The following is a 101,720-nucleotide window of genomic DNA, read 5'->3' as shown; positions in this document are numbered from 1 at the left end:
CGGGTTTTTGTTGTCGTGTGCAGGCTTTCTCCAGTCGCAGCGAGCAAGGGCTGCTCCTCCTCGTGGTGCGTGGGCTTCTCACTGCAGTGGCTGCTTTTGTTGCAGAGCATGGCCTCAGTACTTGGGGTGCACGGGCTCAGTTGCCTCACAGCAAGTGGAATCTTCCCAGATCAGGGATTGAATCCACGTCCCCTTCATGGGAAAGCAGATTCTAAACTATCGGACCATCGGGGATGTCCTCCTTGCATATTATTTGTAGCTTTTAATATTTCCTGTTTTTCATTTTTTTCAGTGTAATTATTATATGTCTCAGCATGTTCCTCCTGGTTAATCCTGTATGGGACTCTCTATTTCTACTTTAAACTTCTATTTGTATTTTTATGTATATAGTGGGTGAGTTATGTTTCACTCTGAACTTGAGTAACTGTTACCTTTCCCATGTTAGGGAAGTTTTCAGCTGTTATCTCTTCAAATATTTTCTGAGGCCCTTTCTCTTCTCCTTCTGGGAGTCCTACAATGCAAATGTTGGTCCATCTGATATGGTCCCCAAAGTCTATTAAACTCTCATTTCTTTTCATTCTTTATTCCGCTCCACAGCAGTGGTTTCTACCTCTCTTCCAGCTCACTGATTCGTTTTTCTGCCTCATTTATTCTGCTATTGATTCTTTCTAGTGTATTTTTCATTTCAGTTATCGTATTCTTCAACTCTGATTGTTTTTTATCTTTTCTAATTCTTTGCTAAAAATTTCTTGTAACTTCTCATTCTGTTTAAAACTGTTTAAAACCTTAAAAACTTTTTCCAAGTTCTTAGATCACCTTTACAATAATCACCCTGAACTCTTTCTCGGGTAGATTGCCTATCTCCACATCACTTTGTTCTTCTGGGATTTTATCTTTTTCCTTCATCTGGAACGTATTTCTTTGCCATCTCATTTTGTTTAAATTTCTACTTGTATATAGTGGGTGAGTTATGTTTCTCGACTTTGGAGAATTGGCCCTTTGTGAGTGACTGAACTGAACTGAAATGTCCTGAGTCCCAGCAATATACTCCCCTCTCGTCACCCAAGGGCCAGGAACCAGCTGGTGCAGGCAGTTCTGATCTGCGTTTGCACACTCACTTCCGCAGGCTACAAGATCAGTTTTCCTGCTTCTGGTGTCTGCCCCCTGGTGGGTGAGGCTGGTGGAGAGGCTTGTGTAGGCTTCCAGCAGGGAGGGGCCAGTGTCTGCCCAATGGTGAATGGAGCCAGGTCTTGGCCCTCCGGTGGGCAGGGCTCTGTCAAGAGGTGGCTGTGGGCTCAGAAAGTCTGGGAAACCTGTGTGCTGATGGGTGGGCCTGTGTTCCCAACCTGTTGACTGGCCTGAGGATTTCTAGTAGCAGGGTGAGATCAGGTCTCTGCCAAGGACCCAGGATACCTGCCTGCAGTGAGTTCACATAGGTGAACACTCCCTGCTAAGTGCACCACCAGATTTCATGACCCCAGAGAGAGCCACAACTGCCCCCATCTCCCCAGGAAATCCTCCAAGACCAGCAGCTAGGTCTGGCCCAGGCTGCTATAGAGTCACTGCTTTTGCCTTGGGTCCTGGTGTGTGACATCTTGCGTGCACCCTCTAAGAGTGAGGTCTTTCCCTCAGTCCTGTGGAGCTCCTACAATCAAGCGCCACTGGCCTTGAAAGCCAAGTGATCTGGGGGCTCCTCCTCCTGATGCCAGACCCCTATGCTGGGAAGACTAGCGTAGGGCTCAGAGCTCTTACTCCTGTAGGACTTCTGCAATATCATTATTCTCCAATTTGTGAAGTGCTCACCCAAGTGAGATGGGATTTGACTATATTGTAAGCACACACCTTCTACTGTCTCATGATTTCTCCTAGCTTAGGTCTTTGGAGATATATATATATATATATATATATTTTTTTTTTTTTTTGGTAGATTCCAGTCTTTTTTGTCAATAGTTGTTCAGCAGTTAGTCATGATTTTTGGTGTGCTCCTGAGGGGAAGTGAGTTCAAGGTTCATTCTACTTTACCAACTTGTCTCCCTTCCAGTAGTTCATTGATTTTAATTATCCACATGCCCATCCTTTCCATTAGTAGTCAAGATTTAACTGATAAACTTCTAAAAACAGACTCTTCCAATACCAGAAATCACCAGTGTTACTGGCAAAGTCCACTGGGGTCCCCAGGAAAAATAAGATGGAATCTAGGTGATTAGGTCTACCCTCTTCTTTTGTGATTAGTGTAGTTTCACTTGGGTACAGAGGGCCCTGTGCAGTGGCCTTGCACATAGCACATTGGATTAACATTCTCAGCACAGAACCACTGGGCCAGACACTTGCCAGCCATGTGCAGAAGCTGACTTTTGTGCTCATAACCATACTCCGGATGCAAGATTTGGAAGTTTCTGGAAAAAATAAACAACTGAGCAGAGTTAGGGATGAAGAGGTCTCTGATGCCAGCAATCAGAGACCAGTGGGAAAGTTGACTCCTCAGTGGAGGAAAATGAAGAGGTGAGCACTTGTGGGGACCTGGGTGGATGGTCCGCTTCAGGGGCCAGCAGTGAGGGATGAGCAGGGGTAACAAGAGAGGCTGGATGATGGGAGGCTTAGCATGCTTTAGGCTCCACAGATACACGTGGATGCCTGGAGAGGGAGCAAGGACCCCTTCCTTCCACAAGGGACTTTGGAATCTGTAGACCCTGGGCTCTCATGCTCGTGCATGGTGGGTGGTCAGGCAGCGGACTGCTCCCTTCCTCTTGATGGGCAGAGGTGGGCACCCTCCAGCACTTCCCAGGCACAAGGTGAACAGCCAATCCACAGGATCTTAAGGGGGAGAACTAATATTTGTGAGTCCTGTAGTGAGTTAAATGGTGGCTCCCCCAAAAGTGTCTATGACCTAATCTCTGCAACTGTGTATTGACCTTAGGTGGAAAAATGTCTCTGAAAATCCTTTAAGTGAAATAGCTTGCGATCAACATTGATTACCTAAATCCAATAACTAGCATCCCTATAAGAGACACAGAGACAACAGAGAGTAGGTGGCGAAGTCCACGAAGAGACAGAGGCAGGATGGAGGGGTGCAGCCACAGCCAAGGAACGCTGCAGGCACCACCAGCTGGGAGAGGCAGGGAAGGCCCCCCAGAACTTCTATGGGAGTGGGCTCCCGCTGACAGGAAGAAGGGCCCCAGACTCCAGTGCTGGCCCCCACCCACCTCTCCCATCACCTCCTGCAGCTCCTTTCCCAGGGCCTGAAAGTGCACCTGCTCGGAGGCTGGACAGGCCAGCTGCTGGAGGCCTGGTAAGCATCCGGTCTAGGAGCCTGCAGCTCTCCTGAGCAACCAGGCTGGCCAGTGACCTGGGTTGGTGGGGGAGAGGAGGCCTGCATGCAGATAGGCTGCTTGAGTCCACACCTTGAATGGAGTGCAAGCCCGATCCCTTCTCTAAGGAGAGCCTTTTTCTCCCTCCCCTCTCACCTGCAACTGCAGGCACACCTGTCTTTCCTGCCCTCACACTCCCAGTGCCTGGTGAGGGGCCTGGCTTACACCCAGCCTTTGTTGAAAGAAGGAAGGAACAAAAGCTGACAGTCCTGTGGAAAGCCTCTGCCCCAGCACCCACAGGCTTAGGCACCAACTCCCTCATTCCTGCTTCTGCAGCCCCTGGGACGAGCCTCCAAAGGGCAGGCTTTGCCTTGTCTGATGACTAAGGAACCTCCAAGAAGCTGGCATCTCTAGCCCCTGAGCCAGCTCAGTGTCCCGCACATAGTAGGTGCTCAGTAACTGAAAGGAATCGAGATTTATAAGACGCTTGTAGCATCCTTAAATCTGGCCAGCCTGCCTTTCTGCCTGACCACCGCCCCCTATTAAAGCCTGGGCCCCAACCGTGCTGCACTCCTGGAAGCTTCCAGAAATCGCACAAAGGAGGTACCTGCTGCAGAAGCAAAGCACAGTCCCTTCCAGGGAGCCCAGATACAGTGCCTTCTAGGCCACCTGCCCCAGTGCACAGACAGCCCCCAGACACGTGTCTCATAGCACAAGGGTCTCTTTATTGTGACGCTCAGTGGAAAACATCTGTAAACCAGCTCACTGTAGCGGTGACAGCGGCAACCATGCTAAGGCACTTTCATTATATAAAAAAGGGCGGGGGGTTCTGTCCACTCCTTTGTGACAGCAACTGGGACCTGAATTCAGAGCTTTTTAGGCATATGTAGCTTTAATATATCTTCATGATTTCTTGAGAGTTTCCTTAAAAAAAAAAAAAAAATGCCTTCTTTGCCATAAGTAAGTCTAAATGCAGCATATACAAAATAGTTAGGAATACAGGGAAATTCAGCCACCAGTGTAGACCAGTGTAGGACAAGCTATTCTCTTCTAGATGTGCTTCTGAAGGAAAGGCAGTGATAAAGACTGGGAATTTTATCACTAATTACAGTGAGAGGGAGAAAAGACAACAATGTTTTCTTTTTCTTTTAAAAATGTCTGTGCAGAGGGCAGCGTCTTGAGTTATACTGAGTCAAGGGTGCTGATCAACTACCCTCGGGCCCCAGTCCTGGCCCTTTCCACTGCTCTGGCTGTCAGACTCGGGACAAGTCCATTAACCATTAAATATATTTGGTCCCCAAGAGTGTTGGGAGAGGCCACTGCTGGCCTTTCCAGCTTGGCCCCTAGGCCCTGCCTGCTCGGCCCAACAGCCCCGCTGCGGCAGGGATGGGCCAAGGAGGGGAAGGGGTCATCATTGCACTTGAGACATTTGAGAAGCAGGAGGGGGACAGTGGCGCTGCCCAGCGGGGTAGGGAGGAAGGCCCTTCCCTCCCCGGCCCTGGCCTCCTGTGCCCTGCACAGAGGTGGACCCCCTGGGTCTGCTCATGTTGGACAACCCAGAGTCCACGGGAGCAGGGGAGCCAGTGGGGCAGAGGGTGTGAGGTCACCGAGTGTGATTGCCAACAGCAAAGGAGGGAGAGGGAAGAGCTGGTGGCGGAGGCGGGGGGAGGAGACAACTCTTCTGGGGCGTCGGGCTAGCCAAGCTCCTTAGTCTGAAGAAAAATAGATTCATAGAAAATTCTCTTGCCCATCCCCGGAGGCCTGCTCCTGCCCTCCTCGCCTCACCATCTTGTGCTCTGTGGCGAGAGGGCAGGAGATCCGGCTGGTCGCTCTGTCCCTGGGCCCGGGCCCAGGACCCTGACTCTTTGGTATCAGATTCGGGGTGGGGGTGGGAGAGGAGCAGCGGGGCTGCAGCAGAGGAAGCCGAACGCCCTCAGGGAGGCCTGGGGGGTGGGTGGGGTGGTGAGGGGGGCCTGAGGTCCCCGGCCTGGGGGGACGAGGTGGGGTCACAGTCACAGCAGTCCCCAGAGGGAGGAGGGGGTGCTGTGGGGGCTGGGGAGGGGAGGCGGAGTCACTGATGTCCGTCTCCGGGCAGCAGGAGAAGAAGAGCCGGTTACTCGGCAGCTCTGGCCTCGGCGGCTTTGGCCTCAGCCCCGTCGGCTTTGCCATCCATCTCATCGTCCGAGCAGTCGCTGGCACCTTTCCGGGCCATTCGGCGGGGCACAACGAATGGCAGGTCCCCACGCCTGGGGGTAGAGGCAGTGGTTAGCAGGGCCGGCCAGGCGGCCACAGCACAGCTCATGTGTTTCAAAGCAACCTCAGAGGAAGACTAGCTCCTGACACCCCACAGGGAGAAGCAATGGGGGGCCTCGGGGTGGGACAGGAGGGCTCACGATAAGGGGGTGACTGAAGCTTCCTGCTTTCACTCCAAACACCAGCAAAAAACTGTCAGGTAATAGCGGCTGATTAAAAGGAGGCCCAGTGGTAAAGAAACCGCCTGCCAGTGCAGGAAATATGGGAGACACGGGTCCGATCCCTAGATTGGGAAGATCCCCTGGAGAAGGAAATGGCAACCCACTCCAGTATTGTTGCCTGGAGAATCCCACAAAGGAGCCTGCTGGACTACAGTCCATGGGGTTGCAAAGAGTCGGGCACGACTGAGCGACTAAACAACAGAAGGAGCCCCAAGAGCAGAAGGAGCCACCTCTGCAAAACACCACACTCTGGTCACACTTGGTACCAAACAGGTGAGATCACGAGACAGAGGCCGACAGTGCAGTGTACACAAACAGGCACCGCTTCCAGTCCCGGAAAAGAAAACCAACAACATAGACACTGACCAGACTGTTGCTTTTATGCTTAAAAAACAAAAAGGATCACTGGGAAAAGGAGGTCAACAATGAGAATCTCGACCAAAAAGGCCCTCTGCCTCAACCATTTCACGCTGCCTGATCGGGACACTCCTTTGAGAAATGCCAAGCAGACCTCTCCGCCTGATCAGGGTTGCAAGATTGACCTGAGCTGTGCCAGGGACTGGCTGGGTGGCCTTGAGCAACTTCTAGTTCACAAAACCTGAAAACGTTCTCAGTGGGTTTAAGGGCCGTGACAGGAACAGACTTTTCAGGCAGGATGGGAATCAATCACCCAGAGAGATCATTCAAAAGGCTGGGCTACAGCCTAGGAGGCCAGAGAACCAGGAAAGGCTCTCTGAAAAGCACTTTTCTGGTGTCAGTAAGTGTGCCCACTGACAGGGCTGAGAAAGGGGACTGAGTTTACAACAGCCTCATGGTCAGAATTCTGCTTTTCAGGACAAAGCAACTTTTTGGAGGCGAAAGGGTCACGCGGCGGGGCGGGTATGGGTGAGGGAGAGGGAGTGGGGCGGGGGGCAGTTGGCGGGGCTCACCTGAGCTTGTTCTTGAGGGAGCTGACCTCGCGGTTCATGGCATCCGCTGTCTCAGTGGCATCCTCCAGCTCGCGCTGCAGTTTCCGGCGGGAGGCATTGGCCCGCTGGGCCTCCTCCTCCGCCTCCTCCAGCTGCCGCTTGAGCTGCTTCAGGCGGGTGGACGCCTTGTCCGCCTGGAGAGACGCAAGGCCAGGGGCCCAGGTCAGGACCCCACATGCCGGGGGCCCACCCCGCTCTCAGCTGCCTCGGGGCAGGGCCCTGCTCCGCCCCGACTCACCTGGTCCTTGTACTGCTCGGCGTTCCTCCGCTCGTCATCCACCTGCAGCAGCACATCCTTCAGCTTCTTCTCGGCCCGACGCACCTGCTTGCAGGCTGCCTGGCGCTCCCTGCGAGGCACCAATACAGTGACTCAGGGGGACCCGCTTTTTGGAGGGTCTGGTGGACAAATCCACAAACTCGCCACCCATGTCTGGGTCTCACTGGCCTGTCCCCTGTAGGGAGGCCTTGATCAATGCTCTTATGAAGGCATTAGGATTGGCCCCATTTCACAGATGAGGAAACTGAGGCTCAAGGAAGTGACACATCACAGAAAGCATATATAAAGCTAGAAAAAAAGAATGACTGATGCCCATTACAACCCGGGTTCAATCCCTGGGTTGGGAAGGTCCCTTGGAGAAGGAAATGGCAACCCACTCCAATATTCTTGCCTGGAGAATCCCATGGACAGAAGAGCCTGGTGGGCTACAATCGATGGGGTCGCAAAGAGTCAGACACGACTGAGTGACTTTCACTTTCAGCCCTAAAGAAGTCTGTCTTGCTGAGCCCACAGATGGGCTGCCCAGGGAGTGGGAACTACCACCTCTCTGATTCAGCCCTGAGAGAGTCACCAGGCTCAACTTTAGAAGTGGGCCGTGGGTTCCTCTTCAAACTCTAAAGCCCTAGCAAAAGGCCCCAGGAGAAAAGATGAGAGCCCCGTTAGGATAGGGGATGGGCACACAGAGAGGCCCGCAGATGGTACTGGGTGGCGGGCGAGGGACACCCACTTGGTCTCGTTGTCCAGCTGCTCCTCCAGCTGTGCGATCTTGGCCTCCAGGGCAGCGATGGAGGCCTTGTACTTGGACTTGACGGTGCCCTCCATCTCCTGCAGCTTGACCTTGAGCTCCTTGTTCTGGCGCTCCAGCTGCTGCCTTGCGTTCTCGTTCTTCTGGGTATGGCTGCGTTCCAGGTTCAGGTCTGTGTTGAGCTGGTCGATCTGTGGGAAGAAGGGCTGGTAAACTCAATGAAGGCAGGGACCCTCATCACCAGACCCTCCTGGAAGAGGGAGCTGCCCAATGGGAAGGGTTCAGAAGCAGCTCGACCCCCAAAAGAGAGGAACCAAGGAGACGGTGCAGGCACCAGGATGTCCTCCTCTAAGCATCAGATGGATGGCTTCTGCTGGGGGGCCCGGTGGGAGGGAGGCCCAACAGCCCACCTGCAGGTTCGCCTTCTTTAGCCTGTCGTTCACCAGCTCCGTGTTGCCCTGCTCCTCTTCCAGCTCCTCCTCCAGCTGTGCAATGCGGGCCTCCAGCCGCCGCTTCTCCTCCAACGCCAGGGCGCTGGAGAGGGTGGAGAAAGGTAAGAGTGGCTAAGCTGGAGCGGGGAGCCCCCACACCCACCACCTCCTCCAGTGGACACGCCACGCTTGCCCCAGCTCACCCCTTGCCGCTGCTGTTGGCTATCTCGTCGGCCAGCTCGTCCCGTTCCTGCTGGGCCTGGCGCTTGGCGCGCTCGGCGGCTGCCAGCTCCTGCCATGGGAACCCGGAACGTGACCCATGGGGGTCCCCACAGCCGACAGCCTCCACTTTCCATTCCCAGTACTCTGAGCCCCTGGCCTCCTCTTCTCAAACCCCTTTCCCAGGCCTGCCTCCTCCATGAAGCCCATTCTCATGAGCCCCCCTGAGGTCACAGCTTAGGCACCATATGTTTACATAGCCCCCACACCTAAGTGCTAAAAATTAAGCCAGGGGTGTTGTAATAAATAAGAAATCACCCTGGCCTGATGGAATGCTGGTCCCTCTGCTTTCCAACGAGACAGGAAGCAGGGGCGACAGGACAGAGATACGAGTTAAGGCCAGGGTGCCGGGGCTCTGAAAGCCAGACGGGCAGAGGGCTTCACCCTGAGGCTGAGGCGGCCTCACCAGAAACCAACAAGTGCAAGAGGGCACAGCCAGTCTTGACAGGAAACCTGGCTACCTGGCCCAGTCAGGAGCAGAACTCGGTTGCCAGCATCCTCTCTGCAGAAGATGGCCTAGAGCCTGGGGAATGCTTTCACAACCAGCCTTGCATGAGGCAAGAGGCCGCCAGGGGACATTCAGTGCAGGAAGCCTCTGGGAGGGCCCCCTGCTCGCCAGGCAGCAAGTCACAGTGGGCACAGAGCCCCGTCCTGTACAAGGGAGTCGGCCCCAAATGGTGACAATTTAATTCACACACAATTTAATCACACCAGGGAGGCTTCCAACTTAATGAAACCTTGCACGGCAACCTTTCAGAAAACAAGAACCAGCCCTGCCCACGCCTGGAGCTTGGCCCATTTTTCAAGGCTTTCCCCGGTGACCCAGGCTGGTGAGTGGAGGCTCTGGGCTGCCACCTGCTGGTCAGAGGGTGCACTGCACCCGGCCCACCTCCTGCAGCTGGATCATCTCGGCCTCCATGCTCTTCAGCTTCTTCTCATTCTCCTTGGCCTGCGCCAGGATCTCCTCGCGGGAGGCGCGCGCGTCATCCAGCTCCCGCATGTAGTCCTTCATCTGGGCCTGGGGGCAGGGAGGAGAGGCTTGGCACCACCACCCCAGCCACTCCCGTGCACCACCCACCAGAAGACACCCCACCAACCCCAGCCCCAGCCCCAGAAGACACCTCACCAACAGGGACCGGTGGCTGGTTCTCAGCCTGCACCCATGTTCAGCTCACACAGTTATCAAAGGGCAGGAGGGAAGACAAAGCGTCTCTATTCTACACCACTGGCAGTCTTCTGACCGTTAGGGTTTACAAAGGACACCTGTTAGGCCCTGGGTGTGTGTTAGTCCAGCTGCATTTCTGTTTACTTTCTACCACTTCTGGTCGACTTGGATCCCACGCTCCAAGTCAAGGGCCACCTGCCAGGTTAGCTCCAGCCACAAGGCATAAGCCTATGTCCTTTGTTCTCCTGTGATTCATTCTAACTCTAAAGATCTTGGGAAATACTTTTCCCCCCTCCATTTCTTTTGTAGGTAAATCCCAAACTGGGATTCCCCAGGCCCAAGGGTACAAGCCTCGTTGTGTGTGGCCAGGTGGTACCAGCTAAACTAGCGCCATCTATGCATCTACGGCGCACGATCTTGCCAGCACCAGATGTTGACATGTGTTATCACTGCTGGTTTGCGGGGTATAATGAGGCATCTCAGAGCTGGTTTTTTTTTTTTTTAACTTGTTATTTTTAATTATTGACAAGGCCAAGCATGTGTTCTGTTTCTGGACTGCTGCACTGATTCATCAGCTTGGAACCTTCTGTCACTGTCCATTAAGGCTGGATTGAGTCATGTCTGGCTTATTCTAGAAAACTGCCACCAAGTGACTAAGTAACTATAACGCCATTGCACTTTTAGCTTTACACTTGTTTCTTTGTTTGATGTGAAGTCAACAACTTTTGACTACTGCAAGTTTGCTTCTGACTATAATATTTTGTCTCCACTCGGCCTCTGGGTCTGCATCTGTGTAGCAGCAATAGTGTTAGTCTCTAAGTCACGTCCGACTCTGCGACCCCATGGACTGTAGCCCACCAGGCTCCTCTGCCCATGGAATTCTCCAGGCAAGAATACTGGAGTGGGTAGCCATTCCCTTCTCCAGGGGATCTTTCCTACCCAGGGATCAAACACAGGTCTCCCACCTTGCTGCTGCTGCTAAGTCGCTTCAGTTGTGTCCGACTCTGTGTGACCCCATAGATGGAAGCCCACCAGGCTCCCCCGTCCCTGGGATTCTCCAGGCAAAAATACTGGAGTGGGTGGCCATTTCCTTCTCCAATGCATGAAAGCGAAACGTGAAAATGAAGTCGCTCAGTCGTGTACGACTCCTAGAGACCCCATGGACTGCAGCCCACCAGGGTCCCCCATCCATGGGATTCTCCAGGCAAGAGTACTGGAGTGGGGTGCCATTGCCTTCTCCACTCCCACCTTGCAGGCAGATTCTTTACCACTGCGCCACACCCAAGACCTTCAGGGTGGCACTTCCCAGCACTCACAGGCCAGCCCAGCAGTGTTCAGTCCCGTGCTGGGCCCAATGCTGCCATGTGCAGCTGGATCAGACCATCCTGAGCTCACCTGCAGCTTCCGAAGCTGCTTGATGGCTTCGTCCCGGTTCTTGTTGGCTGAGTCGATGTGGGCCTCCAGGTCCTTCAAGTCCATCTCCAGCTTCTTCCGAGCGGCCACAGCTATCGAGCGCTGCTTCCTCTCATCCTCCAACTCGGCCTCCATCTCCCGCACCTGGGGAGGTGCCGACAGCTCAGGGGGCCGGACGGACCCAAAGATACTGCCTCAGCTCAAGGCCCAGGTGGGCTTGGTCCAGTCCCAGGGAGTCCACAGGGCCTCCAGGGCACAGTGAGGATTACTGACCATAAAACCCTGGTAGAGGGGGTCAATGACCCCCAGGCAGAGAACTAGGACGCAAGGATGTGGAGGACACTCCCACAGACCAGTGGAAGGAGAAAGGAGCCCCCAAACTCGGGCACCCCTGCGCGCCTCTGCCCAGGGAGCAGGCAGGCCCTCCGCACCTGTTTGACCAGCTGCTTTCTCTTCTCCTCGCTCTGCTCGTCACGGCCCTGCAGGTCCCTCTCGAACTGGGCCTTCATGGCCTGCAGGTTGACCTCCAGCCGCAGCTTGGCGTCCTCGGTGGCCTGCAGCTCGTCCTCCAGCTCCTCAAGTTGCGTCTTCATCTCCTCCACCTGCTGCTCCAGGGCCCGCTTGGACTTCTCCAGCTCATGGACCTGTCACCAGGGGTTCTGGTCAGGACCAGAAGGGTGCTAGGCCCCAAGGGGAGCCAGGCCCCCAGGTCCCTGGCCCCAGTGTCTGTGAGGCCCTAACTCTTGGTGTCTGGAGGCCGCCCCCCACCCCAAGAGCCGGCCACAGGCTCAGGGACTCACGCTCTTGCCCACGTCATCCTTAGAGCTCATGAGGTCTTCCATCTCGGCGCGGAACTGCTTGTTGAGCCGCTCCAGTTCTGCCTTCTGCTCCATGGCCTCCTCCAGCGCCCGGGCCAGAGACAGCGCCTTGGTCTCCTTCTCCCGGGCCTCTGCCTCTGCCCGGTCACGCTCCTCCGCATACTTGGCAGAGATGGTCTTCTCCTCGGCCAGGAGCTGGGAGACAGGCAGGCACCATGAGTGTGAGCAACGGGCTCTCGGAAAGGGTCAAAGCCTGACCGACAACAGCCTCTGCCCGAGGCAGGGTGTCTGCAGACGGACGGGAAGAGGGGCTGATGCACTGGCGGCACCCACCTGGTCGAACTTCTTCTGCTTCTTCTCCAGGTTGGAGACGCTCTGCCGCTGGTGGTCGAGATCCACGAGCAGGTCATCCAGCTCCTGCTGCAGCCGCGTCTTGGTCTTCTCCAGCTTGTCGTAGGCAGCCACCTTCTCCTCATAGCGCTGGCTCAGCCCCTCCAGGTCCTTCTGCAGCTTCCTCTTGGCCTCCTCAGCCGTCTCCAGGCACCCCACGCTATCATCCATCTTCTTCCTCATGTCGGTGACCTGGGCGGGAGCAAGGGGTAAGGAGGATCCAGTTGGCATCTGCTCCAGGAGCTGGGCTGCCACTGCGAGCAGAGTTATGGGGCACCAACTCAGTTATGGAAACAGCTTCCCAGCCGCTCCGCTATTCCTCTGGGACCAGGGAAATGGGACGTTCCACAGAGTGCAGGTGTCTAGCACACGGAGCCCAAGGCAGGTGGACACGCAGGTCAGCTTGGAAAGGCCACTCAACCCTGACCTGACCAGCCACTTGTACCAAGACTGAGCCCCAGAGTAGGGAGCCTCCATCCCTCCCCTCTCCCAGGCAGCAGCCTGGCATCCGCCGCCCACAGGTGTCCACCCTTGCAGCCCCCTCCTCCCACCCGGACACACAGCTGCCACCGCAGGAACGCGCTCCCTGTCCCCACCCAGGTGTGGACCCGACTCCGTGCCCTCCCCTAAGCTGGTGCAGATCTCTGGGCACATTTAAGTCCTAAGATAGGATCCACAAGAGGGCTCTCCATCTATCTTTGGCCCCAGATCCTTTCAGGGTCTAGAGAAGACCACGGCCTCCTTTCCATGATGATGTTATAACAGGCATAAAGCGGAATATGTAGGACTACCAAGAAACCACTGTAAGAGTGCAGTTGTCAGGTATTTTTTTAAGACAATGGTTCAGTAACCAGTGTGCTTCTTTAGCACAGCAGAGAGCAGGCTCTTGAGCGGCGAGGAGCACAGTGACCGTCCCAAAGCCTGGCCTCAGCTCAGACACAATGACCAGTGGTTTCCACTCAACAGGCCACAGGCGCTGCTACCGTCACGGCTTGTTGCCCACATTCATAAGGGAACAGAATGCTGACGGTCAGCTGGAGGCTGGTGAAATGAAGATGAACTCCAGCCAAGTTCAAGGATCCCTGAATTCTCCTTGGGGGCCCCAGGAGTAAGCCCAGGTCTGGGGAGGGCAGGAGCTCCCCGAGGGAAGGCAGCCAGCTTGGGGAGGCCTGGCTGTGCTTCCAGGTCCAGGTGGCTACCCAACCAGAAGCTCCCCAGCCTGCAGGCTCCGACCACCGTTTCCGGGGCAATCTGAGGGGAGCCAGCTCCGAACCTGGGCGTGGAGGGTGGAGATCTGTTTCTCCAGGTTCCGCTTGGCCTCCTCCTCCTCCTCCAGCTGCTCCTTGAGAGAGTTCTTCTCATCCTCCACCTGCTTCAGCTTGGTGCTCAGACTCAGCTTCTGCCGGTTCTCCTCCTGCAGCAGCTCCTGCTCAGCGGACAAGGGGGGCCAGGGCTCAGGACCCACACTGTCGGAGCCTTGTGGTCCCCATGCTTTCGGTGGGACAGAGAAGCAGGCCCCAGATTAGGGGGCAGCCAACAAAGATCTGGCAGGGAGCCAAGAGGTCCCAGAGAGCCTGGGGATGCTGGGGAGGACACTGTGAGGAAGACCCAGAGGCCTGGCAGCTGACGCCGTGTGGGCACAGGGTCCTCCCAGGATAAGAACAGCTGTGGGGGGCCCATCGCTGCCCTTACCTGCGTGTCCTGCAGCTGTGACTCCAGAGCAGAGAAGTCCTTGGTGAGCTTGCTAGACTTGCTGTCCGACTGAGTGAGAAGACCTGTCGCATTGTCCAGCTCGACCTGTGCGTGGACAGGAGACAAAGCCCCGTGAGCTTGACCAGGATTGCTCGGGGCCCACCTTGGCTCTCTCAGCCATGCTGACCGGAGCCACAGGCTGAACCCCGGGGGGCTCACAGATGGGCCGGGTCATGGAGAGAGAGAGAGAGAGAGAGAAAAGACCAGGGGCCCTGGCAGCATGGCCAGGACCCAGGCAGTCCAGCGGGGCCTCACCTGCAGCTTGGAGACCTTGTCAGCGAGCTCTGTGCGCACACGCTCTCCCTCGGTGAACTTCACCTGCAGCTCCTGCAGCTGGGCCTCCACCTTCTTGCGCTTGTGCTCGGTGTCCGCCTTGCCCTGCTGCAGCACCTTCACCTCGTTGGCCAGCTCCCCTCGCTCATTCTCCAGGGTCTGCTTGGCCTTCTCGAGGTTGGCTTTCACCTGCGAGGGGAGAAAGCAAAGACATAAAAGGGGGAGCCTGTGACATGAGGCTGGTTTTCCCAACATCATCAAAGAGCCAGTGGAGCCAGACCCAGAATCTGCTGCCCTGCAGCAAAAGCGACACTGGGCAAGTCCAGGGGGCAGCGAGCTGGCGAGGGCCATGGACTTGGAGGGCTCAGGCCTGATGTGGACTCATCTCCCAGCTGGAACAGGACGCCTGGCGCGTGGCCTCACCTCTGAGGACCACGGCTCCCCTGGCTCTCAAAACCATCTCTGCCTGGCCTCCCGCACAGGGAATGTCCAAGGGCAAGACATTGTCATTGCTGATGTTAAGTTTTTAGAATTATTTTCATAAGCTTAGGGAAATTATAATTGGTCATAGTTAGACTTCCAGGAAAGCCTCTTAGAAATTTGATGTTTACCGTAACACTGAAATGTTCTTCCAAAAAATATAAAAGCCAAGTTTACAGAACAAACACAATCCCAATCTATTCTATATCAAGCCAGTCACAGTATCAAAGGCAAGTTCAAGGGTAAACTGGACCCCAAGTGCATGCAAAAAGCTTTTTGAGTGAAAACAGCTAGAGGAAAAGGCAAGGCTTCAACCTGCCCAGAACCAGGAGGAAGTCAAAGGGAAACAGAGGAACAAGGCATGTTTCTGAAAATATTGTACAGGCTGCCACGCAGAAGAGCCTCTGTCTTCTCAGGCTGCCAACAAGGGTGGCTGTGAGCTGGAAACCACAGGAGGCAGGACTGGGCTTGTTCAGGAACTGCCTGGTCACAGTCCCCTGGCTGAGAAACCAGCCGGGTCAACATCCCCAGGGTTCTCCCTGAAGATTCCAGCTGACCATGTGTTGGAGGTGTTCTAGAGAAGGGCTGGGCTTCAGAAAAGGGACGCAATGGCCCTCTGAAACTTTAGTTTCAGAGTCACTCCAATTCCATGACACTTTCTAGTCTGGCAGGGTGTTGAACAGAATAATGACGGTAATAATAAGACTAGAACAACTTACTGAGCCCTTACCGACTATGCACTGTCACATGTTACCAACTCCAACTCTCACGTAATTGTTTGAAACGGGCTCTCACTAGCCTCTCTCATAGAAGAGGAAACTGAAGCAGAGATGGACCTGTATGCGCCCCCAACTCACACAGTCAGGAAGGGCTGGAGCCTGGACTACACGAGGGTCCTCCAACCCTCCCCACCGGCCCACAGTGGCCGAGCCTCACGGAGCCAGTCCCGGGGGGCCCACGCACCCGCTTCGTCTGCTCCAGCTGCTCAGCCAGCTCCTCCACGGCCTGCGAGTGCTTCTGTCTCATGTCCTGGATCTGGGCCTCATGGGTCCTGGCCTCCTCCTCAAGGGTCTTCTTCAGGATGTTCACTTCTTGTTCACGTTTGGACCTGAACAGAGAAACGCCTTCAGGAGGGAGGCCAGGGCCCAGGAGCAACGCTGCCCTGGTGGCACAGAGTCCACAGTAGGGAGCACTGGCCATTCCAGGCAGCTTTCTGCCTGCTGACTTCCCTCCTCAGCGTCCGTCCTATAGCGCAGGCTCACACACTTTTTTTCTTTTATTTAAAAAAAAAAAAAAAAAAAAGTAATGTAGGCCTTTTATGCAAGGAATTGGATTTTATTCTAAATATAGGGAGCCAGGAGTAATTTATAAGATTTTTTTTTTTGGCTGCACCACAAAGCATGCTGGATCTTAGTTCGCCTACCAGGGATTGAACCCATGCCCCCTGCAGGAGAAGTGCAGAGTCCTAACCACTAGAGAGCCAAGAAGTCCCCACAGACATGCCTTGTAGGGCTTCTGTAGCCTTCCAGCCTTAAAGCCCACCCTTGCCTCAGCCCAACTCCAAGCCAAGTTCTTCAACTCTAGAGAGAAGCTGCCGAGGCCCCATCAGCTTCCATCTATTCTTGTTCCGTCACTAAGTCATGTCTGCCTCTTTGCAACTCCATGGACTACATCACACCAGGCCTCCCAGTCCCTCACTATCTCCTGGAGCTTCCAGGCTCCATGACAACAGGCCACACTGTGTGTGTATAGAGGCCCTGGGGTCCCCTCTCTGAGGCCAGGGCCCCCCTTTCCCTGCACCAGCACCCCCATCTTCAGTGACCAGGCAGTCAGCCTCAAGGCACACCTGAGCTCCTGCTGCGCAGCTGTGGAATCCAGAGTGTCCTCCAGCTCCGTTTTCAGAGCCTCCAGCTCTTCCCCGAGGTCTCGTTTCTGCTTCTCGGCTTTATTCCTAGCAGCACGCTCAGAGTCCAGGTCTTCTTGGAGTTCCGAAATCTGAGATTCCAGCTCCCGGATCTTCTTCAGGGCCATGTTCTTCTGGGTGGTTTCTTCTTCCACTCTGCCAAAGAGAGCACCAACGTCAGGAGGAGGTCGCTGTCACCGTCAGAGAGCAGAGCCTGCAGAAAAGACTTAGAGAGGTGCGGCCGAAGCCACTCCTGCTGGTGACAATCATAGCCCCTTAGGAGCTCTTCTTGGCAAAGACACTGAGGCATCCGGAAGACTTAAGGGCTATTCCACTTGGAGAATTCAAAAGCCTCATGGAGCAGAAATTTCATTTCCCAAATTAAGCTTCAGTGCTTTAAACATTTTTTAAAAATTGAAATGTTAAATGAAAAAAAATAAAAGGAAAGCTGTAAACTAGCTTCCCAGACAACAGTGGAGCGCATGCCTGCAGTTCACTGATGCACCAAGAACCACAGCAGGAAGCCTGCTGAGAACACAGGCACTGGCCATCCAGCCTGATGCTCTGACCCTCACCTGGCCAGGGCGGCCTGGAGCTCCTCCTCCTTCTTGGCCAGCTGCATCTTGAGCTCGGCGATCTGAGCCTGCAGCTCGGCGATCTGGTCATTGAGGTCTGTGGAGTCTCCTTCCAGCTTCCGGCGGGTCTTCTCCAGCTCCTGGCGCTGCTTCTCCTCTCTTCGCAGGCGTTCTGAGAAGGAAGAGCAGAGAGAAGCCAACAGAGTCTTCAGTGATTTCTCTTTGTCTTCAAATCTTACATAAAATACCAGGCTTCACAGGGAGCAGCTGCAGTGTCCCATGTCTGGAGGGCAGTGGCTGGATGCCACAGGCCCCAGGAGACCTGCTTGCCACCCCAGCTCCTGGCAGCAAGGCCCTCGAGTGGTGGATGCCCCGGCAACCCCAAGTCCAACAGTCCCTGCGTCCCACCGCTTACCCTCCAGATCGGTGATCATCGCCTCATGCTTGTTCTTGAGTTTGGCGAGGCTCTTCGATTTCTCCTCCTCTTCCATGAGGTTGGTGGTGAACTCGGCTATTCTGTCTTCCAGCAGCTTCTTCTCCTGGGGTGCGAGGGTGGGTCAGGGCTTAAAGTTAGTTGAGTGCAGAAGGCACTGGGTCTCCTCAAGCACAACCCACCCAGGCACTGAGGTCTGAATGGAGGGGCAGGGCCTTAAACACCTGGCCAAGTGCATTAGGATTTCCCAAATCAAAGGGGTCATTTTTAAAGTCACTAGCTCCTCTGAAACAGCTGGGTAAGCTTCCTTAGGACCCATAAGTGGGGTACCCAAGCCCTTTCCTGCATTACCCCTTTCTGCGCAGATAAAAAGACCTCCCAGGTGATGGTGTCAGTGAGAGAACTTGGGGCAGAGGGCGCTACCTTCTTGATGCCTGTGACCTCGCCCTTCCTCATCCCCTAAAGTGCCCCTGCTCTTCTCACTTTGTCTTCAAATCTTACATAAAATACCAGTCTTCACAGGGAGCAGCTGCCATGTCCCATGTCTGGAGGGCAGTGGCTGGATGCCAGGAGACCTGCTTGTGTGGCCACCACCGGAGTCCTAATTCCACAACAGCGACCACACAGCCCGTTTACTCCCCATGTCGCAGGGTTCTGGACAGCCGTCCTGCCCTGTGAAGCTGGCCACCCCCATCCTCCGGAGATGAAGGTCAGCATCCTGACGGGGTCTCTCCCACTCCTCTAAAGTGATGCCCAGCTATCATCTGTGGCCAGGAAGACACTGACAGGGGCCCAGCCACCGGCTTCACCTTGGCCAGCTTGCAGTTCTGGTCCTCCATGATGATCTGGTCCTCCTCCAGCTTCTTTAGCTTGGCCTCGGTGGTCACCTTCTCCAGTTGAAGCTTCTGCCGGGCGCTCTCCTCCTCCTCCAGCTGCTCCTCCAGTTCCTGCCGCGAAGCCAGGGCAACCGTAAGTAGATAGGATGGGGTCCAGCACCCACGTGTGGGGTCACGTATTTAAAACTGGGGTGCGGGGATGAGAACCCCAGGTCCCGATTCAAACACAGGGTCATGTGTTCTGAGGGGCCACCTCTAGTGAGTGTCCACCCTCAGCTCCTCAGACCAGCTGGAGTGATCACAGAGGAGGGGAATTAAATCAGATTCAATGCTCGGCGGGGAAGTGCTCATGAACACCTGACAGGTGTCAGAAAAATTGAGCCAGGGAATTCCCTGGCAGTCCAGTGGTTAGAACTCTGAGCTCTCGCTGCCAAGCGCCAGGGTTCAATCCCTGGTCGGGGAACTAAGATCCCACAAGCCACAGAGCATAGCAAACAAACAAACAAAAAAAAACCTGCCTCAAAGAGAACACTCCCCAAGGCTGCCCCCAGGACACAGACTGTCCTCCCATAGCACTTGGGATGTCCCTGCTCCCCACCCACCCTGTCCCCCACCCCCTCCTGGGTCCGGCCCAGCCCCTCCTCCAGGCACCTGGATGTTCTGCTGCATCTTCTTCTTCTCGGCCTGCAGGTGTTGGCATCGCTCTTCCTCCTCCTCCACCCTAGCCTCCAGGTCATGGCAGATCTCTTCCAGCTCCTGCTTCTTGGCCGTCAGACGGGCACGGAGCTCTTCAGCCTCGGCACACAGTTCCGTTTCCGCCTGGAGCTGCTCCTGTAGCTGCAGTTTCTCAGCCATGAGCTGTGGGAACACGAGGGAAATGTGAACTCTGACGGCTGCTTGCAGGCTGCCTGTCCCCATGGGAGAGCTGGCCCCCAGCAAAGGCTCCATCTCAGGATGCTTAAGCTGCCAGGCATGTCTAAACATCACATCCTGCATCGAGGAAATTACCCCCAAATTTCCCTTCAATGCCAAGTTTATGCTCTGTCTACTGGGGCTTCCCTGGTGGCTTAGTGATAAAGAATCTGCCTGCAATGCAGGAAACCCGGGTTCAATCCCTGGGTTGGGAAGATCCCCTGGAGCAGGGCATGGCAACCCACTCCAGTATTCTTGCTTAGAGAATCCCATGGACAGAGGAGCCTGGCACGCTGTAGTCCGTAGGGTTGCACAGTCAGACACAACTGAAGCAGCTAAGCAGTAGCCCTGGTGGCCAGCAGGAGGCAGCACTACGTGGGCCGAGTCTGCAGATACCCACCTGGGACTGAAGGGTCTCCATCTCTGAGAGTCTGTTCTCAGCAGCCAGCTGCTTCTCCCGCACCTTCACCAGCTCCTCCTCCTTGGCCATCATCTCCTCCTCCTGCCGGCTCACCTGCAGCAGCGGCTTGACCTAGGAGAGGAGGTGGAGGAGACAAGCTCAGGGAAAGAGCCCCATCCAGGCTGAGAGTTGGGGGCTTTCTCCTCACTTGGGGAAGCGCCAGGGCACGAGAACAAGGGGCAGGCAGGACCCTGGGCAGAGCAGGTATGCCCGGGTACAGCTTTTCAGGAAATCAATCTGGTGCTGTGCATCATAGGCCTCTGACCCACTAATTACAGTTCGGGGAAACTAGCCCTGTATGTGCATGAAGATTTTCAGGACAGCATTGTTTACAACAGTGAAAATTTAGCAAAGAGATAAAGATCCACCACTGGAAAAGTAGCCAGATAAATTATGATACATCTCTAGGCAACAGTACGCTTTTAAAAAATTATGCTTATGAAAAAATTTTAAATGGAAAACGCAAAAAAAAAAAAAAAATGTTTACACAAGTCAAAAAGCTCAGCTATGTAAGAAGGTGTATGGTTTACACAGCAGAGATTTAATGGGAATGTTTTTAAAAAAAGGGAATAAATATTGAAACATCTATTCAATATTGATGTTGGCTCAAGGTTGAATGGATTATAGATGAATTTTTACTTTCTTGTTTATCCTTTTTGTTGGTATGGTATTTTGCAGGTACCACAAATTATGTACCATAAACAAAAGTAGCCTGACCAACTTTAAATACAAGAGAATTTTTTTGTAAAGGCTGGGGAGGACCTAGCCACCGGGTACAGACCACGGTTTCCTGAGTGGGCAGCACTGTCACGACACGGGGCCGTGGTGGGCAGGCAGGGCCTGGACAGCCCGGGAGCTGCCCCTGGAGCCGCCCCAGCCCCGCCCCGCAGCACCTCGGCAATCCACGCCGGACACACACCCCAGCTCACGCCCCTCAAGACCCCACAGGCAGGACCGTCCCCGGCTCAAGTTCTGGGCCCGGGGACACGAGGGCAAAGTGCCAGCCCCGGGGCCTGAGCCCCGCAGGAGGCCAGCGTGAGGCCGGCTCGTCCCTCTGCCACGCGGGGCCCCTCCAGACCCACCTTGGTGAACAGCCGCCACCACTGCCAGTTGCGCAGCTTGAGGTAGGCGGCGCAGTTCCTCTGCAGGACCTTCATGGCCGTCAGCTGCTGCTGCCGCTTGGCGAAGGCCCTGTGGGGTGAGGGTCACCGTCAGCGCCTCCAGGCGGGGGCCGGCCAACCTCCCTGCCCACAGTCCTGACCTCGCTCCTGGGGGCTTTTCTGGAGGGACTGACCCCTGCTGGGAGCACTTCAAAATAGATGTGGGGGGAAGGAGGCAGGCTTGGGGTTGAGTCCTACAGGTGACCTCGCAGAGGTGACCAGGACAAGGTCACAACCACCTTCCTTCACTAAAGGGTAAGTGAGGTCGCTACAGAGTCAAGTGTAACCACTGGTCATTAAGGCCACCTGTCGACTGCAACTCCCCACCCTCGTGTCACCCACAATCTTGGGGCTTTTGTTTGGGGAGAGAATGTCAGCAGATCATGTCCTGCAAACGTGCATCTGCCCAAACACCCACACTCATGCTCTCTTCACAACGCTCAGAGCTCAGGCTGGAACAGATGCCCCAGAGCCCAGACACAGAGGAGTCAAGGGGCAAATGTGAAGCTGCCCCGCCCACTGTCCTGCATAAGTCAGCCCCTGACCCCACAGGAGCTGCTGGAACTCAAGGGCACCTCCTCCCCGGAGCTCAGGGTCCTCTGGGGACAGCCGGCTCTGGGTGTCACCCCTACAGGAGGGACACAGGGAGGAACAGTGGGAGGCAGAGGTTTTCTTGGAGGGAAAATCTGAACACAGTCACCCCTCCCTCCTGCTCACTTTAAACCTCAGGCAGAAATCCAGGAAGCAGGGGGCAAGGAAAGCTATGTGGGTCTCCCTAGGGGACACCTCCTGCCATGAGGGTGCCCAGGCCCTGCTTCCTCAGTACCCTCTGCTACAGGAGAGCTGGGGGTCCCGAGCAAGGTGTGAGTGTCCCGGGACTCACTTCCTGGCCAGGTAGCCCCTGCAGCAGGCCTGGAAACCAATGATGACGTCCGTGATCTTCAGGTCCCGCTCCTCCTCCAGGTGGGCCAGCACGCCGGCCCGGAAGAAGACCTTGCTCTGCCCGATGCGGTACAGATTGCTGTCGAGCTCCAGGGCTTTGATCTAGAGGAGGAGAGCCGGCTGCTGAGCACCGGGCACCCCAGCCACCACAGAGCCCTGGAGCAAGGCCAAGGCCAGGGAAGGGGCCTGGAGCTGGGGCAGGCCCTGTTGCTTGTGGGCAGCCTTCTCTTGGTGCAGGGAAAGTGGAGCTGGGGAAACGCTGGTACGGGGAAGGTGGGGGCCAGCAAGGGACAGGTAAGGAGTCAGACTTGCAGGGAAACACAGGATCTCAGCCCTGAAGGGACCCTGTAGGTCTCTTTCTTCTCTGCACCCCCTCACTACAAGCCTGTTCTACAATCACCCAGTCAGGTCACCCTCTGAGCAGAGTTGGTCAAGCATCATTGCTTGTCCAGGCCCAGCACCAACTCCAGCTCAGACCAGGATCAAATACTAACTAGGTGACCCCAGACCTTAACCTCTGTGGGCCCACATTTCCGCCGCTGTAAAATGGAAATGGTTTCTTTAATTAAAAGATAAGTTAATAAAGCAAATAAATAGCACTTCCTTCCTAGCAGAGCTGTGGGAATGAAACCAGAGAAGGCACACAAGGCACTGAGCATGGGGTCACACATGGGACCATTGCTGAATGAGCTTTAGGCAATGTGTCGTTACCATCACAGGGCTGTTTCGGTACAGTAACAAGGTTCTCTTATTAAGCCCACTGGTAACAGTCTGTCTGTCCATCTGTTTGCCTGGGAGAGAGGGGATTTGGAACAAGCTCCAAAAGGCAAAGCCTTGAACAGGGTAAGAGGAATCTCGGGCCCTTGATGCCCAACGAAAGGCCCTGCAGGTCTGGAAGAGGCCCTGGGAGAAGGGCAGGCCAGGGAGGGCAGAGCCATCGCCGGGTACCCCACCTCCCGTCATGACGAGCCTGGCCAACTGTCTTCCCTACAGAGCTGGACAGAGGAGACCTGCTTATGTCTAAAAGGGGGACAGCCCTCACTGACCAGCAGCTGAGTCTCCGAAGAAACAGTGACCCAAACACGAACTAGGGGCGCACCTCTGTCCTTCACACCTCCCTTCCCCTGGGTGACAAGCATCGCAGAGCAGAGACCCGTGTCTCCTCCCTCCCTCTCTAGGCTCCACCTCCCTGTCCCTTACAGGGCTGCTCCAAACAAAGGTGGTATTGAATTTTTCTTCCCTTTTCTCTTTCCTCCCTGATGCCCACTCCAGCCCACCCTCTGCTGACTCTTTGGCAAAGATGCAAAGTAAAGAAAGCAGGGGGCGCTGGCTGCTGACCCTGGATACATGAGACCCAGCCAGATGCCTGCCTGCAAAGCAGAAAAATGACCAAGTGGGTAGAGCCCCACCTTGGCCACTGAGTCATCTCAGGGCCTTCATTCACTAAGCACAATCCAGTGCCCACTGCCAGTCGAACACTGGCCAGTGGTGGGGAAGAGAGGAAAGGGCCAGAAACTCAGACTCTGCTAGCTTTGGGCTAGTCGTGGGGCCCTGGTGGTGAGCTGCCCCCTGTGAAGATTAGAGGAGATGGGAGCAATAAAGAACCAAATATGCCCAGAAGGAAGGGTCTCTGCCTCACACCACAGCCTTGCTATCTGAGACCTGGCCTTCTCCTCCCCTCCCCACTCCCACACACCATCCTGACCACCTGATGCTCAGTGCGCCTGGCAGAACCAGAACAGGCTCACTGGAGGAACAAGAGAGCACAGGCATCAACAGATCCAAAGGGCCCTGACCAGGCACGTGGGCGCTGGCCACTCGGGTGTGCATACCAGCCACGCGTCACCCACCAGAAGAGCCCGCTCACCATGAGCACACACGCCTGCTTTCCATCCATGAAGCCCTTAGGAATGGAATTTGGAGTCAGGATCTCGTATCTGAGGAGGAAAAGGGCGGCAGGTCAGTACACCCCTTGCTCGGATTCTATGTGGCCTGGAATATCCATGAGACGAGGGCCGTCCCTACAGTGGAGCAGGTGTAGGATTCTTTCCACAGAGTGTCTGAGGGAAAGGGGACACTCAGTGAATTATATCCTGCTCTTTCCTGAGGCTGAACAGCACAAGGAAGGCCTGGCGTTTTCCAGAAAGCAAATGGAAACTTGTGTCAGACTGTTTCATTCACTTATGGGTGAGCTCTGAAGTGGGCTTACTAACTGCTAACCAGCACCTGCGTCTTTAGCCCCAGAAGTTTTTTAAATTAAATGTCTAGTTTCACAAATATCATCTGATACAAATCCGAAAATGCCTCATGACCTCATGTTAGAAAGATATGTGGAGTTCAGGCATTATCAGAAAAAAAACCAAGTCATGATATGTCTAAAGCCACCATTTCCCACTTCTAAACGTCCTCCATATTTGTTACCAAAAAGAAAAAAAAAGAAATAAATGGCATATATTGAGTACAAAGAGAAAACCTTTTGCTGCAGAACATTTTCCTAACAATCTCTGTCTATGTAACAGACCACAGTTGGTGAACACGGCCAGGCCTGTCTCTGCTGAGATGCTGCAGAGAACCGCTAATCAACGGGGTGGTCCAAGAAATTAAGCAGAGGGCTGCGACAGACAGCAACCAGGGCTAAACACGTCATTAGGCAAATAGGCCGGTGTCACGACTGTCCCCGCTCCGCACACACAGCAGACATCCAATTCCATCGATTTTTTTCATACTCAAGGCTCCAACTGATCCTCCTTAAATGTCTTTTCAGAGCTCGTATAATTATAGCAAACACCACCCGGCTCCCACAGTGACTGGGAGCGGAAGCCAACGTGATGACTTTCATTTTAGAGACAAAACAAGAAGTCCTTCCTCACGTGGAGCATGACACGGAGGACCCCAGCTCAGTGTGGACGAGGAGATGGCTCTCCCACTGAAGGCTCTCCGCTCACCTCTGCCGGAACTCCTGGAAGACCACGCGGTTGGGGAAGCCCTGGCGGCAGATCCGGATGCCTTCAAGAACCCCATTGCAACGCAGCTGATCCAGCACCAGATGGGGGTCCAGCTTGCCGGCCTAGGGAAGAAATCCATGCACGTGCTCTTCCTGTATGCCCAGGGACTGATGGAGAGAGGGCGGGCCCCTCTGGACGAAACAGGACAAACGCCCCCCCGGGAAGGAGCCGTCACTGCCCGCCCACCCATAGTAGTGACAGCTCAGTTACATGATCCAGGTCTGAGAGGCAGAAACGCAGGCTCTATGGGCAGGCTGTACCCTAAGAGTGCCCAAACCACCCGGAGGGTGATTGAACCAATGGCGCTGTGTGCCACAGGCGAGGGGTTTCTGCTCAGGGAGACAGACAAGGGCTGGGCGGCCCGCTGCACACTACCAAGCAGCCGCACCTTCTTCTCGTGGTTGGGGATGATGCAGCGGACGAAGTTGGGGTTGGTGTTCCTCAGCGTGGCCATGAGTTTGGCCAGCTGCTCCTTGTACAGCTGCCCCACCGTGCGGAACATGCCTTTGCGCGTCTTGAAGGCCCCAGGCATTGCCGTCTCCGACATGCCAGCCACCTGGTCCAGGCCGATGATGCGGTCCACTGGAGAGAGCAAGCAAGAGCACGTGAATACCCAGCAGTCCAGGCCAGGGCAGAGGGGCAGGACAGACAGACAGGCCAATCTGATTAGAAAAAGAGGAGACTACAGAATGGCAGACCGTTTCTACTTGGAGCTTACAAAGCAGGCTAAGGTCATCTCCAAAGGCTGAGAGCAAAGGTGACCTTGTGAGCAGAGAGGAGGGAGGAGGAAAGGGTTTGGAAAGATTGCAGAGCTGCAAAGTGGGGAAGCACATTTGTGAAGGCTGACTCCACGTTGTCACTTATCTCAGCCACCCTGGGACGCTCCTAACCCAGAGACACAAGAGCTGATGATGCATTCTGGAGGAGTGAGCAGAGCTGGTCCACTAGCCTGGCTCTGAGGAGGTGTTCAGACTTGACTGACAGGAACCCGATAGTCCATTCAGTCATTTGAAAGAAGCGGATCAGTATCCTGAACTCACACTGACCGTTACCTGAGAGCACTGGGCTAGGTCAGAAGGCAGGAGCTCTAAAGCTACTTGGCCACTGCCTGCAGGAGTCTGGCACACCCTCTCTCTGTCAGCAATCCCCCCATGCAGAGCTCTCTACATCAGGGGCCTAGAGCAACATGCACAGTGCCAGGGCAGAGAGTTCCAGAGAACCACCGCTGCCCACGGCTACCCCAAAGGCCGAGGATCCTTCTCCCTCTCAGGTCTCGCTTGGTCTCCAAGATCACGGGTCTTTCTCATCTAGACCAGCCCTCCAAGGAAGCAGCCCTCATCACCGTGGCTCCTGCCCAGAACAATGAAATGAACCGCCTCCTCCCGGGCAAAACCAAATGGTGAACAAGCCCAACCTAAGTGGCCAGCGATCTGAGGTCAGGCTTACACCAGAGCCAGTATTAAATTTGAAGACTTCCATTGCTGGATGCAAAAGTTAAGAATTCTATGACAAAGTCAGGTTCTTGTTCCTTTGTGGCCAGATCTCTGTTATTTATTTGAAAGCAACAGAAAAGACAGCTACTCAAGAGGGAAGCCAGGAGTGAGGATAGACCCAATGAACCTCTCAGTTAAAACGGGAGGCATCTATACCTCTTGCAGCCCCCACAGGGCCCCTCTGGCCACCAAAGGTGTTCTGGAACTGGGTGGCTTGTGAAAGTCACTCAGGTTGCCCAGGGGAAGGTTGAACACGCCCCAAAACAACTGGTCATTTCATGTGAGGGTGTCCTGGCCCCAAAAGACCCTGCCCAGGAGGAGAGGTAACTGCTGCATAGACACACAGGTGCCCTTGTCAGCACTGAAGTGTCTGGGCCCACACGCACACACACGCACACACATGGCAGTGCCCACACATGCACACACACACACAGCACTGCACACAGCACCTTGTGCTGGGGCACAGCAGCCATCACACACACACACACACACACATATACACACGCACGCACACACAGCACCTTGTGCTGAGACACAGCAGCCATCCAAGTGGTGAGATGCCGCCTTCATGAGGGGAGTTCTGAAGGGGACGTTGGACTGTGAAACAATTTTTTTTTCTCCTTTTAAGATCTATAACATGAAGCTGTCAATATCAAATCACAGCCCAGATGGGCCTGGCTTTCTACTGGAGTCCTGTGATGGGGAGGGGACCAGAGCCTGCGCACAAGCCTCGGGCAGACACCAGGGAAGGAGCACAGGCAGGCAGGAGCAGCCAGGCAGAGCAGGCAGGCTCAGCAGAAGCACCAGTCACGCAGCCCAGGGTGCAGCACACATTGGCGCCGCGCCAGGCGGCCAGTCACCTGGTTCTAGGTGGAGGATAGGAAAGCGCTGATAGAAATAGGCTCTCTGGGTGCTCTGCATCTCTGCAACAGAGAGGTTAAAGCAAAACCCAGGCAGAGGGAAGGAGAAACTGGCAGAAACAAGGAAAAGAATGGCTTCCGGAGGTACTGGCTACCAAGGAGATGCAAGAAGGCAGTGAGGAGTTGGACGGAACCCGGGTGGCCGAGTGCTGGGCCACCGCACGACCCCCCACAAGGGAAAGGTCTGTGGCCTCAGGGCCTGGAGAAGCCTCTGCCCCAGGGGAAGTGGCCGTGTGCCATGTTTAAGGATGCCTGGGGCTCAAGGACACCAGGAGTCAGGGACTGAGTGACCCTCAGGGCTGGAGGAGCCCATGCTCCTGGGAGCTAAGTGGGCACAAACCCTCTGGCTTGAGCCCTGCACTCAGCCAGTGGCCAGGAAGGGAAGGGGCCTAGCTGTGGGCATGGGGAGGCAGGGTGAGGGCCAAGGGCGTACCATCCTTCCACAGCTCCGAGACAAACTTGTCAGAGGACTGGTGCAGCAGTGTGGCGATGTTGTCGTTTAGCGGGTCCATGTTCTTCATCAGCCACTCATCGGCTTTGTAATCCACCTGTAAGATCAGACCTCGAGTCACAGGCTGCTCAGGGCACACTGGTGCGCGCAGGCTCTACGGCAGCAGGCTGACCCCATGCGAGGAAACATCAAAAACAGCGAAGACCCTCAACCTGGTATTTTCATCCCCAAGAAGGAAATAATGAGAAGCCTCCACGAGACGTTCTCTGCAGAGTTACGTGAAGGCAAAATATTTAAACAGCACCAACGTCTGGTTGCAGGGAACAGGCTAAGAAAACTATGTTGCAGCTACATAGTAGAATATTCTGTTTTTAAAAATGTTCACAGTAACATAAACATTACGGGGGAAAATCCTAATAATTCCTTTTAGCAACAGGACAAGTAATTTTTGTTTTGTTTTTTTTCAGGATATTCAGGTTTTCTCAGAGCATATATTCTTCTTACCTTTTCTGAAATATGTTCTCAATAACAAGAGTAATAAAACACCATATATTGTAACAATACAAACAGAGCGACTGGCCACCACAGCCTGCTTCCTAACCAACACAGCGTAACTCAGCCTGTGGTCCCCTCCTGGCCCCTTTCTGCAGGTTTTCCCACACGCAAGGCTGTCAATGATGAGGTGCAAGATGGTGGCGTCTTTCTCCCTAGAGGCAGAATGACCTCCTGGGAGAGGACAAACCCTAGAGTTGGGTGTCTTGGCATCTGTCCCCCTGGGCACGGCCAGCATCCTTGTCCTTTGAGCTGCTGCAGTGCAGGCCGGATGACGATGCCAGTTTCACCATTCAGCCCTTCGTGGGCTTTCAGGGGTGCCCAGGTTTGGCATCACCTACAACAGTACAACAAAAGCCTGCCTGCGTTTCTAACAAAGGTAGTGGGAGAATGTGGGCTTTCGGGGGGGCATGGCCTCAGGTAACTAGAAAAAAGAGATCTCCTTAACAAGTAGTTTAAAATCAAGAGTGGCTTCAACAGCCTTAGGAGACAAAGGAGCTAAGCAGGGGCGGCCGAACAGCGCAGGGCCACGTGCAGAAGGGTGGGGGAGGACCACGGGCAGCTCGGGAGCACCACTGTGACAGCACAAGTTTCTCATCACCGATCCTCACTGATGCGGAGGCTGAGGACCGACCAGCTCATCGCACATCCAAGTGTTAGACATTCTGTGCAAGCAACACAACTTCCTGAGAAGAACCAGCTTTAGTCTAAGCTTGGACCTCTGCAGACTCAGGACACCCCTGTTCAGGTCCAAGCCCTGGGATCAAGCCCACTGGAGGATGTCTGACAGCTGGTATGAAGACGGCTCTGCTACTTCCTGGCCGGTGGTCTTGGCAAAAACAGAGCCAACCACACCTACAGGCATGACCCTCACCCGGGGACAACGTTACCCCTCAGTCCCACCCAGCAGATGTTCCAGGATGTCTGGAGACATTTCTGGTTGTCACAGGTAGGAAGGGTGCTTCTGACCTCTGGTGGAGAGAAGCCAGGGCTGCTGCTAAATATCCTACAACGTGCAGGAGGGTCCCTGACAACAAAGACTGATCTGGCCACTGAGGTGGGCAGTGTGGAGCCTGAGAGGCCCTACCCCAGAGCACTGACTGCCCAGCACTGGGCTTTGTGAGCTCCTTTAATTCACATTCCCCAGTACAGTGGTGGTCACCCACATTTTCCAGATGAGGCAACCAAGGCTCAGAGAGGTGAAGTAACTGGCCCAAAGTCACACAGGAGCAGAGCCCTAATTCAGACTGCAGAGTCCATGACTTTAGCACAAACAGCACATCTACACCTGGAAAACACACTTAATAATAACACACCGCATGACACCAGGGTGTGCACACCTCACCTTGCCAGCGTAGTGGATGATGCAGAAATCTGCCTTGTCCTTCAGCTGCTTGGGCTTCTGGAACTTGGGGTGGGTGCCCTGCTCCTGCATCACCTTCTCCACAAAACTCTTGTCCGTGGCTTTGGGGAACCAGCACTCCTCGTCCAGCAGGGCCAGGATGCCAGGAGGGCCTGCCTGGAGGGAGCATAGCATCGCGCAGGTCAGCTTGACCTGGAAACCCATCGACTCTCACCCTTGTAAAGAAGTCACAGCCTGGTTTTCAGAAACTCAAGAATCTCACCAGAAGGTGCGCAGTGCTTTCCTCACACAAGAAAAAAATAAGGAGCATGACTGAAAGCACTCCAATTACAGGTTCTAGCTGAAAAAGAAATTTCTGAGGTCTAGGCTATGTCCAACACACCTTAATCCAATGATCCATCGCAAGATTCTCCCATGAGAACACTGGAAATCACGTGGTGGCTTGATGGGCCACGCAGACCCCTGACCCACGTCCAGAGGCTGCCCCTCAACAGGGGTCCTGGCCCCTCGAGTCCCTCTGGGACCCCACTCGACACACAGTGTGTCCACACAACTATGTGGTGAGCGGGGACATTGAGGATAAGGCTCCTGAGGAAGAGGAAGCACCCCGGAGCCCCAAAGCCTTCCAAACCCTGAGTTTATAAGAGAGCAGACTCGGGCACTGTGGGACTGGCTGACAGGCCTGCGAACCAAACACCAACTTGTTTGTTGGAAAACAAAACTGATTTAAACAAAAAACTCATCGTCAAAGTAAACCATTCGGTATTAGGATCACCGATGCTTCCGTCCCCAGAGGGGCGGAGCAACAGGTGGGGCGAGGCGCAATCGCGCGGCTCTTACCGGCTTCTCAATGAGGTCGATGCAAGGCTGCAGGTCGAGGCCGAAGTCGATGAAGTTCCACTCGATGCCCTCGCGCTGGTACTCCTCCTGCTCCAGGATGAACATCGTGTGGTTGAAGAGCTGCTGCAGCTTCTCGTTGGTGTAGTTGATGCAGAGCTGCTCGAAGGAGTTCAGCTGCAAGAGGGAGATGGGGTCAGACAGATCCCTGTTGCTGCCGGCGAGCCCCCAGGAAGGACTGGAGGGGTGTTTGGGCAGAATCTCCTGGGGCCCCACCGTGCCGCCCCCGTGGACCTTCCCTCATCACACCCGCAGCAGGGGCTGCAGTGCTGGGGCCCATGGACCCCGCCAGCAGTCTGGTGGAGCCCCTGTATCAAGATGATGTTTTCAAATACACAAAATACACAAAATAGATCAAAAGAGAAAGAAGTTATCTTGAAATGTAATTATCAAACATGGTAACATAGAAATCCATAGTGCTTCTTAATTAACAAGCACAAGTCCAAGCCGTCGGCTTCGTAACACCTAGAATTTAAAGCAGAGGTGAATGCAAACAGTATGCGTGTGTGCCAAGTCGCTCAGTCATGTCCGACTCTTTGCGATCCCACGGACTGTAGCCCACCAGGCTCCTCTGTCCGTAGGATTCTCCAGGCAAGACTACTGGAGTGGGTTGCCAGTCCCTTCTCCAGGGGATCTTCCCTATCCAGGGATCGAACACGCATCTCTTATGTCTCCTGCGTTGGCAGGCTGGTTCTTTACCACTAGCGCCACCTGGGAACCGAAACAATACAACATCCAACGACTGCTATGATGTGAAAATCCCTGATTTCTACTAAGACAGAACACAAGCACTGCTAATGCGGCTGTGGTTTGCGTCCTCTGCTGAATATACTGAGAGGTTAGTGAAAATAAAGAGGTAATTCTCTCCCCACGCAAGTTCGCAGCTCCTCTGAAAACAGCCATGGACCCTAGGCTAGGCTGAAGAATCTCTGAGCTCCTGCAATTACCAGTTTTTGCTACCTGACCTCAAAGTCTTTATGGGCAGGGACAAAGTCATGTCACAACACTCAAAATAAATATTTGAGAAAATATAAACAATAAACGAACAGAAAGCCCCTGCCTGTGAGGCCTCCTAGGACACCGTCTAGATGGTACCATTCTTGCCAGCATTTCTGTTTGGGAAAGGGCACTTTGTTTAAGCTTTAAATACACGCAACTACTGTCTCCTGTCTCCACACAAGCAAGGAGGTAGCCAGCTCAAATTGCTGTGGGACCAGGTGAGAGAGGACCCCAGCCCAAGGAGAAGGCAGCCCCAGAGGCTCGGGAGGTGGGAGGGGTCTCGAGGGAGAAGCTCACATCAAAGATCTCGAAGCCAGCGATGTCCAAGATCCCGATGAACGAGGCACCCTGCCTCTTGGTCTTGTCCAGAGCCTTGTTGATGCGCAGGACCAGCCAGCGGAACATGCGCTCGTAGGTGGCCTTGGCCAAGGCCTCGATGGCAAAGTCAGCCTGCGGGGACACCCGGGGTAGGGGGGAAGGGTCAGACATAGGGAGTCTTTAAGTGCTCATTCCTTTTACCCCAACAATGTCACCTGCAGGGCCCACCCCCAGAAAAACAGCCTCAAAGATGAGAAAAAACCTTCAAGCACAGATATGTTCACTGCAGTGTGAAGGAAGTTGCAAGAGCCTAAACTTTCAACATTACATGCCGAGTGAACTTGTGTGCGTGCACGCTAAGTCGCTTCAGTCATGTCTGACTCTTTGCAACCCTGAGGACTATGGCCCGCCAGACTCCTCTGTGCATGGGATTCTCCAGGCAAGAATACCGGACAGGGTTGCCATGTCCTCCTCTAGGGGATCTTCCCCACTCAGGGATCAAACCTGGGTCTCCTGCATTGGCAGGCAGGTTCTTTACCACTAGTGCCACCTGGGAAGCCCCAGATTGAACTTAGAGCTTTGCAAAGACTTTTTTTTTTAATAAATGGATATGAACTGAAGTAGCTATAGAAGAAATGACATCTGAGATGTGCTTCAAGTAACACAGCTAGGGGTATGGAGACCAGATTAACCAGGAGCCAAGACCAGCCATAAGTCAGCAACTCCTGCAGCCTGGACCCTGGGCCCAGCTTCCTCCTGCTCTCAGTGGGGTGATACCACCTGCTCTGCAAGATGCCGTGAGGACTCAGAGAGGTGACAGTGCTAACAGAGGGGACACCCCAGGGCAGGCCTCAACGTGGCCACTGCAAGAGTCCTCGCCAAGGAGGTGGCCCAACCCCCCAGCCAGAGGGCTCACCTGCTCCTTCGTCTGCGCCTTCTGGACGTAATCCCGTCCCACCTTGATGCGCGGGGTGAGGATTCCTCGGGTGAAATCGGTCACATTGATACCCAACAGGTGGGATACTTTCTGGGCAGCTAATATTTTTCAAAGAGTAAGGAAGGAAGGGGTAAAAGGTTTTAATTAAACCCAAGAGAACGAGTCCCTCTGCTCAGTCTGCGAAAGGTGTGGTAACTGAGTGATCGTTACCAGGACAATCAACTCGGGCCCGGCCCTTCCTCCACAGGGCACAGAACAGTCAGCTCTCCCTTCAGACAGGCCAGTGGGCATGGCTCCCAACTCAGGGCCCCACATTGGAACCTCTGCACACCCTTGGCCACATCCTGAGTGTGAAGAGGGTCCTGAACACAAACAGCACCGCCCTAGACACAGGGACAGAACAAGACAACTCACACGCCCACACATTAAATTCTATCGAAAGCCCCTCTGGAGCACATGTTAAGGCTAACTTAAGTAGGGTCGCTTGCCATGACCTGAGGACTAGCAATGGCCAAAGAGCTAGGGTGAGGACAGTGTTTCATGTCCTCCCAAGTCCACAGGCAAGTTGAACGACAACAGAAATGACTGTTTTACAAACAGAGACAACTGGTCTGGTCTCAGCATAAATGAGAGAAATTCAGGGCCACAGATCATGGGTTTTCTAGCTCATTCTGACACTTACTCCGTGAAGGAGCAGCAGGGTCATGTTCACGAATGTTTTACCAAAATACAGCGTGACAGGCAGCCACACACGTGCAAGTAAAAAAGAAGAGTGTCTAAGATCTCTCCAAGACTCCTTCTCCTGAGCCATCTCACCCAGGCCCCTACCCACATAATCAGGTGAGGGGCCCATGGGATTACCTGTGTTGTCAGGCATGGAGGCCTGGTCACTGTTACGCTCCTTCTTGAAGACGATGTTGCCGAGCTGGAGGACCCCCGAGATGACTCGCAGCAAGCCTTGGGGTGCAATGAAAGGCAGCTCAGAACCAGGCTGGGTGTCACCCCTCAGAGGCCCTCGGGTAAGATAAACCACGTGGGGCACCAGGCCTTGGCCTAAAGCACATCTCCAGGGCCTCTGGTTGACCTCCGCTGAGGCAGCCCTGTGCTTAGATACAAGCTCTGTTAATGCTTCTAAGTTCAGACGTGCCTCTACCTAGGGCCCACTGTCTGTTTTTAAAAATAAAGTTTTATTGGAACACAGCCAGGCCTGTCCATGTACATGCTACCGGTGGGAGAGCAAAAGTGACCCTGACTCTAATGCTGGAGAACAGGGTACACACACCCCAGCCCCTAATCTTCCTAAAATACAGCATCAAGGCCCCCTCACCTCCCTCTAGAGAAACAGGAAGACACAGGCAAGGACACCTTGCCACACCACTGTCACTCTGGGTGTCACCAGTGCAGAAGCCCCAGCCCCTTCCACACTCGGCTCGGACAAAGCAGAAATATTCCACTTGCAGCAAATGGCAAGGACAGGAGCAGTAGACCCAGGCCCTGGGCAGTTAGAAACCTGTTCTTTGTCCTCATATGTCCCTGGGCGATATGACCAAGAAATAACCTTGAACCTCAAATCTGCGGGCCCACCTCCCACCACTCAGCCTTCCTCCAGTCTCTATGGACTTCCTAATGGCCAGTGCCAACAGGAAGCGCTCCCCAGCCTCCCCGGGGAGGGCTGGCCCATACCCATCTGCTCTTCCTCTGGGATGCCCATAATCCGAAAGGCCTCCATGGTCTCCTGGAACATGTCCTTGTCCTGTTGCCCGGGAATGGTGACATGCCCGTTGGACAGGAAGCGGTATTTGTTGTATGACTCCAGCAGAAGATCAGCTGTAGGGGGCAGAGGGCAAAGTTCAGTAAGGGTCAGGAGGTTCCAGTCAACCCTGTGATCTCAAAGATGTTGGAATTGGAGAAGCACCCCGAAACACCCCAGGAATGCTGACTCTCCCCAGCACCAGAGATGGGCACACACAGAGCCCCCCACCCAAGAGCATCAAGGCCCAGAAGCCTGCAGCTGCACAGTGACCTGCCCAGGCTCCCTCTGGCCTGGTTCAAAACAGGGGCCAAGCCTGCAGCTGGCCCAGGAACAGAGTCAGGCTTGCCTTGCCTGCCCCCAGGCTGAGATTTCATTTCGTCACTGCAGTGTGGCCTAACTGCAGGGGGATCCCCAACGTGGGCCCACAACTCACACTTGAGGTGCTCCCCAGCCCCAGACAGCAGGTAGTAGAAGATGTGGAAGGTCCGCTCTTCCTTGGCTTGGCGGATGGCACGAGATTTCTCCAGAAGATCTTCAAGAACATTAAGGAATTGTGCACACTGTTGGGAAGGCAGCCTGCCACATTCACCCATTCAAAAGCCATGGAACTTCACCAGCAGAAAACAGCAAAACAAAACAAAGGCAAACTATCCTGGCTCTGTCCCTCATGGCGTGTAGCCTGTCCAAACAGCAGCTCTCACACTTGGGAGCCTCGTCTGTGTAAAGGGCCCCCTTCTCACAAGAGAAGGGAGCTAAGAACACCTCCCCAGGCTATTAACATAAAGGAGCATCCACCCAACTCTACCCTCAGGGAACCACACTGAATGACCTTCTATAGCTCCATCCTATTCGAAGATCAATTTTGCACACATGCTCAGTTATGTCCAACTCTTTGTGACCCAGTGGACTGTAGCCCACCAGGCTCCTCTGTCCATGGGATTCTTCAGGTAAGAATACTGGAGTGGGTTGCCATTTCCTTCTCCAGGGGATCCTTCCGACTCAGGGATGAAATTCATGTCTCCTGTATCTCCTGCACTGGCAGGCGGATTCTTTACCACTGAGCCACCTACAAAACCCTAAGCTCAATTTTATCCCTCCTATAAAGAAAAATCAACTTATCCTGGTCCTTTCCCTGGTGCCATAGACAAGGTGTCGCAAGAGGCCGGTAAAGGGGAAACCGCAGGAATCAGGAAGCAGCCTCTTCTCCATCAAGGTCACTTCCCCCAACCCCAGACCCAGAACATTCTTTACAGTTAACCACAAGGATACAAGTCTCAATGTTGGCTCCCACAATGTAGCCATTGACATCAAAGTTGATGCGGATGAACTTGCCCTGAGGAAAGACAAATGAAGAGATCAGAGCCCCATCGTCCAGCCCCTTCCCCAGTGGCTCAGCCTGGGGGCAGGAAACCAAGAGACTGAGCCTGCGTCTGGCAGCCAGGGACCCAGCACCCCAACCGCACAGGAACTCAGGACTCAAAAGGGCCACACGGCTAAGCCTGAGTCAGGACCAGCTCCAGGGGTGCCCAAATTCCTCCACAGAAGAGAGGAGGGAAGCAGTTATCTGGAAGCGCTCCTCCTGCTTGGTCTGACTCTGGCTTCTAACTGGCTGCGGTTACAGCAGGACAATCAGGGGACCGGTGGGGACTCCCCGCTGCCTCGCTGTCTTCGTCACCTGAGCTGAGGAAGCTCCTTACGCAGGTGTGTGACCCAGTCTACTGCCTACAACAGGCCCGGAAGCACCAAGTCTGACCCTTCTCTGCGTATGGGGCACAAACACTCGGTGGGAAGGTGCCCGTGAGCACCACCACTCACAAATCGAGAGGAGTTGTCGTTCTTGACAGTCTTGGCGTTCCCGAAGGCCTCCAGGATGGGGTTGGCCTGCAGCAGCTGCCGCTCCAGCTCACCCTGGAAAGGAACCCAGAGGCGTGGTGAGGGCCAGGCAGTGGCGTGGCTGCCAGACCTGCTCTGCCAGGCGGAGGGGAGGCGGCAGAGCTGTGTCCACACGCCCCACGTGCCAGGGATGGGGGCTTCCGGACTCCGACCACATTGGCCTTGGCCTGGTCCCCATTGTCACTCCAAAGCGACCTTTCTGCCAGATGTCTGGAAACACTGCCTGACTTGAACTTGCTTCCTGGACTAACCAACCAGCGGCCCTAGAAAGGGAAAGCAGGCTGCACATCCAGCTCGGGGACCTGGCCGGACGGCCTGGATCAGCCCTGGAGGATGCACTGAGAAGCAGCACTTGAAACAAGAAAAGACACAGAGGCATCAATCATTCCCCTGGATCGTTTCCATCCAGGACGCTGCCCTTCCTCTGCCCCCCGGGCCTCTACTCCCCACCCAACAGCCCACAAAAAAAGTTTTCCCTTTTCATAGGACAAGAAGAGAGGGAACCAGATCTGCAAGACCCCACCTTGTCACATCTGTGTCCTAATAAACTCTGCATTTTCCCTGCTGGTCCCCTGTCCTGCCACTCCCCAAGCCCCGCCACCCACCTAAACCTGTTCCCAGCAAGTCAGGTATCTGGGCATGGGATCAGCAAGGCCAACTTTGAGTTCTAATTATTTACTGATAACATCAATAAGCCCTACTACAGTCTCATGATACTTGGTGGTTGGCAAAAATGTCCCCTTATTTATGCCTTCTTATCCTTGGGTCCTCGTGATACTTAGAGTAGGAAATACAAGAGTAGCCCCATTCCACAGAAGAGAAAACTGAAGTTGAGGGAAGGGGAATGAATTGCCCGAGGTCATCCAGCCATCATCCAGCAAAGCAGGTCATTGCATTCAAGGTTTCTACCTCACACCTGTCAGTTACCACACCATCTCTTGCCACGCCCCAGCCCTACCTGGGGAGCTCCCTGCTATCAGATGGGTAGGACTTTGGAAGCAGTTATCATCCTCCTGGCAGGCCAGGTAATAACTGACACCGCCTGAGGAAAAGACGCTCTTGTTCACCTTAATACCTGGGCACTCTAGGGAGACAGCACATCACACAAGTGCCAGGTGGGGTTTTCTAATTTATCGGCAGGGCTGGAGTCAAGCCAGGACTTTCTGAGAATAAAGGCTGCCTGCCTGTAATCTGTGATGAAAGGGAGAACTGGCGGCAGGTGCTCCCCAAAGAGCCATGAGCTACAGCGTCCCAGGGACGCCTGTGGCACACAAGGCCACTCAGGCACACCATTCTGTACATAAGTCTACAGAACACCGAGGATGCTCCGGGGTCTGGAAAGGCCACCAGTGACTGGAGGGGGCCCCACTACAGCCATCCCTGGTCAGAGATCCTCCCAGGGTTGGAGAGTCTTGATTTTGGACTGTATAGATAATGTGGAGGAGGGTCAGTGCAGCCAGGTCAAGGGGCAGAGGTCAAGCCCACAGAGCAGGCCCTACAGGACTGCAGGGCACCAGCAGTCACAGGATATTGGCTTCTATCCCCCAGGCTCAGACGGGCTGGGAAGACAGCGAGGCAGCCCACGGATCCAGAGTTGGTTTGAGCGCTGCTCCCCCACTCACTAAAACACCTTCTCCAAGCACAGGCCAGGTGGCCAGGCTGGCCGAGCCACTCCTGTTCCCAGTCAGGTGGGAGCTTGGTCCCCACCTCTAAGCAGCCTGCTTAGAGGCAAAGCTAAGGCCTCTGCTGGGGACACAGGCTGCTGCTGTGGAAACATGGGGCCACCAGGCCAACCCAGCAGCAACCAGCTCGGATTCTTGAGCTGAACTCAGCTGAACTGAATGGTGGCGGCGAACCTACAGGTTTCTCTTCACTGATGCCTAACCAGGCACAGGAGAGACATTTGTCAATGAAACCTGCATACGGTGAAATTATGAGGCACTGCTATAGGCAGCGTGTGCTCGTGAGGTTTGGGATTATCTGCATGGTCTCTGAAGGGCTTCCCTGGGTGGAGTTTCTGCCAGGGGCCTCCAACTAGTACACAAAAACCAGAGGGAGGAAGAGCATCAGAGGTCGCTGTTCAGACTCCAGAAGTCCATCTGGAAAGTCCCTTCACCCAGCGCCACTTTGCCAGCTTGCCGTCTGGCCAAAGCCTTGACCCCCATAAGGTGAGGTTTGCGGTATCCCAATGGGTGGTCTTGGGATGAGCACTTGGGTCACTGTGGGGAGCAAGCTCCCCAGCGTATGCCACGACAGGCCTAGAACACAAGGCACAAACTGAGTTCAAGAGTGTCTTGTGGCCTAGCTGTGTGCGCAAAATCACTGCACAGCTTCAGGCAAGGAAATCAAACAAACTAGTCAATGGCCTTTACAACTGACGGCCTGGACGGTCGTGGGAAGCAAAGGGCAGCCTATTCAATCATTCGAGTTGAACTTGGAGCTGGGTACCGGGTGCCCATCACACAGTAGCCTGAGAAAGAGGACGTGACAAGTTCGCCTCCACTCGTCACAGCTCTTACATGCCATCCTGAGTGCTGGGGGCCTGCCTCTCCCTGCACCTGCAGATGGATCAGCCCCAGACATAACACACGTGGGTGGACGTCACTGCTCTGTAACTGTGGTCCTCCCTCCTGTCCCACAGGGCAGCAACACCAAGGCCATCCTCTGGAGATCCAGACACATACTAGGCATTCAACCAGTAGTTGGGAAATGGATTTTCCTGCAAATCCAGAGATGGAAAACCGCAGCTAGAGAACTCCTAACCTCCCCAGGCCTGTTTTTAAAATAGGTCCCTTAAAAAGAATGGAAAATGGGGGAAGGGGAGGGTAGAGAGAGACAGCAAAAGAAAACTTTACTCGTTTCTAAATATAACTCCTGACACCCCTTGGAAAAAGATTCAGAATGTCTGGCAAAGTCTGGCGCATGAAAAGTTACTTCTGGTTTGATTCCAGAAGACTATGCTCTTTAGAACATTCTGCAGGACACACCCCAGGTCTGCATGCAAGGAGACACACACCACTACTTACTTACACACGCTGCACATGGCACCCTGGGAAGTGGGGGGCGCCCAGATGGCTGTAGGGGACACCAGTGGCACTTAGATTTCATAGGGAAGTTCGAGTGTGTACTTGAGAGACAGAGAGAGCACCACACGGCCATGCTTCAGACTGACCACACCCCGCTCTGGGGAAGCCCAGTGAGCAGATTCTTGGCACTGCTTCCGGCCAGTGCGGTAAGGGCTGCCCACCCCATCTGGTCCAGCACACTGAGCGTGTCAGGGTCTGGTCAGGCAGACGCTCACTCTGCTGTGCCTCGATCAGGGCTCCGCACAGGGACTTCTGGCCCTCGTGCGCATGGGAACTCTGAGCTTCTGAGAACAGCTAGGTGGTGAGACTGGTCCCCTTCCTGCTGGGGCTGCCACTGCAGAGTGCACGCGAGACCACCGTGTGTCACAACCCAGCCCCTCCTCCCAAGAGTCAGTGAACCGAGCCTATAAGAAGAGGTCTAGCTGCAGAGAGTGACAATGGTGTGGAGTGAAAAGCTGCTTAGAAAAAAATCGTAATTCAAGGGCACACGATGGGCAGAACACGCATTCCTGGTGTACAACGTGCAGTAAACGTGCAGCTCACCTAGCGAGGACACCGCTGGGTTCGACCACAGTCCACCAAGGGGGAGAGGGGGAAAAAAAGGGAAGTGAGATGACTTTGCAGCTGCCTTTTCTCTCTTCACTGGGGGCTGTCCACCCAGAGGCATTTCAACACCAGGGAACAGAAGCAGGGGTTCCAATGCCGGCCTGCCCGAGATCCTTCAAGTCTCCATTGACTTGAGAACCAAGCTTTGGAATCTGTCTTCCAACCTCAGAAGTGGAGGACACACAGCATGACTGCAAACTTCCGGCAGTCTCCAGTTTCCACAGCAACTCAGAGTTAGGGCCAGTCAAGGAGGAAATGGGCTGGCTCTCACCAGACCCACTCCCAGGAAGCCCAGGACGCAGTCTCAAGGAAAGTGGGCCTGGCCTCTACTTCAGTCCCCCAAACGCCAAGCCATGGATCATTAAGTGCTCTCCCTTGGGGAAACCAGGCACATCCGTGGGAAGACCACACTCACCTGGTCCTTCTTGCTCTTGTGTGATGAGGCCACGTGAGCCAGGTACTGAATGACTTTCTTGGTGTTCTCCGTCTTGCCAGCTCCAGACTCACCCCTGCCAGGAGAGCCAGAGTAGTTCTCAGGGGAGAAGTGGCCAAATCTTTGGTGTCTCCCCTTTCCCACTGCAGGCTCTAACTGTCTCCCATTCTGTGGGTGCCAATGCAGGACACCCCTCCACCCCCGCAACAGCCTGTGGCAGGAAAGGGACAGGCTAAACTCTGGAATCCTCACTGGGGTCCTTTCCCATGGCCCTCCAGAGGCATGACAAGAGTAAACTTCGGTCCACTGCCTGCCCTGGTCACTTGGCAGCCTTTGCTTCCGAAAGTCTCAGGAATCAGTTTTCAGCAGCTGTTGACTCAGGGGTCAAAGGCACTTATACATCTTTCCTTGAAACTTCACTTGAAAGAATGTTCTGTATCATTAACTTCCTCGGCAGTGGGTTGATTTATCAGCTCCTCGTTAGGTTCAGAGGACGGAGGTGAGAAGCCCAGGTAAAGAAAGCTGAGGTTCAAAGCAGGAGAATGCATTCTGGGGGCCATCAGCTCCCAACCCTGCCTTGTTGAGAAAATGCTTGCTTTTCTTCTTGGCTATAAGCCCCAGCCCCACCCCCTCCTTTGAGGAAGGAGATTAAATCTTTGGCCATGAAATAAAGCTCATTCATACTGTGGGACCACTGAGTAGCAAACATTAAGCCTATTCCTTGGGGAAGTGGGGGCTTCCCTGGTGACTCAGACAGTAAAGAATCTGCCTGCAATGCAGAAGACCCGGGTTCAATCCCTGCGTCAGGAAGATCCCCTGGAGAAGGGAATGGCAACCTAGTCCAGTATGCTTGCTTGGAGAATTCCATGGACAGAGGAGCCTGGCGGGCTACAGTCCATGGGGTCACAAAGAGACGTGACGGAGCAACTCACATTTTCACTTTTCACTTTTTGGGTAAGGGGTAGGGGATTGACTTGGGAATGGATTTCATGGACCTAGGTTTTGGTAGGAGTCCCGAAGAGTAAGAACAGAACAGAGTGACCAAGGCCCCACCACCCAGACAGAAACACTTACGTGCACAAAATGGACTGGTCCTCTCGGTCTGAAATAAAAGAGACATGGGGTTAACCTCCAGGAGAGTAAAGCATCCCCCTCCAGTTTCTGAAGGGCTGCCCACTGCCCCCACCCCCACCTTCCAGGAGCAGAAACCCTCAGACACTGGCCTTGCAGGAGGACTGGGGGTTCCACACCACCAACACACGCTGATCCCCTGCCTCACTGGGAGGAGGGACATTCCCTGGTGGCAGCTGCTCCCTCCTCCAGGGGCTCAGACTGCCCACCCTGGCTGCCCACCCAGCCCCAGTTCCATCTGTCCACCTCTGAGGAAGCCAACTTCTGGAAAGCTCCCTGGAAATCTATTTTCCTGAGTGCTAAGGTGGGGGCTGCCCTGTGCATTTCTAACTTGGGGTTGTTGGAAACAAGGTCTGCGGCAGATGTTTAGAAACACTGTCCCCATCCAGGTAAGAGGCACAAGTAAGACGCTGGGTGAGAGGTGGGGTCAAGGCTGGCTTTGCAGTGGGACAGCCCTGGGCTAAGATGCTGCCTTGGTGTGGCCTTCCCGGAGCCCAGCCTCCTCCCGTGATGGGGGATAAGAGTGTACGTGGAAATTACACACGAGAAAGCACCAGTGTGGTGTCTGGCATGGGCAAAGTGCTCAGTAATGTGAGTTCAGAGGCAGGTAGGAAAGAACAGAAGCTCTTCATAATCAGCTCCTGGCCAGTTTCTGTGACAACTGGGGTCTCCCAGCCTGGGGGTCAGGAACTCTCAGCCACTCTCCTAGCTCTGTGAGCCACTCAGCCAGCAAGGATGTAAACAATGCTCTCCCCTTGGGGGCAGGCAGAACAGTAATGTTCAGCTCTGAAAGCAAAGTTTGACAGAAATGCTTTATTTAAGATATCAGGGTTGGCCTGGCTCAGTCCTGAGTGCGCAATTTTAAGCAACAGCTAAAAATAAAAACTTTTTCTTTTCCCTTTTTATCCCATCGCATGGAACACCCCACCCACCTCCTTGAGGTCAAGTCAGTCTGAATCCAGGACCAGGCTACTAGCGGACACTTGGCTGCAGTGAGGTCTGCGGTTCCCAAGTCCTGGTTTCCTTATCCATACATAAACATGCTACTAACTCCCTAACAGGATTAGTTTGAAAAACAGAAAGAATGTGCAAAGGACCCAGCCTGGAAGCCTGTGCAAGAAATGAACTCCAGAGGCAGCTGCTGTCCATCTACCTCCCCATCAAGAAGTCGCCATGATGGGTGGTGCTGACTCGGTCAGGGAGGTGGAAGAAGTAGCTGAGAAGTAACCAGGGTTCCAGCAGTTGTCAGCAGCCTCAGTGCTGGAGAGAAACTGACATCAGCCTTCTGGAAGAACACCCCCACGGGCTCGACTGCCCAGCCAGGACCCTGCAGGACACGGCATCTCGAGGCAGACTCAGGGCGGCCCGTGTGTTCGGCCTCAAGAGATAGATTTAGCTGTTGGGCACCAGCAGATACTGCACAGCAAGGTCGTGTGCCTCTCCACGAGGGGACCCTCCTGCACGCTGATCCCAGCAGCCCACTCGGCTGCACATTTCTGACGATCACCTCTTCTCCTGTCTTGGGACGGAAAAAGGGAGTCCAGCCAGGGAGGAGCAACAAGAAAGCTCGTGTCCAACACAAGCTGCAGCTGCCCCTCCAGCCCTGAGAAATATCAACAGTGCGGGGGTGGGGAGGGAACCTGGCCACTCACATGGACACAGCCCGCACCCTGCCCCCCACTGGGCAAGGGTTCAGAGCAGACCCGGAGGATGACCTTGCTTCCAGCTCTCGACTTTCCCAAAGAACAGGGCCCTTCAAGGCTGTGCAGCAGGGCCTGAGACAGACCGGGAGGGGTCCCCGATAAGGCAGCAGGGAAGGGAAGGCAGGGGGAGGGGCGGGAGGGAGGTGCTAAAGGTGGGGGAAGCCAGGGTAGAATAAGGGGACTTGGGGGGGGGGGTGGGACGTGGCACAGAACAGAAAGAACACAGCTGTGAAGGGGTCAGGCCTCCCTCCCCCATCCTCTGCTGCATCTCAGAGGCTGCCCAGCAGCTAGCGTGTTCAGTCCCGCTCCCTAGCAGCAGGCAAGAATGTACCTGCGCGGCGCGGCAAGGCTGCAGGCAGTGGCGGCTGAGGCTACCATAAAAGGAAACATTCCCATCCCTTCCAGAGGAGCCGTTTTCCCAGGGCTGTCCGGGCCTGGTCCCTGGGACGGCTGGAATTCCTCTGATTGTGTGAGGGGGAGTCAGATGCTGAACGGCTGAACAACAGGAAGCAGAGGCCCCAGACACACACGTGTGGGCACGCACACACAGTCACACTGTGCACACATACCCACACGCACACACACAGGGTTGTGGACAAGTTGCATGTGAACATGCATACACATGAATGCAGAGACCAGACGTGCCTGGGCACATGTGCAGAGCCATGAGTGCGCACACAGGCACATGTACACCTGTGGGTGCACACACACAGATAGACACTTACACAGAGGCCTGCACACACTTCACATCCCACTTCCAGAACCAAATGCTTCATGTAAGCTTCATCCACTCCACCATCTCCAGCTCTCCCTGCTCTCTGACTTTTCACCTCCAACTCCTGAAGCCAAGGTACCACTGCCAACACAGCCTAAAAGGAAACCCTCCAACCCCTGAATTTTACACTTAAAAGAAACCTTAATTTGCTTCACCAGAACATTGGCTGAGGCAAATACTTTTGCAGAGGAAACCTGACAGGAGGCGTTTCTGATTTCCTCAACTCTTGCCCCAACCACTGGGTGTCCCTAAATCCACCTGACCACATCCCCCAGAACCTGTCGATTTCTCTCTTTTTACAGAAGGTTGGGTCGGCACCTCTTAGGAGGCAGGCACTGCCCCTGGTCTGCACAAGCCTGTCTCACCGCATTTGGCTCTGTTCCTGCGCTCAGAAGCATCTCTTCTGGGTAGGGCTATTGTTTTTATTTAGTCGCTCAGTCGTGCCCAACTCTTTGCAACTCCATGGACCATAGCCCACCAGGCTCCTCTGTCCGTGGGATTTTCCAGGCAAGAATACTGGAGTGTGTTGCCATTTCCTTCTCCAGGGGATCTTCCTGAGCCAAGGATCAAACCCAGGGCTCCTGCATTGGCAGACAGATTCTTTACTGCTGAGCCACCAGGGGTCAGGCAGGAGATGGGGGAGGGTGGAGGGAATTCTCAGCGACTCTCCTCTGGCTCAGTTTACTGTGCTGGGGCCCCAGTGCATTCCGGCAAGAACTCTCCTTAACACACACTCCATAAGCTCTCCCCATACGGTCCTCTCTAGGGACACGGACCCTTGAGAGTCCAGCCCACTCCATTGTTTGCTCAAGTCCTTATTTGAGCCTGTGTGGAATGAAGCCTTATTTGAAAACACCCTTCCTTCCTCCACTAGAGGAGACAGACAGACAGACAGATAGGAATCCGACAGCCCAGAACCAGGGAAGTGCACCCACCAGAGAAAATCCAGTTCTGGGAAACAGGCTACCATAGGATGAAGACAGTAGCCTGACTTATGGCCCCTGAACCTCTCCTGCCCTGGTCCTGCCTCGGCAGGGACAGGGTAGAGACAGGAACACGAATCTCTGCAGTGATTTTCAACTCTTTTAAAAGCCGCAGCAGGGACTTCCCTGGCGGTCAAGTGGTTGAGACTCTGCCTTCCAATGCAGGGGTTTCTGGTTCAATCCCTGGTCAGGGAGTTAGGATCTCACATAGCAAAAAAAAAAAAAAAAACGTTGAAACAATATTGTAACAAATTCAATACAGACTTTAAAAGCAGCAGCAGCCTTTCCTCAGGAAAAAATCTTTCTGAGTCCCCCATATGAAGCTACTGCTAAGTCACTTCAGTCATGTCCGACTCTGTGCGACCCCGTAGACAGCAGCCCACCAGGCTTCCCTGTCCCTGGGATTCTCCAGGCAAGAACACTGGAGTGGGTTGCCATTTCCTTCTCCAACACATGAAATTGAAAACTGAAAGTGAACTCGCTCAGTCGTGTCCGACCCTCAGCGACCCCATGGACTGCAGCCTTCCAGGCTCCTACATCCATGGGATTTTCCAGGCAAGAGTACTGGAAGAGTAGGAGATAAAAACCAGAGCTGCTTGGGAGGTAGAGACAGGGTTCCTGGGAACACACTTTACAACTACTGGTCCGTGTGTCTGGAGCCATGGGGGAGAGAATAAAGCTGCTGGCTTGGTGCCCTAGATCCCAGGGCAGCACCCTCGTTCTGCACGTCCCCACAGGATGCCTGGCCCCTCAGCCTCCGGGCAATGCAAGGGCAGGGTTCCCTGGCAGCGCCGCTCTAAGGATCAAATGAGGCTGGTGCCTAAAGCCCGAGACACAGGGCAGGGTTTGGAGACTGACTGGAATGACCCCAGCCCTCTGCACCTTCCAGCTCTCCCACATGCATGGCCTCCTCACAACGACAATGAGAAAGGTTTTAAGTTACATATCCAGTGATGAGGCCATTCCCTCCCTGGATTTTATTTTAAACCCCAAATGCCCTGAGGCCTTTTGGAGCCGATTCTGACGTCCACATGGACAGGTGTTTCCAGCCAGCTCAGGAGGCCCCGGCGCAGGTTGTGGAGAGGGGCGGGGAGGAGCCCCAGCCACAGGTATTTCAGGCCAGGTACAGGCTTTACAGGCTTCTGTGAGGGGCCTTCTCGCTCACTTCCTCTGAGAGAGGAGCTGCAGATTCTTGTCCATAAAAGGCCACGCGGCTCGCTCAGCCGTGATGTGACATCAGCCCCGACAGGAAGTACGGGAGGAAGGGAACAGGTCTGGTTCACCCACTGCGGCTGCCCAGGACTGACTCATCGGACGCTCACTCAGATAACGGCTGCTGGTCTTCCACAGGGCTTCCCTCTGGGGGCACCTGGAACAGGGTTCTACCTACAGGACCCGTCTTCAGATCAACCGGGTTTTTCTCCAGAACGGACTGAGATGTGGATACAGCCCAAGCAAAAATGAATTCACAGGGCAGTTGCAGCTTCAACAGCCCACCTGAATGGGTGAGAGATGGCACAACCAGTGGGCCTGCAACTGTCCACACCAAGGCGGCTGTTTTTTTTGCTAAAACTGCACAGCAGACCCCCAGGTCACCTGCTGTCAGACCCCTGCTTGGTGTTGTCTGGGACAGAAGCCTCGAGCTGCGGGGACAAATTCCAGGGCTGCAGGTTACTTCTCCTGAGACCCTCTCAGAGACAGCACTTTGGTCCCAGTGGGCGAAAACACCAGGCACTTTGCCGGGTGTAAAATGTGGAGAGACTTATGGGTTTGAGCTCAGATGTGGGGGCTGGGAAGGTTCTAGACAACAGGTGGTCCCATCAACTGCATCTAGAAGTCAGGACACCAAGTCCTGAGAAACCCAATGACTTGGTCAAAGCATATAAGCTGGACCAAGAAGCCAGGCCTCCAGATTCTTCCCCACACTGCTCCCATAGGCCAGGGCCTCAGGGCTGCACGTGACGTGCTATTCCCACTCACGAAGGGTCACGCCAGCCTTGCAAGCTGTCTGCTACTTTTTCCAAAGCCAGCCCAAGTCATGAGCTTGGGTTATTTAAGTGCATGGGAAGCAATCAGAGGTGAGGAAGAGAGGGGGCAAAATAATGCCTCCTGTTAGCGGGTTGCTGCCAAGCCTCGGTGGCCTTGTGTCACGGCACCCAGGGGAACCTACCAGCACCCCACTGCAGTCAGTGAGCGAGGAGAAAAACCCACTGGTGGCTCCCAAGCACATGGTGGTGTCACCAGCCATGTTCTCTTCAGGAACAAAGGTGGGCCCAGACCAAGCAGACACTCGAAGCCAGGGGACCCCACTCGGTGCCTCTGCCCACGTTCTCCCCCTGTAAGGTCAGGGTGTGAACTCTGCAGAGGCCCCAGTCCCCAGGCACAGGAGCCAGAGGTCTGGTAGGCCTACCCCACTAGCACCCCTGACAATTAGAAAGAAACTCAAGGGACTGCTCTTTCATTCTGTTAGGAGGCCCCAGATAAGCCCCCTCTTGGTCAAAACGCTTCCGGTGGCTCACGCAGGTAAGCTCCTAGTGCACAGGTAAACCTGCCAAAACCACTGCTTCTGGCAGACAGGGCCAGGAGCAAGAACTTCTCAGAGTGGGGCTGCTGCTGAGGCAGCTCTCATGGGTCTGCCAGGATGGAGGGAGACTCAAAAGCCACATGTGGGTATAGATGGCCCACAGCAAAGGTCATGAGGACATCTGGAGAGACCTAACAACCCCTGAGGCCAGTTTTACCCTCTGAAATAACCCCTCATGGAAAAGGAAAGACAGGCAGGACTCCTGGACAGAGCGCACTAAGCCACGGGGTCACAGCTCTGCAGCAGAGAGTACAGGCGGGAAAGACAAAGGGACACAAACAGGGAATGAGATGGACAGCACCAGGCAAGCTCAGGACAAACCTGGCTTCAAGTTGGAGCACAAACAGCCCTCCCAGGAGACAGCGGGCTTTGCGAATGTCCCATTGATGGGTTCGGTCCAACTTAGAGAACCAGGAACACCAATGCTAAGGAGACAAACCGCAGTGGCATGCGAAGATGCCCCAATCAGCACCACCTGTTTGCCAGAAGCACGGAGTTATTACAAAGGTCGACACTGGGCCATTAGCCTTGGTCAAGACTAGAGGAATTTTACAGAAGCCACTGATGTTATCCTGAATTTTATGCCTGCAGACTCTCAGCTCCCTTATCTCTTTAGTTTGGAGGAATTTATCTTGTTCTCCTCTGATAGCTTAATTCCAGAAATCAGGCAAGCAAAGGAAAGCAATCCTTTCCTCCAAGCGCACCAGTGTCCAGCCCTGACATACCGGGCCACACTCTCTTGAGGTCTCCAGCCAAGAACTTGAGAAAACAGGAAAAACAAGCCTGTAGGCAGCAGAGAGGTTAAAAGCACAAAGCAGCTTAGCCATTAGAGACGTTGCAGGTGAGTTTTTGTTGTTTGCATGTTGCGGGGAGGGAGATGTGAAGTAACAGAGACATGGGGCCAAGTTCTCGGCCACCCGCAAAGTTTCAGGTTCCGAGAGGTCACTTCTTTCTTCTCTCCCACTTCAGTCGGCCCAAAGCAAAGCAAAGCCGGCCTGCTGGGTTGAATCAAAAACAAAACAAAAAAGCAAGCCAAGAGCTGAATCCTTGAAAAGGACTCATTAACCACAGATTCCTCTTCTAAAAAGAACATTTTATAGAAATGAGACTGACAGGCGTGACCACATTGTAAGTAGGCAGCCTCATTTCAGGAGCTGACTTTCCTTCTGGGGGGCCTTCACCAAGCATCCTCTACATGGGGGCTCTGGTGTTGGGGTGGTAGGCCCAGGGCTGCCTGTCACAATGCCCCTCTGGTAGCCCACCAGCACATAAACAGAGGACTGCTCCAGAGCCAGGGAGGAACTGTCTCTCGTGTGCACGACACCCTCCCGAAGACCCACCCTCGAGGCCTCATCAACCCCAAGGCCCAAGGACCAGATCAGACAAGCCAGGGGCTGCATCTGCCAGCACACGCCTGTGTATCACGCGGTGACTGTGGGGATGGCAGCTAGATGAGCCACTTCCTGTCCATGCCGGTACCCAGAGCCTGGCCTCTCGGAGGAGGCTCACCAAGGAGACTTTAAGAAGCCACCTGAGGAAGCGTTTGCTTATCACCTTCTTCAAGCAAGTGGGAGAGTGTGTGATGAGCAGTTCTTACAGAAGGCAGGGACTGTTCATTCAAGACATTGCATCTCCAGGCCCCACTGCTATCTTCTATCGGACATTCGTCACAGGACACAGCCTCTCGTTCGATCCTTGGAGTAACCCTGCCAAGTTCGTTTATCCAGTCAAGAGGCAGACGAGAAAATAAAGGCCCAGAGTCGACCCCGATCAGTCAGGACACAACAGGGCCAGACTCCAACTAGTCCAAACCCCATGCTCTCTTCTCCACACACTTTCTGCTCACAAGGCAAGTCTCTCCTTCAAGCTAAGGCCCAGAGAGACCCAGCAGACTAGACTCCTCTGATGATCTGCTCCAGAAGCGCCGTGTCATCTGTCAAAGCTGGACCCCCCACCCTCCTGCTGTGGTGTATCTGCCTGCCTCTCAGGCCCCCAACCCCAGCAGGGCTGCATCCAGCACAGCCGGCTGGCAGGAGTGACAGTGGGGCGGCAGGGGCAACAGAGTGCGGCCCTAGGGTAAGCCACTGCCTCCAGGCCTCCCTGCAGACAGCGGGGCCTTTGTGTGCAGCCGGCTGGCGGGGCTCCCTGGCAGGGCCCGAGCCTCCTGGCCGGCACATTCCTGCCTAAGTAGAATCGTCATATCTGCAGCTTCCTCGGCTGCCTGTCCTGTGAGTCTGCTTTATGCAGGGACTGTTGAAGCACTTCCGCCACAGCACCTCTGGAAGACCTTAGAGGGCAGACAGCTCCATGGGAACAACAGTCGCCAAGGCCGGGTGAAGGCAGAAAGAGGGCCCTAACCCGCCAAGCCAACAGGGAGCATCCCTCCAACTCCAGCCAGGGAGGAGGACCAGTGGTGAGCCCTGGAGGAGGGGCACCAGGGTGGGAGTGGGAGAACTGGTTTCTGGGGCTGACTCTCTGGGGACCTTTGGACAGTCAGTTAACATTTCTGGGCCTGTCCCTCTACCTGTGAGGCAGGAGGACTGTCCTCAAATGTGAAGAGAATGATCAAATTCTACCCTTCTTTGCTTACCTAGAAAGGTTACTCAAGCACCGAGAGGCAGGTGGACACTCACCCAGCCCATGGTGATCGACCACCCTAGTGCAGCCTCCACTGAGGAGCAGAGGTGGGACTAGCGTGGAGCAAAGGGTTAAATAGTTCTCGGATGAGTTCAGGTCTGGAATGCGAGCAGACCCTGCTGCCCGAGCTCATTAAAACACCAGAGTCACCAAAAGTGAACCAAACCTGGTATTCTAACTAATTAACATAGAAGAGAGTCCTTTTCTTCTCCTCCTGGGGGAGATAACTGAGCTCTAATTCTTTAACTGGCTGGGTCTCCAGTGAAAACACAGGCAGTCTTTCCCACAGAGGGAGACTCCCAAATTCCCCCCAGGGCAGCCCCTGGTACCCTGTCCCCCAGAGCTGATATACGCCTTCAGTCTTCTCATCCTTCCGGCCTCAGATCATTCAAAGCCTTCCGCTTTTTACATAATCCTTAAGAAAGCGTCAACCACAGGTAGGAAGACCCAGTAATGCCCAGGACAACAAATTAACCCAACGGGAAAGCCAAGGTTGGGAGGGTGAACCTACCAAGTCACCACAACTTTAATTAAACCCAAGGCTGAGGATTAAAACAAACAAAACTGGGCCAGGCACACCTGGGCAGTGCCATAACCATTTATTGACACATACCTGCCAGCCTTTCCACAGGATCTGACCTCCGCGGGGTGTTCCGTGGTGACTTTCTGACCACCCCAGGCCCCAGAGGCAACATCTTCTAAACTCTCAAGACACCTGACACTTGCTGCAGTCGTGCTGACAGCGGGTATAGGTGGCATCTCATTGTTATACAGCTTCGCCCACAGATCTCTGTGTACAAACATGTCAGTCTCTCTGCCCAGATTGCCAGCACTTCCAGTGCCAGAATAATGTACTCAAGTATTCTGGCACTTTCCATCTCCTACCTCCATAGCCTAATCTTGAGTACCATGTGCCGCCATGCCTCATCTTGTGCCCAAGGCAGACTGCACTAATCTACCCCAGCATTCTCTGGCACTGAGTCTCAGAGCCTTGCCAACACAGGGCTAGGCAAGGCACTACTGATTGATCGGAGCTGACACTTAGAACAAAATCCATCTGCAAAACTTAGTCCGATAGTTCTGAAGTAAGTGGGGGCAATTTTGCGCCCCCAGGGAACGTTCAATAGTTACGTCTGGGGGCATTTTTGATTGTCACAACTGGAGAGGGAGGGTGCTATTGGCATCGAGTGGACAGAAGCCAGGATGCTGCTAAGCATCCCATAATACTCAGGATAAGTCCCACCCCCACCCAGCCTGCAACAACAGAGTATCCAGCCCAAATGTCAGTGGTGCCAGTTTGAGAAACCCTGGCTTAGTCTAACAAATAGAGAAACCATATAATTTATCATCCAAACTGGGGTGCTTCTGAAAGTAAGAGAGCAGTGTCAATACTAACTGCAAGACAGCAGCAGGCATAAATCAGGACTTACAGGCAGACCAGAGCATTTAAGAGATGAAAGGCAAGGGAGGTCCCTAGGAGAAGTCAAAGAGCTCCTCTCATAAAAGTCCCCAGACAAAGCCACCAACTCCCCTATTTGGCAGAATAAATGCCAGTATGTCATAAGCCACAGCCAGCTAAGGGATGAAATCTTTTTCTAGTTCTCATTTAAAGAAAAAGCAGAAAAGGAACCGTCTGGCTGTGCCTTTTAGGATGTGTGTGTCAGAGAACAGACTTGTGTTTCTCAAAGCCAGGGGGGCTGCGTGTATTAAGTAAAACACTCTCTCCAAAAGACAGAAGCTGATTCTAACAACCTGAGGACCCCAATGTCCACTGTTATTACCTGACTTAGGGCAAGAACCAAAGACTCCTCCTGGGAACTTTCTTTACTGGTGAGCCATCTTGTCATAACAGGGCAGCTTCTGTTAATTAACTTCCTCCCTATTGTCTCAAGAACAAGAAATCTGTTGCCGATTGCTTTGCTGGTCAACTATGTGAAACGAGAGGGAACTTGGAAATGTCCCTGGTTAACATGGGGGCTGAAGAGCTGCACCGAGTCCAGCATGAGGCAGAGAGTGGATGAAAACTTCTCAGTCTGAGGTTCAGAAAATACGTGGACCCAGCACCTACACAGATCACTAAAGAGAAGCACTAAGACCCTAGGTTCCTCATGCCTGCAGATGTATTTCCTAACCCTGTTCTCCAAAAGATGAAAACACCCACCCATTTGCCCTCATAAATTGAGGCAGCTCCTTGGTCCCTGTCAAGGCCATTCCATTACAGCCAAGACTTCCTGCTCAACACAAAGGAAAGCTCCAGTCCTCTGCAAGTTCCCTTTTCCTTTTTTCCCCAGCTGCTTCCAACCTGTAGAGCTGACTTTTGTCCCTCAAAATTATCACGGTTGAACACATATAACTTGGGCAAATCTCTTTAGGAAGAAGTCCTACAGGTTGTCAGAAAAAAGGCTAGCAGTCTAATTTCAGAAATTCCAATTCCTGGAGCCATGCTATAGTATATCACTATGTTATTCTTATCATAATGGCTTGATGAGAAGTGAAAAAGCCCACTTGCTAAAAAAAACCTTTTAGGTTCAGGATCCAAGTATGGGAACATGCTCTAACTCAGCAGTGCAGAGCCCAAGAAGACTCCAGCCTGCATGAGGCCAATTATAAGAGCCAGGAGAAAACTGACTCATAACCTCTGGAGACAGACTCGGGCTCTTTTGGAATCCCACAAAATGTTCTCCCATCAGACTCTTCTAGTTAGCACTCTGAAACCAATATCCTACTTTAAAACTAAAAGGCTGGCTTCCTCAAGGAATTTCAATAGACGTGAACATGAGCCAAAGGGGAGGTCAAACTTGTACATCCTACATAATTCACCAAGTTTGGTGATGAAACACCTTCCACAGCACTGTGTGGATGGTACAAGACAGACCCACATGTTGCCATTTTAAACCACTAAACCATGGATAAAGTTAACACAAGACTCATCACCACCACTGCCTAGATTGACTATTAAGATTAAAGAAAAAATAAAAACAGGATGCCCATGTAATAAGTAAGACATGAAAAACCACTATCAGTATAAGATATAAGAACATAACCCTATGCTAAGTAGTTGGCTAAGCTCTGAGAATATAAAGGCAACATGGGCCTGGTCCACACCTAAGTCAAAGTATTACCAGGGTTAGCCCAGACATCTTCCCTAGCTGGCAGTAATACTTCAGTCACGTCTTTAACAAAAGAGTAGAGACTTGCCAGCTATTGCAAGGCAGATGGAACAGCCATGGTGGTGTGAAGCAGAAAGGCCTATTAGAGAAATATAAGGAGTTCCATGCAACCAGGAAGTTGGAGAGGTAGGCAGCAGGCCAATTAAAAAAGGGACAGTGTAAGATGAATCAGGTTCCAGGCTTGGGTGATTGGGTGGATGGAGAAATGGCATCTAGGAGCAGTGGGCTGGCGGCAATCAGCTAATAGAGCTGGTCCTCAGCAGGAAAGTGATGGCAAAGCCACTGAAGCGGGTGGGGCCATGGTCCAGAGGATGAGACCTTGAGGAGCAACAGGTGTTAATAGGGGAGAAGACATGAATGGGGCTGTAAGATTAGGGAACCATAAAATCGCCGGAAGGAAGGGCTTTCAAAAGGAAGTGGTCAAGACTGTCCAACCCTAGGAGAGGTTAAGTAAGATAAGAACCCAGAGCTCCACAGAAGGGAGGATGGCCTTTACCAGACAGTCTGGGAGGGCAGCAGATGACATGCAGGGGCAGGAGTATGGCTGAGAAGTGCTGAATGGAGGCACTGAGCGTGGATACTTCGCCTAAAGAGTTTCACTATGATGGAGGAGGGCAGAGACAACCTACAGAGGGCACAGAATCCAGGAGAGACTTTGTCTGTTTTTTTAAAAGACGTAATAACTCACACATGTTTCCAGACTGTGGAGAAGAGAGGAAGAGGTTAAAATCATGGAGGAAAGGGAATAACAGGTAGAAAAGGCGGCCTGGAAGTCAGAGAACTGGCACAGGAGCTCTTGATCAGAATGAGAAATTGGGAAAATAATTAGGAAATGCACTTTTTTTTAAAGCTTGTACAATATTCTATCAACATATAAACATCTCCTTTGACAGCCACCAGTCTTGGCTCTCATGCAGTGGCTTACAGACCTCGATGCACAGCCCCCTCACCAGCACCAGTGATAACCAATCCACAGGATCACCATGGCTGTGAACATGAAGGAGCACCTGCAAAGTTGCCGACGAGGCTGCAGGTAAAGACAGACCCTTGGAAGGCTCAGGGACTCACCTTGCATCATACTCCTATAGGCGGTGTCTGTGATAGCGTAAATGTGGGGGGGCATCTCATGCCTCTTCTTGCCCTTGTACATTTCCACGATCTCTTCGGAATAGATGGGCAGGTTCTTATAAGGGTTGATGACCACACAGAACAGGCCTGAATAGGTCTGAAAAGAGTGACAAACAGCAATGGGTTAGGAAGTTTGACTCACAATGTCATGGAAATCCTGTAGCAAAATGTCTGCTGCCTCCAAGGATCCCAAGTCAGCCTGATGTGAAAGCACCTCCTGGAGCCCCTGGTTTTCCAGGTCCTGCTCCAGCAGACCTGCTGAGGCATGGGGGCACCACCAACATTTCTGCTCTTTCAGTGGGGGGCCTCCCTTGACTGCAAGACTGCTGCCAGCTGTGCGCGTCAACAAGCATGTGCTTTGGGCAAGATACAGGGCAAGCTTCATGGACAGTAGGAGTCCAGTTGTGAAACTGAGATGTAAGGACAATAAGAGATGTGTTTGCCTTCGTGAGAGATGCACAAAGGGAAAAGGATGCAGCTGCAGCAAGCCAACTGTGTGAAGATACAAATTATTCTATCCTGAAGGACTTTCCAAGATATTTAAGCCAAAACTTTTCCAGCATTGGGAAAGACTCATTATGCTCCTCAACCATATAGATCCTTTGTGGGAGAGTAGATCACAGACAGATAACCCCTCCCTGGAATCTTCCAGAGACAATAACATGAAGATCTCTTTTAAAAAAAAAAAAAAAAGACCACTGTCCTGTCCCCCATGAACTTTCTCCAAGACTCAGGTCTCCGCTGAAGGGGAACTCAATTCATCAGCACTCACAGTGAGACTCCTGGGAACACACCTGACACCCCAAGTCTGAGTTCACCAGGTTAGATCAGACCCCAGAGTCAAATCCCAACAAGGGCAAGTTTCTTAACTGCTCCCTCCCCATTTCTCAATCTGTAAAATGGGCACAGGCAGGCTAGTTGATCCTCATTGAGTGAGGGGCTCAGAGTAGTTCAGGAAAGCAGTTTCCAGCAGCAACAGTCTAGACAGACCTGCCTTTCTTTGGTGTCTTCTTTTTCTAATAATTTCCCTGCTATTTTCTTTGTCTTCCAAGATCCCCCTCCCCCTCCCTGCAACACACAAAAAAAGACAGACTCCTAATACCTGGATAAGACTCCCAAGACCACCTAGGGGACATGGGTACTCACTGAGGGACACAGCTCTCTTTAGGCAGCTGGAGCAACACAAGCACCTTCTCCCAAGAAAAACAGGCCAGAGGCCCCAAAGAAGCCAGGCAAAGCGAGACCCACAAGCCATGACTCACGCACACCTGCAGCCCCCGACTCTGCTGAGTGACAGCTGAAGACCACGGGGCAGGTTCCTGGCAGAGTTGGAAACAGACCCAGGTCCCACGACCCCTCCCCACCCCCAGCCAGTGCAGACCTCCTTGGCTGTGGAGGCCGACTCTCCAAGAGCCTCACATCTTTTTGTTTCCCTCGCTACAAGTGCCCTTGACCCTCACTGTCCACAGTGTTGCCTCTGGATCCAACAGCAGCCCACATCTGAGGGGCTGTGTCAGTCCAGTCCCTTCCACCCCTGCCCTCTCCAGTCTTGCCAAAAATGAGGGTGGATCTTGTAGCCAAATCCAAACACAGGATCCACATGGGAACTGGTCGTGAGGACAAAGCTCCTTCCCAGCACTGGCTAAGGGCTAGAGGTCTTGAACTTTCCAAGCAGCATTTAGGCTGAAAGCAGAACTCCAGAGGGACCCACCAACCATGCACTGGCCCGCATGCAAAACAGCAGCTGAGCTTGGGACATGAACAAGTGTGTTTGGCTGCCTCTTCTGCTTGGAGGAGGGGATGCAAGGCCCTTAATTTCCTTTCTTCCTGGGATAATCAGTCAATTGTTTACCCTCCAACTACTCTTTTCAGGAGGGACCAGGAAAGCTCTAAAGCAAAGCCGTCTGCACGTGGTATCAGCAAGCTCTGGCTCGGGTACTATGAGTGCCTTGGGTAACCTCTGGTTTTCCCTCCACTACTGTCGGGTGGGGGCGAGATGGCAGACCAGGCAGCAGCGAAGTCATCCCAGGAGCTCAGAAACAAGTGCGCTTTGTTCCTGGGGTTTGAGAAAACCCACACTCTAGGAAATCCAGCCTGATGAAAGTGAAGGACACATGGCCACACATTTAGGGCGCGCAGTGGGGCCAGATGTTTGGAAACAGCTGGTGGTGACAGCAGAAGGAGCCTGGGGTTTACTAAGACAAGTCGTTCTGACAGCTGGGTGGGCAGATGGTCCTGAGGGGAGTTCAAGAGGACCTCAAAATTCTCCGAGCTAATCCCATCAAATCAGTGGACTATCAAACTAAGCCCCGTGGAATGAGCGCTGCAGCTCAGGTGGGAGGCAAGGGGCTGTACCTCGAGCCCATGGCGCTGGAAGCCCGTGGAGGCACAGACATTGAGTAAGTGGCTCTGTTTCCACCCAGCCACGCCAGGGAGCTGCTCCATTCACAGGCCACAGAGGCTCTTTGTGCCCAACCGCCCCCTGTCCCCAGGCCTCCCCCCACTGAAGAAACAGACAGAGCAGCTGTGGCGCAGAATTAGCCCACGCCGCCCACAAGGCCAGGCAAACACACCACACAAAGGCTCCCAGGGTTGCAATCTGGAACCTCGTGTGCAGGGGGCGGGGGGGGGACCTGTGAATGAGGTGGCGCCCCCTTGCCCAGGCAGCCCCACCAAGCAGCTTTGATCTTCCCGAAGCCCTGCACCTGCTGGGGTCTCCATTAGGGCAAATGCACAGTCAGCTTCCTTCTGGTGAGGATGCTGAGAAAAAGGCCAGCCAGACGGAGGCACAGGGGTCTGTGCCCGGGGAAGGCCAGCAAAGATGCAAGAACAGGAGTTAATGCCTGATGCCTCCAGCTGAAGAGTTTCAGAAAAAAGGCTCAGATTCTACCCCTGAGCTTATAGGCGTGGGTCCATGCCTGCCTAGACAGCAAAACACATGCTCTGGGAGACGAAGCAACTAACACACTTTCATAACTAATATTCCCATTTGCAGTATGCTGATAGGCAAGTGCAGGCCATCAATTTGTTTCATACTCAGCGGTTCTCTAACAGGACCCAAGCTTAACTGCGACACGTACAAAAGGCCGAGCAGAGGGTCAGAGTTACCTTCACCTACAACAAATGGCAGCAGCTACAGAGCCCAAGCCTGAATGAGCCCAGGATTGGCTGGTGCGTTACAATGTTCTCACAACTCCTTGTAGATGGGGAAGTGAGGCCTCACGTAGCCATGTCAAATGTTCAGGGAGGGCCAAGATGCGAACCAGGTGCTGGAGGCTCCAACTCGCATGACCTGAATCACTCTGCTTTACTGAGCAGGACCATTTCTTAGAGGCCAGCAGAGTGGTTCTAACATAAATCATCAAGGATGCCAAGGGAAGAGTCCCCTGCCCAGACAATAGCACTTACTCCCATCTCCCATCCACAGACAAGCAATGCTTCCTTAAGGCCGTTTGTTTTTCTGCAAGTCACTAATTCTGAATTTCAATATTAATACCCCAAGAGAAGGGGGCTTTTAATTTGGTCCATACAATATTTTCATCAAGAACTCCTGACTTCCAATCTCAGGCCTGCCAACACCTGGCTGTGTGTGTAAATCCCTTGCCCTCTCTGGGCCTCAATCCTTCCCACTTTTCATATTACATATTAGAAAGCTGGGTGAAGCTGGTCCATTAAGGACTTTTCCACTTAGATAGGTCAAAGTATCTCCTTATCCTACCAACTGCGAACACCACCCACTTATGTAGATGAGGCCTGGAACCACAAACACGTGTAGAGCCCCGCCCACTTATTTAGATATGTCCTGGGACCGCCCACCTTGTAGAGCCCCGCCCACTTACGTAGATGAGCCCTGAGTAGTAGCGCTCCTTGAGGTTGTGCAGCACCGAGGCTTCGTTGAGGCACGTGAGCTCCGCCATGTCTTCCACCTTAGAGAACTTGGGTGGATTCATCTTCTGGATATCATCCTTGTTCACCTTCACCTTCTTCCCGTTCTCCACCAGCTCCACAATGGCCTCCTCACCCATCTCTTCCTTGAGGCTGGCAGGCTCAAAGCCACTCTTGTCAGAAGGCACCCATACCAGCTTCTTGGCAGCCCAGTCGGCCTGGGCCAGGGGGTTATTGATGAAGTTTTTATCCACATAGAGATATTTATCGGCAGCTTGCTGCGCCATGGTGACTTACAGCCAGGACCTAAGGGAGAAAAAAGGATAAAAGGTTAGCTATGCACCACACCAGCTACATAAAGATCACTCATCTCATATCTTTGCAAATTGTACAGCATTATAATAAGCAAATTATAGATAAGCAGGTTGTACAATTTGTCAAAATTTTCTCTCTCTTTGCAGGAGAAAGATGTACGTTACTGAAGAAAAAAATGATCAAGGATTCTGTAAGGAATTAATGGTAAGATGTATCCTATGGTAAATGTATAATCAAATCTATAAACAACAATTGTACCAAATGATGAGCATAATAAGAATCTTGGACAGATGTAATTATAGTCACACTAGGCTACACCCACTAAGGCCAGGAACGTGACCACACAGTTTAAGAAGACTTCCAACAACAACAGATTTCCAGTTAGCCCAAAACAGACAACTGACTACAAGTGCAAAGAGTAAGTCTCCAGTTTAAAAAACTTTATTTCATGGAGTCAACCAAGAGAAGAAAACACACCACCAGTATGTTGCCAACAGATTTTAATTCCACTGCCCCAAGAAATAAGGCGAAAAGGAAAGAAGTCAGGCTCCAGGAAACATGGAGAGTAAGTAATGACTGCTTCCCTTTTGGGGCCTAATGTGAAAACATAACCCTCACAATTCATAGCTCAGGAGAACTTAAGCCCATGTGTGTTTGCTTTTTCTGAAGCTCATTTGCAAAACAAAGATGATAAAATAAGAACCCCTCACATATGAGTGGTTTTATAGTTTATGAAATACTATCACACACACTTCTCTATCTCAGAAGATGCTCATTCTAACAACTCTGTAAGGTGGGTAAGGTAAGTGTTATTATCCCATTTTACAGATGAGGAAACAGAAGCTCTGGAGGTAAGGGGCTTTGTCCAAAGTTACCTAGGAAGGACTCATGCTCCCTGCTCTAACTCCCGCTTCCCACAGCCTAACCACAGTACTTATTCCTGCTCAGAGGCTCAGCTGGGATCAGCTGGGAGGACAGCTGTTTTGAGTGAATCAAAAGCAGGACTTAGATGCCCTGATCTAGAACAGAGCCAGCCAGAACCACCAGAGGAACAGCCCAGAAGCTCACTGCCTAGCTTACGACACAGAAAGGTTTTTCCCTTGTGAGATCAAGGCCCCCTCCCCAGGTCCAGGAAGCCAGGAGGACCCCAGATCCACATCTAGAGTCACAGAGTCTTTCATGCTTCCAGGTCCCAGCAGGAACTGCGATGCCAGGGAGGCTTGGAGTGCAGAGAACAAAAGGAAAATCTGGGCCATCCAGGCCTTCTTATCTGGGCTCATTAAATGGTTTCCAGATCAAGGCTGAGGGGCTCCCTTGGACTCACTCCAGGAGAGGCTGTCTTCCAGGAAATCTGCTAGCTCCCCACCACCCCCACCCCCAACAAAGAGAAGGCAAGTCCAAGGAGCAGAGCCTGGCAGCCTCCCAGCAAGCTCAGTCAGTGGCTTTGTTTACATTCCCAGCAAACCCTGGCAGCCCCTCTCAGGGGACCAAGGGGCACCAGCCACCTGCAGGGACCACCCCCAAAAGAAGCAGGCAGAGCCCAGAGTTAGGCAGCAGTGAACAATGCAGGAATGGGATGGCTGCAAACCACCTGGCTGGCCTCATCTTCTGTGTGGGGCTGGAGAATGGGGGGCTGGACAGGCCCACTTCCAGCTGTCCTCACTTCCACACTGGCCATTCAAGCAAGTCAGAGGCTTCCCTCTGCCAGAGCAAATACCAATTGTCCTCTGCCTCTCTGCCGTCCATCTGACCACAGGCCAGTCGTCCTCCACAAAACCCTAGCCCTCAGGCTCCCCAAACCAACCTCCCCAGTCACGTCACCACCAAGCTCAAGAGCCTGCAACAATCACTGGGCACAGGCCTCACTGGCTGCTGGTTCTTCGCCTTTTCTCAGACTTCAAATAGGTAAGGGACGAGACAGACTCCCACCGGGATGCAAACAGGGATCCACTTCAACCCTTTCCCCCCAACCCCAAGCCCACTGTTTGTTAAGAGTTCCACCAACCCAGCCCAGTGAAGGGGGTCAACCATTAAGTACCTACCCACCAACATCAAGCTCGGTTTATTCACAACCTCACTTAACCATCAATCACCCTGGGGGAAAAAACCTCTTTGTATCCCAGTTTACAAATGAGGAAACAGCCCAGAGAGGGCAAGTCACTCACCCACAGTCGCTCAGCCTCATCATGGGCTAACCCAGATCTACCTGATCTCTAGGTTTGGGCTCTTCCCAACACACTTATGCCTGGGGTCTTGCAAAAGAAATCCGTCCAACATTTTAGTGGGGCTAAAACTGCCAGTAAATTGAGTAGAATACCAGGAATACAGGGGGACCCATTCCACGACATTCATCAGATATCTACTGGGCATTAGCAGGCAGGTGGGGAGGCTGAGAATGAGCCTTCCGGTGTGGACACTATAGCCTGTCAAAAACAGAGCAGGTTGAAACAGCATTCTCGCTCCCTCGGCCTGTCACTCTCAACAGCCAGCAGCATCAGTGATGTCAGAATGACTCCTGGCTCTCATCAAACTCCAGTTCACCCCAGCAGCTCCAACCCTGGGGCAGCAACAAGCCAGCTACCTGGCTGCAGGCCGTGGGCACATGACCTTCCCTGGGAATGTGGGTAAACTGCCCTTTCTTCAGTGAGCCTGGAGGCCATGAACTTACAGTAGGCAGCAGAGGAAGACTCCACCCAACCCCTCCACCTTAAGCTCCTGGTTCTGCCCTACCTTCAAGCCTCAGTGGGAGGGCAGGGGGCAGGTATAGGTCTGCACTGTCTACCTCTGACAGCCATCAGAGACCTGCAGGCCAGGCATACACTTCCTGTAAGAGAGAGGTACACCCCGCACCCTCAGACCTCAGCCTCCAGGGAGGGCCAAGCCCCCATAGACGGTGAGCTTGAGGAATCCCCACTGGCCTCAGCACCTCAGAAGTTTTCATTAAACACTCCCGCTTGGCCAGGCCAAGGACAGAGCTGTTTGGCTTCAGCAACTCTGCTGGAATGATATGCATTACCAGCAATGCCAAGATCAATACATGGGCCTGACCAGTGGGGAGGGCCACAAAGGTCATGATAAACAATGGAGTTTCTATTCAAGCCCTCCCACTTAGACCCTGAAGGGAACGTCCACATTTGAGGGTTCAAGGGGGCACGGGGCTGCAGCTGAGCTCCTGTTTTCACCTGTGTTAGGTAGAGGCTCCTGGACCCCAGTGCCCAAAGGGGAAGCCAGCGCTGCAGACAGGTTAATGCTCAGCTCTAAGGACGCAGGTGGAGCAAGCCACCCCTGTCCAGAGCTATGAGCAGTGAAATAAGGACAGTTACAGAGGGACACTAGGAGGGACTGCCTGATGGCAGCAGCCAGCACACTGCCATTTCTCCCTGCCCTGTCCTGAGACCGTGCTAAACGGCCTCTGAAATTTTTTTAACTCTGTGTAACAGAACAATTTACAGAATGAGAGAAAAATATCCCCCCCACCACCACTTAAACTCCTGACATTCTCCCCACAAAAATTAGTTTTCTGTTTTAATAGTCCCTTCTAGTCCTGGTTCACAGAAACACTTGATTTTTATTTTCAATTATCACAGGCAGAGCAGGGAATTCCACATTTTGTATTTTCCCTTCTGACTCTGACCACTTCCCCACAGGGCCCCACAGAGCCTGCCTGTTGATCACTTTTGTCCAAATGCTTCACTGTTGCAGGTAATGACAAAGAAGCTCTGAGAGGGAAGTAACCACTCCTGCACACAGCTGGAGGAGTGGGGACTTGAACCTAGGACCTCTGACTCCAAAGCCTCACTGGCAATCACTTTTAATGGCTGCATAATATTTCAAAGTGGGGCGGTTGTCTTATTTTGTTTTGTTTAAAGGAAAAAAAGAAAACCACCACTTACTAGGTCTTTTCCTCTTATCTATTGGACCACCTTGAGATACATTCTCAAGTGGAGTTATGGGAGCAAAGGAACATCCAAGTGTTTTTATGGTCGCCAGATGTATTATCAACATGTTTTCCACAAGAGCAGACTGATGTGCTCGGCCACTTAGGGTACCCACATGCAGCAGGCACACCAGCACTAAGAGAACTGTCTGCAGGAAAGAGTCAGATAGGGAACCTCAGAAGTCCTGGGAAGCAGCAGGACCAGGCCAGCAAAGGGTTAAGGAGAAAGGAGGCGGCTCTGGCTCTGCAGATCGGATCAGGCCGAGGCCAGCCCTTCCCATGCTGGCTTCCTGCGGGTGCCAGTCCAACTCCAAGAAGCCCAAGGAGTTGCCTTTTTAGGCCATAATCGAGAGGACACAACCAGAGGCTAAATTAGGATTCTCAGGAAATGATGAAACTGAAAGTAAATAGGTTGACCAAAAACCTCTGCTTTCAACCCAAAATGTCATTCCTCGATTATTTGCCTTCTCCCCTTACCCCTAAAGACCCATTTGGATCTATTACTCCTTCCTGTTTTCCCAAAGAACCCTTTCTCTCCCTCCCTTCCGTTGGTTCTCTTTTTGTTATACTTGTTTGTGTGTTTGTCAGGAAAAGAAACTGCCAGCCCCTTGAAGACAGAATTTATTGTACTAGGACAAATCAGTGGTCCAAACACAGTGAACTTTTCCATTCCTAGACAGTAGGATTTATGTAAGCCTTCCATGGACCAAGTTCTAGGCTTGAGCTTTCAAAGTCATTGCAATTCATCTGAAAGCTACCGTCTTAACTCACTGTACTTAACTCAAAGTACTGCAGGCCTGTGTCTTCATTTTTCTCAAGCCTCATAATCATTTCATAAGGGGTATGTTATCATAGGGCTTCCCAGGTGGTGCTAGTGGTAAAGAATCCATCTCCAATGCAGGAGACATGGGTTTGGTCCCTGGGTCGGAAATATCCCCTGGAGGAGGGCATGGCAACCCACTCCAGTATTCTTGCCTGGAGAATTCCATGGACAGAGGAGCCTGGTGGGCTACAGTCCATGGGGTCACAAAGAGTTGGACACGACTGAAGCAAAGCCACTGAGCATGCACACATGCATGTCATCATAGTCATTTGATGGTGGGGGAAATGAGGTTGAGACAAGTCACAAAACCCAAGTTCAAACTCAGAGCCACTCAGCAGCAATGCCCTGCTCAGTTTCTACTCAGACTGCCCCCTCCCGGGAGCTCTCCGGGGGAGCATGACCTGAGAACCCACCCTGGGGAAGCAAACCAGTAAAACAGACATGATGCCAACTCGAGGCTGCAAACCCCATCTCCCCCACCTTAAATTGGCGGAGCTAAAAGTAAGGTGAGGGCCTTGGGGGAGCCATTCAAGATCTCTAAGCCAAGGTTCCAGTTCAGAGCCCCAGGCAGCCTCAACCCAGACCAGAGCCCTGTTTCAGCTTAGTCACCAAAGTTTGCAAGCAGCCTCCTTGGATTTCTTTCAATTCCCACCCGCATCCCAGAGAACACAGGTAAACAGGCCCCTTCTCTTTCTCCTTACAGCCACTGCGGAGTGAAAAGGTGCCCTAGCACCACTGTTAACGAAGGGTCTATGAAAGTAGCTGCTGAAATAATATAGAAATTTTCCAACCCATGAGATTTAATTATTCAATCAACTAATACGTACTGAGGCTCTACGTGCAAAAATATTGTGACAAAGGTGCAAAGGACCCAAGGAGCTTTAATGTAGTGAGATGACAGGACAGACATGTGCCACTCAGGACAGTGCCAATCTGAGACTCTGAGTACAGAGTGGACAGAGAGCAAGCTCCTTGGTTTTCTCTCCCTTTCACTGCTGTGCCCAGCATCAAATACAGTGAGCGTCTAAAAGACAGGTTGGTCATATGGATGAAGAGGACATAGAGCCGGCCCTCTGAATCTGTGGATTCCACCAACCATGGATCAAGACTCCGTGAAGGAAGACAGAGGAACAGCAACTTGTTTATAGGAAAAGAGAAAGAGGTAATTCATTGGAAAACTTGGAAGCCCAAGGGAGTTTCACGCAGGAGATAACATTCAAGTTGGATTGTGAAGATGGGTAAAATATTGAAGGGGGAGGGGAGAGAAGGTCAGAAAGTATTCCAGGCCAAGGGAGAAGAAGGTATAGTTTCACATGAACTATGAAATTATGTGACCACACAAGGCAGGGCTTCTCAGCCTCAGGACTGTGAACATGTAGGGCCCGGTAATTCTTTGCTGCGAGGGCTGTCCTGTGCATTGGAAGATGTTTAGTAGCATCTATGACCTCTACTCACTAGATGCCAGGGGCACTTTGTCCCCAGTTTTGACACCAAAGACTTCTCCAGACATTGCCAAAGGTAGGGAGTGGCGGAGGGGGACTACCCCCAGTTGAGAACTGCTGAGTTAAGGGATAAACATGAATAAATGTTGCATCAGGGACCCAGACCTCTCCTTAGTAAATTTTCTCCCAACTTTCAAGTGCACAAGCCAACTTTCCTTAAAACTGAAGTCCTCAGCAAAACGATTCCCAGCATCCAAACAATGACCATCATGGATGGCATCATCACCAAGGAAGGACGGTCCCTTTTAATACACTGTAAATTAAGGGATATGACCACTACTGGACTGTAAAGATTCCTAAATGCCCAATTAAAAAATGAAAAAAATCAGGCAAAGGAGGCAGATGTATCGATACCCGCCCTGGCAGGACACAAATCTCCCTTGGAGTCTCCAACATGGCAGCTCAGCCAGTGACTCATAAGCAAAGTTCACCAGCATCAATCAAGAGGCCCAGGTAATTAACGGAAGACAGGAAGCAGCCACGTTGGGGAGCGCTCCCAGGGCTGGGTCAGCTCACTCCATCACATCCTGGGAAATTCACCAATGCTATTTAGTGGATGGTGTTGGCAAATCAGGATCAGACCCAGGGATGATACCCAGGGTGAATGTTTCCCACCTACCAGAGGGATATCTCCACCTGGAAGAACCACAACCATCATCACACCTGAACTCTCCCCAAATCTGCACTCCTTTCTGGGTCTCCATCTCTGGCTAAGACGCTGGCCCTCTGGTCACCCACGATAGTCACTGTAAACTCTTCCCTGGTGGATTAGCAGGCCCTCAGGCAATGGCACCCCACTCCAGTACTCTTGCCTGGAAAATCCCATGGACGGAGGAGCCTGGTAGGCTGCAGTCCATGGAGTCGCGAAGAGTTGGACACAACTGAGCAACTTCACTTTGACTTTTCCCTTTCATGCATTGGAGAAGGAAATGGCAACCCACTCCATTATTCTTGCCTAGAGAATCCCAGGGATGGAGGAGCCTGGTGGGCTGCCGTCTCTGGGGTCGCACAGAGTCGGACACGACTGAAGCGACTTAGCAGCAGCAGCAGCAGCCACAGCCGCCAACCTCATGGCTGGCACTCCTTGCTTCCAGACCAGGCCTGCCTCCCCTCCTTTCTGGGCTGTCATAGCCGCCTCCTTACTGGCTCTTCTTCCCCTGAGTCTTCTACCTCCTTCAAATCCAGCCTCCTCACTGCCTTCAGGATGACTCAGCAGCTCCATTTCTATGCATGCTCCTTTCTATTTTATTGATATTACTTGCCTGTTCAAAATAGTTCAAGACTTCCCCAGAATACAACCTAATCCTCTGTGCACGGTGAGTAGACCCCTTGTAATCCCCATTAATCTCCCCCATGCTCCCAGACCTTCTCCCCAATCTGCCCTTTCTTTCTTGCTCAGCCTAAGCCATTCCCAGCTCCTCAGAAACAATTCCTACACATCCCACTCGGCTTATGCCTCCAGGCCTTTGAAGAAGAGGTGCCCTCTGCACCAGGAACCCTCTCTCAAATAGCTCCACGCTCCGTTCTCTGCTGAGAAAGACTTCCCTCGTGTCCCTCCCCTCTGGGCTCTGTCCCCATCTCCACTGCAGTAATCCAGCAGCTGAACCATCATGAGGATAGAGACCAGCTTTCATTCATCTCAATTTCAAACAGCTCAAGGTCCAACTCTGGGCAGGTGCTCAATTAAAGTTTCCAGAATGAATGAACATGAAACAAGGTGAAGAGGAGGCAGGAGTAATGGGGAAGGTTTCAAGGAGGCTGGAGAATCCCGTTGAGCTTTGCAAAGAAGCCAGAGAGTAAGAGAGCTGAAGTGACAGGGAAAGCCAAGCTGAAAGCACACATCAGGGTCACAGCTACCTAATTTGTTACAACACCCAAGCCATTTGTGGACTAATTTTTATATTCTCCCCAAACAAAAAGGGAAAGAAAGCATATCAGGGCTTTCAGTCCACAAAGAGTACTAAAGCTAAGTTACTGGTCCCCAAGAAGCCCTGCATACGGCTGAATAAACCATCACAGTTTTCTGGAACCACCTAGCACCCCCTGAGTAAGCAAGGTGGAAGTGCCTACCATCTATCACCAGATGTAGCAGAAAGGACCTCAGTTGAGGTAGTGTGGCTTCTACCCTCATGGGGACCCAGGAAAAGGCCTGAGTCGCCCTTCCTGCCTCTCTTGGCCCTCGGTCTGCATCTGCTGAGCAAGCGCTGTAGGCATGTTCTCTGGTACCAATTCAGAACAGAGACAGGACTTGGAGAAACCACTGCCACGCAGGGCACCAACTCTGCAGATCCTGAGCTAAGTGTTTGTAATGCACTGTGATGGAATGCGGTGGAATGGGTGCGAACTTGGAGCCAGATGGCCCTGGGTCTGAATCCTCCAGTTGTCACTCCTGTGATCTTGAAGCTGTGAACTCCTCAATTTCCTCACTTTAGAAAGAGAAAAAAAAAATACTGACCATGGACAATTGGAAGAACTGTAACTCAACTTCCCAGCAAAGAAAACACTCTGACACTTACTAGGATCTCCCCTCCTAACTCCTCTATCTTATCCTCTTGATCTGATTAATCCTAATCCTTCCTGGAATGATATCGGGGCTTACAAAAACCTTCCAGAAGCTTGGTGACTCTCTCTGGGTTACTAGTCCACAGAGAACAACAGAGTACAGTCTGGTGACCCCCAGACAGTGACTGCACGAGGGGACAAGGCAGGTTGGAAATGCTCTGTCCCATGGCCCTCCTGCTGAGAGGCACTGGACACCCAGATTCTGAGATGCCTGCAATAAGGAAGCCCACTGCATTTTGTCCCCTCGGGCTTTGTTGTTATTGCTGTTGTTGTTTAGTCCCATATCCTTCAAGAAAAATATGTCTCAGTGCTGGCCTGGGATATGCTGGTCTGGTGGGATGTGTGCACAAGGCAGGTGGCAGAAGAGCTGGCCTTTGAGTCTGGTGTGGCACTGACCAGCTGGGTGTGACCCTGTGGACTTGCTGGGCAGCAGTGATCAGGCTCAAACAAGATAATGGACACAGAAGCCTTGCAATATAAACAAGGCAATTCAGCTTCTCTGCTGCCCAGGGCCACCCTCACAGCAGCCCCCCACCCTGAGGTGCTTGCTCACTCTCCCCAGGCTATGAAGCGGGGAGGGGACCCTCCCCTCCCCACCTCAGGAATGTTGTTTGCTTACAGAAGAAGCCGGGACTTGTTTCCATCAGCAGTATTCCAACCCAGGCCTGTGTTGATGTTCAGCAGATAAGAAAACCAGACCAGAGACAGGCCAGAGAGGAATTTAGCACCAGAGCCCCAGAAACCTCCCCCTTTGATCTTCTCTCCTCAGAGGCCATCTGGAGGGGCTTCCCAGGACTCCTGAGTTCCCCAGGGAACACCAAGACGCAGGGCCTGCACCCAAGGGACCCAGAACCTCAAGAGTGACACCAGAAAGGAGTATGTAGATGCCCTCCTCCTACGTGAGGAATAGGGGGTGGGGGCAGGGGGCGTGAGATGGAGTAGAGATTGGCAGTGGGGGCAGCAGGGTGGGGGGGATGCACAGCTGCTCACCAGTATCTTATCAGCCACTGAGGAATGTGGACTTTATTCTAGGGCAAGGGGAGGTGGGAGAGGGTGACATCATCAGATTTGTATTTTAAAGAGATCACCTTCCCTGACCTCCATTTAAGAGGGCATTAAGAGAAGTCAGCAGTTGAAAAAATACCCTGGACCAGCCAGGAGGGGAGCTTCCAACCTGAGAGAAGAAATAGTTCCATGACAAGGCTGGGGAGAAAGGGATCCCAGGCCACATGAGGGGGACAAAGGGAGGTAGACCTCACCCTGTGAGCTACCACTTGGAACAGCCCGGCTCAGGGGGGACCTTGGCAGCCCTGCCCAGCTCCATCAGTTCCTCCTAAGTGAGAAGTGGCCTGGCATCCCAGGAACTCTGCGGTCAGTGTTACCAAAGTATCTTGGGCATAGATCTGTATCAGGTGTCACGGAGACCAATGCACCCAGGTGAGTCTCCTCCACTGAGATACCATCCTGTCCTCAGGGCCACGAGGTAACGAATGAATCAAGCGGCTAATCAGGGCAGAAGCAGTTAGTGCTTAAAGACAACTCCACTGTTAAGAATTCCAGGGACTGTCCTGGTGGTCCAGTGGCTAAGACTCCAAGCTTGCAATGCCAGGGGCCTGGGTTTGATTCCTGGTCAGGGAACCAGATCCTGCATCAGTTCAGTTCAGTTGCTCATGCTGCAACTTAAATAAAAAGAATTTCCACCATTCAGAACGACAGCCCTTCTCACCTAAAGAGAAAGATCCCCATGGCCTTTAGAGATTAACCAACTCCCTCAACCAATGCCTCCATCTTTCCAGCCCCAGTCTGTCTTGTCCCCTGCCAGACACTCATTCTAACCATGGCTCCCCAGAGGACAGTCTTCGCACCATCATGACTCTCCACTCACCCAGGCAGCCTTTCCTAACACCCATACATTACTGCTCTTTTTCCTCTCCCCAGGCCTGGTCCAGCACAGCCTGCCTTATTCTGGAACTGCCGGAACCTCTCTCTGCCTGCCCCTGTCGTCCCCGGAACTCCTTCAGGTGCTGACTGAACCCAGGGTTCAGGGAGCGAGTCCTCCTCAGTCAGCCAACGCTTGTGGATGTGACCTTGACTGTTGAGAAGGCTTTACAGTCCACACTGTGTCTTCTGGAACCTGGCTGTCCAGGAGAATTACCATTCCCTCCTAACCCCTTCTGTCTGGTGTCAAGGAAGGGGAGCAGACACATCAGCAATGTAGCTCTCACTCAAAGGTAAGAGGCCGGGCACGCATGCCGCTGGGTAAGTCATCAGCACTGGACCTTGACTCTGCTTTTAATTGGTTCAATATTTGTGTAGTGAGATCACACTTGAGCCTCTCCTGCTTGGTAATGAGCTTCTATTTGGCTGCCCAGGAGAAACTGCAGAGAAGCAAATTGTTCCAGACATGGAGGTGGGGTCCCCTCTCAAACAGCAAGGCGCAAGTGACACCCCTAGACATGCCCCTAGGTTTGACAAGGTTGACAGAACTGCCTGGCCTCCTTCCATCAGGAACTGTGCATGGAACACACCACCCTGCCCTCCTGCGGACAGCATCTCTGAGCCTCGAGAGCTCCCCACTCACACGAGGGGCAACTCTGACCTTCAGATTCCTGCAGTAAAGTTATTCCTTCCCTTTGGTTCTGCTGATGATAGCCTGGTTTTTCTTTCCCCAAGCCTGCGAGCACAGTTTGCTAAAACCCAACACAGAAAAATAACCATACTGAGAAGATGTAATTATACGGCTGCAGTCTCAATGGGAAAATGCGGCAGGCTGGATTCTGGAGCCCACATCAGGAACAGCTGAGAAGCCCAACCGGAGATCAGAAACAAAAGACAATTTTGAAGACCACTCAATCCAGGACCCACCAGGCCTTCGGCAGCTTGTTATTCTGATTGATGTTTGCTGCTGCTGCTGCTAAGTCGCTTCAGTCGTGTCCGACTCTGTGCGACCCCATAGATGGCAGCCCACTAGGCTCCTCTGTCCCTAGGATTCTACAGGCAAGAATACTGGAGTGGGCTGCCATTTCCTTCTCCAGTGCATGAAAGTGGAAAGTGAAAGTGAAGTCGCTCAGTCGTGCCCAACTCTTAGCAACCCCATGGACTGGAGCCTACCAGGCTCCTCCATCCACGGGATTTTCCAGGCAAGAGTACTGGAAAAAAAAAAAAAGAGTACTGGAGTGGGGTGCCATTGCCTTCTCCGCTGATTGATGTTTAAATGGCACCAAAAACAAACAAAATCCCTGAATATCACAGCCTCTACTACCAACAGCCATCCTGATCCCATTGCTGCCAAGCTCAGAGCTCTAAAGCCACGATGGGGCCCAGGCACCCCTGGGTCCGATGACCAATCTGCATAGATGTTGAGTAACCCCTGATGAACTTTAGGAATGAGGAAGGTTCCAGTCTCCCAAAAGGTCCAAACTCCAAGGACCAAGCCCAACTGACTCTCTGCTACCCATTCTTAAAGTGCCTAAGGATAACCCCAAACCTCAGTGACTCTCTTTGGTATATGAGGCAGGAAAGGCCCACAGTGAGCTGATCTGTGGCCATTCAGGACCATATCAACGTCCTCTTCCTCTCCATCGCCCTTCCAGCTAAATCTAATGTACACTAATCTCCATGTTGTTTCTAAGAGATACATGACTGGTCAACAGTTATCTTCCTGAATTGATCAGGCGGTCACTTAACACTCCCAGAGAGACCTTCCAAATGGTTAATAGCTTATTCATGACCTTTATGAGGAAGGCATCTTAGAAAGAATCAGACTCAGGAGGCAGCCAGACTGGCCAGGGAAATACAGACCCATCGCTTTACTAACAGGACAAACTGGGCCAGGCCGACAGGGCCCCTGGGCCTCAGTTTCTCCGTCTGTAAACTAGAGATGCCACGAGCTGCCCCAAAGGACAGGAGGGCTCCCCCAGCGGAGCAAGCTGCCCTGACTCTGCAATGCAGTCAGAGCCCAGCTCGACTCACAGGACTACTGTAAGGACCCAAATGAACTAAGGCAGGAGTGGTGCTTGGTGGCGCCCCGGGCCTGCTGGCTCCCCGCCCACAGTCTTGCCTCTTCTCTCAAGGAGCCGGTGTCGCTGAGCTCGCTCATAATGAGTCAGTCACAAGCACTGCCCTCACAGAGCCCACTTGGAGGGGTTTGAAGTCACATCCTGCCTCGCCTCACTCGACATGATTTATTCCACCCCAGGAATGCAGCTCATTTCCCAGAATTTTGTAAAGAACTTTAGTTAAAGAGTTTGATCTTGCAGGGAGCTCCATTTACGGCTCAGCTGTGGAGGGGGGGGGACCTCAGCTCTGCTCAGACCTATGGGTGGGAACCACACAAGTCAGCGCAGAAAGACCGCCCCTCCACCAAAGGAGCATCTCATCCTGGGGGCGCCATTTTTTTTTTTTAATCTCAAGCCACAATAGAAAATAATTAATTTAAAAGCTTTATCATAAATATGCAAAAGTGTAAAGCAAAAGTTTCACAAAATGATGTATACACCCTAGGCACTCTCATATTCTCCATTCAAATCTATTTAATTTCTAAGACTACTGGTTGCCACCAATAAGCTCAGGACTAACCAGTGAGTCTCCGTTGATAGCCTGAAAAACACCCATCTGACTCAGCCTTCACTGGGTAGATGAGTCTCAGACTCAGCCAGCAGCTTGCCCAAGATCACACAGTGAAGTTCACAAGGAGAAGTTCAAGTCCAAAGCCAAAGCAAGGTTCTGGGGCTGTCAAACCTCAGGCAGGTAAGACAGCAGCTGTAGCAGCCCAGTCGCCTGACACAGGTTGGATGGTTGGTCCCCCACTGCTCCCATCCTTTGATCCATACAACCTCAGTAAAGCCACAGCAGGTATCCTAAGGCCTCTGCCACATTCCCTGCTCCTCACCGTCTGCCTTAAAAAAGAAAGAGGCTGACACTTGGAGATGAAGTGACCTGACTGGATCTGGGGGGTTAGGAAATGTCCTTTGAGGACCTGGAGTCCTGCTGAAAGATCACAAGGACAGAAAGAAAGAGCCCAGTTTCCTCTGTACACAGAGTCCACAACTGATCAAATCCACTACATTCAAAACCTCACCACTTAAAGCTCAAGGCCTGGCCCCACAAGGAAGAGATGCCCAGAAGTGCTATGATATTAAAAGCTTAATACAGATCAGATGGGAGAGGAAGGCCACTGCCCCAGGAAAGTGCTTTGCACACATTACATCTTAGGACAGTGTCACCTAATCCCATAGTGAGCAGACCCTCCTGTGTGAGCATGTGTGTGCGTGTGTGTGTGTGTGTGTATAAACAGATATGCAGAGACATATGTTTATACACATACACACATTCTATAAACAGGAAACCCAAAGTTCCCATCTCTCTAGATCAGTGGTTCTGAACACTTTCAGCCATCAAAGACTCCTTTGAGAATTGCTTGAAGGCCGTGAACCCTTTGTACCATCTTAGAGGTACATCTACAGAGACCCTCAAGCAGTCCTGGGACTTTTAGGAGCCCCCTGGTTACCAGATCAAAGGCAAAGGGGCATTAGAGTGGCCTCCTTCTCCAAGGCAATGTGAACTTATTTGAAAGGATTTTCTTCCTTCATTTTCCTCCAGAAGGTTAAAAAGAGGTCCAAGGAAACAGAGCTGTGGTCGGGACGACCCAAGAGTGAGAGTCCACGTGGGAAGCGGAGGACCTGGGATGGTGGGGGCAGGAGGCCATCTCCCCTGGGGTGCTCCCATCACTCTGGACAGCAGAAACAAAAAATCCAAAACTGAACAGCAAACTGTCTCTCTTCTGTTTGCATCCCTTGGGCCTGTTCTCCACTGAGCCAGCCATGTGCCAGCCCTGGGCACACCGGCTGCAGGGCAGGCAGAGTCACACTCTCCAGAGAAGCCAGGATGGACAAGCAGCATTCCAGGGCCTGCAGCCTCTCCAGGGGAAATGACCCAAATAGGAGCCATGCACAGGATGAAGATAAAACCTGCATATTTCACACTTTACACAAAAATTAACAGTTCCTAGAGCAGGTCGTGGTAGCATCTGTGTCTCAAAGTCTGGCTGGTATGAGCAGGCAGCTGGCCGCAGGGATGAGCCCACCACATCCGTCACCAGAAACCTAGGCGCTGCTTATTTTACTGCTTGCCGAGAATCACTGCTTTGCCTGGGCTACAAGCTGGGCCTAGGGGAGCCAACGCTGGTGAGAGAATTAGCTGCAGCCCCTACCTTAGGGAGAAGCCAAATTCAGTCACCCCAGCCTGCCCAGGGCGGAGCCTCCCCTCCCCCATGCATACGTGAGTGTGCGCGTGCACTTACGCACGCACGCACACACACACACACACACACACACACACACTGTGGGATCAGCGCAGGGTGGGACACTTCAGGCCAACCTGGATGTGGCCACTGGAGTCTCCGTATCCAGGGATCCTGGGAACGTAATTTCACCATTCTGCAGCTCCCTTTCTTCGTCTATACACGGGAATCACAAAGCCCATGGCATAGGACCGTGCTTCTCACGGTAGACCTCACGACCACACACGACAACCCGGACCTGGAGGCAGGTTCCATGAGTGTCCTGCTTTGCAAAGCCAAAGCCCAGGAGATTTCAGTGACTTGCTCCAGGGCACAGGGAGTAGTAGCTGTTGGTGCCCCGGAGCAGCCAGCAAGGTTGGTAAGACAACTTGGTGACCAGCAGTGAGCAATGGGTCAGGAACAGGAGGGAGTGTGGGACGACCCACAGTCTTCTGTGCCCTCCAGAACCTCCAGAAGCAAAGCGGCAGACGCGGTCCTCATGGTTGCCACCAACCCCCTGTGCCCAGCCCCTTGCAAACTCCTTTAACCCGATTTCTCTGAGTGTGTTAGGAGGGGGGTTTCTCCCCCAGCTCCTCCGGAGGATCCCACTGAGGAGGCAAGAATTTAACGCGCCTCACGACCACCACAACCAGTGTGGAATGTCCCGGGTCCAAGAGCACAAAGGCCGCCTGCTAAAGCCCCGGAAAGGCCTAGAATCCTGCCCCAGCCCCTGATCCCTGATCCTTGCTCAGGTCCAAAACGGAGTATCACATTCTTCAGATTCTTGTTTGAAAGCCAGAAAGGCAGGCAGGCGGGCAGGGGTGGAGGTGGGGGTGTAGGGGGTGGGGGGCTCTCTGCCATTTCAACCTAAGGATAATTAAAGCCTGCAACTTGCTTTAAAGGGGAAGAGAGTCACCATTTTTCAGCCTCTAACACACGGATCTGTCTCAGGTGTGCAGGAAGAAGGTTGGAGGTGTGAAGCCACATGAGGATAGGGCCTGATGAATTCCACCATGATCGGCGGCCAGTAATTAATCCCATGATGAGGCATTCTTCATGAGCACTTGGCAAGGCGCAGCTACCTCCTCCTCACCCTGGCAAGCACAGGAGACGGTTGGTGGGTGGCAGGCCCAGCTCTGGGCAGAAGGCAGGCTGAGAATAGCAGGCTGATGGGCTCGGAGGTGGCCAGGAGATAGCTAGGAGGTGGTAGCGGTGCTGGAAGGCTGAGGGGGAAGCAGCTATGGATCCGTACAGAAGCCAGGCTGTGCCCAGGTCACACACTGGCCATCCACCCCAACCTGCTGCCCCCTGCCCTGTCTTAGACGGAGCAGGGATGGTTGTTCTTTACACCTGACACCAGAAGCCAGGGAGTCACCAGGCCGACAGCCACTGTATACAAAAGCCTGAAAGTCTACAAGCCCCTAGCTTCACAAACACTTACAGGGTCGACGAGTAGGACGACAGGGCAGAAAAGGCAATGGAAGCAGATATAGAAAATGATTGGCCTGAAAATTAGAGGAGCAGGGAGAGGACTTGGGATCTCTCACCTGCTACCTCGGTCAAGGCACTTAGCTTCTCTGAGCCTCAATTTCCCCAGCTCTAAAATGACAACAATAACCTCAGATATGCAGATGACAATACCCTTATGGCAGAAAGTGAAGAGGAACTAAGAGGAGAGTGAAAAAGTTGGCTTGAAACTCAACATTCAAAAACTAAGATCATGGCATCAGGTCCCATCACTTCATGGCAAATAGATGGGGAAATAATGGAAACAGTGACAGACTTTATTTTCTTGGGCTCCAAAAATCACTGTAGATGGTGACTGCAGCCATTAAATTAAAAGACACTTGCTCCTTGGAAGCTATGACAAAACCTAGACAGCAGATTAAAAAGCAAAGACATTGTCAACAAAGATCCATCTAGTGAAAGCTATGTTTTTTCCAGTAGTCATGTATGGATGTGAGAGTTAGACCATAAAGAAGGCTGAACGTCAAAGAATTGATGCTTTTGAACTTTGGTGCTAGAGAAGACTCTTGAGAGTCCCTTGGATTACAAGGAGATCAAACCAGTCAGTCCTAAAGGAAATCAATCCTGAATATTAATTGGGAGGACTGATGCTGAAGCTGAAGCTCCAATAGTTTGGAAGAGGTGACTTATTAGACAAGACCCTGATGCTGGGAAAGATTGAAGGCAAGAGGAGAAGGGGATGACAGAGGATGAGATGGTTGGATGGCATCCCCGACTCAATGGACAGGAGTTTGAGCAAGCTCCGGGAGATGGTCAAGGACAGGGACGCCTGGTGTGCTGCAGTCCATGCGGTCGCAAAGAGTTGGACACGACTGAGCAACTGAACAACAACAAAATGGGACCATTAATACTATCACTTTGGTGGGATTAGGAGACTTCAAATGCAATAACCTGAGTGTGACTTCAACCTTCATAGTGATTAAAAAAAAGACTTGGGGCTTCCCTGGTGGTCCAGTAGAATTGGTTCACATTCCCAACTCAGGGAGCCTGAGTTTGATCCCTAGTTGGGAAACTAGATCCAACATGCTGCCACTAAGACCCAGCACAACCAAACAAATAAATAATAAATAAAATAAATACCTTTTTAAAAAATAGATGAAAACTGGTTTGTTAAAAATGGACAAAATGAAAGACATCCAGCTGTTTCTTGGGCAAGTACTAAGTGCTTATCATGGGCCACATGCAGTGCTAAGGGTCCCAGTGGCAACTCCTCTAACAGAGACAGGGACACCAGCAAGTATGGTCAAGAAGGGCTAAGACGGAGACCAGCGCAGAAAGGCAGGGGAACTGCCAGAGCAAGGGAAGCTCTCCCGGCAGCCATCCGACACTTCGGCTGGCAACTGGGACTCTAGATTTATAGTTCTGCACCAATTTGCCATAAGCCTTTCCCCTTCCTCACATAAAAGCGGTGTTTATGGCTCATCGGAGGGGGGCCATCTCCAAGAACACTTGGTCCACGAGAAGGGGCCGGGGCGGTGTGCCATCACTCTTACAAGAAAGGCAGAGAGACCTAGAAACTGGTCCATCCCCGGTCCATTCCGTGGGTCCAGTTACTGAAGCACTTTGATGACAATGAGTGGCACTCAAGAGAAGAGAGGATGAAAGCGGACAGAAGGAAAAGGGAAGGCAGGAGAGGGTATGGGGACACATTTACTGGGGTCCCCCCAAATCAGACAGTGCGTAGAGGGCCTTCCACACTTTAGCTGCCCTAAGGCACCAAGAGACAGGTTCATCAATATTACCCAGATTTTACAGATGAGCAAACTGGGGTTCACAGCAGTTAAAGAAACAACTGAGTGTCCATCAGTGGGTCCCTGGTTAGAGAGGCCTCCTCCGACACACACACTCCCACTCCCTTCTCTCCTCTCATGGGCTGTTCCATGCCCTCCCCGTAAATTCACCTGCTGCAGCCTTAACCCCCAGGACCTCAGAATGTGGCTGCATTTGGAGAGAGGGTCTTTAAAGACGTATTAGGTGAAAAGGAGACAGTAAGAGTGGGCCCTAATCCAATCTGACTAGTGTCCTAAGAGGAGGAGGAGGTTCAGACACAGCAACACAGCAGGGATGAGGGCGGCTGACTGCAAGCCAAGGACAGAGACCTCAGTGGAAACCAACCCTAGGGCACTTTGATCTTGACCTTCCAGCCTCTGGAACTGTGAGAAGTAAATTTCTGTTGTTTAAGTGACCTGGTCTGTGATTCTCCCTACAAGCCTTCACCTGATTATCCTTCTCCATAGCATAATGAGCTGCCACAGTGAGCCTGTCTGTCTGGCTGCCATCTGCTTTTCCCCACTGGAATGTCAAAGGCAGGCTTTGGTTACTTCTATCCAATCATGTATCCACAGAACCGAAACAGTCTCCAGCACACAGCCAGCATTTGATACATATTTAATGAATAAATAAACTGAGTGAAAATGGGATTTAAACCCAGCTGCTGCTTCTAGAGTCAGCCACTCCCTTCCCCATGCCCCACTGCTGCCTTCTGCTTTATCCAATTCTCTATTCCTGTACCCATCTCTCCTCCTCCAATATAAAAGCCGGTAAATAATTTTAAATGGTATAAATCCAAAGATAATCTCTAGCCTATAATCACTACCAAACAGTAGTATAAACAAGGTGACAGGAGATGTAAAAAAGATACACAACGGACCTCATCTCAGCCACTAGGGAACATTATCATCTACTAAGTGCTGAAATCCCCGGCTAACGTGTTGTTCTTATTAGTAATTTTAAGTCAATATGTAAAAAATAATGTTAGGTTAGGTTTAGAGTTTGTTTTTGGTTTTTTAAGTGTGTATTTAATGGCGGGGGGAGGGGGGCGGGAGGCAGGAAGGGAGGGAATTGAGGACCACGACAGAGCTCTTCTACTCAAACCTCATCCCTGCAGACCTGGTACTGATCCAAAACCCCACAACAGCCTGGAGTGGGGAAACGGTGAGGTTGGCAAAACCTGAAACAGGACCACAGAAGTGTCCAAGTGACCACGTTCCACCCTGGCATTCTCACTCTCCGGGCAGGAGGATCTTTGCTGTTCTTGCCTGGAGAATCCCAGGGATGGCAGAGCCTGGTGGGCTGCCATCTATGGGGTCGCACAGAGTCGGACACAACTGAAGCAACTTAGCAGCAGCAGCAGCAGCAGCAGCAGGAAGATAGCAGAATTCCTGCCAAGTTGGTCCCTTGAACTGGGAGCTGGAGCTAGGGGGGACCAGGACAGCAAAGAGATGGAAAGAGTGAAGAAATGGCAGCAAGGAAGTCATTTATCTGGAATGAAAGAGAATGCCAGAGCAAAGACACAGCATTCCAGTTCCCAGGCCCTTGACCACCCATCTTTTCTGCTTGCACGGAGCCCCAAATAGCTCCTTCACAGTTGTAAACATCTTCCTGCTCACAAGCAACAACCACTGGGATTCTGAAACTTCCTCTTTACAACCAAACTACACTGCTGCAACTTGCTGCTGCAACTGGTTCCTTCCCCAGAGGCAGGAGCCGCAGCAGAGCCCAGGGGGCCTGCCTGGCTTTGGACAGTTCACGGACATCCCACCCCACCCTCGCTGCCCCCACCCTCAGCTGCCTGCCACTCGTGGTCACCAAGGGGCCTCCCTCCAGAACGCCAGGGGCTAGTTCCACAGCCTCTCCGTTGACAAGGTCCCTTGGAGGCTCTGTCCCTCACTCCTCCCCATCCCAGCCCAACTCCCCATGTGTCTTCTGGCCCAGACCTGTATGAACCACTCAGGGAGTGGGGGAAACATGAAGATATTACTCCAGTGAGCCCAGAAAGCTCTCCCAAGTCCAAGTTCCTGTGCTTTCTCATCATTGATGACAAAGTGGTTTTACCTGTTTTTCATCAACTCAACCTGGGCGTCTAAGCAGCCACTTTCTTCCACGCTCACCCCTATCACAACCCATAACAGCCAAGTGAAGTGATTCTCCCCTGGGCATAGACTGTGAGCCCCTTGAGGGCAGGGCCTGGAATGTCTCATCCTAAGCATCCAGCAGTTTCTTTCCTAAAACAGATGCTCAAGATAACATTTATTGAATTAATGAATTTCCAAGAGACTCAATAAAACCCATGGAACTTTCTGGCAAAGTCTGTAATGGTTCTTTCCCACAGTGGACCATAACATAGCCATTAAAATAATAATTGTGGAGCCTGTTGCAACATAGGAAACTTTATATTACAGCACTGAGTAAGTTAGAACACATGACAATATCTAATTTAATATTTAATTTTAGTATTTAATTTTGCAAAGTATGCATGTCTATGGACAGGAAACCCAGAAAAATGCAAAGGGTGGATAGGGTGAGGGGCAAATTTGTTTCTTGCTAGTTTTGCTGTTACATTATTTGCGCTATAAACAAACCTCCACCCCCTTTTCTTTTCCTTTAAAAAAGAAACTGATTCCAGTAACAATTATGTCTCTCTCAACACTCCATGAAAAAAATCGCATCCCAAGTCCTTCAGCTGGTTGACCACATAACCAGAGGGCACAGGCAGAATTCCCAGCACGCATCCTGAGGTTAAGGCCCTGGGAGTGGAATCCTGTACCCCCACATTTCCCAGGAAATGGCACAGGGGAACAAGCCTTATTGGGCCATCTGGGCTGCTTAAGGGGCTTCGAGATGGGGCTGGGGCCCAGAACCACTTACGAGGAAAGGAAACCTCTTACTAGCCCAGAGTGACTCAGAGGGCCTTGGCGACCTGAATCACCCTTGTACAAAGCTCCACTGAAGTCTGAGCAACTGAACAAGGTCCCAGCCCTGTTCCCTGGACATGCTGTGCCATGTCCCCACCTTGCAAACCAGCTCAGATGCCGCCTTCTCCAGGAAGCTTTCTCAGATCCCCCTGGGCCCACAGCATTCTAGTGGGACACTAAGAGCGCCTGGAAACAAGAGTCCCTGATTCCTTCCCCTCCTTATTTCCAGAGCCCAGTCAAGCACCCAGCACACACTGTAAAGCTCTGAGTGAGTGAGTGAATGAGTGAAGTCGCTCAGTCGTGTCCGACTCTTTGTGACCCCATGGACTGTAGCCCCCCAGGCTCCTCCATCCATGGGATTCTCCAGGCTACAATACTGGAGTGGGTTGCCATTTCCTTCTCCATGTAAAGCTCTGAGTGGTTACCAAATGAGTAGACAGACAGACACATGAAGCAGGAAGGAATGCACTCTGCAAGCAGACACAAGAAGCGCCCACTATGGAGATGGTGGCAGGCTCCCCAGTGACCAGCCAGGGCCCCTCCAATGGCAGGCAGGCACAGCAGCCGGGGCTCTCCACACACACTTGAAAAATGGCCGGTTGATGTTAAAGGTGAAGTCAGTAGCCAAGGCAACACTATCAACCTCGCTCCAAGCAGCCAACTGCACTACGGATGAGGAGCCTGGTTCTGCTGCAGCTCCAAAAGTTCTGCTCCTCTCATCAGTTCTTGGCCACAGGTGAGGGAGGAGGCTTGGGAACCAGTCCAACCCCTCACTGTCAAGTAACAGGCAAGCCCAGGAGTGAAGGGCATCTGCAAGGTCACACAGGGGTCAGAGCACAGGAGTGTGAATCAGGCTCAGTCTCCTCATCTGTAAAATGGGGGCAAACTTCCTACCTCCCAGAAATGAGGGAAGAATTAAATAAGAGAATCATGTAAAAACACTAACACAGTACCTGGTACATAACAAGTGGTCAATAAAACTTTAGTCTTATTATTATTACTATTATTAGTAAAGCTGGGACTTCAGCCCAGACATCCTGGTTCCCAGCCAGCACCCTCCCACCAGATCTCCTTCCTTCCTTCCCCATCTTCCCTCCTCCCCACCAGGCAATTCTAGCCTCCAGGAAGCTCAAGATGACACAAGCCGCCTCATGTCCCAAGTTTCTGTCCCTGTGTCCCAACTCCCTAGTAGAGAGTCAGGCTCCTGAGCTAGAGGCATGCTCTCTGACCTTGTTCCCACTAAAGCCCAGCAGGTCCAGCACAGGGCAGGTCATGCAGCAGGAAGGAGTCCTTTGATGATTGACTTGGCCAAAAAATTTGGGGTCAATACCCAATAGCTGACTCTTCAATATTAAAAAATAGACAAAAGCTTTAAAAGAGCTCTCTGCAACAAGAAAAAAAGAAAAAGAGCTCCCTGCTACCAACTCTCCTATCCCAGGAATTTTCAGACAAGTACTGAGCACCCGCCTTTTGTGAGACAGAGAGATCACTAAGTGGCATTCTAGAGCTTCAGCTGCCCAGGCCTTCACATCCCAAGCTTACAGCTAAGTACCAGTGGGACTTGAACTCCACTCATGCAAGAAGGACAAGGGATCAAGTCCATGCAGGGTGCTGGTGAGGACTTGAGGCTAAAGAGATGAAACAAGACCCTACTTCTGACCTCCCAGTTCAGCCTTTGCCCCCATTTCAGCCCAGTTAGATTAAGTCACCCAAATGGTTCTAAATGCCTCTTTATGTTTATCAGACAGGAAGCTGCCTTCTCCAGCCCAGGGCCTTATGCAAAACACAGGAAACTCCGTGGCTTTTGAACACCAGACAACTCGAAATAAAGGTGCCTTGGCAGCCTTGTAACAGCTTTTTTTGAAATGCTTAAACCGGTTCAGATGTGCGTCACCAGCTGAACTGTGTGATCTGGGAAGAAGAAAGCAAAGGTCATAGGCTTAGAAAACCTCAGTCTCCAAGCTCAAGGAATCTTCCCACAGGTTCCTCAGGCATCTCACCATACCTTATCATTAAGGGACAGGCTTAATTTAAAATCTTTAAAACCTGAACATACATCTCCTACCACCCAAAGACAGAGGATGTTGGTGACAACCTGAAAAGGGGAGGAAGAGGAAGACAAGAACTAAGCCACTTGGTGTGTGTTTCTATGCAAGTTACAACAAGCCTATAAAAGAAGCATCTCCATGTGACCAATGAGGAAGCTGAGACTCCAGCCTAACAGTTAGCAGGAGCAAAGGCAGGGGTCTGGTCCCAGCTCTGCCAGAGCCCAAAGCCCTTGTGTGGTTCCCTCTACATGGGTTTTGTACCGAAAATACAACTAATCAATCACCCAAGACCTTAAGTGACTTAAAATTACTAGAAACCAGGACTAGCTGCAGGGCAGTGGAAAGCCGAGGTGGCTCTGAGTGGCCCACCCACCGCCTGGCGCTGCCCCATGTGAAATATTGATTTTTGAGCCGCAGGAACTTCCAGCCCAAGTGGAACTGTCCAACTGGAAGAAGTTCAGAGAAACTCAAACCACTTCCCACCCCATTTCTTAACTCTTGGGCCCCTCTGCCCTCCCAGCCCCCAAAAGAAAACGATTAAGGGTGTGGAAGAACAGACTTAAGCAAAGATGAAAGGAGCTAAGTACGTGTTGCTGGGCTGAACAGTGTGTTAAGGCGAGGAAAGGCATGATAACAGCTCAGAAACACTTTTAAATGAGGCCATGTGATTCTGAAAGGCACTGGGTTTGAGGGAAACCAGGGGCCAGAGCTTTCTACCAACTCAGAATGAGTTTGACTTGACCCTCTAATGGGGGGCGGGGGCAGGGGGAGCAGTGGGAGGAGTGAAAATTACAATATCCCTAAGATCCCTTCTGAGCTTCCCAGCAGGCTCAGTGGTAAAGAATTTGCCTGCCAATGCAGGAAACACAGGTTTGGTCCCTGGCTGGGGAAGATCCCCTGGAGAAGGAAATGGCAAACCCCTCCAGTATTCTTGCCTGGAAAATCCCATGGACAGAGGAGCCTGGCGGGCTGTGGTCCATGGGGTCGCAGAGTTAGACACGACTATGCAACTGAGCACATACACACAGGATCCCTTCCATCTCAGACACTCTACGATCCTAGGTAAATTCAGTAAGGAGGATTGTACTGTTGCTACTGTACAATTTCTCTCTCTTTTTTTTTTTTTGGCGTATGGGATCTTAGTTGCTAGATCAGGGATGGAACTTGTGCCCCCTGCAGTGGCAGTCTGGACCACTGGACCGTCAGGGAAGTCCCTGTTTATTTTTCTTTTAAGCCAGGCATCATTCAGAATTAGAGTTAAATGAAAGAAAAAGGAAACATGAGATGAAAGTTTCCAAAATAACATCCATGGAGCTAAGAGAGGGACTCGCCTTGCAGAGGCCCCCTGTTCCTCTGGGCAGTAGGGTAAGAACCATAAGGACCAAGAGGCACCAAGGAAGTGAGAGGCATCCTGAGAGGCACCAAGGAAGTGACCTTCGAGAGGGAGAGGAGGGGAAGCTCAAGAGCACTTCAACTTCCCTGCAGGCTGCAGCCCCACCTGCCCAGGCAGGAAGCCACACCTTTCAGTGGCAACTTCCAGAAGACCCTGCAAGGGTCTCTCTAGCCACAGGCTAGAGAAGGCTTCCCCACCCAGGGCTGCAGATGAAGACAGCTGCTGAGGGCACTGTCGTGAGAACTCCCTAGATGGCCTGGCCCTCAGCCAAAGGTTGGCCAGGAGCCTTTTCTGCACCCACTGGCCCAGGCCTGGGTGTGCTGTGTCCACCCCGCGTGCTGAAATCACCTCGGGCCAGAGACACCAGTCAGCAGAATAGGGGCCCGAGGCTTTCTGACAGCAGCCAGCCTGCCTCAGTTACTTTTTAAAGAGACCTGCCTCAGACACAAGGGGGCAGCTCCCCGCCTGCTCCCCAAATATCTGGTGCCATCAAAGCCTGAGGGGCAGGTGGGGGCAGACAGAAGGGGGCAGATACAGGCTGGCATCCCGCCTTCAAACCACCCGCCCATGGGGTGGCAGGCCCATTTTAGACCCAGGCTCATTGCGCATACTCATGTGTGACTCACATCACCTTTCAAGAGGCCTAGAGCTGCCTGGCAGGGACACAGATCTGCCTGTGACCCTAAAGGGGTCTTCCACCAGCTGTGCTACAGAAAAGAGCCAGCTCAGGAGTGAGCTGAGCCTGAGTCTTCTCTGGGGTCCACACTGTGCAAGGCTATGGCAGTCCTCCTTGAGAAGGCTAGCGGGGCTCTCCAATTCAAAACCCCCCTCTGATCACATTTTCTTGAGAATTTGGGCTTTTCCAATGTTATTAATACATAAAAACCACAGGCCAGATCTCTGAGGGACAACTGGAGATACGGTGGGTTGCAATGACCCCAAGTTTACAAATGAGGAAGACCCAAGAGAATAAAGGTCTGGTCTGGCCTCCTGGTCAGGATGGGCTCCCCAGGAAAGGACAAGTGGACAGCGTGGAGCCAGGGGGATTGTGGGAAAACTGGCAAAAGGGCTTCCTAGAATACATTCCAGACACGTCCCGCGGGCTTCCTTTTCTCATACAGCAGAGAAAAGGCAATCAAAGCATCTACCATTTTCCAGAAACCAAGGGAAAGGATCAGAGTAGACATTTGTTTAAAGGGGTTACTCTGGTGATAATATGACATCATGGAGAAGAAAACAGGCCCCAAAATGTTCCAACCACAGAGCAATTCAGTCCATTTTTAAGACCCTTCCTCCTCCCCTGCACGTGGCAGGCACTCAGTAAGCAATCTGAGGTCTTAAGCAATGCATTTTAAAAACAGAGACCCCCAAGACTGGCCAGCCAACCACTTATTTTTGTTGTTAATAAAACTAACAAAATTTTCAATTTCTGACTATTTAAGTAGTCAACACATGTAAAAAGGCATTTAGTGGAAAAAGCAGTGCTCAAGCTCACCCCAGGCTCTGGCTTCCTGGGCCCTTTCTAGAGGCAACCACTGTTACTTGGGTTTCTGTAGCTATCCATGCACAGAGCGGAGGCATCATACCATGATTCGCACAGGAGGGAGCAATATGTATCCCACTTTGTATCAAGTTTTATCCACTTAAAATATATCTTGGAGAGCATGCCTAATCAGTACCTATAGGTCAGTCTCGATTTTTTTAAAGGCTTCAAGAATTCCCACTGTGCAGCTGTACCATGATTTATTTGACCTTCTTAATGGGCAGTTAGCTTATTTCCTGTCTTTCTCTAGACAATGCTACAAAGAATATCCTTGGACATTTCCTTTTGCATGTTTGAGTTTATCTGCTGGTGAGTTCCTAGAAATCAGTCAGAAGGACTATGCTTTGACAGATATTGCCCAACTACCTTCTATAAAGAGAGTTGTTACAACTTAGACCCCATCAGTAGGGCATGAGGGCACCTAAGAAACTGGGACATTATGGAGAAATTTAAATTCCTGCATGTCTCAATTTCCCAAGCACTCTTGGGTATAACTGGCAGACACATAAACTGGCATGGTGTCTCTGTGAAGCAGTACGCGCCTTCTAGCAAAATCAAATGTACCCCCAACCAGGGCCAGACCCAGAAGCCGGGCCTCCAGACACTAACTCCAGTGTACCTCCATGTCACCCCTTAGCTCTCCCCTAGACCACTGAAGCTGTGTCTGAGAACTAAAACGCAGTGAGTTTGTGTACCTTCTGCCTGAGCCGGGGCCCTGCAACAAGGCTAGTGAGCACAAGCTCATCACCAAGAGCATCCAAGAGCATCAGCAGATGGGCCCCAGAACCACCTGTGTTTTTACCTCTCAGGCTTTGTGGTCCATGAGCAAACACACACACACAAAAACATACACACAGCACATCATTTTTAGAAGCAGAAAGAGCATTGAGCTAGGAGCCAAGAGAACCATCTACCCTTCCTATCCTGTCTCCTTACCTGACAACCCAGGGAATGAAGACTGATCACATATATTTTCTTAAAAATGTACACAGTCACTATGTATCAGGCCCTTTACATATTTAATTTTAGTTCTCACATCTAACCCCGTAGGATGGATATCATGACTCCTGTATTACAGATAAGGACACTGAGGCTTGGGGGGTTAAGTGACTTGCCTACAGTCATATAAGTGGCAGGGTCAGGATCTGAACACTGTCTAGTGCCAAAACTCGGGACTCCACTCTTCCCAGCTCTAATGAAGAACCAGATCCCATTAGGTCACAAGCCTACTGCTTCCCAGGGGGCAGCCGGGGTTCCACTCCGTTGTCACCAGAGGGCTTAAGCCCAGGGGCTCAGCACACCAAGGGTTAAAGCTGAGAGGCAGTGACTCTCTGGGGCTGCACAAAGGGAAAATGCACTTCCTGCCCCTGTGGGCAGAGATGCTGTTTTATGCTCAGCAAATTAGGACGTTTGTTTAATTAAGACGACACACAGATTTTGTTATTCTAAATATTTTTGGAACATGATGCTTGGGAGGAAGCTGTCAAGGCCTGGATTTTTGTTTTTTCTTTTTTTCCTTTGCCTGGGGTTTCTCTCCGCCCCCCTCCCCACCCCTCCAACAAGAGAAGGGTAGGGCCCGGCTCAGAGGAGAACAACAGCCAACCCCTCCTCTCCTTTTGAAATAAAGATGTCAAGCTGGTAAGTACTTTATGGAAGGATTAGGTAGAAGAGGAAGTGAAGAAAGCACAGTTAGCCTGGCTTCTAGCAATACCCTCCACCAGGCGACACAACAATGCAGCATTTTTTGAGTGTGCTTTTCTCCTTTTAAAAAGCTAACAGATCCGTGTTTTGTTTTTTTCTGGAGCAAGAATGGGCAAGAGGCAGGCTGTGATTAACATGCGTCCTTCATCCAGTGAGAGGGAAGTTGTCCCATCTCCAACCCCTTAGGTTAAAAGTTTCAAAATTAAAAATAAAAGTCAGAAAGTCCTGCCCCTCTCTTTTCCTCTACCCTCACCTGCCCTTCAGACAAGGAGCCCCACAGAACGCACCTCTGGGGGTTGCCCTTCCCCAAACACTGCCTGCCAATCCAAGCACCTGGATCTGCCATGGGCACTGCCAGGACTTGCTGAATCTGAAGAACAGAGCTTTTTTAGTGTCACCCTGCAGCCATCTGGGGGGCACAGCGGCTCTCAAATTACACTGAGCAATCTCTTGACGTTTTTAATTACACCTCAATTATCGTAAATGAGTCCTCACTTTCCAACACTGAATGCTTGCCTCAGTTTGGCAAACCTGCCATGTCCTCCTTCCTCGAGGCAGCTTCCTTTCTCATCCCAGACAGAAGTGGCCCCTCTCAGAATTCCTCGAGTCCTTTGTCTGAGGCCTGTTTGAGACACTCATCACAGGCAGCTTCCGTATCTCAGTCACTGGGCCACTATTTCCCCCTGAGGACTGTAAACTCCCATAGGCCAGAGGAGAAGGGAGGGCTGGCTCCCTTCTCCCAATCCCATGACTCACAGCACCCTTCTAGGGTCTCTGTCATCTTCGCCTCACCTTAGAGTCATCTACGGATTTGTCTTGGCTCTCCCCTAAATGCCCTAGAGCACAGGCCAGGTCTTACTCAACCTCACAACCCCCACCACCTGGCAGAATCTCTGGCACAGAGGAGCCAGTTAAATATTTGCTCAATTACACATCTGTGTACCCTCCCCCCACTCCCAGCAGCCTTGTATATAAATTGACTAATATTAATCAAGTGACTGTCTAAATAGGCCTTAAACCAGCCTCCCTCTTTACCATAAAGGGAATAAACCACCCGGTGAGGTTACAGTCTCAGACAGCACTCAGAAATGGCCACAGTGTTGCAGGAAGGCGCTCAGGTTCTTCCCGTTCAATAGTTACTCAACAGTTACTTTGCAATCCTGTTAAGCCCAGGAAAGGGTGCAGTGAACCCAGAAGTGGCTGGGCCTCTCAACTGCCCAGCGGAGAGAGATCCGCCGGTGCCTAGGACCTGGGACTTCCCGGGAACCCTTTCCCCACACCGGCTGGGTGGGGCCACAGATAGCAGCCCGGGCGCTCACCCTGCCCCCACCTCAAGACAATCTGCAACCTGGTCCAGGAAGACACTCCGTCTCTGAGACACTTGGGCTTTTGGGGGCGCGGTGGGGGGTGGTGGGGAGGCGTAGGGGGGTGGGGGGTGCAGTCCTGCCCTGGGCGTGGCCCCTGGACAGCAGGAGATCAGGATCCTGAACGGAGACATTTGGGGGGGTGGGGTGGAGGGGTAAGTAGAAAACCCTGGATCTGGCCCAAAAGGGCACGATGCAATAGCCCAGGCTGGATCCTCTAGGAGCACAGCCCAGCTCTCCCCGCCCCTACCCTGCCGGGGCTGTCCGCAGGTGCGCTGGAATCAGGTGCGCGCAGGGGTCGCGGAGATTGGTGGGCCTTACCCGGCCTTCCACTCCCAGGAAGCAGAGGCCAAAAGTCAAAGGATGCGGATCTGTGAGGGAGGGGAAAGTCTTTCCCGCCTCCAGCCGGGATCCCCGCCGGGTCCCCTTTCCCAAGCACCCGGCCGCACCTCTCCCGGTCCCCCTCCTCCGCCCAGCCGATCGCACCCGGGTGAATGAGGAAGTCGGGAGCCGAGGGCGGAAACCGGGCCAAGAGCAATGTCTGCTGCAGGACTGTCCGATTCTGACTCAGAAGGACGCCTTGACAGCTGCCAAACGGTCCCTGCTGCCCGCTACCTCCGTTTCGAAAACGCCCGGAAACTTCCCAAGGAGCCGCCGCCCCGAGCCCCCCACCTGAACCTCGCCCAAGCGGCTGGGTCCAAGGGACAGAGGCTGCCCAGAAGGGGTTAAAAAGTTTGCCCAACTTGGGCACTGGGCGAGGCGAGGGCGGGGCGCGTGCCCCGGCAGCAGGGGGAGGTCGAGGCTCCCGGGTGCCCGGGCTGCGGAGTGCGCCGGAGGGAGGGCAGGGAGGGGGTACGGAGGGTTTCCGGGAAGCGCCCGGCCCCAAGCCTTCCTCGGCTCCCAGGTCTCGCTTCCGTCGGCGTCTTCACCGAGCATCCGCGTGGGAGTCCCGGGGCCCCTCTGTGAAGGGTGCCCAGCCCGCTCTCCCCCGCCCATGCCTGGTCGCCTGCCGCGCGGAGGCCGAGAACCACTCATCGCCCCACTCACCCAGACTCCGCGCGCCCAGTACCCGCCACCCCCGCTCGCCCGCTCGGGGCGGGACCCGCCGGTGGGGCTCGCTCACCTGAACCTGGATCTGCCCCGGGGAACAGGCGCTGCTTCTCCCGAGAGGGCTTCCTCGAGCGCTTCGGGCGACGGCGGGGTGGGGCGAGCGCGCGAGGCGGGAGCTGCAGCAGGTCAGCCTCGCTCAGCCTTCAGTGCCCTGCCCAGGAACAGCTAGGATCTGCGCGCCTCGCCGCACCCTGCGCTGCTCCTCGCCGCCCTGCCGCCCCGCCCCTCTCAGAGCGCGCCCACTCCGAGCCCAGCGCCGGCTGCGGGGCGGAGCCTGAAGAGACGAGCCCGCCCCCGAGCTGTCTCACCCACTCCAACCAGCTGCTGGTCATAATGAACAGACAGCTTGACCTGTGGAAAGGCAGTGGGTGGAGCCTATAGGCCCAGAGGGGTGGGAATACGTTCTCCCCATCCGCCCCCATCTCCACCCCCTCCACCTTCCCCCTCTCTTCTTAGGCGGGAGCCCCGCCCCCTAAGGCGGGCGCAACGAACCGCCAGGTTCCAGGAGAAGGATTGACACAGAGAGAATCCAACCAGGAGGAGTAGAGTCTCGGCGGACTCCCGGCAGGGATTTTGGTGCATTGCCTGATTTCGGGCGAGGCCCGGCGGGAGCCGACTGGGAAAGTCCGGGCTGCTGACACTCCGCCCCGCGAGCTGTTTTCTCTGACCCATGTCATTCTGTTGATACCAGAACAGATATTAAGTACCATATATGGGAAAAGTGCTATTTTACAATGCAGATAGCCTGTGGGGCCGGACCTGGACTCAAGTCCCGGATCCGTTGTGGGCGTCCTGAGTTCCATTTTTGACCCTGTCTTTGGAGTGCGCACGCTGCAGTCTTTCAGCCTCCAGACGTCTGCTCCGGTGGGTTCCTTCAGCCTGGAGTGCCCTTCCGAGCCTCTCTTTACCTCCACGTGGTTAACTCGCACATTTCCTTTCAGATATTTTTTGCAAAATGTTTTCTTGGGGTTCTTCAGGCTGGTAAAGCGCGCTGTGTGTGTGTATCTGTGTGTATTACTGCCCACAACAAGAGGATTACAGAATTTTTTTTTTTAATTTTTAAAAGATTTTGTTACATTTTTAACCCATCTGGAATTCATTTTAATTTTGGAGTGGGAAAGAAATCGAATATAATTTTTCTAATAGCCAGCTGTCCACACACCATCATCACCTACCAACTCATATATTCTTGGATCTGTTTCTGAGTTGTATCCATTCGTCTTTCTGTGTGTTCCTGTGCCAGTTCCACAATACTTTAAGAATGGTAGCTCTACAATACATTTTATATCTAAGAGGGAAAATTTCTCATTACTCTTTCCTTTTGGAATGTTCTTCCTACTATGACTAAACTAGTCTTCCAAATGAGCTTCAAAAAAAGTATGATCTATAGGCAAGACAAAACTGGAAAAAAGATTTTGCAACTCTGTGACAAAGAATTATCAACAATATGTGAATATCAACAATATGCATCCATAAGGTAAACCCCAAATGCTTTAAAATAAAAGTGGTCCAAAAAGGAACGGTCTATTTAAAAAGAAGAAATAAAAATGTCCAGTCATCTGAAATGCAAACAAAACTACATGGAATGCCATTTTTCACCTATGAAGTTTTTTAAAAAAGAATAAAAATGTCCACCGTCAGCCAGGTTTAGAGATTACAGGTGAGAAAGTAAGTTGATCAATTTTTCTGATAATTAATCATAAAGTAATCATTGGAAAAGCACACCAAGATGAGTTTAATAGTTCTTCTTTGCAGCATATATAACTTGCATAATTTTTCTAAAACTGGGAGAGACCCACCCCAACATCATCTTGCATTTATCTCTCATAGCACTAACACACTAGACTTTTTAAAATATTTTTTACTTTATTTATTTTAATTGGATTACTTTACAATATTGTGATGGTTTTTGCCATACATCAATGTGAATTCGTCATAGGCCTACATGTGTCCCCTCCTTCCTGAACCCCCATCCCACCTCTCTCTCTACTCTATCCCTCTAGGTTGTTCCAGAGCACCGGCTTTGGGTGCCCTGCTTCAAGCATCAGACTCACACTGGTTATCTATTTTACATAGGGTAATGTATATGTTTCAATGCTTCTCTCAGATCATCCCACCCTCTCTTTCTCCCACCGAGTCCAAAAGTCTGTTCTTTACACCTGTGTCTCCTTTGCTGCCCTGTAAATAGGATCGTCAGTACCATCTTTTTAGATTCCATATATGTGTGTTAATATACAGTATTTGTCTTTCTCTTTCTGACTTACTTCACTCTGTATAATAGACTAGGGGTTCATCCACCTCATTAGAACTGACATATGCATTTGAAGCTGAGTAATATTCTGTTGAGCACTAATACATTAGCTTTTAATTGTCCATATACTTACTGTTTCCTCTGCCTGAGCTAGGAGCTGCCTGAGAGCGGATAGGAAATATGCCCTAAATGTCTCTGTGGACCCAGAACTGACACAAGGCTTGACATAAAATGGTCTTTAATGGATGCTTGAACAAGACTCAGAGAGCATCCATTTCCTTATCCATAAAATGGGTGTAATCACAGGGCCTTGCCTGCAGGACTGTTGGGGAGAACACAGGAGAAGTGGGCCTGTAAGTGTTTTATAAACTGCTAAGCAGTGTGTACTTAACAACAGAGCATTATCGATGATGATCGTATCTATTTTCCTCACCTTCAACCTCCTACACCACCTTTTCCAGAAAACTGAGGTCCCTATAAAGATGGAAGGCCTGTCAGCTGAGCTCTGAATTCTCTCCTCATTATCTACTAGCTTGTATGCCTTCCTACTTCAGGAAGCCCTCCTGCTTACTGTCCAACTTAACCCTTCCTCTGTCTCCTAGAACCTACACCCTGGTGGTATTTTAGAAAAATATTTCATCTATTTTATCTGAGTATTAAAATAGTATTATGGTTGGTGTACATGCATGCTAAGTTGCTTCAGTTGTGTCCAACTCTTTGCGACCCTATGTACGGACTGTAACCTGCCAGGCTCCTCTGTCCATGGGATTTCCCAGACAAGAATACTGGAGTGGATTGCCATTTCCTCCTCCAGGGGATCTTCCCAACCCAGGGATTGAACGCACGTCTCCTACATCTCCTGCAATGACAGGCAGGTTCATTACCACTAGCACCACCCAGGGAGCCAGCCCATGGTTGGTAGAGAAAATACTAAAAAATAAATCAAAAGTATCTACAACCTTACAAACTCACTATAGCACCTATTAACAAATCTTATTTCCTTAAAATCTTTCTACACATACATATGTAAAATAAAATTGGCAGATCAACATGTATATGGTCATCTGATTTATTACAAAAGTGCCACTGTAAATAAGGGGAAAAGATGGTCTTTTTTTCATTTTATTTATTCTTTTTTTGCCACCTTACAGAACATGTGAAATCTTAGTTCTCCAACCAGAAATAGAACCCACACCCTCAGGATTGGAAGCGCAGAGTTTCAACCACTGGACCACCAGGGCAGTCCCAAAGATGGTCTATTTAATAAATGGTGCTAAATCAACTGCCTATCTACACATTGAAATAGATTTTTTTTCTCCTTCTCTTATACCATTGAGAGGAATAGCTTAGGATGAATCTGAGACCTAAATGTAAAGATTAAACAGTGAAACTTCTAAAAGAAAGTTCTTCATGACTTTGAAGTAGGTCAAAAAAATGTTAAGACACAAAAAGTATAAATGATAAGAAAAGATTGTTAAATTGAACTTTGTTAAAATAAAGAACTTTCATCCATTAAAAGATGCATTTAAGAGAGTGAAAAATCAGACCATAGACTGGGAGAAAATATTTACAATACATATATACAAAGCAAGGGTGTTATCCAGAATTTATCAAGAACATCTATGTTAAGAAAAAGACAGACAACCCAACTTTTTTTTTCTGTTTTAATGGGCAGACTTGAATGAGTACTACATAAGAAAGGATAACTAGCCAGGAAGCAAATTGAAAAGGTGCTAACCCTCATTAGTTATCACAAAATGCAAGTTGAAACCACAATGAGTTAGCACCACTCCAGCTAGAATGGCTGAAATTAACATAACATGTGTTGGCGAAGATGGTACTTCCTGAATCTCTCATAAATTGCTGATGGGGATGTAAGTTTCTATAACCACTTTGGGAAAGTGTTTGGCTGTATGTTCTAAAATTGAATATACTTGTATAGGGGTTTACCTGGTGGCTCAGACGGTAAAGAATCTGCCTGCAATGCAGGAGACCTGGGTTCGATCCCTGGGTTGGAAAGATCCCCCTGGAGAAGGGAATGGCAACCCATTCCAGTATTCTTTCCTGGAGAATTCCATGGACAGAGGAACCTTGTGGGCTACATTCTGGGATCATGAAAAGTCGGACCCGACTGAGCGACTAACACACTATACTTATATAACCTGTGATCCACAATTCCACTCTTAACTACATACCCAACAGAAGTGAGTGCTCACACCTGACAAAGACATGTACAAAAATGTTCATAGCAGCTTAACATGGCCAAGAACCAGGAAGAGAAAAGCTCACCAACAGTACAGTGGATAAACTGAGAATGTTCATACAATAAAAAGGAAGAAATTAGTATTATGTGTGAAAAGACACAGTGACTCGGATACCCATGAACTTATAAGTGGATGAACAGAACTGTGGTATATGCCTACAATGGCATATTACTCAGCAACAAAAAGGAACACACTAACATGTGCTACAAGATAGACAGACCTTAACAACATTATGCTAAGTAAAAGAAGCCAGTCACAAAAGACAACATAGTATATAATTTCATGTGTATGAAATGTCTAGAATAGGCAAATCTTTGGAGATAGAAAATAGATTAATGGTTGCCACAGGTTGGGGAAAGGAAACAATAGGAATTTACTGCTAATGGGTATGATGAGGTTTGTTTATTCTTTTTTTGAGACAATGAAAATATTCTGAAATAAGATAGTGGGGGTGGTTGCACAACTCTCTGATACACTAAATTGAGAAACTAGACAAATTGAGACAGTAACATGGAAACATGTACATTACCATATGTATAATGGATAGCCAGTGGAAATTTGCTGTATGATGCAGGGAGCTCAGTCAGGTGCTCTGTGACAAACCAGAGATGTGGGATGGGGTGGAAGGTGGGAGGGAGTTTCAAGAGGGAGGGGACATGTGTATACCTATGATTGATTCATGTTGATGTATGGCAGAGACCAACACAGTGTTGTAAAGCAATTACCCTCCAATTAAAAATAAATTAAAAAAAAAAGAAAAAAACAACTGAATTGTTTACTTTAAAAGGATGAACCTTATGGTATATAACTTATATCTTAAGCTGTTATTATTTTTTTTAATGAATGACTTTCCCAGACATACTGCTAAGTGAGAGTTTAGACACACACACACATAAGTAGATATTGTATGATTCCATTTTTGTGAAGTTCTATAACAGGCAAAATCAAACTCTAGTAAAATAAGCCAGAATAGAGCTTTTCTTTGAAGAGAGTTAGTGAATGGGAGAGGAACCAAAGGAAACTTCTGGAGTACTGGGATGTTCTGTGTCTCAATCTGGTTGGTGGTTCCAACTGGGTCTCCACGTGTAAAATTCATTGATTTGTACACTTAAGACTTCTGTGCTGTACTGATGCTAAATTTGTATTTCAATAAAAAAGGAAGATAATAAAGTAAAACTGAAGCAAACTATAAACAATGAGCAAAGATGGATAAAAGGTATATGGGAGTCCTTTGTCCTATTTTCTTTAAGTTTGTGACTATATAAAATTAAAAGTTACAAATAACATGAAAGTGAAAGGCACTCAGTCATCTCCAACTCTTTGTGACTCCATAGACCTTACAGTCCATGAAATTCTCCAGGCCAGAATACTGGAGTGGGTAGCCTTTCCCTTCTCCAGGGGATCTTCCCAACCCAGGGATCAAACCCAGGTCTCCCACATTGCAGGTGGATTCTTTACCAGCTGAGACATAAGGGAAGCCCAAGAATACAGGAGTGGGTAGCCTATCCTTTCTCCAGTGGATTTTCCTGACCCAGGAATCAAATCAGGGTCTCCTGCATTGCAGGTGGATTCTTTACCAACTGAGCTATCAGGGAAGCCCTGATAACATATAACATAAATAACATGTCTATGTTATTTATATTAACAATAACAACTGATAACAAATAACATAAAGAAATACAATTCAAGTCATTGTGTATACATAGTTTATGTTCCTGCTAATTCTTTTTCTCTTCAACATCTTGGCAGCTCATCTGCCTGTAACCATACTTGGGGATTTCACTGTCTTAAAAACAAACCAGAAAAAGGATTACTATCCAAAATATTCAAAGAATTCTTAAAACTCAACAAGAAGAAAACAAACCACATGATTAAAAAAAAAAAGACAAAAAAACCTTAACAGGAAAATGATATACAGAGGGCAAATAAGTGTATGAAAAGATGTTCACCATCATATATCATGAGAAAAAGCAAATGTAAACAATGAGCCTCCACTACACACCTGTTAGAATGGCCAGAACCTGGAACACTGATAATACCAAATACAGGTGAGGATCTGGAGCAACTGGAACTCTTATTGATTGCTGGTGGGCATGCAAAGCCACTTTGGAAGCCAGTGTTGTGGTTTCTAACAAAACTCAACATACTCTTACCATATCATCCAGCAATTCTTCTCCTCAGTGTTTATCCAGAGGAGTTGAAAACATGTACACCTCCAAACCTGCACATAGAAGTTTCCAGTTGCTTTATTCATCATTGCCCAAACCTGGAAGCAACAAGATGTCCTTCTGTGGGCAAATGGATAAATAAACCGCTCCACATCCTGACCATGAAATATTAGTGCTAAAAAAATATGAACTCTGGAGATATGAAAAGACATGGAGGAAGCTTAAACATATTATTAAGTGAAAGACTCAATATGAAAAAAACTGCCTATTAATATGATTCCAACTATATGACATTCTGAAAAAAGGCAAAACTATGGAGAAAAAAGATGAGTAGTTTTTGAGGGGTTGTAGAAGGGGAAGGACCAAACAGGCAGAGCACAGAGAGTTTTTAGAACAGTGAAAATATTCTAGCGACCTCCCTGGTTGTCCAGTGGTTGAGAATCCACCTTCCGATGCAGGCAACAGGGGTTCAAACCTGGTGAGGGAACTAAGATTTCATATGCCTCCAGGCAACTAAGTCCATGCACCATAATTAGAGAAACCCTCCTGCTGCAGCTACTGAGCCCACATGCTCTAGAGTCCTTGCTCCAAAATAAGAGAAGCCCACGGGCCACAACTAGAAAGTCTGTGAGCCACAAGGAAGACCCAACACAGCCACAAAAATTTCAGTTTAAATTAAAAAACTTTTTAATTAAAAAAAAAATACCCTCATGAGTGATGTATTCCACGTTCTCCCCTACATCTCATCAGGAGATTTATCCAGAAAGTGAGCCTTAACTCACAGCATCTGCATCAGGCCCTCAGATACCGCACCTTGCTCTTACTCACCCTCTCTCTGAATCTGCTCTTCAGCTATCCACAAGCCCAAAGCCTCACTGAGGTCTTGCCTTCCTAGATGGCATTTGAATCTGCTCAACATCCCTTCCTCCCAACACAGGCTTTCTAGAAACTCCCGAGAAGGGCTGGTTGCTTTCCCTGTTCTCCCTTCCATGATTGCTTCCCAGTCCAGGGTGGACACACAGCTGGAATGCACCAGTTTGGGCTATAACTGTTTGTGGAAGGTGGTGTTTCTTTCAACTGGCTGGCACCTGATTTATATTGATCCTTCAGTATTTTTAATAGCACCTCTGCCAGAGGCTCCCATTTACTGAGTGATTACCATGTGGCAGGCATGGTGCCAAGTGCTTTGGTTAAACATCATCTCATTTAATCCTCACAAGGACACTAGGAGGTTAGAGATGAATATTGTCTCCATTTTACAGATGAGGAAGCAGAGGCTCAGAGAACTTAGGTTGACTTGCTAAGTTCACACAGTGCTGGGGCCAGAGTTCAGCCCATGTCGGTGGAGCTTCAGAGTCCAAGTGCTACATAGTACTACACAGAGGTGCCCAGTATTTTCAGCTCTCTTCTCCCTTCTTCTCCTCCCTCCTAGATCTGGCTTCTGACCTACTCCCCCACTTTCAAATATTACATTCACATGTGGTGGTTTAGTTGCTAAATCATGCCTGACTCTTGCAACCTCGTGGACCGTAGCTTGCCAGGCTCCTCTGTCCAGGGGATTCTCCAGGTAAAAATACTGGAGTATATTCATGTGAGTGGCTTTCAAATCCATATTTCCAACCCCAGCCTTTTCCTGATGTTCAGTCTTTCTTTTTTTTTCCTATTTGTTTTTATTGTGGTTAAAATACATACATAACATAATATGTGCCATCTTGATCATGCTTGAGTGTATGGTTCACTGGCATTAAGGCCACGTACTGTTGTGCAACCATCACCACTATCCCGCTCCAAAATCCTTTTCATCTTGCAAAGCTGAAACTCTATACCCACTCAACAGACAATACCTCTCCCATCCTCCTTTCCTGCTCCACCACACCTCCTGGAAAACCACAGGGCCACTTTCTGTCTCTATGAGTTTGACTATTTTAGGTCCTTCTCACATGTAAGTGGACTCAAACAGCATTTGTCTTTTTTTCACTTAGCATAATGTCCTCAACTTTCATCCATGTTGTAGCATGCATCAGAACTTCCTTCTTAATGCTGAATAATATTCTCCTGTATGTACATACCACACTTTGCTTATTCTTTCATCCATTGTTGAATACTTGGGTTGCTTCCACATTTTGGTTATTGTGTCTAATACTCCTATGAACATAGATGCACAAACATCTCTTCTGTTTTCAGTTTGGGGGAGTATATGCTCAGAGTATAATCACTGGATCATAAAAGGTAATTCTATTTTTACTTTTTTAGGAACATCATACTGTTTCACAGCAGCTGTATTTCACCTTCTTAGCAACAGTGCGCAAGGCTTCCAGCTTTGTCCACATCCTTTCTTCTGTTTATTTATCATAATAAAAAATATTGTTAACAAAGAAGATACATACAACAGGAAAATAGGTGAAAAGCCTTTGGTTTTGGATAGTAGCCATTTTAATGGATATAAAGTGATATCTCATTGTGGTTTTGATTTGCATTTCCGTGATGATTAGTGGTGTCGAGAATCTTTTCATGTACGTATCGGCCATTTGTATGTCTTCTTTGGAGAAATGTCTATTCAAGTCCTTTGCCCATTTTGGAATCATATTGTTTGGGAATTTTTGTTGATGAACTTCAGGAGTTCTCTGTATATTCTGGATGTTAATCCCTTATCAGATGTAGGATTTGCAACTAGTCACTGGGTTTTTATTTTACCCTGTTGATATTGTTTTCTGATGCACAAAATTTTTTTTTCATGAAGTGCAATTTGCCTATTTTTTTCTTTTGTTGCATGTGTCCTTCAGTCTTTTTTTTTTAAACCCATATAATATTTTATGCTAAAATAATACATCTTAGACTAAACAGAATATCTTTGGAAGGATATACAAGAAGTAAGTAACACTGGCTATTCTTAGAAGAACTGGGTGGTGGGGAAATAAGAGTGGGAGAATTTTCACTGAAGAAAAAAAACCTTTCTCTTTCTTAAATTTATACTCATATAAATACATTACCTATTTAAATAAAAATCAAATTTAAATATAAAAAGATATGCTACAAATTAAAATATAGATATAAAATAATACATTTTCATTTTTTTAACCTAGAAAAAAATTTAAGCACTAAAAAAAAACATGTAAATCACCTGCAGTTTTATTACCCAAGATTCTCAGTGCGTTTCCCTATTGTTCAGTTGTCTAATGATTTGGTTCTTGCCAAACCTGCCTGCAAGCCTGACTCCCAACTCTGCTCACATTCCCAGCTTCTCAGTGCCAACCAGACTCAACCCAGAGGCCCCTCCTTACTCCTCCATCATTTTTCTCCCCTGACTCCAAGGAGGCTTCACTCCTCACTTCCCTCACCCTCACAGCCTCCTCACCCAGCCTTCCTTTCCTTCTCCTTAGCATCTCCTTGCCTGGAAAATCCCATGGATGGAGGAACCTGGTAGGCTGCATCCATGGGGTCGCAAAGAGTCGGACATTACTGAGCGACTTCACTTTGACTTTTCACTTTCATGCATTGGAAAAGGAAATGGCAACCCACTCCAGTGTTCTTGCCTGGAGAATCCCAGGGATGGGGGAGCCTGGTGGGCTGCCGTCTCTGGGGTCGCACAGAGTCGGACACGACTGAAGTGACTTAGCAGCAGCAGCAGCATCTCCTTGCATTCTGGCACTTTCCCTCCCCTCCTCCTTTCCAGACCATGACCTGAGCTTCCCAGCAGGGCCCTCCCCCACCGCCTCTTCCCGCTTCCACTGGTACTTTCTCCTATCCCAAGATCAGTGTCCTGAAGCCCAGCTTGTTGTTGTTGTTTAGTTGGTAAGTCGTGTCCGACTCTGAGACCCCATGGACTGTAGCTTACCAGGCTTCTCTGTCCATGTGATTTCCCAGGCAAGAATACTGGAGTGGGTTTTCATTTCCTTCTCCAGGGGATCTTCCCAACTCAGGGATTGAACCCACGTCTCCTGCTTAGCAGGCGAATTCTTTACCAATGCACCACCGGTGAATCCCAGCTTAGCACAAACTTACTATCATGTGCCAGGCATGGAGTTATGCACTTGGCACATTGCCTTATTAAATCCTCATCTCAGTCTTTTGATGTGGGTACTATTATTCTCCCCCATCTCACAGATGAGGAAACTGAGGCTCAGGGGAGTTAAATAACTTGCCCAAGACTAGATCTCTCAGATCATGATAACAACAACATTATGATTATCATTTGTTCATTACTCTCAACAACCCAGTTATCATTACTTTTTCCGAAGCACGGAACATTAAGTAACTTGATCAAGGTTATTCAGCTAGTAGGTAGAAAGGCTGAGATTTGAACCTAGATATTGGGAAGATCCCCTGGAGAAAGAAATGGCAACCCACTCCAGTATTCTTGCTTGGGAAATTCCATGGACAAGAGGAGCCTGGTGGGCTACAGTCCATGGGGTCACAAAGAGTCGGACAGGACAAAGCATGCATGCGGTTCTATCACTTATGCTCATTGCACAAAATCCAAAACCTCTCACCTTGATGCTCTGCCATTCATAGACACTACCCTGAACCTCAAAGAGCCTGGGGTACATCTTGCTCTTCTCCTGCCAAAAATTGTTTCAGCACTTTCCTTGTGAAGCCCAAACTCCTAGCCTGGTATCCTGAAAGGTAGAAGTGTTAGTCCATCAGTCATGTCCAACTCTTTGCAACCCCATGGAATGTAGCCCACCAGGCTCCTCTGTCCATGGAATTTCCCAGGCAAGAATACTGGAGTGGGTAGCCACTCCTTTCTCCAGGGGATCTTCCCAACCCAAGGATCAAACTTGGGTATCCTACATCGTAGGCAGATTCTTTACTGTCTGAGCCAATGGGCAAGCCTGGTATCCTGGGCTATGGGCAATTATCTCTAATTACTTGATAAGACCTATCACCTCCTGGCCTTCTGCAGGGACTTACAACAGAAGCAACAGCTCACTGAACCTGCCCATTCTCCGAATCCATCATGGTCACACCATTGCTTTCATACTTTCTCCAACAGTTCTGCCCACTGACCGCTGCCCATCCATCCAGACCCCAACCCCTCCCCCCCAAGAAAACAGCCTCTCCGTCTGCCTCACTTATAGCCTCCTCTGACGGCACTTCTCCCGCTCTGTCATGTGCCTGTCTTTTGCTGCCTAGATCACAATTCAGATTCTGCCACCGACTGTGCTTCAGTATCCTTGTTTGGAAAATGAGGAGGGTGAGAGTCCTTTCATCGTCATCAGGTTGTTGTGAGGATGAAATGATGTCATCTATGTCAAACACCGCCAAGAGTCGGCACAGAGAAAGAGCCAAAGAGTGTTTGCTGGGATTTGGTGCTGGACAATCTGCAGTCTCTGCTCTGATGATGCCTTCATGGGTGCTAGCAGAATAACCTGGTGAGGGCTACAAAGAACAAATGCTGTAGGGATGCTGTGGGTGCAGAAGGGGGGTGGGCATTTAGGGGAAGGGGGAGGAGAAGCTTATTCCAGGCCAGACAACAGGGTACAAGGTCCAGTGAGGAGAAGAGAGACTGTGCAGGACTCAGCAGCTCGCTGTTCAGGTGGGA

The 101,720-nt window shown here is 51.4% G+C and overlaps 1 protein-coding gene and 1 long non-coding RNA gene across 2 annotated transcripts; one reads left to right on the top strand and one right to left on the bottom strand.

Annotated features, from left to right (window-relative positions):
* Positions 1 to 4,013: 4,013 nt before the first annotated feature.
* MYH9 (myosin heavy chain 9) lies at positions 4,014 to 89,719 on the bottom strand. Its single transcript, XM_055574249.1, has 41 exons — positions 89,509 to 89,719; positions 58,651 to 59,002; positions 54,752 to 54,908; positions 41,775 to 41,802; positions 40,683 to 40,776; positions 36,498 to 36,590; positions 35,952 to 36,015; positions 35,116 to 35,214; positions 34,613 to 34,756; positions 33,791 to 33,886; positions 32,909 to 33,027; positions 31,972 to 32,124; positions 30,619 to 30,792; positions 29,761 to 29,934; positions 27,846 to 27,960; positions 25,388 to 25,581; positions 24,940 to 25,061; positions 23,862 to 23,931; positions 21,936 to 22,096; positions 20,975 to 21,083; positions 19,833 to 19,964; positions 19,172 to 19,378; positions 18,494 to 18,631; positions 17,667 to 17,790; positions 17,252 to 17,423; positions 16,620 to 16,832; positions 15,737 to 15,881; positions 14,276 to 14,482; positions 13,961 to 14,065; positions 13,542 to 13,694; positions 12,212 to 12,460; positions 11,861 to 12,073; positions 11,492 to 11,704; positions 11,043 to 11,204; positions 9,372 to 9,500; positions 8,407 to 8,495; positions 8,183 to 8,306; positions 7,755 to 7,963; positions 6,989 to 7,097; positions 6,712 to 6,884; positions 4,014 to 5,554 (listed from the first exon to the last, which is right to left on the bottom strand). The coding sequence occupies exons 2-41, from the start codon at positions 58,981 to 58,983 to the stop codon at positions 5,422 to 5,424; spliced, it is 5,898 nt and encodes a 1,965-aa protein (XP_055430224.1). The 5' UTR covers positions 58,984 to 59,002; positions 89,509 to 89,719; the 3' UTR covers positions 4,014 to 5,421.
* LOC129647096 (uncharacterized) lies at positions 69,171 to 70,285 on the top strand. The gene is made up of 3 exons (XR_008712276.1): positions 69,171 to 69,272; positions 69,774 to 70,066; positions 70,208 to 70,285. It is a non-coding gene; the product is annotated as an uncharacterized LOC129647096 (long non-coding RNA).
* Positions 89,720 to 101,720: the final 12,001 nt, after the last annotated feature.

Source organism: Bubalus kerabau, chromosome 1, assembly GCF_029407905.1.
Source record: "Bubalus kerabau isolate K-KA32 ecotype Philippines breed swamp buffalo chromosome 1, PCC_UOA_SB_1v2, whole genome shotgun sequence".
Classification (NCBI taxonomy): domain Eukaryota; kingdom Metazoa; phylum Chordata; class Mammalia; order Artiodactyla; family Bovidae; genus Bubalus; species Bubalus kerabau.
This window is presented reverse-complemented; position numbering and strand designations above follow the sequence as displayed.

Coding starts and splice junctions, on each gene's coding strand:
- MYH9 (XM_055574249.1), bottom strand. CDS start 58,983: ATGGCGCAGCAAGCTGCCGATAAATATCTCTATGTGGATAAAAACTTC. Junction 27,961..29,760: donor TCATCCACTACGCTGGCAAG/GTGAGGTGTGCA, acceptor CTGATCTTACAG/GTGGATTACAAAGCCGATGA. Junction 13,695..13,960: donor CACAGCTGCAGGACACGCAG/GTAAGGGCAGCG, acceptor TCCGCTGAGCAG/GAGCTGCTGCAGGAGGAGAA.